This window comes from Talpa europaea (assembly GCF_964194135.1).
Source record: "Talpa europaea genome assembly, chromosome: 11".
NCBI classification, from domain to species: Eukaryota; Metazoa; Chordata; class Mammalia; order Eulipotyphla; family Talpidae; genus Talpa; species Talpa europaea.
In genome coordinates this window covers 39,755,567-39,899,745 of record NC_140078.1, presented here as the reverse complement: position 1 = coordinate 39,899,745, position 144,179 = coordinate 39,755,567, and the positions used below count along the sequence as shown (strand labels likewise).

General features: G+C 43.5%; 1 protein-coding gene across 2 annotated transcripts; it reads right to left on the bottom strand.

The window, feature by feature from the left end:
- Positions 1-26,971: 26,971 nt before the first annotated feature.
- SYNDIG1 (synapse differentiation inducing 1) lies at positions 26,972-141,172 on the bottom strand (the record flags this gene model as incomplete). 2 transcript variants are annotated; one of them, XM_084247668.1, is made up of 3 exons in its annotated part: positions 26,972-27,130; positions 95,424-95,561; positions 140,693-141,172. In XM_084247668.1, the coding sequence occupies 3 exons, from the start codon at positions 141,170-141,172 to the stop codon at positions 26,972-26,974; spliced, it is 777 nt and encodes a 258-aa protein (XP_084103794.1). The 2 variants fall into 2 exon arrangements, with proteins under 2 accessions (XP_084103794.1, XP_084103795.1); XM_084247669.1 differs by lacking the exon at positions 95,424-95,561.
- Positions 141,173-144,179: the final 3,007 nt, after the last annotated feature.

The following is a 144,179-nucleotide window of genomic DNA, read 5'->3' as shown; positions in this document are numbered from 1 at the left end:
TGAGATTAAAAGGGAGAGAGGAGGGATGGTCACAAGGGGACACAATTATGTTGGTGGTGAAAAAGAATAAAGTGGTGACAGGGAAAATTGTGGGGGTTATTCTGGACATTTGGTTGAATGCACTGAACTATAAGCACAACCTGGAGTGCTGAACACCCAGTCAAAATAGTTCCCATTCAGAAGAGAATTCTGTCCAGAGACTGCAGCTATGTTCCTCTCACAGTGTCCCTTTTCAAAGGCTGTTGAGTCTCCTGGCTTGTGCCAGCACCATACATGAACTGGACAAGAGCCCTGCCAGATGTTTGACTAGACTTGCATAGCAGCAGATGTGGTGACATGTACCTAGGGCCTAGGTCTTTGTAATTAATGCACTTGCCCTGCTGTTCCTGGGTTCCTAATTAGAGTGCAATGTGATCATCTGCATTTCCCTGCAGCTTTCATGGACTTTTTCCCCACTAGGCTAAGTAGGACTATTAGACCTAATAATATTAGATGATTATAGTCACACATGGTCAGACATTCACTCAGGAAGTTAAGTCTTCAGAACATGGAGCTGTGGCCTAGACACCCCACCTCTCTTATTCTGGTTGTACCTGTCAGCTTTAATGAAGGGACATGAGCCCTGGGCTCAGTGCTGGAGACTGACTTCTTCTCTTACCCAAGGCATGTGCTTGCCCCAGATATGACCAGATCACTGGAAAGCAGCCCTTTCTTCTCATCTGAATCCCCTTGCTTTGTTCACATAGACAGATCTCTCTGATGACACCCTCCTTGTAAGAATTTCTGTAAATAACTTGGGTCTCTCTCAGTTGGGGTATGCTAGCTGCTATTGCAAAAACACCTCAAAATGTCCCAAGTCTTAAATGGAACTTTATTCCTCATTCATAGAAGAATCCAGAATGTGACTTCCTAGTTAGCAATAGCTCGCTGCTATCTGATGTCTCCTCCCAGGGATTTGTCCTCCATGCCTTCCATCCTCTGGGCCACTGTATATACCTGGATCCAGCCTTCAGAAAGGTAAAGAGTGTGGAGAAGGCAAAGCCACTTTTCAGAAGTCCGGAAAAGAAACTGGCTGGCCTGCCTCACTCACATCCCCTTGGTAGGAATTCCATTGTCACCTGACCCTAATGCTGCATGGTTTCTTTTCCTTGCACAGGAGGGAGGGGAGGCTTTGCATAAAACTTAACAGATCTGAGCCCCAAGTGTAGCCAGTCTCATGGCTGTGGCCCCTCTTACCTGACTCCCAACTGAGCCTGCCATTACTTGTTTCAACAATAAACCTAGAAAAAGACTTCAGGGGATGTCCAGGGAAGCACAAATGAGATAATGGGGTTGAGTGAGGGGGACAGCAAGGGAACCAGTTAAAAAGATATTAACAATCCCATCCTGGATATTCACCTAATGAAATGGAAGCTATGGTCTCACAAAATCCATACAAACATGCATGTTTATAGCAGCTTTATCATAATTACTCAAGTGGAAACTGCCCCCAAGTTCTTCTGTTGGGAAGTGGATAAACAGATTGGCCTGCACCTGCACTGTTGTGCCCTGTTCAGCAATGATGAGGTGGCAGAATGAGAGGATCCATGGAGCCACTCAATGGGCTCCCATCCTGGACACTCTGTAAAGTCCAGAACTGCAGGATGAACAGCAGGTCAAAGATTTCCCCAGGGTACCAGCCTGTGGAGTTGGAGGTAATGACACTGATGGTACTTACAACTGTACATGTAAACAGTGACATGTGGGCTCAGAGCAAATACACAGAGATAGGTATTTTCTCCATCATATAATTGAGAACATTGTCGGAGATGGAAATGGGCAAGAGCTCAGGGCAAACTGAAAAAGATCTCTGTGCTTCCAGAGTGAGGTGAATGGTTCCAACTCCTTGTGTCTGGAGGTTGCAAAGCAACTTAGAGGCAGGTCACCCACAGGTTGCTGAGTGGAACTGGCAAGTTGGGAAGAAAGGAAAAAACTTGACAGAGTTCAGAGTTCACATTTCACTGGGCTGAAGGGTAGAAGTAGGGATAGGATAATCCTGGTGCATTCCAAGTGCTTCTCACAGTGTCAGGGAAGGCTGGAGACAGACATGGAAGAAGGTGCTTTTGGTCTGGCTGGATGGTGAGGGCTGTAGAGGTGAGATGTAAAAGGGAGAAGTGAGGAGGGTGACGGATGTTGATTACATCAGTCCCAATGGGGCCACTGCCCTTTGCTATTATTTGCCATTGCATCTGCCTCTCTGCATTTTGGCAATCTTCTGGAGATCTAAAGAACACCTGAGTGGTCCCCAGTTGAGAGGACATGGGGAACACCTGATAGGATCAGCCTCTAGGACTTAATATTGTCATTCACAGAGATCAGACAAGACATTGTCTCTCTGGGAATAGATAGAGATGTTCATTCACTCTGCTTTACTTGCATTGTGTGTAATTTTCTCTTTCTCACAGGTTATTCAGCAATGTCACAAAACAAAGCAACTTGAGAAAGTTTTTCTTTTTAATTTTTAAGTGAACAATTTTCCAGGTGAAGTGGGGTATGTAAACTCCCATTGTAGTAAACTCTTGAGTCTCAAGTGATATGATAGGCCAGTTTTCAGGCAGGTGGATGGTAAAAAATGTACTTCCCTCACCACATCTGTTGAACTTGTTTATTTTAAATTTGTGGTTAATTCTCAGAGGTAGGTAAAATCCAATGTTTTTTAGGTATCCTTCCATTTTGGTTATTAGGGAGATTCCCATTTTGGTGAGCTTCTTTGCTGAGATCACTTCCATTTGGCCTCCCTGATCCTTAGTTTCTTGAGGTCCCACCTACCTACTTCACAAGGGATTGTCTTGAGAGATTAGATTTAATCAGATTAGTATATACATATGTGTGTGTGTATGTGAGTGTGTGTGTGTGTATATATATATGTATGTATAAATATATATGAGCCTCAGGGTGAGTAGCACATCTGCCCATAGCCCTAGCCCTGACATTGCACAGCCCCAGATGCTGTATGAACCTGGACCAAATGAGTTTTGGGATGAGCTTCCGTCACCACTCTAAACCCTATGAGGCCCCAGCTGCCATGCCTACCAGTTGGTAAACACCCAGAAGAGTGGAAAAGGAGGATCCCCCCACAAACACAAAGCCCCAATTATAGCTGAGTAAACCAAAAACAAACAATAGGGAGAAAGAAAAATACAAATGACCAGGTAAGTCCACAGAAAGGAAAAAAAAAAAAAAAACTCTCCAGAACCAAACCACAAAGACTTGAAAGAGCCTTTCTTTCTAAACAGAATTCAAAGTTGCTACAGTTAAGAAAATCAAGGAAGGGGCCTCTCTGGTGGTGCAGCGGTTGAGCGCTGGGTTGCGAAGCTGCCTGCAGCCTCTGCAGCACCGGTTTGATCCCGGGCCACAGGGTGAGGGTCCCGCATGGCGCGCAGACCTCTCCTGCCACCTGCTGCTCTCCTCAGCAGTGTATTTCGTCTAGTCTGTCTGTTCTGCTCCCTTCTCTGACTCTGGTGAATTCTCTCACCCTCCCACGCTTCTGACTGTACCCAGTGCTTGTATAAAGAAGAAAAAAAAAATAAAAAAAAAAAGAAAATCAAGGAATTGGAACACTACAAAGAAAACTCAGAAAAACAAATTAAAGCTATGAGAAAAACAATCAATGAAAGATCAAAATTGAAAGATTGAGTAAGAAAATAATGGAAGTGCAACATGTAGAAAAATTGATGGAAGAGATGAAAAAATTCTGGAGCAAGTCAAGGAAATAGAATAAACCAAAATGGACAATTGAGTCAGTGATCTTGGAAACACAATTGTGGAAAGAATCAAAATAGAAAAAGAAAGAGAGTTGCATAGGGGAAAAATAAAGAAACACTTGAAAATTATCTGACACCATAAGGAAAAGAAATATAAGAATCACAGTCATCCCAGGAAAAGAGAGAAAGGAACTAAAAAATTTCTTAAAGATATAATGGAAGAAAATCTCCCAATCTTGAAGAAAGAACTGAACATAGAAATACAGGGAGCTAAAACAACTCCAAGCTACCTAAACTAAGGAAAACCTACAGCAAGACAAACTTCAAAGAGACCAAGACAAAGAAATGAAAATGGAGTTGATGAGAGGGGAAACCAGAAAACTTATAAAGGAACTCCACTTAGGCTAGAATCAGACTTTTCTGAAGACATATTACAGGCAAGGAGAGAATGAAGCAACATTAAAAATAATCAAAAATAAAAATTTGCCAACCAAGAATACTCTATCCTGCAAAACTCTCCTTCAGATATGAGAGAGAAACAAAGAATTCTCAGACAAACAGAATCTTAGGGAATTTTGCACTCACTCCAAATATTAAAAGGAACTTTACCAAAGAAAGAAATAAACTCAAAGAACTGAACAAGCAATTAAATAGAACCAAAAATCTAAGGACAACATGGCAATAGCTAATTTTCTTATATAAATAATCATTCTAAATGTCAATAGATTGAACTCAACAATAAAAGATGTGCAGTATCTAGTTGGATTAGGAACAGAATCCAACCTTTTCCTGCCCCCAGGAAACACATTTCAGTTTCAAGGACAAACATACACTTAAAGAAAATAGATGGAAAGCAATTCTACAAGCAAATTGTACCTAAAGGAAGGTAGGGAGAACCACACTTATACCAGATAAAATAGATTTCTAACTTAAAAAGTTAGCAAGAGACAGGGATGGACACTCTATAATGATTATGGAACAATACAACAGGAAGACATAACATTCAATAATATCAGTATATACTCACCAAAAAAATGGAACACCAAAAATATATCAGGCAATTCTATCAAATTTGAAATGAGACAGTGGAGAAAATACAAATGTGGTTGAAAATTGTCTTCATCCACTTCAACACCCCATTCTTGCCAATGGCCAGATCAAAGAAAGAAAATAAATAAGGACATAATCACCCTAAACAAAGAACTAGACCACATGGGTTTAATAAATATTTATAGAGCACTATATCCCTAAAAAGCTGAATACATGTTTTTCTCAAATTTACATGGATCATTACCCGGTATTGACCATGTAGTGTGTCATAAGATAAATATCAACAAATTCATAAAAACTGAAATAATACCAACTCTCTTCTCTGACCACAAAGAAATCAATTTAGACATCAATTATAAAAAGAAAACAAGGAAATACTCTAATCCATAGACACGGAAAAACATAATACTAAAAGACCACGGGGTTAATGAGGAAATAATAAAAAAATATTAAAAAAAACCTTCCAAACTGGTAAGGTCAACATTACATTAATACTAAAAACAAACAAAGACATCACACAGAAAGAAAATGACAGAACGATCCCTAATGAACATATATGCAACAATCCTCAATTAAATCTTAGCAAACTAAATCCAACAAATCATTGAAAGGATTATATATCGTGATCAAGTGGGATTTATATCAGGAACAAAAGGATGGTTCAATATCTGAAAATCAATCAGTGTAATTCATTGCATCACCAAAAAGGAAAAAACAAAACAAAACAAAAAAAAAAACCAATGTGCTTATAGCAATAGATGCTGAGAACTCATTGATAAGTTCCAATATCCATTTATGATGAAAATCTCAGAAAAACTGGATAAATGGAACATATATTAACATAGTTAAAGTAATATATGCCAAACCCACAGCTAGTATCATTCTCAATGATGAGAATCTAAAATCTTTTCCTGTAATACTTGGTATAAGACAGGATGTCCACTCTCACCAGCACTATTCAACATGGTATAAAAAGTCCTAGCTAAAGCAATTAGGCAAGAGGAAGTTATAAAAGGAATCCAAATTGAAAAAGAAGAGTAAAGCTATCATAATTTGAAGACAATATAATAATAATACACATAGAGAACCCCAAAGACTCCATGGAAAAACTAATTAAAATGAAAAACCAGTTCAACAGGATCAGGATACAAAATCAAAACAAAAAAAATCAGTTGCCTTTTTAAATGCAAACATTGAGCTAGAAGAAGAAATTAAGAAATCCATCCAATTTATTGTCTCACCAAAAGAAATTAAATACCTGGGAATAAACTTAACAAAGGAGGTGAAGGGCCCATAATGATAAATCATTGTTAAAAGAAAGAGAAGACACAAAGAAATGGAAATAAGGCACTACATTCCTTGCTCATGGGTCGGAAGAATCAACATTGTCAAAAGGATTATCCTACCCAAAGCAGTTTACAGATTCATTGCAAATCCCAGTAAAAATCTATAAAGAAATAGAATCAATATTACTGAAATTCACGTGAGACTACAAAAGAATAGCAAAAGCTCTCCTGTCTAACTAGTAGAAAAATGGGGGTGCAACATCTTCAGAATTCAAAGTATTCTAGAAAGCTAAAATAATTGAACAGCATGGCAGCAGGACAAAAACATACACACAGGCCAATGGAATAGAATTGAGAGCCCAGAAAAAAAAAACAAATTTTATAGACAACTAATCTATGACAAAGTTTATATTCTGGAACAAGGAATAGTGTTGGGAAAATTGGACTGCCACATGGAAAAAAAATACAAGACCAATATTTCATACCATAGATTTAAATCTATTCAAAATGGATAAAAGACTTGAACACAAAATACATAGAGGAAAGCATAGACAAAACACTCCATGACATAAATTTTAAAACATTTTTGCATATTCATGTCCAGCAGCAAGAAAAACAAAGGATAATACAAATAACCAGGGCTATATCAAACTAAAAAGCTTCTGTATACTGAAAGAGACACCCTGCTAAATGGGAGAAAATATTTGCACACCATATATCTGACTGATTGCTATTGAACATTTACAGAGACCTCATACAACTGAACAAAAGCAAAACAAACAGTCCATCAAAGAGTGGGCAGTAGAAATAAATAGGTGCTTCATGTGAGAATGCCCCATATAAAAAACAAACAACAACAGCAACTAAAAACAGAAACAAGTGCTGGGAAGGGTGTGGAGAAAAAGAAACCCTCTGACACTGTTGGTGGGAATGTAGACTGATCCAGTCCCTATGTGGAGGTTCCTCAAATCACTAAAAATGGATTCCTGCTCTGACTCATTAATTTCACTCCTAGATTTTCACCCAAAGAATGCAAAAATAATAATTTGAAAGGAAACATGCACACCTATGTTTATTGCAGCACTATTTGCAATAGCTAGGATATGAAAACAGCCTAAATGCCCTAAGAAGGATGTGTTATATATACACGATGGAATATTACTCAGTAGTCAAAAGGATAATCTCATGCCATTTGTGGCAACATGGATGGAGCTAGAAGGGATTATGCAAAGAGAAATAAGTCAGAAGGAGAAAGACAAATACTGGATGGTTTCACTTATATATGGAATATAGTGAAACCAAACAAAAGTATCAGACAAAGACAAAGTTTGAAAGCTGACCATAGATCTAGGAGGTGAGGGGGGAGATAAAGGGAGGGGTGAAAGCAAAAAGGGGAAGAGTACAAGGTACTATGGTAATGGAGTATGGCTGCTTTGGTGGTGGGAGAACTATGGTGATCACACTGAGGAGAGAAATCCTATAGTTAAACAATTAACAAGGATGTAAGAAAAAGGTATTTCATTAAAAAATAAATTAAAAAACAAAATAAAATGAGGAAAAATATATGTATAATCTTACTCTGTTTTCCAAATGAATAATTTTGAGAAAAATACACAAATGCATAAATATGGTGTCTGTTCCCCAGAAGATAGTAAAATACAGAGGAATTCACAATCACTTCAACAACTAGGACTGGGCTCATACCTACAACAGCATTGTGAACACCTTTGTTTTTCTTCCTTTGCACCAGATCTAAATGGATCAACGTATCCTCTGTGATTCAAGTTCTGAGATTCACGCTGTGCCTATGCTGAGATTTTACCTCCCCAGCTAATGATCAGGGAATGGAGGATGTTCAGTCACATACCAGAGAACAGGGCATCTGGGCTCCTAGTTGTCCTGCTCATCCCATGCCTGCAATGGAGCTCCTTTATCACAATGAGTCTGTGGGAGTGGAGAGAGCGAGCCATTAAACACACAGCTGCATCTTCCTAATAATCTCTTACTCCCTCCATCCCAGCAGAACACCCGGAACAAACTACAACTCTGATTTTTTCAACTATGAAGCATGCCACATGCATAACAATGTGTCATGTGGCTGTAGCACCTAAGCGTTCCCACCAAGCCTAAGGATGGATGATTGCGTGCCCATGACTCCCTCTGCAAAGTGGGAGTCCTTGTTCTCCTAAATTGTGTATGTAGTGTTCCACCTCTTGCTATCCTTGTATCACTGCTTCAGAGTGATTGTTTTTCTTCCTTTGAAACAGATCTAAATGGAACAATGTATCTTCTGTGACTTACATGTTTTACTCACTGTTGTATTTTGAGATTCATGCTATTGATGTTCACTCATTTTCAGCACTTCATTGTCTCACCATGGCAGGAATAATGGTAGCAGGTCTGCAATAAATGATGTTGATAAATCAATGGACAGATACACATGTCTTACACGGAGGAAAGAGAAGAGCTCTGAGTTTTCATGAGGCAGCCAGCAGGCCAGGCTTGGTGATGAGTCTGCACTTATCTGGACCTTTGGGTCTATGTCCATCTGCAGTTTATACCTATATGGATTGGGAGTTAGGGGTTACAGATGGGAACTGGGCCATACATGGCATGCACTGGGGGTCAGTATGGCCAAGGGCAAGGATGGGAGAGGTGTGCTGAAGGGTATACTTGAGGTCTAAAATTAGGTCTTCAGTTCTACTTGCAGATACTGCCCCTCCCCTTATGCTTGTGGAGCCGGAGAAGGGGTGTCTCATCCAAGTCACTGGCAATGTGGGTGCTGCCCCAACCTGTAGCTTCACCTACTGGGAATGGAGAAGTCAAATCCTCAAGAGAAACCTGGGCCCTTGAGTACCTCAAAGCTAAGACTAGATTGAAAATTGACAGAGCAAGAAATACAACTCCGGGAAGACCCCCTTAAATGAAAAGCAGATGTCTTAGGCACCAGGGCTGGGGCCTATATAGATTTTAGGACTGGGCTTTGAGAACAAAGGAATTAAACTCTGTGGGCTGAGAAGGCAAGGAGACTGGGCTTGGCTAGAGTCCATTGGTCCATCTGGGTATAGGTCATTTATGTTGCCATTTGTGGGCACAAATCAACAGCAGCTCAGTGGTCATGCAGGGCTGGAGACCATCTCATGGGTGAACATCTCATGGACATCGTGTGCTCACTGTTCCCATTTGACCTGGTCTGGTCTCAAGGTCTGTAGCTTCTTTTGTAATAGCCACTTTGATAAGCTACCAAAAGATAGCTCAGGCATGCTTAGGAAAAATATAGTAAAAAAAAATATGGACCAAGGAAACTTATGATAGCAGATGTCTGGGCCTAGAGTCATTAAATTAGTCTAGCCTTTATTTATTGACCCATAAAACGATAAGATCAGCAGAGTTCTGTCCTTAAGTGCTGTTCTGCTGTCTCTGTCCTGGGACCTTTCCTGTCACTCTTGGAGAAGGCTCCTGCATTCACACTCTGAGGTGAGGGGTGATTTAGGCACTGAGCACCTCCTGAAGTGAAAGCCTTCCCCACCTCAGAGCAAGGACTGAGATGCCCACACAGCACTAAAACACACTTATGAGCTTTGAGTTTCCAGTCATCAATACTTCTAGGAGGGACCCTTAAATGTGGTCATTCCCACAGTCCACTAAATACTTTAATTTGCCTTTTGGGGTATGCAGATCTTAGTCTTTTGCCTGTCCATGACTATCCCCAGCACACATGTCTACCAGTGACAAAACTTCAGGATGGGCCTGGTCAAGCCAGGGCATTTTGTCAACCCAGCAAGTGAGTTCTTTGGGTGTAGCCTCCTGGACTACATGTCCCTCAGCTCTGGTGATCTCTTGTTTCTTTCTTTGGGTGTAGCCTCCTGGACTACATGTCCCTCAGCTCTGGTGATCTCTTGTTTCTTTCTTTTTTTTTTTTTTAAGATTTTATTTATTTATACAAGCACTGGGTACAGTCAGAAGCACAGGAGGGGGAGAGGATTCACCAGAGACAGAGCAGGGAACAGAACAGGCAGACTGACGAAATACACTGCTGAGGGGAGCAGTCGGTGGCAGGAGAGGTCTGCGCGCCATGTGGGACCCTCGCCCAGCGGCTGGGGATCGAACGGGTGCTGCAAAGGCTGCAGGCAACTTCGCAACCCCGTGCTCAACCACTGCGCCACTGGGGAGGCCCCTGATCTCTTGTTTCTCCTGTGGGGTGACTTCTACTTCAGGCTGCATGAAGAGTTAGAAAATGCAAAAGCCAGCTTGACATTTCTGAAGTCAGGATATGTCCTAATGTGGGCAGGCCATGAAGCTCTTAGGGTCAGCGCTAATGGGTGCCCCTCAGGCTGATGAGGTGGACTCTCATTCTGTAGGACCTGAGGAGGATTTGTAAGCAGAATCATGATGGTTTTGTGGTACGGGGAGAGAGAGAGAGAGGCAGAGTCAGAATGAGACAGGGAGAGAAGCATGTGAGTGAGGGAATTCTAGCTTTTGGGCCCTAAGGAAATACTTACTTTTGAGTCATTTATTGAGAAAAAAGTTAAAGCCCCAAACCACAGTAAAATGGAGGAGTTTTAGGAGCTGACTGCAGGGGAGAACCAACTAAAAGGCGGGAGAATCTCATAACTACTCCCTGTTCAAGCTCAGTAAACACCTGGGAAGGTGGGGAGGGGGCAATGATGCACGCTATGGAAGGAGGGCAGTTGTGGGTATTGTCACTCTTTTCCATTCACTCGTATACCTAAGAGCAGGATTGGGCTCACAGGTGGCCCCCGTGCCTCCCCCCCACACCATGGCAGGAAACCAGTCTCATTGCATTACAGTCACATCTTGGCAGCCTCCATGGTTACAGAGAAATTTGCCCCTTCTGTGTACACCTCAGAAAGAGGGAAGGGCAAAGGAAGTCACACCTCTGAGCTCACCCAAAAAATGTCTTCTTTTCTCTGAGTTCCTCAATTTGTCAGGACACTTCCACATGGCCACTTTTGGCCAGTGAGCTCCCAGATTGCTGAAGGGCTACTTCATGGGCCCTAAAACAGAAGACCTTGTAGCGGTCTGGGGATTTAGTATAAGTTCACTTTATTTGTAATCAGGGGGCTTGGAAGGATTGAGGTTCAAACTGAGAAATCAGGGCTCAAGGCAAGACCTAAGGTGACCCCAGAATATGGGATGCTCCCAACATGCCCCACCCCAAGATCCTCAGGACATGATGCTAGCCAGGCAGTCAACTTTGCCACGGGTGATGGAGAGGGTCTGTATCTGTGACTGATGATCCAGTGTCACTCGATCCTTCATTACCATGGCCCAGGACCTTCATTCCCCACTCCCAGCTCTCGCTCACTGAAGATGGGCTCATGCTGTGGTTTGGGCAGGCTCAGCACAGCACTCAAGTGGGGAGGAGGAGCTATGCATAAAATCACAAAGTCAATTTAATTAAATCCAGCAAACACTTAAGGAAGACCTTCCCTTCACATCATTCTGGACATGATGACAGAGTTCCATCATAAAGGTACTTAATTGAGCTGCGTTCAAACACAAAGACACAGAGTCCTCTGGAGCAAGGCAAGCAGGAGTGACATCATTTAAACAGGCATCTCAGTCAATGAGCATTTATCCAGAGGCACAAACGCAATCAAGCCTGGAAATAATCGATGCATTTTAAGCAAACTTACGGGAAGAAGGCATGAGTGATTTTAAGGTTTTCCTGCCACTGACTAGGGGTTAAAGGAGCTGCTGAATGGATAGACAGCATTAATGAGGTGACAGGGAGGGTCAAAGCAGCAACTTGTGGCCTGACAGAAACCCCGGTCAAGTTACAGGTGGAAGCTGACACATCATCAGTGGATGATGGAAACAAAAGTAAACAGCAGGGAAGCTGGCAAGCTGGGGTCTGCAAGCTGCACTGTTGCTGTCAGCAAACTCCCTGGTGACTCCTTGATAAAAAGGGACACTTGGTGGGAGGATATTAGCGGGGTGATCTTGTACACACAAGGGTGTCACTGTGCAGGGCTGGAAACACAACTCACGCATGCTGGTATTTGATATCAATTAAAAGAATGCAATACTTTCATATTGCACTCTGTTTTTATCGCATTTTCACATCACCAATTTTTCAGGGGAATTTTGATCACATGAGTGTTTCACTTTATGCTCTTTTAGAAACAATTTCAAGATGCATCTGCAGAGAATCATCTGAGATGACATAAAACCCAAATATGACCCTTTTCATCATTGATGGCATCCGTTTTTATCAGAACTGGTGATGTGATACCTGAATTCACCTCTATTCTGGCATCTTAAATTCTCATAATGAAACGGGGGCAGGCAAGGCAACAAAAGAGGCCATAGGGCAGGAGGCAGGATGGATGGAACGGCCACCCACCTGCCCGGGCTCTGAGACCAGAGAATCACCAAAAAGACCCAAAAGGCTAAATGGCCAAAAACCAAAACCAAGAGCTATAGCCTAACAAGAGACAGTGCCCGATAAGAGGACAGGTCACTGTCTGCTGGTTCTCACCCATGCGCACAATTGCAAGAGACATCAGGTTCCAGGAACAACAACCACAGGGTTTATTTTACAAACAGAGGAAGCAAAGAGCTCGCACTGTATCCACAAGAGGCTGCTACCTCACACAGATAGTGTCAGTGATGGTCGCTACCGGTCACCAGGAGTGCTGGACCACACTGGTCAGTAGTGATGGCCACTGCTGGTCCCGCAGAGTCAGGGTCAGAGACACCCAGTGTTAACAGCTCTTTGTGAGTTGTCGGGTTATCCCAACAACAAACAGCTCTTGAGACACCAGGCCCAGGGCCTTTGGTGCTCCTCTCAGGCAATGTCGTAGACAGAACCGAGGCCCAGTCTGTGACAGTCCTTTGGCCTCTCTTCCATCCTCAGAGGTCAGCTGCTGGATGCTTGTTTTCTTCTTTCTTCAGAGACTGGAACCCTCTTCTTTACTTCAGGGGTTGGTGTCATTGTCTCCTGGGCTGGCATCGTGTCTCCTTTCTCTGGGGGCTGGTGTCACGTTGTCTCCCTCAGCTTCCTCCAATGTGACTTATCTCCTCTTTCAGGATGCCCCAACTACAAGTCTGATTGGACCATTTTTAAAAAGGCTCTGAGGAGCAACTGCCACAACTGACTTGTGGTGAGAGACTGGGTCCTGGTAACAAAAGTCTGATTGGACCATTTAGCACCAATCAGCTCATAGGTCCCACCTGATTGGTCCATTCCATGGTCCAGGAAATACACTGTTACATAAAAGGTCTCTGAGGAGCAACTGCCACAACTGACTTGTGGTGGAGCAGCAGGTTGAACACACCACTGCTCCTGCCGGCTCCCACTGCTGAGAGGCTGGGTTCTGGTGACAATTGTAGCTCTTCTACAAGTTCCCCAGGTCTTTGGCAGATGAATATGGAAAGAGGGACATGGCGGTGAGTTCTCCCCAAGGCTTTGTCAGGGAAGGAAGGGAAGTGATGAGCACCAGGCTGGGGCCCAGGACTTCAGCAAACCTGAGCTGGCCTCAGGCACCACTGTGTGCTGTTTCCATCACTGAGGATGACACATGAGGCTCAAAGGCAGTTCTGAGCACAAAAATCTCCCAGTTCTAAGGCTCTCCCTATTCCGGGATGTGTATGTATGTGTGTGTGTGTTTGTGTGTGTGTGTGTATGTGTGTAAGTGGCACCTGAGTGGGTTTCAGGCATCTCAGTGTCACCTCCCTGGGTCCATCATTCCTGACCATTCCTGCTCAGCACCACCCCTCTCCTCGCCCTTCCTCTGCCATCACACACATTCTGTTATCTGTCTTTGTTTCTTCACATCCACTCCCTATATTTCCGGTAACTTTATTGGTTATGATTTGTATGATCATTGTTTTCACACAATGGCTGGGCTATTCTCTTACCGATCACCACGACGTCTAAGCTCAGAGCAGAGCTGGGCCCTGGCTTCTCAGAGTGGCATGGGTTGGCAGGCACACCAGTCCATTGGGAACAAACTGCAGTGGGGCCTGATAGATGTTTAATGCTTGAGAGTTAGATAGGGCAGGGCCCCTTGGACTGGGATGGTGATAAGTGGGCTTTCTGGAGAAGGGGGCTTTGGAGGGCCATGTAGTTTGGGCAGGGTGAGGCCCATGCACAGCAGATGGGTTGAAGAGAGAGTCCAGCTGTCTGACAGGCCAGGGTGCCTGGATCATCATCAAACACTTCAGAGCCTATCACAGGGTGGGTGTCGTGGGGACCATTCTAATTTAACTTTTGATATAGGCCATTGATGCCCAAGGTGTTGCCCAGGATGGTACAAAACCTTAGTAAAATCAAATATGAGCAGAAGTAGAGATCTTGCCTGGAAGTTTGGGGTCTGGAAAACTCCTATTGGATACAAAGACCCTGGCTACTGGGTAAGCCTCAACTTGGGGACAGCGGGTAGAGTCTTGACTTGCTGGACAGGGAAGCCAATAATGCTCAGGGACTACTGAGTAGGCGTGGGAAGCAGACCCCGGGGAGTCTACTTGCTCAAGACTTCTTCACATTTCCCAAGCCTGTCTTCCAGGAGCTATGGGTAAGGGATCTGGTCTGGCTCATTTTCCAAGTAATCAGCTTTGTTTTTCTAACTTTTGTGCATATATATATATATATATATATTTTTTTTTTTTATGTGGTTGTTCATTTTTGTACAATGTTTGACTTTTCCTCCCAGGTGTAATCCCCCCAAAATTCACACTACTAAATTACCTATGAACCATCACGAGTCCTTTGTGTTCTTCCCTCTTCTGCTGAATGTCTTTGATTTATAGTTTGCCTGATAGTTTTTCTTTTCCCTGATCCCTTGTTTGGTTCTCCTGTAAGTGAAGCTATTGCTTATCTTTCCTTTTTCTTCTGACTTATTTCACTGAGCATACTCCCTTCCAGCTCCATCCAAGTTGCTGCAAATGGCATGAGTTTATCTATTTTGGTTGCTGAATAGTATTCCATTATGTATATAAACCACATCTTTTTTATCCAGTCATCTGTTTTGGGGCATTTAGGTTGTTTCCATATCTTAGCCATTGCAATTAGTGCTGCAATAAACTGAAAAACATGTTTATTTTTCTCTGCACAACTTAGAAGGGATGAGAGTTTTCCCAGCTGCATCATCATAATTTAGTTCTGCTTGCAGGACTACTGAGCTGAGCTGCAGTCCAGAAGGGGAGCTCTCTCGCAGTGATAAGCAAATTTAATTCACAGGGAACCACAGAATGAAAAACAGTGTAAACTGCCACAGTTCTATGCAAATTGTGGCTCTGAAGACATTTATGATAAGCACTAACTCCACCCTTCCTGTGGCAGTTCTGCTGATAGGAGCCTTCTGTGAGCAAACAGAAGCTTCTCTTGTAGAATGAGACAGAAGCCTGCACTGTGCTGTGAGTTCAGAGTAGGTTTGCTCACCTGTCACCCTATCTCCATCAAAGTGAGGCACTGAGGACTGAGCAGATTCCAGCTGCCAGTGAGGAGTGCTCATCTCTCTTTGCAGATCCTTCCAGGGCAGGAGCGCTTTGTATTGGGCAGAAGCAAAAGGAATCAATGGATAATGTAGGGAAAAGAGGGGAGTCTGGGAGCCCAAAGGCAGGTAGGGTCCCACAGCAATGAGTTGTCAAGGGAAGGGAGTTTTGGTATGTGGTGAAATGGGAGTGTGAGGCGCTTCACAAACCAGTGTGGGAGACAGGCTGGTGTGGTTTAGTCTCTTGCTCCTCACGAAGTCCAGGAAAATCTTTTTATCTCTCAGGTCTCTGCAGTGGTTGAGCACAGGGCTGTGAAGCTGCCCACAGCCTCTGTAGTGCCGGTTCGATACCCAGCCGCTGGCGAGGGTCCCACATGGCGCGCAGACCTCTCCTGCCGCCCGCTGCTCCCCTCAGCAGTGTACTTCGGTCCTTCTGCCTGCTCTGCTCCCCGCTCTGGCTCTGGTGAATTCTCTCACCCTCCCATGCTTCTGACTGTACCCAGTGCTTGTATAAATAAATAAATAGATCTTTAAAAAAATCTTTTTATCTCTTTGAGCCTCAACTTCCTCAGATGTATCTTCATCTCCTGATGCTCAGAAACGGGACGGAGGCAGGCTGGGTTCTCCAGGAAGTGCGTCTAGGGTAGAGGCCACAGAGCTTCACTGGGTAGCAATGTGTGAAGTAGAAACAGAAGAAGCTGGGCATAAGGGACCTCAGGATGAGGGGAGAACTAGCAGCCACTCCCCAGCCAGCTGCTGGCGGGCGGCGGCAGGGGGCCCGTGTGGGTTGGAATGCTGGCCCTGCGTCCCCACCCTGCCAGCTGCTGACCAGGGAGTCCGGGAAGGCGTGACAGTAGCTCAGATGCCACAGGCTGTCATGGTCACACTCCCCAAAGCCAGGTCTGAGCAGGGACTCTGTGTGTGGGACACAGGGCACCTCAAAGCAGCTGAAGGGATCTTGGCTCTTACCATCAGGTAGGTTGAGGTGGGACATCAACAGTCTGACCATTTGACTTGTGAGCATTTCTGGGACTATCTCAGGGACACATTCTTATGTTCTTGTCATTCACCAGAACCCGCAGAGGCCATCCTTCCCTGCTGTCCTCTCTGCTTGCAGTTGGGGAGTGGCCCTGTGCCCAGGCATCTCCCATCTGTATTCCTGCAGACCCCACTCCCACCTGACCCAAGGGGTGCCAGTTCCCAAGGGGCTCCTCATGGAGGTGGAGGTGAGAACACTTGGGTGTATTTCCCTGAATTTTCCTGGAGCCTAGTCTGTCAGGGATCTAGGGTGGCTGGACAGAAGGGAGGAGCACCATAGCTGTGTGGTGTGTCCGCCTGGCTCTTTCCTGTCTCAGATGCTGGGGTGCCCTTCACCTGTACCACTTCCAGGACTAACCCCACTTCAGCAGAGATAACTTTTTAAAATTTCACACAGGTACAGCTGGTTCCCTGCCTGTCTTTGCCATGTTTAGGGTGGTGTCTGGGGTCCTTGAGCACCCACTTCCCATGTGTCCATCAAACACAACTCTGGTTTGGGGTCCACAGGTACAGGCAGACTGATGGATGGACAGATATGGCTGGGGTCAGGGGCAGAAGTAAGGATGGAGGGTGGTGGGGATTAAGGGTGACCACCGACTGAGAGTGTGGACAAGAGGTGGTGAGGATGGATGATGTCAAGCCTGGGCTGTTATGACTTGTACCCACCAAATTCACAAGTGAGCCATGAGCCCCAGGACTTCAGAATAAGATAAGGCTTTTAGAGAGGTAGATACATTAAAGTGAGAGACTATTAGAGCTCTTGTCCACAATGACTGGTGTCTTCACATGAAGAGGAAATGAGGACACGGCACCCACAGAAGGGAGACCAGGTGAAGACAGAGAAGGAGACTGCTTGCAACCACACACAGAGGCCTCAGGGAAAATACCCCTGCCAGTGCCTTGACCGTAGACTTCTGGTCCCCAGACCTGTGAGGAATAAGTGTCCATTGTGTCAGCACCCTGTCTGTGGGGTATTGTCCTTGCGGCACTAGAAGGTTGACGTGGTGGCGACCCTCCAGGGAGCATGTTCATTCTCCAGGACACATGACTTCGGTCTGCAGTGTGTTTTCAGTGATGTCTTATTCCTCTACCATGTTTTTGCCTACTGTGTACCTTCATGTGCAACCTGTCATGGGCAGGGACTTTCATGGTACCCAGCCTGTCCCTTGACTGACAGACTAGAAACACTGCTAGCTGCTAGCAAGGAAAGAACAGGGTCTTCTGCATGGACATGAACCCTGCCTCTGGCCTGTGGTGGACTGGCTCTGTCATCTAGGACAAGTCCTGGTCCTCAGGGCCTCATTTCCCCATCTGTAAAATGGGAATGACAAAAATTGCACCCACATTGAAAGAGTATGGTGAGACTTCAGGGGGAGGGCATGTGACGGTGTCTTCCATCCACTGGACATGTGCTGGATTTGAGGACACACTAGCTGCTGCTCCTCCTTGCCGAGGGCCATCCACCATCACCCCGTAGATGAGGGAACATGGTTTTGATTTCCTATGGTTCAAAATAAAATCTGGACCTCTTTGGTGGAGCAAGGAGTGAAGTCTCAGCACTATGAAACTATCGGAGCCACTGCAGCACAAGTTCGATCCCTGGCTGGCCAGGGAACTAACTCACATGGTGCAGCGGATCTTTCCTGTCTCACTGGCTGCTCCCCTCAGCAGTGTACTTCAGTCAATCCACCTGTTCTGTTCTCCACTCTGTCTCTAGTGAATGCTCTCATACTCCTGTATGTCTGGCCTACACCCCAGCTCTTGTATGCATAAATAAGTAAATCTTTAAAAAAAAAAATCTAATTGAATCTACCTAAGGAAGGGATGGGCCAGAAACATCAACTGAGGGCAGGCAAGGCCTACCTGGTTTCAGGACTATACACTGGACACTTGGCAACCTTTAAACACTACAAAGGCCACCCTCCATTTCCTCTGAGGACTCATGACAACCAAATCTGATCAAACCATAAGACAGACAATGAGGAAGTTAAGACCATAAACCTTGGATTAGCTGGAACTGACACAATTCAGGCTTTTGTTCTTAGCTGCAGGACCTGGGACAAATTCCCCCCTCTCTAAGCATTGTTCTTCCCACTGGGGTATGGGGTTCTAACAGTGTACCCCACTGAACACCTGGCAGGAACCTACTTGAAAAGCTGGGTGGCTGGAAGGTGGCTACATTCCGGACCCACGGTTAGCCTCACTGCCACAGCATCCTCCTTAATCTTAGTATGACATGCTACTTGTGACTAAAGGGGGGGACCAAAAGTGATTTTTCATACATAGCTTATTACTTTAAAGGCCACCTTGCTGGCTCCTTGGAGAAAAGACCTTGCCGTGCTACAGCAGGTGCTCAGAGGTGAGCATCTGAGGAGTGGATGAGAATACCCCCATGGCTACTCAGCGACCACCTTTGGGAGGTGGGATTATCACTCAGACATTGTTGGATCTGGAGAGCAGCTACATTTCTGCTAAAAGGTGGCAGGATGGGAGTAGGCAGGATAGCCAGCATTTGCACAAATGCTAGTGCAGGTGCACACTGGGCCAGTGCTGACTTGTAAAGAGAAAGTATAAGAATCACATGGGCTACCTACCAGGAAAGCAGGAGAAGTTGAGTGTCCTTAGAGGTTGGTGCTCCAGCCTTGAGTATCGCCTGCCCTTGCCTCCATGATCTTGGGGTGGTCTACAGCCCTGACATCCCCCAACCCAAACTGTAGCTCACCTCTATGGACACCAGTACCCATAGTCTTGCTTTATGCTTCTCCCATGAAGCTGCATACTTTCCCAAATCTGATCTCTTCTTGTCTTTGTCATCCAAGGGCCCATTGTAACACTTATATACAGTAGGTGCTTAGCAAATGTCTGTTAAAAGGCTTTGCGTTAAGGAATAGGCTGTCCTGCAGCATGATACCTCTGGTTCTATTCCCAGTGATGTTGAAGATCTCAGAATGGATCAATCTTGTGGGTAACTACATTAAAGCCTACCATTCCTGTCGGCCCCTGCTGAGCCTGGTCCAACTCAGTCCTCCCTTATTCACAGGGGAGGAGTGGAGGGAATCACATTCTTTCCATGAATAGCTCTGGCCTTCTGGATTCGATTTTCTGACTATGAGTTGAAGGGGTGGATGCTTGTGGCCACTGGTGGCATCTTGACCAGCATTGTGGAATTAATGGCCAGGTTATTTGCAATGTGTGCTGTACCGAGGATGACACCACCCTGGCCAGCATCTTCTGGAGCAGCTGGGGAAGGAAATATAGTCACTAATGAGAAGACCTAGGCCCCATTCACTAAGAACTGGCCCTACCTACTTGAGCAATCCCCACTTTGGACCTCTGGTGTTGTGAATGAGCCCACAGCGCCTTCTGAACCAGAAGGTTTCTGCGAGGTCAGTGACTGGGTGGGTCTAAAAGCTGTCTTTACCCCTCCCCAAGTCACAGCCAATGTGAGGGGCATGACTATCGATCTGTTACTTTCTGTGATACTGTGTGGTGCAGGCAGTGGGGTGTGCATGGGGAGGCTGAATAGTACTTAAGTCCACACTCTTCTTGCAGAAAGCAGGCTGCTCCTTCTTTCTCTGATTTCTCTTTTTCTCTTAGTCAAGCCACAGTAAGCATTTTGATGAGGTGTGGTTATTCTGTGGGTAGATTCCAAGCTTACCTGGATCGTTGGCGCCCCGCTGGGTGGTGCCTAACTCTGAGTTAGTTTTCACCATGGTTGAGCCCTAAGTGACAAGAGACAGTGGATGTGGATTCTTAGCACTGCTCACATTTGGGGTTGACAGAGTTGGTGGGGCTGTCTCATGCATTGTGGGGTTTCAACAACATCCCTGGACTCTACCCATTATATGTGCATATGTGACAGCCCAGCAGGTCTCCATATACTGACAAATATCCCAGTGGGGTGGTGGGGAGGGAGAACTGCCTCTAGTTTGCTCACTTGTTTGCTGTCAGACCTCAACCATCTCCACACCTGCAGTGGGTGGTCTAGGGCTCCGGCTTGACTCCCTCTGGCTCGATACCTTCAGCCTCTTCCTTTGCTGTTTCCACTTCCCTGAAATTGACCTTTGACAGCCCTGGGCCTGGGGTCAAGGGAAGTTCCCTCTCCTGACTGAGAAGCTACAGGAGCTGCACCAACTCCTGGAGTAGCTGCGCACTACCCCCGGTGTTGGGGAAAGTCTGGCCTACCCAGCTTCCCTTCTGCCACCCCTGTAGACCCATAGCAGGTGCCCCTTTTCCCCAACTCTGCATTGTGTTTGGGAGAATGAGGGCCCCGGTGCTGGTTAGCTGGGCCGGAGGCAGGTTCTGGCACTACCTGGCTCCCTCAAGCCTGCCTTTCGCACTGAAACTGAGGATTTGACAACGTGGCCCAGGTCTGATGCCAATATGAGGCTGGATCTGTTTGCAATGCCTTCTTCTAACTTAAGGTATGTGGCTGGTTTAGGTGCTCCATCAGCTGGGTTTCTACCTAGGAATAATAATAGGGAACTTCCTCTGTGCCAGCCTCCACATTTAATCTCATCAGAGGCTGAAGTGAAGGATGAGGACTACTGAAGTGGGCCTGATCTCCTTTCTAAATTAGACACTGTCGCTAATCAGTGACCATCTTGCCTTCTAATTGAACAAGGAGCTCTTGAGAAGTGAGTGTAAGAGCTGCCTAGTGGTGCTAAGCTAGGGAGATGTTAAGCTCTTCATTAGCTCTTACCTGACTCAGCCCCTTAGCAACAGCTAATCTTAGCAGCCTCTTTCCACTTACCAGGATTACTTCACAGACCGAGTCACATAGTAAAAATATATTTTAAAATATGTGCTGACTGGAAAAGAGGGTGCACGAGCAGGCACCAAGGATGGTGCATTGTGGGAGGGTGCATTGTGCATTGTGGGATAACTGCAGATGTACATTTTCAGAGCTAAGTCCCCTGATTTGAATCTGAGGCTCATAACACAGAACAGCTGCAGCCTGAATCCGGTTGGATCACCTGGACTTCTGTATAGAAGAGACTCCTCCTGCAGTCCTGCCACCCCTAATCCCAGGCTGAGATACTTAAAATATGTGCTCGAACCAACTCCAGGGAATTAAAACATTCATTGACTTAGAATACCAACTACTCCCCATACTATCCTATCTATAGATCTTGATTGATTTATAAAATAATTTGAATGCAATTACAGATTTAGTGATTCTCAAATCACTGTTTATTTTTCAGCTAAGTCACAAGATGGACTCAGGTCATAAGATGTGTTATGACTGAAGGTCTGAGAGAATGGAGGACATTAGCTTAGAGCTGCATGTGGTGCTGGCACTGTGATTTTATGTCTTATGTGTGTATGTATGTATGTACCTATGTACTTATTATTAATTTATCTCTCTTCCACCTTCATATTGGACCCCAACAGCCTCATTACAGCAAGAATCCAGACCATTTCCCTCCTCCGCACCCCAGCCACCAAGTGGCCAAGAGATGGAATGTACAGACTTCTTGGAATTTCAATGGGCCTAGCAGAGCACCCTGGATTCCCTCATTCTCTGCTGGTCAGCTGAGTGCACTACTGGAAGCTGAATTCAGAAGTGTGACTCTCTGGCCTGGTTAACTGCAGCCCAAAGCTTCCCATATAGCAGAGACAAGAACTTTGGGGGCAGAGGAGACTGACAGCTGAGCTCAGCTAGGAAAGGTGATCTTTCTCGGGAGGCCAGCTTCACCACCGTGGTACATATGTGGTGGGGACTGGAGCGTGCAAGGTGGGCACTGAAACAGTGGTGACAAGGAGCCATGTCCAAAGGTAAGGACAGTCACCACGTTGTTGCTGACTTTGGTGGGACAGAAGACCTGTAATGGCGTTTTGGACCACGGGCTGCTCTTCTCAGCTCTGTCCAGGTCTGGAACACCTGGCAATGTTTCCAGCCCAGGGCTTCTCTCCAGGGGCACCCACATTCTGCCTATCTCCCCAGCCATTCCTCCTGATTCTGCCTTGTTGTCTTTTGTACCCGCTAGATTTGGGCAAATCTTTAGGGCTTCTCTGGCCATGTGACTCAGTCAAGCAGATTTTCTGCTTCAAAGATAGTTATTCTTTCGGAGCAGTAGAGCCAGCAGCCCATGGAACCCTGCTGTGCCTTAACAGCTCCTGTCCCACCCTCCTCCCACATGGAACTCCAGCTCCTTGTGGTGCAGATCAGCAAGGCGACAAATTCATTACTCCACGTACATGCTTGTCTGGCAGGAGCCCCAGTCTGCAGGCCCACGTGTCCGTGGGTTTAGGGTGCAGCATTGCTTTGCTAAGATAAGCAGAATCTTCAGTGAGAACCTCAGGGGAGCTAGATTCCCATCCTTGCAAAGCTCAGCTCATCTTGGTGACCACAGAAGGTCTTTCAAGAGATCACAGGTGGGGACAATCCAGACAGAGCTTCCTATCATTTTGAGCTTCTTCTGACAATCCCAACCTGTCAACGGCAGAGCACAGACACGAACATGACCTCTAGATTGTAGATGGACAGCTGTGCTTCTCCAGAGGGCAGTCTCAGATCCGGGTCTGCATCTGTGCTTAAAGGTTGGTTTATTAGCAAATTGGGTCAACAGATGTCAACCCCATGGCAACAAAAGCAGGAGGACTTTAAGAGGGAGTAGGGGAGACACAAAATTGTCCTCATAAGGGCTGATGTTTAAGCCAGTCCACAAGGGACCTCTGAGAGGCCCTATAAAACCTCAGGGATGAGGCCCTGAAACTCAGGCCAGGGGAGCTGCGGAGGCTGATTGGCCCATAGTCCCAGATGGAGTGACTGCTGGGCATTTGTATCTGGGGAGCAGTAGCATTGTTGGACTCTGGTCCTTTGAGAGGTCAGGGGGCTGCCGGGGTGTGAGGAAGTCCTGCTCCTGCTTTTGCAGAGGCTGGTCCTGTTGTCAGTGCTTGTTCCTAGTTAGCTGTGTGACCCGATGGTGACAACTTGTGCAGCTGCCAATGGTACAACGACCAAGGTGGCCTCTTAAACCCTATTCTCCTTGGGAGTAATCGTCACTCCCTAGGGATAGTTGGACTATCTGTTCAAATGGGGATACCTGGTGAAGCAGGGACACATGGTGATATGGGGAAATCCAGGAAAGTAGGGGTACCTAGTGAGGTAGAGACACCTGGTGAACAAGGATGCATTGAAGCCAGGCCTCCTCGTGAGACAGTGACAAGGACCCTCGGGGGAGATGGAGGCAGGTAGGCATGGACATCTCCAAGGATGCAGGTGGGAGGCCACTGTGTAGGGGTTGATATATGGACTAACTGCCTTTGCCAAGATGTCATTTTCCACGGATGTTGCCTCAAATTCCCATCCTTCTCCGCACGGGGCTCTTTCCAGCTGCTGACAGATGTACTGTGAAATATAAACCAAAGTATCTCTCAGTCCCCTGAGTCTTGACCCAGCATAAATGTGTGCCGGGCCCCAGTGCTTTTTTCTTGCTTTATGAAGTTATAGTTGAGATGACCTAGGTTAAGAGGAAACCAATGGGATTAGGATCTAAAGGTGTAGTTGCAACTTTGCTGTTTACTGGGAACACAACTTTGGGAAAATCACATACTCTGGGTTTTCTGTCAATAAAATGGTTATTGTAACTTAAAATAAGCCGATATAGAATCAAGGCCTTGCCCACAATCAGGGCAGAGGAAGCAGGTCTCACCAGGAGTGCTTTGTGGCCAGGCAGATGTTGGGCTGGGCCCTCTGTCCTCCTTCTACAGGTGCCATTTATGGGATGCTGGGCAAATTACCTTCTCTGGTCCTCAGAGAAGGGTGTTACCTTCTTGATACCTTCCCGCTGGGTTTCTTAGGATTCTATAAGGTAACATGGGCCCCGAGCTTAGTGCAGGACCCACTGGGGTGGCGGCTAGGACAATGTAGGTCTAGGGAGGCACCTGGCATCCTGCCCCACTGAGAAGATTGCTATGTGCTCAGCGGTCACTCACAGATCCAATGAGGATGACATTGATCACCACCCTCTCCACCATGGCCAAACTGGTGGTGGCACTAAGCTGCACTGTGCCAGCCCACTAAGTGAGCTTTGGGGAAAACACACTTTGTTCCCTGGTCACCTGATAGGTCTGGCCCTGAGCCTCAAACACGCACGTGACTGTCAACACCATATGGAGCTGCAGGTGGTCTTGGCTCTAATCCTCGTGGAAGATGTGGCAGAGCTTTACAAACTACAGAGAGGACCAGATTATTCAAATGGAGGCTTTTCCATCAGAGCAGGTGGGGATGTGGTCTAGTAGGAGACATAGTACCTGGCACAGAGGGGCTGGCATGGAGTGACCCTGATGGGTGGGGTAGACGCCAGGTAGCACAAACAGGACTGACTCCACTTCCTGACCAATTCCAAAGATCTGGAATTTTGGGCATCTCTTGAACTAAAATGGACAAAGAAGTCCATTGTAAATAGTGTTTCACCATGAATATATCCTAAAAGATTAGGCTGAAAAGTTGAGGAAGGGCACAAACGAGCTTGGGATGGACTAGTGAAAACACAGAAGGTGAGAGTGACCACCTATCTCCTGCCTACCTAGTCATGCCCAGCATTCATGGAGGCTGTAATGACAACTAGGACAATGTAGGTCCAGGATATATTCGGGATGCTGGGCTCTGCCCACACATTCATCAGCTGACTTAGGAAGTGGTCACACTTATCATCCTCTCCCAGAGATGAGTCCAGAGAGGTACCACCTGCCCATGGTAACACAGCTAGAAAGTGCACAACTAGATACAAATTCAGGCCTGTATGATCCCAATTCATGCTTTTACCTCCAAATTACTCTGACTCTTATGGGGATGTTGGGCTTCTTCCATTTATTCTTATTAGAGTATACTTTTGGAGCATTCATGAGAGATAAATGTTACCTGTGTTAGAATAAGTGGTATAAGTAATGCAATGCGAATAGTTTTCAGAATAGAAAGTGTGTACAATGGGTGTGTTTGTGGGAATGGCTGTGGTTCTGGATTTCCACTGCCCCCGGCATCTCCAGGCTGCAGCACTGAGTACTCATATCAGGGTATCTGGGTATAGATGCAGGTAGCAGGGATTTTTAAAGTGCCCTGGGTGGAACCACTTTCCTAGTAAGATGGCCTTTGTCTCCCCTGAGGATGACAGTGTAATACCATTTATTTATGGCATCTAAGGTGGGAATTTAAGCAGTCCATGTGCAGTGATTCCTGTCTCAGAAAACACCATCCTAATTTCAGCTGAGTCCTGGGAGGCTCTGCAGTTATTTGAGCAATAAGTTAAGCTATAAATGAAATCCAAGAATTGACATTAATCACAAAGCAAAGTCTTAAGCAAAAAAAAAAAAAAACTAAAAGATAATTTTTGTTAAATAATGAACACTCTTCAAACATCAATGAAATGGTAATAAAATGTCTGTGATTACTTATTTCTCAGCATTCATCTGATAACTTAAGTAGCATGAAGCAATAGCTGCACTTAAAAAATGACAAGAAAATAGCTATTGATTTAGTCGACAGAGAAAGTTCATCTCCTTTTTAAGATCACTAGTGTCATTTCTTATCACCAAGGTGAGTGTCAGCATAGGCGCCTGGAAGCATCCCCTTGTGTCTGTGCCAAGGTGGCCACCCAGCCCCGCCATGAGAATGCTTGGGGCAAAGCCAGGGGTCCTTCTGGGAGGCGTCTTGGTCGGGGGGTGGGGGGGGTTCCTGGCCTTCCCCCTTCTTGCCCTAGATCACAAGGCCCCAAAATTGCATATTTCTGCACAGTGGCTGCTGAGCTTGGCACATTCTGCAGGAGCCTCAACGTTCTTAGGCTGGGGACAGCGTGGAGGAAATGAAACATAAACCGTGCATGTTTCTCACACAACTCTGGGTTTGTGTTCACAGGGCTGGGGGAGATCAGTGGCAGCTAGTGATCCTACCAGCAGTTGTGTCTGTCTCTCTGCTCAGTCCCATTTTCTTCCTGCAGGGAAGGTGGTGGGCTGGGAGATGCAGGGCCACAGACAGGAGAGTGACACATCCTCTGCCCTCTGCCTATTGCACCATATTCCATAAAAGCCACATTTGTTAGTTTGTATATTGCTAATGTGATGGCCTTCCAGGCACGGGTGGGCTGTAGAGACAAGCATTGTCATTGATCCAGCAGAACCCATCCAGATCTTTGGAAATTCCACTTGGAAGGGTTCGCAGTGCCCAAATGTCTCTTGCTCTACACAATGCTGTGAAAATGAAACTAAAGGGTAAAAACAAAAGAAATTCAAGGGGAGAAAATTCCAGGGCTTTATGGAGTGGTTCAGCAATAACTTATATTGTACAGCATCATATAGGTGTGTCTCCCTGTGTGTCCATCCCTTGCCAGCCCTGCCTTCTCTGTCTGCACACAAGTGTCCCCAGTTCTTCAGCTATGCGCCTGGATGGAGCTCATAGGTGGTTGTTCTTGGAGAGGTAGGCAATGAGGGCCACGGCCACACCCACATAGATGCCAGTTCCAATGGTGATGGAGAGCACAGCCAGGAATAGGGCCCGCCGGGAGCTGGTGCTGGCCTGGTGGAAGTCCCCCTTGGCCACGGCTTTGTTTGTCTGTAGAGTTGGGAGGAGGGAGAAGAAAAACAAAGTCAAGATGAGTGAGTATGGACAAGTGATGTGAGTGTGAGGCTTAGGGCTCAGCCCTGGTTCCCTTCAACCTTGAATGTTACTGATTCCAGGTGAACCCACCCAGAGCAATTGTACCTGCTCATGGCTATGAGGGCAATAGCTTTCTTACTGCCAAGGAAGGAATGGGGGCACTTATCATTGACCTCCCACACTGCAAAGCAGTGAAAGTTTTTTTTTTTTAAGATTTATTTATTTATTTATACAAGAACCAGGGTACAGGCCAGATGTGCACGAGGGTGAGAGAATTCACCAGAGACAGAGCAGGGAACAGCACAGGCACATTGACGAAATACACTGCTGAGGGGAGCAGCGGGCATGGCAGGAGAGATCTGCAGTGCCATGTGGGACCCTCACTGGCTGGCCGGGATTGAACCGGCACTGCAGAGACTGAGGACAGCTTCACAGTACTGCGCTTAACTGCCTGCGCCACCAGGGGAGGCCCAAGGCAGTGAAAATTTTAAAAAATGAATGAAATGGCCCAGTTAATACTCACGGCCACACCATCCTTAGCTGAGCACCACCTTCATGGAATCCAGGGTGCTGGGCACTATATGAGGTGTGAGGTAGACATTGCACCTTCCCTGCCATCCAGTATATTCAAGATTGACATTTTCTTTCATTTGAATGGCAATTTTCTAGGTTAACACTTAACTTATTTAATCTACAACATAGTAGGGATGTGGGGAAGGAAGTTATAGTTCTTAATTCCCAGAGAGGAAACTGACATAAGAGAGTTAAATGAATTGCAGGATACTTGAGACAGTTCTTCAGCTGGTGGCTATGGAAGCCTGCCTGTCTTTCTCCCCTGCCATCATTAAAGCTGGTAAATTAACCCATCAATAAATGAATTTGAGAGAAGGCTGATACATATATTTCTGGTCACTCAATTGCTTAACAAGGTGCTGGTTTAATAAGATTCATTTCCCTTGGAGTCATGAAGTAGTTATGAACAGAGAAGGGTTTGAATGTTGTATGAGGCTTGATGTTTTTTGTTTTAATTTTTTTAAAAGATTTTTCTTAACTTTTTTTTTTTTTTTAATACAAGCACTGGGTACAGTCAGAAGTGCGGGAGGGTGAGAGAATTCACCACAGCCAGAGCGGGGAGATAACAGGCAGACTGACAAAATACACTGCTGAGGGGAGCAGCGGGCATGGCAGGAGAGGTCTGCGTGCCGTGTGGAATCCTCGCCTGGCAGTCGGGGATTGAACTGGTGCTGCAGAGGCTGCAGGCAGCTTCGTAGCCCAGCGCTCAACAACTGTGCCATTGGGGAGGCCCAAGGCTTGATGTTTTGTGGCCAATATAGATGCCCATCCCCAGCCCCTTCATTTCATGTGCTCCTCCCTCTACAAGTAAGACTGGAAGCCAGACACTCTCTCCCCACCCTCCTTGCAGATGGGGTGGTTTGTGGCTGAGGCATAGCTCGGTGGACTGTCTGGGGGATTTCTGAGATGAGTTTTGTCCTGAGGAGATACGGCGCTCACAAGGACGGCACAACCCTCCTCCTCCTTGCCTTGGAGGGTGGCCAAGAACAGGAGCTGTGGTGGACATATATCTGGGGCGTGAGAGAAGTGAGAAGAACAAAGAAGCGGTGTTATACAGTGGAATCTCCAAACTGACGGCTGAGGTGTGGAGAGAGGGCAATAGACAGGACAGCATTGGGGGGGGGGTGGTTGTTGCTGCCATACATCCTGTCCTTGACACCAGGACTTGGGGGAACTCTTTGGCTCTTTGGCTGATGTGGGTGGAGGGTCCTGCACACATGGTCGGGGTATCACTTGATGCAGAGGCAAATTAACCAGACCTAATGGGGGCCCCCTGTGGTTGGCTGTGGTAAAGGCAAGACCTTCTTTTCTAGTAGAATACCCTATCTTTCCCTCTAGCCCATCTTTAACCCAGACCCAATTTCTACGTGTCTTCAGTGATATTTCTACATATTGTTTACTCAGACTAAAAGATGCCGATGCCTTTGCAATGGACACAAAGGGTCAGACTCAAAGATAACTCATGAAATGAATTACCATCCTTGCAGGACTGACCTTGTCCTGGTGAGGTCTGGAGCTACGGCTAGTGTGGATAAGAGACTCCAGTTCCTTCGTGGCTTCCATCTCTACCCTAACTTTGGGATATTGAAGGCCAGTTTTTATGTCTTCATCTCCCAATTTTTGTCTTAAAAGTGAGCTTGGGAGTGCATCAAGGACTCTTTAACGATGCAGAGCTAAGGTAGTGCAAAATGGGAAGCCACCTAGTACAATAGCCATTAATTAATTAAGCCTTGATGATTTGAATATCATTTTATCTAGCTGCACTCCCAAACAATCCAATGTCCTATAACATAATTTACTGTAATTGCCCTTCTTGGGGTTCACTCCAAGACTCACCCTCTGTTAGAGTGGAGCTTCACAGTCCTGTCCACCATTGTCCCCATCCCATCACAGTCCGCCCTGCGCTCTGCTGCAGGAGAGGATGCAGAGACAGAGAGGAAGGTGGGTGGCACACTCCTTGACCCTGAATTCAGACCCATTGTGGGGGGGTTCTGTGGCTCAGAGGACATATCTGTCTGAGTTTGTGCATGTCAGTGATGGAGTTCAGCAGCAGCCTTCCCAGCTCAAGATGCGTAAGGCTGGGGCCACATTTTCCTTGCACAGGTGGCCCCTTGGGGCTTGTGCTTGTGCCCTGGGGTAAGAATTCACTGAATATTTGGTGAATGTCTGGACTCGTGGATTGTGATCAGCTCCCTTCATTGTTCCTCAGTGGTACTGGCTGACGTGTCTGCTGCTGGCTTCTCTGGTGGTTTTTGGGAGGAAGGCAGTGGAATAGGCTGTCTCCTCTGAGTGTTGGCCCAGTTCCACAGACCACTCCTCACAGGGTTCCACACACACAGGTACATGTTCACCTGGGAGCCCAAGGGTCTGCTGGGAGCTACCTCACTCTCCTACTCTCACATTCAAGCTGGACTCCAAGAACCTCCATGTGCAATGTTTGTTCTAGGGTGACTGTCCCGAGGAGAGACCAGGAAGGGCATGATCAGCAAACAGATACAGTCTTGCTGACAAACAGGCTGCTTTCCAACAGTGCTGCTCAGCATCTGCATTTCACAGAGGCTCTGTGAGGTAGTGATGCCATTGGCACTCTACACACAGAACCCCATGGTCTGACAAAGGACACCCTAACACACACCCTTTCCTTCAGCTTCAGAAAACAAATCATGGTGTCCACAAAACCACTTGCTCCTCACTCTGCCCCTCTGCCAGGATGCCAACTTGAAGAGATGTTTCTATCCTGATGACTTCTGGCCTAAAGTTCCAGGTTCTTTGCCACATTTTCTGGCTGTGCTCATAGGCAGGGGTGTGTTCTTGACCTCGGTCCATCAGTCTGGAGTGGGCTCCCAGAAGGTGGTCCTTGGCAGCCTGACTTGGGGTGATTTTCACAGGTAAGAGGCTCCAGGTGTCTGTGGGTGAAGCCAAGCAGCCTGTTCTCTCCTGAAGCCTGTGTTCACTTCTAGGGCTGAGACACACATTGTCCCCGCTTTGTGGCTAAAACAAGAACAAACACATCTCTCCCAGTTTCTGAGGGTCAGATTCAGAGGAGCTACTCTGACTGAGGCTGCTGTCACCTCCACATCCTGGGCTGAGACTGGGCAGGGAGCCAGCATCCTCCAGTGTGCCCCTACTACAAGGGCTCAGGGGCAGTTTCATGCTTACAGTGACCCCTGACTGGAAGCTTTAGTCCCTACCTCAAAGTACTGCTTGGTTTAGTCTTCTCAGGATCCCCCTATAGCCAGAAGCTGGTCTCATGGCATCTGGGGAACTGATCTTGGCAGCCCTTCAGGGAGCACTGCAGAGCTCAATCTGACCCCCTTTGTGAACTTGAACTCCAACAAAATTGCTGGACATACACACAGATTGTCAATATTGGTGGCTCCTGCTGCCAGAGTGGAATTGATCTGGAGCCACCCCTCAGGGGAGTGACAAATTTGGGCACCTAGGATGAGACTAACAGTTTGTACCTACCCCTAGGGCATATTCTCTAAAGGCAGGTCCAAGGCTTCCCCTTGGTACAGCCCTGTCATCCCAGAGGTAGAGCTTCGAGGGCTACCATGCTAGAGAGAAGGGAGGGTGATGGTGTGGCACAAGCCAGACCCATGTACCAGTCTGCAAATGGCATTCCCACTCCATCCCTGAACTTTCGGGAAGGTTCCCTGCTCTCCATCTGGAAAGGTACCTCCTCTTGCACTGGGGTTTCCTTCTATGTTCTGTTGCTAACAGGTCACAAGTAAGGTTTTTTCTTTCCTTTTGGGGGCATTTGGCTCGGGAAACAGAGAACACATATCTGGCTCTGCCCTGAGCAGCAACCTCTGTACCATCTTTGCCAAGAGAGCTCAGGGGTACCTTGAAAAGTCTGCCTGGAGGAAAAGTTCCAGGAGGGAGGGAGCTTGTCCCAGGATGTGGAAATTAGCTGTGGGACCCAAGAAGCCCGGACTCCAGGTGGAACAAGGGGAAATGCTCTAAGCCTACAGGCCAGAGGTATTGTCTCCTACCAGCCCACAGGGACATTTCTGATGGAAACTTTACATGCTGAAACATTCCATACTGATTCTTTATTCCAGAGCCTTCCTCACTTACATGGTGTAAAGATATGGAGAAAACTTGATTTTCAAATTGAAGGGCAAAATTGAAACTTTACTGTGAAAACAATGAATTTCCTCTCCCTTGAGTGAAGTGCTTTTTAAACTGAGCAAATAAAGAACATATAAACAAACAGAAGAGGTACAAGCAGGAAAAGATTTGTTCTGAGGAAAATTGGCAAGGCCAGCAATTTTATCCCCTGGATGGAAGCTAGAGGCTGATCAGCAGGGGTCATGCTCCTGAGACTCAATGAACCAGAGAAGCCCCACTCCAAGGGACACACGCACGGTCAGGAAGCAGATGTCCCTCAGCCCCTCAGAGCGCATGTTTCTCTCTTCACTCTGCAGCAATCTTGCTACTCTCTGGGGGAAGGATCTTGAAGTGACAATATGGCTTATGCTGTGAATCCTGGGTCCTCTCTATGGGCTGGAAGTAGGTGTTTGCCTTTCACTTTAGACTTAATGAAAGTTGCTTTGGTAGGACACTAGGTGTCCTTATGTTGTCCCCTGCACAGAGGTAGATGGCTATTTTCTGCCTGGAGAATCTGAACGGCAGGTGTAGGCTGGTTTGTAGCTTCAGGGCTGAAGCCAAGAGGAGCACGTCTGTGTGAAGGCAGGCCCGAGAGGGCAGACATGAATGTTCCAAGGACCAGATATGGGTTGCACAGGGAGTGTCTTAAATCCTGCCCAAAGGATATGGACCCCAACCGAGGGGCAAGTGGACCTCCATAGAAGAGGCTGATGAGAAACACGGGGGCTATTTCAAGAACACTGGAGTTGGTGATACAGAAGTGCATGGCGTTCTGCGACTCACCAACATGACCAGCTGAGAAAGAAAGGTGTTCCTACTGCCCAGGCCCAGAGGGTGTGAGGTATGTATGGCGATCTGAGTTGGTGAGACTTCCTGTGCCTGCCCCCCATATTCACCCCGAAGTGGCAGACAGCATGGTTGGCAAGTTGGGAGAAGCTAAGTGAGGAGAGACACAGCTCTCCTTCCTAGGCATATAGGCATGCCCTGCAGTATGTCTTAAAAGAACAATGCTATATACCAACCCCCAGAAAGTTTCAAGTGGAAGGGAGGCAGTGGACCAAAATTAGGCAAAAATGTGCAAAAACCGAAATTCTTATGTACTTGTGATCAGAGTGTAAATCTGTATCAACATTTAGGGAAACTGTCAGTATTTCTTCCAGCTGAACACAGAGATTCATCACCCTACAACAATTCCATTCCTGGTAAATTCTCAAGAGAAAGTGTTTATTAACCAAAGACATCTACGACAAGAATGTGCATAGAAATATGAATCACAAGAACCCCAAAGAGGAAATCAGGAAAATGTACAATAAAAGTGGATAAATAGTAATGGTACCAACAGTGGTAATGAAATAAATCTCAGAACTAGAATGTTGAACAAAAGCAGCTTGATACATAATTCTATTAGATGAAGCACAATGAAGGCCAAAGTAACCTGTACTGTAGACACAGAAGTCAGGCCAGTGGATATCTTGGGGCAGGGGCAGTAACTGAAAAGAAAGCAGAGTTTAAAAATTTACTCTCACACCCTAACATAATTTTAGAAATGATTCAGCTAAGAACGAAATGAACAGATAAGAAAGAGACATTCATTTTACGAAACTAGTAAAATCTTGATATCAAACTGGGCAAAGAAAGTAGGAGGGAAGGAAAAGAGATGTTAGTTTCACCTGCAAATGTGGGTGCGCGGGAGACTGGTCAGGTGAGGCGTGCTGGCTTCCCTCTCCGTGCTGCCCTGTCCTCTGAATTCCCAGTGGCCTCTTGGTCCTGCAACACCATTTTGTCCCTCACTCATGTATTCCGTCTCCAAGGGAACCTGACCTGCACCTGCAGAGGCAAAGACCCTGGAGGCCCCGATGGTCTCCATCCCAGCGCTGGGAACACCCAGGACAGGGTGCTGTAGTTGCCTGTCCCTGCAGAGGGACACACTGGCGCTCAGCAGGAGCCCAGATGGTGAGTGGGATGCAGGGATGAATAAGTGATGGAAGACTGTGCAGCGGTCCTCAGCCTTTCCCCCGCTGCTCTGAGTGGGATACTCTTTTGTCAGAAATATTCCTCTTGGAGGCATCCCCTTGGCTGATAATCACTGTCTTTTACAGAGTCTGTAAGCTGATAAGGAAGATATAAACCAGGCACATCCACAAAAGAAATATTTATAACTGCTCTGCTGAGTACCCTGAAGGACTTGGTGATCCAAGTGCAGGCAGGGTGCAATGTTATGGGGGGCAGAGAGGGAGGGTAGTTCAGAGAGGCGGGAGAGAGAGGACCCAGCAGCCAGAGGGGCTGTCCAGGCCAGTGCCTTGCAGGAGCCTTGCAGGTGATGGAGGTGTTTTTCATATTTGCACGATCGAGTATGTGGCTACCGAGCACTTAGAATGTGACGTTATGAACTTGGAGTTGAATTTTAAAGTGAATTTAATTTTAATTAATTTAAATATAGGTGCCAAACATGGCTGGGGGCCACCACATTGACAATACAGACCTAGGAGAAAACACGCAGACAGTCTCACAGGGAGGAGGACGGAGAGAACCCTGGTGTGGGGTCAGCTCAAGTAAGTTAAAAACTGAATCTGCTGGGCTGAACACTGCGTGGGGTTAGCCAGACCCCTGAGGAACTGGTGCCTCACATACATGCTTTGTGTTAATTTGTGTGTAAATTAATTTTATGCCTTCCCTCCGAATTGAGGATGGGGCAAATAAATAAATGGAACGGCTGCAGCATGAAGGAAATTGGTGTGACACAGTAAGAGAACGTTCCTTGAGATCTGCTTGGGGAGGCCTTGGGACTTCCACAGGTCATCGCTTGAGCTAACGGTATCTTGAGGATCCACAGGACTCTTCACATTTGAAATCTCTTGCCTGAAGAGTCACTGATCCCAGTCCTAAGTGACATTGCTGCGGGGCCCTCCAGCCTGCTCCGTCCCCTTGCCAGGTTACCATTCCCGCTCCTATGATCTCCCGGAGATGTTCCGAAGGACCTGGGATCTGTTCTCTCTCAGGTGGCCCATGAACCCTGGACCCACTTTTCTCTTAGCTCTGGACTGAGTTTGCCACAAGTTTTTGCCAAAGTCTTCATTTCCTGTAGCTGGAAAATACCAGGTTTTCTAGCCTGGCATTTGAAGTTCTGGAAAAAATCATGACTTTCTTTAAGATGTATCCCTGCCACTTTGTTTTTCTTACAGTCACTATTTTGGGGGATAAGAGCTGGTAAGGTCAGATATTTCAATATGCCAAGTCATCCACAGACAGTGGAAAGGGCCTCACAGAAAATGTCAGTGCTGGACACCAGCCTTGGAGATTTTTTAAGATACTTGCTGCCTCCGGAAGCATCTCTGGAAATTCATAGCACTTTGGGTACTTTATGGCCCATTTTTCCTCTGGTACCAATATCTGTCTGGGTGGATTACATTTCTTTGCATTATTGCAAAAGGTTATTCCCGTTATTTATTGCTGTCTAACGTTCATTACGCACTGACAAGGCAATGAGAGCTGCACTCGAAAAAGAGGCGGATGCGACTTTGTATTCTGGGTGAGAAGAAAGAAGGATTAAGACAAAACCTAGGCAGCAGGAGCCTCTTCCAGGGAGGAGGGTCTCTCACTCAGAAGTCAACATGCAGGTTTCTTATTGTACATGTATTTACTCCAATACATTTTTATGATCATCCCTCTTTAAGTATCACTCTTATTTTATTTTATTTTTTAAAAAGATTTATTTAGGGCCTCCCCGGTGGCGCAGCGGTTGAGCGCTGGGTTGCGAAGCTGCCTGCGGCCTCTGCAGCGCCGGTTCGATCCCCGGCTGCTCCCCGGCCACCGGAGGAGGATCCCACATGGTGCGCAGACCTCTCCTGCCACCCGCTGCTCCCCTCAGCAGTGTACTTCGGTCCTTCTGCCTGCTCTGCTCCCCGCTCTGGCTCTGGTGAATTCTCTCACCTTCCCGCGCTTCTGACTGTACCCAGTGCATGTATAAACAAAACAAACAAACAAATATAATAAATAAATAAATAAATAAAAACATGCCTCTATAAAAAAAAAAAAACTATTTAAAAAAAAATAAAAAGATTTATTTATACAAGCACTGGGTACAGTCAGAAGCGAGGGAGGGTGAGAAATTTACCAGAGCCAGAGTAGGGAACAGAACAGTCAGATGGACTGAAATACACTGCTGAGGGGAGCAGCGGGCGTGGCAGGAGAGGTCTGTGCACCATGTGGGACCCTCGCCCGGCGGCCGGGGATAGATCCAGTGCTGCAGAGGCTGCGGGCAGCTTAGCAACCCAGCACTCAACCTCTGCGCCACCAGGGGAGGCCCTGTCACTCTTATTTTAAACCATTAAAAATGAATCTTCTGTCGACAGTTGGGGCTGAATGACAGAAAGGGGACTAGCTCTGAAACAAGTGGACCAACCATGCTTGGGTAAAACCTAAGTCCAACCCCAGTTCACCTGGGTGCCCACCTTGAGGACAGGCCTTCTCACAGCTCCCCCACGTTCTGGGTCTGGATCACTGTAATCTTGGGGAGGGGATTCTCTGTATTTTCTAGAGAGGTCTGAGGGGCTCTATCTTCAAAGTCACCCTTGATGGCATTTGCCACAGACCACAGAGGTGACAACACACAGGAAGGAGCAGCCACTATTCCAGCCCCTGGGACATGTGAACCTCCAGAGGCTTCATCCTCCCTCACAGTCCCACCTGCTGATGTCTGGCTGCCTCCAGAAGGAAATCTGCCTTGTTTTCCCCACATACACAGGGTATGTGAGAGGAGAACTAGAAGGTTGGGATTCCTCAAGGGATGGCAAAGGAAATAAAAGAGGAACTTAAGCAAAATGGGAGCCCCTGGGAGCACAAGGGGTGCTTCCACTCAGCCTGTCTCTTCAAACCTCTGACAGCCACCTCAGGCCAGGGGCTCAGTGACCAGCTGTCCTGGCTCTCAAGAAACCCTCTCTACTCTCTTACTCCCATCTATACCCGCATTCTCTTCTAGGTATAACAGGTCCTCAGAATATAGATAATAATGATCATAAGATCATAAGAAGTTTTACTATCAAATCAGAATTAGAGATAAAATCAAGGAGACTGAAAATTGCCCCCCTACTTCTCAAATTTGAGTACTTGTAAATGGACATATATTTGCATCCTGACTTCTCCATGTCCTTCATTCTTTTCAAAAGTCGCTTCTATGTAAACATATATATGTATATATACAACACGTATATATCTTGTGTGTATATATATTGACATTTGCTAGTGTTAACTTTATGAATGTTATGCTTGGCACACTTGACATATATGTAAACTATATATACACAATATATATTTATAGTATATAAATATAGAAAAGCCACCAAACTGTGCATCAACACACTCATAAATTGTGTACTTCCCTATGAATGCCATACTACAGGGAAGTACATGATTTATGAATTTATGATGCACAACTTGAATTTTCTCAGCATGAACACACCATTTCAACAGCATTTGCATGAAGAGCGGAACATGTCATACGTGGAAGCCTTGCTCTGCCCCTCACAGGAAACAATGTGTTGCTTAAAACAGCCTGGATTAGCTGTATTTGAACTTGCTATCACAGATCTATACTGCAAATGCTAGTGTGCTTGGCTTCCTTCACTGTCTGTGAGCCTGATCCGTGGTGTATGCAGTTATAGATCATTTATTCTTTAGTGTCCTATTGTGTAATTTATTCATTCATTTTCCTGTGCAACAACCCTTAGAGATTCTGGTTTTTGGTTATTATGAATAGGAGTGCTATGAACATTCTGGTACTTTCTATTATGAAATATATACTTATTTCTGTTTGGTATACAGCTAGGAGCAGAAGTCCTGTAAAAGGACTGCATATATTCAGTTTGAAAATGGTTTTTATAATCAGAAAAAATATGCACAGGGGTTTAAAAATATCTATGAAATGTTTATAAAATTAAATGTCAGTGGCACTGGCATAGAACTTCTTTACCTCTGAAGTTCTTTCCTAAAAACATATTTAAATGTCTTAATGGATTTGTCTGGTGTTTATTAATTTTTTTGAAGTATGTTATTTTTATTCTTGGTTTATCAATTTAATAACCATCACTGACCAACTACCATGGTGAATGTTGAGTTAACTTTCTTACAAATGTCCCCTGATCCTGTTCCTACTATGTCCTGCCATGAGCCATGGCCACCTCTTTCCTCCCCCATCCCCTGCAGTGGGTCATCACAGCATTGAGTTGACTTGTCCATGCACATTCTGTTCACTGCCCAGAGTGCACTGCTGTATTTTCTTATAGCTTTGATTAGTGTTGCTTCTCATCTACTTCATGGACTTATTTTATTTCTTGACTACACTCATCACAGCCTACTGAAACTATTTCTCCTGGTTGATCAAATATAACAATTCCGTGCCTCATTATTTTTTTTAGAGACCACACTCCTGGCGTCTTTTGTCTTTCTTCTCCAATTTAAACTGATCGCTCTTTGGTGCCACACCTTAGGCCTCATTTTGGGAATTCTTTTTTCTTTCCTACTTTGCTATATTTTTTGTTTCTTAGATATCAGGCCTCTTTTCAGGAAGAGCTATTCCTTTAGCACAGGGTTGTGAACTCCCTTGGGAATTGACATGGGTGGTCTACCTTTGACTTTGCATGTTTATAAATGATCATTTTTTAAAAAGATTTATTTATTTATTTATACAAGCACTGGGTACAGTCAGAAGCGTGGGAGGGTGAGAGAATTCACCAGAGCCAGAGTGGTGAACAGAACAGGAAGACTGGAGAAGTACACTGCTGAGGGGAGCAGCGGGCAGCAGGAGAGGTCTGCGCGCCATGTGGGACTCTCACCAGTGGCCGGGGATCGAAACGGCACTGCAGAGGCTGCTGGCAGCTTCTCAACCCAGCGCTCAACTGCTGCGCCACCAGGGGAGGCCCCTGATCATTTTTTTTATTGCCCCACTTGTTCGATAGTTTAGTCAGGTATAAAGTTCCACATGGAAAATCAAATACCCTTGAATTTCTGATGACATTGCCCTATGCTCTCTTTACTTGCAATCCTGCCAATGTCTAGTGTCATTCTGTACCCCATATACTGAGGCACCCTCTTTCTTCTCACTAGAGGTTTTGAGGGGACCCTTGGAGTTCTGAGATGTCAGTTGGAAAGGCCTTGATGTTCAATCTCTGGATCAGTTGTCCAATTGTCTCCTGTATTATTGTCTACTTTTTACCTTTTGTTATACTTTAGGGGAGAATTTTTCAACTGTCTCCCAAGCCTTCTATGGAATTTTATCTTGGGTATCATGTTATTTAATTTCTAAGAGTTCTTTGTCTTCTCTCACTGTTGCTTTTTCAGAACTTTCTATTTTTGTTCCGGAAAACTGATTTAATTCCTAATCTTTCAGAAAATATTAACTGTATAGCCTTTTTTTTAGAGTTTTTCTTTCTTTTTTTATTTTTACTTCCTGCATTGGCTTTCTATCCAAGCTCCTCCTCCAGTCTTCCCTGATATGTTTAAGTCTCATTTTTTTAGGTTTAAGGGTTTCTCAAATGTCAGGTAATCATTGGCTGCTATTTGACATTCAAGATCGCCCTTGTATGCTCTCTGCATCTCTGCATCTATGGGATGAAAGACTAGCAAAATTTCCTATAGTGGGCCTCCCTGGTGGTGCAAGGGGTTAAGATACAACCTATGACGCTATCTGCAGCCACTGCAGCATGAGTTCGATGCCCTGGCAGGGAGCTACCCACATGGTGGGGCAGACCTCTCCTGACTCGCCCACTGCTCCCTTCAGCAATGTATTTCAGTCAATTGGCCTGTCTGTTCTCCACTCTATCTCTGGTGAATCCTCTCACCACCCCCCACCCTCCACCTCTGGCCTATACCCTGTTCTTGTATGCATAAATAAACAAATCTTTAAAAAAATTGCTATAGTATTGATTAGGCAACAAGATAGTTTGCTTTGTTTGTTCATTTGAATTTTTTTTTTATTCTACACAAAGCATTTGTAAGACTTTTATTTGGGAAAGTTATAGGTTGAATTGTGTCCTCCCCCCACCAAAAAAAATTCTATATTTAAGTTTTTTTTTTTAAAGATTTATTTATTTATGCACACAAGAACTGGGGTACAGTCTAGAGGTGGGGGTGTGAGAAGATTCACCAGAGACGGAGTGGGGAACAGAACAGGCAGACTGACTGAAATACACTGCTGAGGGGAGCAGCAGGCGAGTCAGTAGAGGTCTGCTGCACCATGTGGGTAGCTCCCTGGCTGGTCGGGGATTTAACTCATGCTGCAGAGGCTGTGGATAGCTTCACAGTGCTGTACTTAACCCCTTGCACCACTAGGGAGGCCTTGTTTAAGTTCTAATCCCCAGGATTAGTCACTTTGTGACTGTATTTGGTGATAGGGTCTTCAAGTTTAATGGGGTTGTTAGACTGGGCCCTAATCCAATATGACAGGTATCCTTATAAGAAGTGATTAGCACACAGAGACACAGAAAGGTGCCTGTGTGATTACAAAGCAGAAAGAGGCCATCTGCAAGTAAAGGTGAGAGGCCTCAGAAGAAACCAAACCTGCTGTCACCTTGATCTTGGACTTTCAAAACTGTGAGAAAATATACTATTGTTTATGCCCCCTGATCTGTGGCATTTGTTATGGCTGTCCTAGCTAACTAATGTGGGAATGTTCGGTTTCTCAGGGAAATCCTCCCAACTCCTGCCTGGTGGGGTAAGGAGCTCTAGGAACTGGAGGGTGGAGGGAGACCAGGGCCTCATTGTTCATCATGCTGTGATTTTCAGATTGAAGACTACACACTTGGCTTCCCATTAAGAGGAAGAAATGCTTATTGCTAAGCTGTAGAAGTGAGAGCTAGGACTGGGGTATTTTAGCTAGTGATTATAAAAACTTAATAAAAACCTAGTTTTAGGTTTATATCTTATGTGCATCTTGTCCTGTACTTGACCTTTTCATTTTTGCATCTGATTATGGAGTCAATTGCCTTGACTCCCGCTGGTATTTTCATTGAAGGTATTGAGATTTTACTTTTGTTGTATAGTTCAATGGCCACACTTCTGCTTGCTGGTGTAAACTCCTTTATTGGGCTATTTCCCCTATCTCCTTCTAGTTCTGACTTCTGTCATCACCACGGTAACCTGCAAATCAAAAGGTCATGGAAGAGGCTTCTACTTGTATCTTACCCTGGGGACTGGCCCTGTCCCGAGCTACTTCATAGTTGGCTCTAACTCCATCTCCCAAAAGGTGCTGACATTTGTGTCCTGTTGTTCTGGGTCTGTTCTCTTTTTCTGTCACAGTTGTATAATATTTATGGTAATTTTGGTGAATTTTTGAAGAATTTTAGGAGGATTACCATCTTGGTTGACCTCTGCTACCCCTGACCAGGGCTGCCTGCTTGCCACTGTAAGAAGCTTAGATGGACTTTCATTGGGCAAGTTTATACCAATTAACACATAATCTCTTGCTCCATTAACTTTTCAGCCCAGAGAGACAGCCATGATATGTGGTCTTTACCTATGATGTGTGCAGCCTATGACCTTGGTCACCTGGTATCAGGGCATATGCCCAGTGGGCATCAAGGCTTGCAGTGAGCTTCTCTGCAGGGAAGTAAGACAGATTGATATAACAGGGAAAAACTAATAAAAATAAAAATATAAATAAAAAGAAGAAGAAATAGGGGCCTCCCTGGTGGTACAAGGGGTTAAGACACAGCACTATGAAGCAATCCGTGCTCTCAGCAGCACGAGTTCAATCCCTGGCTTGCCAGGGTGTTACCCACATGGCACAGCAGACCTCTCCTGTCTTGCCCGCTGCTCCCCTCAGCAGTGTATTTCAGTCTGTCTGTTCTGTTCCCTACTCTGTCTCTGGTGAATCATCACACCCCCCTGCACCTCTGGCCTGTACCCCAGTTCTTGTATGCATAGATAAATAAATCTTAAAAAAAAGAAGAAGAAAAAGAAGAAATAAAGAGCCATGGGATGGTACAGTAGCAGGCTCACAAAGCTCACTGGATTTGTGGTGGGGAGGGGGCTTTAAGAAGCACAAGATGTACTAAAATTTCAAGGCATATGCATTTGTTTTCATATTATGCAACAACAATTTAAATCTCTACCACAAAACGGTTACAGCTGACAACAGCATCCTAGGGAGAACTCATTCCCAGCTGGGAGGCCAGTGTTTGAATTCTGAGACTCAGTGCTCATTGTGAACACAGGGCTATTTCCTCACCTGCAGAATTTGCAAATCACACATATCTGAATCTTCTGTAACTCAAATTTAAAAAAAAAATAGGCTAGAAATGATGTTGCTTCCAAGCCATTTGACTCACTTGGCTTCATAACACAGCCAGAGATGGTAGCATACAGCTCTGGAGGCCACCCTAGTGCAGGAGACACTGTTTTATTTTTATTTTTTCTGGACTGAAGATGAACAGTCAAGTATAGTTGGAAGGAATCAGCACAACTTGAGTAAAGTATTTATATCTAGTGTAGTCAGCCAACTTACATCTTTCTGTTTATGAATGTGCTATCTCCTGGCAGGTAGATGTAGTATTCTGCTTGAACACATGCTACTTTCTAGCTGGTTCTCTTTCTGTAAGAGTCCTTTCACAACTACCTGAGGACTGGTCAGGTTGATATGTTGTAAGTGTGAAAAAGAGTGTGGAAAAGACACCTGTGCACAGGCACAGTAAAGATTTGGGAGTAGAACTTGCTCTTCTCAATCATATCCAATGCTCTTTCTGTACTACATGCCATCCCCTTCTGATTTAGAGGGTAACTGTGAGGCTGAGGCTTGGCTGATGTGAGGGTGACTCTTCTACACCCATGAGATTCCCAACTATCTACCTCTTGTCACAGAACAGGCATTTGCCACAGGGAGGAACAACTACCTACTTTTGAATTACACTAAACTTGCATTTTCTATTCTAATCTTTTCCTATTTTGAAGAAAATATTTTACTTTTCCTATTGTTGTTGGTGTTTACCTGTGAAAGTAATATGTCCTGCATTCCAGTAAGATGGCCAATTGGGCCAGCATGGGTGATGATTCCTACTGGGAAAATATACAGGCTTGCAGACTGAGGTAATTCCCTTTCCAGAGATAGGTCAGGGGGCTGTGCCTTTGAGGGCATAGAGGTACGATGTTTGGCCAGCGGAGGATCTCTGCACAAAACCCACTGCTTTAAAGAGTGTCCTTTCTATGAAACAGGGATGGAAACTTCTCTCCCAGGCTTGAGAAACCAGAAGATAAACTTTGAGTCTGTCCTGGAACATGAGTGCACAGCCCAAACCTCAAGGCCAGGCTAATCATAGGTCCTGCATTTACATGTTGCATGGTACGTGAGCCCTGCTGAGAAGTTAAAATATACATGGATTCAAGACGTAAGTCACAGATAATGAAAAGATGCACTCTAAGGACAATAAACAGTTTTACACTAGGGCTTGTGGATTTCTACAAGGATTACAAAAATTTCTGCTAGCTCGAGATGAAACGACGAGAGAAAATTATTAACTGTATGAGGCTGTGGGGAGGATTGTGGTGGGGGGGAGCACAAATGCATGAGGGCAGTTGGCAGATTTATCACCCTAAAACAGAATCATTACTTCCAGAATTAAAATAATCCAAAATAATTTACTTTTAATCTTTACAACAATTTCAAGAGATTAAACTAATTAAAATAAATTCTGTGATTAAGAACGAAATATAAATCCATAGTGGAAGAACAAGAGACCATATTAAGAAATTAAATCCAGGGCCTCCCTGGTGGCACAGGGGTTAAAGACAGTGCTATTAAGTTATTGCCCGCCATTGCAGCACGAGTTCGAGCCCTGCCCAGCCAGGGAGCAACATACATGGTGCAGCAGACCTCTCCTGCCTCACCCTCTGCTCCCCTCAACAGTGTATTTCAGTAGATCCGCCTGTTCTGCTCCCCACTCTGTCTCTGATGAATCCTCTCACCCCCTGCACCTTCGGCTTACACCCCAGTTCTTGTATGCATAAATAAATAAATATTTTTTAAAAAGAAATTAAATCCAAACACGCCAACTCCACAGCTAAAATTTTTAGAGTTGAAAAGTATGGGGTACTGGTGAAAAAAACAACACACACAGTTTGTGGATTGAACAGAGATTGACTGGAGAGTGAATCTGTATGCTAGGACTAGATACAAGGGAATCAAGTAGATAAACATAGGAAGATACTGACACAGAAAGTAGAAATAGACATAGATGCACATAAAGTAAAAGGATCCAACATACAACCAATAGAAATTCTAGAAGGAGACAATGGAGAGAATGCCATCCTGTCAGTCCTCAAAGTGGTAATGGCTAGTGATTATCAAAACAGAAGACAGGTACGAGTTTGAAGGAGTTCGCTGAGTCCTGAGCAGAATAAATACAACCGAATATACACAAGACCGACCATAGTAGAACTGTGAGCATGAAATGGAAGAATCAACAATGGGCCCTTGTTCCTAGCCCTTCATACCTTCATTTTACTGTTTTTACCCATGGCTATCTCATTGGCGCCCAGAGCTTCAACTATCACCTATATGTAGTGAACTCCTGGTCTTATAACAACAGCCTAGACGCATACATATACAACACATAATATTCACTGGGCTAGCTCAAAGGTACCCAAGTGCAGTACCCAAGACCAACGTCGTCATCATCCCTGATGGCCACTGGCCCCTCCACATCACCATCACTGGAGTTAGTCTTCCTCATCACTCCCTCATCAGTCATCTCTCAGGGTGCTAAGTTTTACCCCAAAGCCCTGAATCTATACTTCATTTCATGGCCAATATTCCTTTAATAAATGGAGTATTTGAAAGAATGAAAGTTCTTATTTTTCCAGTTATATCCCAAACACTTGAATGAACCAGTACCTTTTCCACCATAAATTCAAACACAGGCTGACTTGTGAATACAGCAGTGACGTATCCTGCAGACACCAGCCTCTGCCAGCTGTTAGCATCACACTGTTTACTACTGAAGTTGAGTCTGACTCTGCTGACTTGGCCTCTGTGTTGCTGCACTCAGCCGGCACACTCATTCTCAACATTCAGCTCCCCTCTTGTCACAGCTTGCTTAGCAAAGGGCTGGATCTGAACCACCTAAAGTGATTTTGCATCTGCTGCCAGCAAGTAGCCTGAACTTTCCTCTTTTGGGGCTCATTCTTGCCTGTCTAGCCTCCTGCTGGGGACCTTCAATGCCTTCTGGTTGGCTATAAAGTCTGCCAGCTGGGGTGTGCACTTTCTAATTCTACTCCCTTAGGGGCTAGCAATTTGTTTGTTTTTTTACTGCTATAAGAATTCTTGACATGAAGGAAACCCAAGCGTGTGCTGACATAGTGAAAAGGAGGGAGTCAAGTCTTAGGACTTATTTTCAAGTCAAGTAGAGATGGTCAGGGCAGAGCTGGGAAATAGTCATAAATCACACATGAATCAAACCTCTCTTGAAAGGAAAAGTGTCCACTTTAAAACAGGGTCTTCAGTTCAGTTGATTTTGCGTTTTTATTCTGAGGCATGTCTATGAACCAATTGTCACAGACCATACCCATTCCCCCAAATCCATCTGCAGAAACCCTAACCCCTAGAATGATGGTATTTGGGGGTGGGGCCTATGGAAGGTAAATGGGTTTGGATAAGATCAGGAATTGGATCCTATGAGGGAATTACTGCCCTTGGAAGGGATGAAGGTAGCAGGGAGTGTGCTCTCCGCCATATAGGGTCATAGGCAGAAGATGCCATCTGTAAGCCAGGAAGAGAGAGCTCACCAGAACCTATACTTGCTGGCACTCTGATCTTGGATTTCTAACCTCCAGAGCTGTGAGAAATAAATGTTATATGGCATTTTGTGTGGCAGACTGAGGTGAGACACAAACTTCCCAGGCTACTCCCAACCTCCCACAGGCCTCCTTGCATGCACCTAATTACTAGGATAAACACTCATTTCCCAAGCTTTTTATCCAAAATGAAAAAGAGAACTTCCTTTGGAAGCCAAGTTTCAGCTGGACTGGATGTCACCGCTGGAGCTATTTCCTGAAATGTGTCCAGGTGTCTCCGGCTTCCTGGGTCCTTGTGAGCTGCTGTGTGTGATCTGTAGCCACAATAGGCAGAGTCCCCTTTATTCTGCTGCATCTGCTACCCCTTTTCAGCTCAGATGAATGGATTTCAAGCTATCCAGAAAGCTCTGTTGTTTGCTTTGCCTGTGTGAGCACAAAGTCTTCCACTTCAGGCCCCCAGCTCCCCTGATCAGGAGGGACTGCAGAATCACCAGTACACTTAAATCAACATCTTTATTAGACCTTCTAATGAGAGCTGATTGTCAGATGCAAGCTAATGAAAAACCGCCAGTTTGGAATGAATTCAAAAGCTAAGATGGGAGATTTCCTTTCACTCTATTTAAAAGAAAAAGAGGAAGTAGAAAAAAAGTTCCCTACCCCCTGGAGCAGTAGTGTGACCACCAGCTGAGGTGTGAGCTGGAGTGTATTCCTGTCCCCTGGTTGTCACTGGGCTGTCTGGGACCCTCAGCATTGTATTTGGACATGCATCTGGGACTTCAAAATGAGATACTGATCTGAAAGGAAACCTGTGCTCTTATGTTTATTGCAGCACTGTTTGCAACAGCCAAGATATAGGAACACACTAAATAACCCACAAAAGATGACTGGATCAATAAGACGGGGTATATATATATACACAAAGGAATATTATTCAGTGATGGAAAAAGATAAATTCATGCCATTTGCGGCAACATGGATGGAGCTGGAAGGCATTATGCTAAGTAAAATAAGCCAGAAGAAAAAAGATAAGTATCGGATGGTTTTACTCATATGTAGAATATGGACAATCCAAAGAGTCTCAGAAAATAAAGACAAAACTTGCAAGCAGACTACAGATCTGGGGTATAGAGCATGGGAGGGGGAAGGTGAGGGGTCAAAACAGGGGAGGGAAAAGCACAAGGGACTGTGGTGGTGGAACTACAGGGACTATACCGGAGGGGAGAAATAAAATATTGTACAAAAATGGACAGAGATGTAAGAAAATAAAACAAACTGGGATACTGGATTTGAAAGGGTAGGGCTCTATTCTGACATCAGTTGGGGTGGAGAAAAATGCAGATGCGGATGTGAGAGCTCCCTGGAGGTCAAGCTTTGTGTGTGGCAAGGTTATGTGCTAGCATCCTGTAGGGGCAGGAATGACCCAGTGCAGGTTTTTTATGATCCAGCAGACCGGGTGAAGGAGTCAGAGTCCTCAGTGGCTTTTGCAGGTCTTCTATTTAGATTTACCAGGCATATGACAGGCAGGGAAGTTGGGGGGCCGGGAGGCTGGCAGTCCTCCCAGCCCCCAGCAAATCCTCTATCTGGGCTCTCTGGTGTTCTCTCTGCTTCTCTTCTTCTCTAGGCTTCTGCTGGCTGGCGTCCCCGCGACGCCGCCCTTATAAACTCAGTCTCTCAGGCCAGGTGTGCCCACTTCAGGTGCCCACCATCAGGCATGCATCCAGGACCACAGAGTCCTTCATCTATCCTAATGGCAGGAGGGCATAAAAACCTGATACTTTTGCCTTACCCAACACATCCCCAGGTAAGCCAGGAGCTCTCAAAAATTTTGGAGAGAAGCCTGAACTTCTGCATGCCTCCGAGGGAGAAAACCTTTTCCTACACAGCCAGCCAGCCCAGGGTCTCCGCTTCCAGCCCCTGGATTAGGAAGTGGGGAGCCAGGATCTGAACATTTTTGTTCCTGGGACTGTCGAGATGGTATCACGGGAGGATTTGCAGAACATTTTCAGTCTTGTGAATGTGAGACAGGTGGCATGCTAGCCATGTGTAGCAGTGGTATGAAAACCCCTTTGCTCAGACCCTTTCTCAGCTGGTGTGAACCTGCAGCATGTGAGGGGGAGGGGCAGCAGGACCATAGGCCCGCCCAGAGAACTGTTTTGCCAGACAGCCTGTTCAGGGCTTAGAGCTTGGCTCTCTCCCTCTTCCTTCCTTCCCTCCTACTCCATCTCCTCCTCTCCCACCTTTCTCTGGAGCACTGTGCTAGTTTTCCTTGCTGAGATCTTTTTCAGTGGGAAAACAGTCACAGGAACTGACAGTGCCCATTAGGCCATCAGATTCCGAGAGGCAACTTGGGGATGCTGGGTGGTGGCTAGGAAGTCGGCTATTTGGTCTGCTCATCTTGTGTTTGGTGTAAACGAAATGACATTCCTATTCTGATGAGATACAGCCAACAGGCTGCAGATGCTTCCAATTAAAATAATAACGACAACTGTGAGGAGCAAGGCCGTTCACAGTTTGGCTTCCTCCTTCTAACGGGAGGCTCAGCCCACCAGCCAGTGAGAGCAGAGCTGACACAGCGTCATCCTCTGGCTACAGTTTGCTTCCAGGCAGCTTGGTTGATGCATTTAATCTCTTTAGCATTTCCTTCTCAAAGTGATTCCCAAGCATTTCAAAGAGGCAGCAGGGCCTAGTATAAGAGCCTTTCTCCAGAGTCAGACTGAGTTTCCAAATCCATTGCTTTAACAGTACTGTGACTTTCAATAAGTTTCTTTCCCTCACTGTGCTTCACTGTCCTCTGTAACTGAGGATAATGAACATTATTGTGTCATGAGGTCTTTGACTGTGAAAAAGTTAATACATTCACAGCTTTAGACCAGTATCTAGGCCATAATAGTGGGTGTTCTAGGGATCTATTACTCTGTAGCTAAGACCCAAGTGTCTTAAGACAACAATCACTGGAGACTCGCTGATGCTGGGGTTCAGACTCAGGCAGGTCAGCTGGAGGAGTCTCTTCTCCTAGCGGTTCTCAGCTGGAAGTCCACTCTGGCTCAGTGATCTGGAGCCAGGCGGGGATGACTCAGAGACTAAGACCACCTACAGTGACCTCTCCATGTGTAGCTGGAGGCTTTCTCATGGCACAGGGGGTCTCAGGGACAGGCATCTTACATGCAGTTCTGGACTCCAAGAGTGGGTGCTCGGTGAGCAAGGCAAAAGTGGCCTGGTCCTGGAGGCCCAGCCTCAGTCATCAATCTGCCTGTGATAGATAGGTCAGGCTATGAGTGCAGCCAAAAGTCAGGAGGAGGAAAACTGAATTCTACCCTTTAACAGAGAAAGGGTAAAGGCAACAGTAGAAGAGCATGTGTGACAAGAAACCAAGCTGTGGCCCTCTGGAGAGTAGAATTCACCACACTGAGCAACATATTTTAGCTGCCTTTTTAATTTACCACTGTCTTATCATATATGAGAGCAACAGAAGGTTGGGGATTAACAGTGACCTTGCTAGATGGATGAGTATATGGAAGTTCACCGTAGTATAGACCTATTTGCACCTATGTCAAAGTGTGTGTGGAACCTCAAGCTGGACCCTGAGCCATCCATTGCTTCTCTCCTTAGTTCCCTGGGAATAATAAGTGGGTGTCGGGGTTCAGCTTGTCTACATGATGCTCTTCATTTTTGGGACAGAAAGTCTACTTTTTGCATTTCAAAATAAATGATGTTGCGAAGGCTAATATCCACTGGGATTCAGTTTTCTATTCTTGATGACTTATCAGTCTTCCTATTGAGCAATCTGGGGAGGAGTTGTGGGGTAAGAGAGAGCTCAGCACCATATACCTAGGTTGGAAACCATACTTTTTGAGGCTCTTTCCACGAAGCTGCATCGTTATTTTTTTTTTTTTTTAATTTATTTATACAAGCACTGGGTACAGTCAGAAGTGCAGGAGGGTGAGAGAATTCACCAAAGCCAGAGCGGGGAACAGAACAGGCAGATGTACTGAAATACACAAATGAGGAAAGCAGCAGGCGGCAGAGAGGTCTGCGCACCATGTGGGACCCTCGCCGGCGGCCGGGGATCGAATCGGCACTGCAGAGGCTGTGGGCAGCTTTGCAGCCCAGCGCTCAACCGCTGCGCCACCAGGGGAGGCCCTGCATTGTTATTTTTTGTTGAAAGTCAGGGCATCTGTGAAACTATTGTAATTGATATTGTCAAAGAGGCTACATGGCACTATGCATTTGTCAAAACCCACAGAACTTTATAACACAAAGAATAAACTTTAATGTATAGTAATAAAAAATCAATTGTGAGGGTAGGGGATGGTAGGATAGACTGTAGATGTGGCAAAAGAATCTAAAAGATGTGCATTACAAACTTATGAAACAGCAACCTAGGTGGTGGGGAGGAAAAGGCCTAAGCAACTTCAGAAATGAGTGTAGGCACAGGACAAAAAGAACTGTCCACTGTATTCTAGTGGATAAAATTGCTTCCCATGCAGATATAGGTGAATAATCTGATGCTGCTGTAAATTCATACTGGAATTTACCAATTAAATAAATGGATAGTGATCAGCAAGAGCCAGGTTTCTCATTGTTGGAGTGGAAAATTACAGAGAAGCAAGAGATGGTAAAAATGATCTGTGTGATAACAGATTAGAGTAGGAGACCAATCAGTGTGAACTTATGTTTAGTTTAACAGATACAGAACAGATGGAAACACACACACAAATATTTCTAAATAAAATATACAGAATTATATGTCTTTACATATATAATTAATAACACAATGAATATACACATATTTATTTCCCATCTCGCAGCTCTGTTGACAAGAAGGCCTTGAATCAACAATACCCCTGTAACAAGAGCACCTGGGGCCTGATCTTCATTTCCAATACCATTTTTCAATAAAAGCAACCAAAACTCCATGGGGAAATGGCTAATTCTAGGATTAGGGCAGGAAATAATCAAGATGGGCCTGGATATCAACTTGTAGTAAGAAAAAGAAAGAGCTCCAAAATCAAAAGGATGGGGGCAAATCAAAGGAGCAAATCAAAGTAGGCAGCCTGAAAGAGCTCTTAAAGTCCAAAATGGCAAAATGATGTGTATTGGACTAGAAGTCAAAGTGTAAAGTAAATACCCAAAGGTCCATACTGATATAAATAAATGATTGGACGAATCAGTTCACAGGGGAGATAAGACAATCTCCTATATAGATTATTTCAAATTATCTATGTACATTTTCACCTTCGAGGAATGAAAGCACAAGTCTGGCTGGACAGGACTTCTTGTGACAGAGGACAGCTGGACAGGGGGCAGTGGAAAAGTGCCTCTGCAGTGGAGAAACCTGATAAATGCAGCCCTGCTCAGGTGGTAGGTCCACACCCATAAGAGTAAGTCATATTGATGGGATGTTTGCTTGCCATGCAGTGAGAAAAAAGGCACTTAACCTCTGTGGTCTTCCTCCCCCAAATCCATAAACCCAGTCTAATCATGAGAAAGACAGACAAGACCTAGGATAGGGACATCCTACAAACACATCAGACTAGAGCTCCTCAAACCTGTCAAACATACAAAAAACATGGAAAGTCTAAGAATCGTCACAGCCAAGAGGGGCCAAAGAAGACAAGAGGATTGAATATAATGTGGCATGTTGGAATGAAACCTGAGAAAGAATAAGGACACTAGGTAAAAATTAAGATAATATGTGTAGAAGATGGACGTTATGATACTGGATTAGAATCAACTCATAAAATGTGACAAATGTACCACACCATAAGAAATTAACAAAAGGGGAAACTGGGAGACAGGTGTAAGGGAACTCTCTGGACTGCCTTTATAAATACTTCAAAATTAAAAAGTCTACTTAAAAATGTCAAGGTATGGATGGCACAGGGTGAGAGCAAAGAGGCAGTGACTTTATAGACTCAGGTTCAAATTCATGTCCACACCCAGGCTCCAATGCCAGCCTTGAACTACTTATCATCTTTTCTGAGTATATAATTTTATTTTTCTCTGCAAACTAAGTTATAATATGTATAGTTATTCGCTTTAACAAATGTCAGCAATAGTAACACATGGACACAATGCTTTCTATAAAGCACCACACCAACAATTACTTGCTTCATCCCATTTTCTCCTTGCACACCATGAAATTTATGCCATTATTACTACTGTTTTCCCCAATAAGGTATTATGAAAGTTTTCACACAGAAGTTAAAACAACATACAGTGAACACCTCTACATCTAGAAGTTCAGGTTATCATTAGCATTTTGCTATGTATTAGCAAATCTCTATTCACCCATCAATACATTTTCTTTCACGTATTTAAATGTAAATTGTATACACACCTTGCTGATCCTGTCTGCATGAGGCTCCCTTAATTTGACCTCACTGAAAGTCAGCAAGGGGACTTCTCCCAGACCACACAGCTGTAGGGGACGGCTTTCCCTCTCAATGGTGCTCTTGAATGTCAACTTATCCCTGTTACCCAGATTCCCCTTTTGCCCAGGGCCTCTTCAGAATTTGCAGGTCATCAATGTTTCCATTAGAAGAGTCCCCTAAACAACAAACTTTCTCAATTTTGCTATATTACAGATGACATGTAAATTCTTTTGTTCTCTTAAATATCCTTTTCCAGTCTACTTCTCAGAAAACTAATTATATAATAAGCAAAACACATTTGTTTTAAAAATGAAAAAGCTGTGAATCATATTGCTTTAGTGATCTTAAGAAAAGCTTGTTTCCTAAGATGCAAGAGTAAAGATTGACAAAGATTTAAATTAAAAAATGAAAAAAAAAACATTATTTATTAGATTGGAAAGCTGGAGGAAAGTCTAAATGCTTTAAAATGTAAATAATCAAATAATCATGTCACATGCACGCGGTGGCATCTTAGGTAACCTCAATTAGGTTTACCAGGCATTGCCAATTACGTGAAAAAGACCCATCATAGCAGTTACAGAGCGCTGATATTAAAACCTCAGCTGACCGTTGTTTAGAATAATGAACAGGATGGGAAGGAACAGACTAAGCTCTTAAATGTAGTTGCTTCTGAAGGTTGCCCCATTTTTTCACAGTTTAATTATGCTGCAATGGATGTAAACAGAAACGCCACTTTAATACTGTAGGTGCCTATTTTTCTTAGGCAACATGAGGCCAAGGACTCAATTCTCTCTCCAAGTGTGTGCAGCAGGGAGGGGGTAGTGTCTGGTCAATGGCGTAAGGAAGCCAAGTGCAGTGACACCAAACTGTTGGGAGGCCACTGGGAAGCTCTGGACTGAAGCGCTTGAATGAATGGTTACACACCACACTGAGTCTCCTTGCTGGGTGTTGAGCCACAGCTGAGGCATCACCAGGTCAGAGCCTTCCACGAGTTGATAACTGCCATTGTGGCTTGGAGCCAAGATGGCGCCTGTCTGATTCCTGGTCAGCCTCCATTGGGCATTCCATTCCTTGGCTGGCCACTGACACCCTCTTCTGGGCCTGGCCACACTACCCTTGCCACAGACCACCTCACAGTGACGAGCATTCTGTGTGACCCTGTACAAAATTCTCTTATCTCAACATTTTTTTTTCTTTGGCCCATGACATTCTGTATTTTGTGTGGCCTCTGCCAGTCTTGCTTGGGCCTCATGCCTCTTTTACCCCTACTTCCCAGACTCCTTATTCATTGTCCTGCACTAGCCACCCTGGGAGATAGGAGATGGGAGAGTGGAGCAGGGCAGTTTCCAGGTCCTGGCTTCCTGGTCTCTGAGCGCAGATGCAACTGAGCCCAGCCTTTCCCCTCCAACACTTCTGTGCTGCCTCGGGTGGGGTGGGGGTGGAGGTTCATATATAACATGGTGCGTTCAGCCTGTGCACATGGAAAAGGAAAAGGTTACAACCCAAGTTGAGGGTCACAGGCAGCCTTTCATAGAAGAGCCTGAGGATCTGGCTTCACATTTAATACACCATCTATCTTGACAACTGCACTACCTTTTTGGTTCCTTGCTGTTTGTTTTTGGTAGCAATCATATCCACAGATATTCATTCAGTGGCACATTTGCAAAACATACCAATTCTATTTTTATCTTCCACCATATTGCTAATCTTAATGCATTTGCACGTTTGTCACTTATTGTCCCTTTAAAAAAATCAGTTTAGCACCTGCAACAGAAAGATGGGGGCTGAAGAATTCAAGTCCCAAACTCTTTGGGGGAGCCTCCTCCTGTCGCGGCAGGAAGGTGTTCTGCAGCCTCCCAAGCTAACCTAGCCCTGGTGGGAATTTATTTGTTCCTTTTCTCATCTTGCTCTTCCCAAGGTGGGTGAGGAGAGGGTTGTCTCTCATCTATCGTGTTGTCATGGTAATGCAAGACCTTTGACAAATTCTGGCATTTTCCTCCCACTTCTGTGTCATGGGAGGTGATGTGAGGTCAGGTTTTCTCTCAAGGCTTCCCTGGAGGTCCACTCCCCTTGGTGAGTGGTGGTGACCTGAAGGCTCAGTGTCCCATGAGCTTAGTGTCCAGCTCTCTGGTCTTTAGGTAGGACATGTCTTTAACCGGATGAACTGAAACCACATCTCGGCCAGCCCAGCCTTTCCCATCCACCTGTGCCCCAGCCTCACTGCCCATTTTCCCCTTCCCAGGAGAGCTGCCTGGCTTGTCCCACTGCGTCTGAGTTTCTCTGTCCCTCTCAGCTCACACTGTCACTGAGTGTCAGCTGTGGTAGGAGGCGACCATGCTGGGTAGTGCTGGGGGTTGTTCTGCCAGTGAGGGGTAAGCAGAACTTGCTTTGTTCGGGTAACCTGTTCACCTACTCCTGTTAGTATTGGTGTGAGGTTAGGGATTATGATGTCTGGAAGGAGCCATCTCTGATGCAATGGATAACTGGATGTTAATCCTGGTTTGGCCACTAACCAGCTGGCCACTAACCACAGACCATTGAACTCCTCATGGTCTCAGCAGTTTCTAAGATGTTCCCATGATTCTCCTGGATTGTACCCAGGGAGTCCTGACTAGAGTCCAGAGGAATGTAAGGGTTTTCTGGGGCTTGGGGGTCAATTTGGTGGGCAGAGAGTCCCAGCCTGGCCCTGTTCTGTGTCTGATTCTACTGGTGAGACCTATACCACTTCTGCTGTTGGATCTCTGGACTGTGCCTGCTGGGGGAACATGTGCTTTGCTGTTTGCTTGTTTGTTTTTTTTCTGGAACATCTGCTTTTTCCTTTCCTTGATTTGAAATTTAGGAATTTAATGACTTGGTACATATCACTTCTAGGGATATTAGCATTTGAGAAGCCTCTCCTATGGCAAGAAGCCAGGTGAGCCCACATTTTGCTGGAGTTCTCAGGTTAGTAAAAGGTTTCAAGAAAAGGATAAGGTGACCAGACCTGTGTAAATTGGGGGACTGTCTTTGTAGGCTTACTTTTTCCATCTCTCCATTGCCATTGCTTTTCACAGGGGAGGGGCTGTCAGAAAGGAGGAGAGGAGTGGGGGAGGCACAAGAAGAAGTGCTCCGCACTCTGTCTCTGGGGATGAGGAATTTTGAGTTACCATATGGGACACACACACATATGTGTTTGTGGCTCGCTCCACATTTATTTATTTATTTACTGTTAAAGATTTATTTATTTATGCATACAAGAACTGAGGAACAGGCCAGAGGTGTCGGGGGTGAGAGGATTCACTAGAGACAGAGTGGGGAGCAGAAAAGGCAGATCTACTGCAACACACTGCTGAGGGGAGCAGCGGGCATGGCAGGAGAGGTCTCCTGTGCCATGTGGGTCACCTCCCTGGCTGGGGATCGAACTCATGCTACAGGGGCTGTGGATAGCTTCACAGTGCTGCATCTTAACCCCTTGTGCCACCAGGGAGGCTCCTTGCTCTGCATTTAGAGGTCTGTTAAGTATGTTTTTGTCACCTATGCTGTGTGCAGTGGATCCTGTGGGTGCTGTGCCCAGACTCCCTCTTCAGGATCAACACCCCCCTCCCCAGTTGCAGGGAGGAAGGGCTGCTGATGGTTCCCAGTGGAGTTCTTCACAGGACACTGCCTTGAGCAGCAGGGAGCCACCTTGCCCACGGCTCCTTTCCAGGGGAAGGGCTGACCACTGGCTGTACAAGGGAAATTCTCAAAAGTGTTCCATGTAGGATGGACTGAGGCCTTCATGGCAATTTAAGATTCCCTACTGCATTCTTGGGAACAATCTAGGTTTATTTATGCGATCAAAATAGACTCCCCTCTCCTGTAATGCAAGATTAAAATTGCTTTCAAAATACGTTTGATGAAAAGGAATGTTTTCCTACCATAATGAAAGTGTCCTTTTTGCAGACTAGTCTTCTATGCCAATGAATATGGATATAAACCTTCACCAAAAACTACATCTGATTGAAACATTGTTCATAATGCCTCCTAAGCCTAGACAACAGTGAATGCACTATAATGGGAGGGCAGCTGGGTCCTTATATTGACCTTTGCTTCACGGATGTTAAAGCAGCAATTTCAAGAGTGTTGGGAAGGATGGTCAATAAAAGCATCGAAATCAGAGTGTCCAATCTCATTCAAATGATTGCTATTTCTAAGGCTGGGAATAAAAATCAGCATCAGTTCCAGTCACTGGAATTAGGGAGACTTCAAAGTTATAGCTACTGAGAGACCCACTAAGAGAAAGGCTTCTTGAGTGTAGAAAACACCATTTTGCTCGAAGGACATCAGAATGTGGGGCCGTAGGCAGTAGCATGACCCATGTGGTTATCACAGGGTCCAAACACCTGCCAGCCCAGACCCATCCCAGACTATAAGTAAAGATGGCCAGGCATGGATTTGGGTATTAGCAATCTTTAAAGTTTTCCTGGTGAGTCCAGCATGGATGTGAGATTGAGAACTACTGTTTTTCATAGCTATTGGGCAATTGTTTCTCATGAGTTTTGGCAGTTTGTTTTCAAGATTTGGTTTATTTCATCTAAAATTTACAGGCATAGAGTTATCACTCTGAGAATTTTTTTTTTAAAGATTTATGTATTTATTTATACAAGCACTGGGTACAGTCAGAAGCGCGGGAGGGTGAGAGAATTCACCAGAGCCAGAGCGGGGAGCAGAACAGGCAGACTGATGAAATACACTGCTGAGGGGGGTAGCAGGTGGCAGGAGAGGTCTGCGCGCCCTGTGGGACCCTCGCCTGGTGGCCAGGGATTGAACCGGTGCTGCAGAAGCTGTGGGCAGAGGCTGCGGGCAGCTTCGCAACCCAGCGCTCAACTGCTGTGCCACCGGGGAGGCCCTCTCTTATTCTTTTAATGTCAAACCTCATGACCCATTTTCACTCTTGATATGGGTAATTTGTGTTCTCCCCCTGCCTTTTCCTCACTCCATTAGTCTTTTGAGAGAATTATTAATTTTCCCATCTTTCAGATTTTATTGATTTTTCTTTTGAAAGAACTGATTTGAATATGTTTTTCTCTATTGTTACCTCAGTTTCAGTGTTAATGGGTTTCATCTCTAATTTTAATTTTTCCCTTTACTCTGTTTTAACATATCTTTATTTCTCTTAAGCATCTTAAGGTGGAAGCTCAGATTTAGACTTTTCTTCTTTTCTAATATTCATTTTAATGTTGTGAATTCTCCTCCAAACACTGCTTTAACTATACCCCACAATTTTTTGTGTTATTTTCATTTAGTACAAGATATTTTTTAGTTTCTTTTGAGACTTTCTTCTTGACACATGGGTTATTGAGAAGTATATAGATTTCTAAATTCTAAGTATTTGAAAAATCCCCAGCTACCTCTCCGCTACTGAATTTTATTTTATTTCTTATGTGTTCTACGATAGAATGCACTTTTTATATTTTTTGTTCTTTAGTAATTTTAAAGAATTGTTCTGTGACCCTGAATATGGTCTTTCTTGGTGAATGCTGTATGTGTATTTGAAAATATGTGCATTCTTCTGTCAGTGACTGAAGTGTTCTTTTAATGTCAGATTGATCAAATTGATTGATAGTGTTGTTCATGTCTTCAATATCTTTACTGATTTTCTCTGTGCTTGATTACTGACAAGGGTGCTACCTTCTTCACCTGTAATTATATATACTTCTTTCAATTCTCTTAGGTTTTGCCTCATATTTTGACTGTTTAAGTGCATAAGGAAGTAGGATGATTATGTCTTCTTAGAGAACTGACTCCTTGATATTATGCAATCGTCCTCTTTCTACCTTGATAATCTCCCTTGTTCTGAGGTAGGCTTTGTCTGAAATTAATAAAGATACTCCAGGTTTATCTTGATTTGTGTTAGTATCTTTACTTTTAATATTTACTTTTTATCTAGTTCCTTATATTTAAAGTAACTGTCTTTAAATGTATGCAGTATATCATTTATCTCTATGTACAATAGCATATTTGGGTATTGCATTTTTAAAACCAGTCCAGCAATTCCTGTTTTTTAACTGATGTGTTTACACCACTCACATGTAACTAATTATTAGCATAATTGGATTAATATGTAGCATCTTTGTATATCTTTTGTCTCTGTTCTTTCTTTGTGAGCCTTCTCTGGTTTTAATTGAGCATTTTACATGATTTCACTTTATCTCCACTATTAACTTATCATTTATACTTCCTTTTAAAAATATAGACTTCAGGATTGTCCTAGGGTTTAGTTACATTTTTATTAAACTTAACTGTACTGTCGAATGACACCATACAGTTTCATACGTAGTGTTGGCACTTTATGATAGAATATTCCAAATCCTTTCTCTCCTTCCTGTGACATTGTTGTCATTTTTACTTTTACAAGTACCAAAATCAGCCAGTGCAGTTATAGTATGGCTTTAAGCAGTGATCTTTTAGATAAATTAAGAATAATAAAAATGAAAGATTTATTTCACTTTATTACTTTTTTTTGATGATCTTTCAGTAAAAGTGGGGCTGATTTTTAAATAATATTTTCCTGCTTCCTGAAGAATTTCATTAAATATTTTCTTCACTTTTCATTCAAGGGGAAAAAAAAAACATTTATTGAGGGTCTCCCCTGGTGGCTCAGTGGTTGAGTGCTGGCCTGCGAAGCTGCCCACAGCCTCTGCAGCGCCGGTTCGATCCCTGGCCACTGGATTAGGGTCCCTCATGGTGCGCAGACCTCTCCTGCCGCCCGCTGCTCCCCTCAGCATTGTATTTCATTGGTCTGCCTGTTCTGTTCCCTGCTCTGGCTCTGGTGAATTCTCTCACCCTCCTGAGCTTCTGACTGTACCCAGTGCTTGCACAAATAAATAAATAAATAAAATAAATAAATATTTAAAACAAAACAAAACATTTATTGAATGTTTGTAAGGAGCTAGATTCTACCCAAGTGTTTATATGTGACTTTGTGTAATCTTCATACCACTATTTCCTGTAAAATGAGCCAAGCATGACTGGCCTAGGGTCAAATGGGCAAGAGGAGAGGCTAGCTCAGGTCAATATTGCTTTTCTTGCATCATGTCAGCAGTGGCAAGGCTGACCCTTAAAAGGGATATTAATTACTGGGAAATGAAGGTTCAAAGATCCCTACTCCATGGTTTCCATATAAAAGTAGAAATGTATGAATCTGTAGGACTCAATACTGGCTTGGTACACTATTTCTTATAGACTTCAGGTCTGCTGGCAATAATTTTTTTCAGTTCTTTTAGGCAGTTTTTATTTATCCTCGAGTTTTGAAGGATATTTTTTCTAGACATACACTTCTAGGTTGGTAGGTTTTGTTTTGTCCTTTCCATACTTTAAAGATTGTACTTGACTACATCTTAGATACATGGTTTCTGATGGGAAGTCTGCCACCATCTATATCCTTGATTTTCCCTCTTCTGTCTTCTCCCATATTTTCTCCTTGCTTTCATTTTTCTACTCTTTAATATGATATAGCTAGGCTGAGGTTGTTGTTGAAGTTTTTTGTTTGTTTGTTTGTTTAATTCTGCTTGATGGTCTCTGCTTCTTGAAATACTGGTTTGATGCTTATCACTATTGCTGGAAAACCCTTGGCCATTAGGTCTTCAAATATTTTTTCCTTTTGGCATTTTAATTACATGTTATATTGCTTCATATAGCTCCACAGTTCTTGTACATTCTGTTCAGTTTTTCTTTTTATTCTTATTTCTTTTTGTGTTTCAGTGTGGTTTATTTCTTTTTTAAAAATTTATTTATTTATGTATACAAGAACTGGGGTAGAGGCCAGAAGTGCAGGGCGGGTGAGAGGATTCACCACAAACAGAGTGGGGAGCAGAACAGGTGGATCCACTGAAATACACTGCTGAGGGGAGCAGCATGCGAGTCAGGAAAGGTCTGCTGTACCATGTGGGTCACCTCCCTGGTTGGGGATCGAACTCGTGCTGCAGTGGCTGCAGAAAGCTTCATAGTGCTGTGTCTTAACCCTTTGCACCACCAGGGAGGCCCCAGCGTGGTTAAATTCTTTTGTCCTTTGGGTTGTTTCCAGGTTTTACCTATTGTAAATAGAGCTGCAATAAACATAGGGGTACAGGTGCTCTTTTGAATCACTGTTTTTGTGTCCTTTGGGTAGATCCCTAGTAGTAGAATTGCCAGATCATATAGTAGCTCCATTTTTAGTAGACTGAGGAACCTCAAGATGTGTTACATATACATAATGGAGTATTATTCAGCAATAAAAAGATAAACTCATGCCATTCACAGCAACGTGGATGGAACTAGAAGGAATTATGCTCAGTGAAATAAGCCAGAAGGAAAAAGAAAAATATCAGATGGTTTCACTTATAACAGGAATATAGGGGAACAAAATAAGACATCAGTGTAAAAAAATTAGTAATAACAGTACAAAACACAACAAAGCAAAAACAGACAACTATAAACCAGAGACATACTGCAGGGGAGAGGGAAGGAGAGGGGTGAGAGGGAGGGAGGGAGGAGCACAGGGGACTGTGGTGATGGTGCACAGGTGCCTTGGGGAAGGAAATTCTAAGGGGACTCAATCTGAGGGTGTGAGGGGAAGCAAATATTGTCTAAAAAAAGTAAAAAAATGATAAATATTAAAATAAAAAAACTAAAAAAAATTCTTTTGTCCTATCTTCAAGGTCACTAAAATTTTCTCATTTGTCTAAAGTGCCAACAAGAACATTATTTGTTACTCATTTTTTTTTACTTCTGGCACTTCCTTTTATAGTTTTTATTTTTCTGTTGACATGACCCATTTGTTCTTGCATGTTATCTACCTTTTCCTTTAGCATCTTTAACATAGAGATCACAGTTACTTTAAATTCCCTGTCTGACAATTCCAACATCTAAGTAATATTCAAGTTTGGTACTGAAAATTTCTTTTCCTCTGCAGTCTTTTCTTGACTCTTGGTGTGCCTTGCAATATATTGTTGAAAGACATATAAGGAACAAGATAGTGAGCTAAACAGGCCTTGAATTTGAGAATTTGTGTAAATTTGAATAGGACTGTAGCATATTTCATGCTTGCTGTAAATTTAGGTAACACGAGCTTCAGATTGCTTTAATGACCTTATTTGTTCCCTTCTCTTGCTCGGGGCTTTTCTATAAACTTTTCTTCAGACATAGTATATGCATTACAGTATTCCCAGCTTAAATTCAATGTTATTATACTTGAGGCTTATTTAAATGGTTGTAGGATATGGGGGTTATAGGTGTTTTCTCATCCTATGATTTAGTCTCATGCTTTGGTGTGAACAGTGGACTTGTGGTACACTCCTCAAAGAGGTAGGGAGATTTTTCTTCCCTATCAAAATCAAGCCAGAAACAACACTATCTCAGATATGAATACAGAGTAATTGAGATTTTTAGCAGCAGATACATCAACAAAGGGACTTACATCCACTTGGCAAGGAGAGTTACTTAAAATATGAATAAGGAGGGTGATGACTTGCAAATGCAGTATTTCAGCAAGTTTGATATGATACATTTTGTGCATGGCTACTTAACAACAAGGAAGGGTGCCAAATTGGTGTGAACTATGTGCTAAGTTAAGTTCAAACTTTTGAAGTGCAAGGCACTTAAGATTCTATAAATTATTTACTTAAGAGCCTAAAGTAAATACTATAAGCTTTACTGGCACTTTGCTTTTAGAATAACAAGTAAGATGTATGCCAAAGATTAACAAGTGATTTAAGATGGTTCTTTTGCTTAGACAGTTTCTATTCCCTTCCTGTACATATATATTGTATCAGGCCAGAGATATTTGAAGGAATCTGCTAACTTAGCTTATTTTAAAAATCATCTAAACTATTTAACACTATTATTTAACCTTAGCAACATAATGCTATTTGTTTAGCTGACTGAAGATTCACAAGATTCTCAGCTCTTCTAACTCATTAGGCATATTTATCATCATTGTTATGCATGCCAGTGTACATTTGATAAGAATAAAGTCTTCTGAGTAAAAATACCATTTGCATTTTTTTGTATTACAATAATGCCATGACCTCATAAACTAGAAAGCATTTTATGTCTTAAGGTTTTGTTAATTTGATATTCTTTCTGAATGCAGTATTTAGGATAGAAAGTTTTTCTATGAAACTAATACAACTATGTTGTGGACATAATTTGCCTTCATTCTTAAAAATGCAATTGTGGGGGCCTCCCTAGTGGTGCAGGCAGTTGAGCACTTCTCTGGGAAGCTGTCCGCAGCCTCTGCAGCATGGGTTTGATCCCGGCCTCCTGGCGAGAATCCCACATAGCAAAGCAGACCTCTCCTGTCTCACCTGCTGCTCCCCTCAGCCATGTATTTCATCAGTCTGCCTATTCTCTTCGCAGCTCTGTCTCTGGTGAATCCTTGCACCCTCCCATATATCTGGCCTGTACCCCAGTTCTTGTATAAATAAATGAATCTTTTAAAAAATTTGTTAAAAAAATAAATCCAGTCAAAAAATGGGCAGAAGAGCTAAAAAGAAACTTTTCTGAAGAGGAAATGCAAATGGCCAACAGGCATATGAAAAAATGTTCAACATCACTAGTAATCTGGGAAATGCAAATCGAAACTACCATGAGATACCATCTCACACCAGTGAGAATGGCACGTAAAAAAAACTAGCAACAACAAATGTTGGCGAGGTTGTGGAGAAAAAGGAACTCTCCTGCACTGTTGGTGGGAGTGCAAACTGGTCCAACCACTATGGAGAGCTGTGTGGAGATTTCTTGACCTACTAAACATAGAGCTTCCATATGATCCAGCAATTCCACTACTAGGTATTTACCCAAAAGACACAGAAATATCAATTCCAAAGAGCACTTGCACCCCTATGTTTATAGCAGCACTATTTATAATATCTAAGCTTTGGAAACAACCCAAATGCCCAAAAATAGATGACTGGATCAAGAAGATGTGGTACATATACACCATGGAATATTACTCAGCATTCAAAAAAGATAAACACATGCAATTTGCAGCAACATGGATGGCGCTGGAAGGGATCATGCTTAGTGAAATAAGCCAGAAAGAAAAAGAAAAATACTGGATGGTCTCACTCATAGCAGGAATCTAGAAAACTTAAATAAGGGACCAGGAAAAAGAATAACTATAAGAATGTAAAAATCAAATTCAACAAACAACTATGAACCAGAGACACTCTATGAGGGGTAGGGGGCGGGGAAGGGAGGGATTGGGGTCAAAATAAGGGGGTCGCAATTATATGGGGAATATAAAAATAAAATTTATAATAAAAATAAATAAAGAAAGAAATGCAATTGTTGTCGATGCTATTTACCAAAAATTTCTGATGCAATATTTCCCATCCCTCATACTACTCTAGAACCTTGACCTTTCTCTCTCCTCCCATGAGTTTGGATGGAAGTCTATGAAGGCTTCGACCAGTACAGTCTGTTAGAAGCAGTGCTGCATGGTTTCAGAGACTGGATCATGACAAAGCCAAGTGTTCCAACTTCATAACTTGGGCCACTAGCTTTGGGAACCCAGCAACCATGCTGGCTAGCAATCGAATGAAACTACCTGGAGAGATCACCTGGAGAGGCAATAAGTAGGTGCTTGTACAGAGAGTTTCAGGCAATAACCAGCACTGGTTACCAGATATGGGCAGAAGACACCACCGATATTTTCAGCTCCATCTTCAAGTTACCCTAGCCTCTATTCTTTCGAGAGCAGAAAAAAGGCTCTCCCAAGGTGGTTCTCAAACTCCCCACCCACAGAAAACATGAGTATAATGAAAATGTTGTTTAATGCCACTAGGTGTAGGGTGGTTGCAGAAGTAATTACATCAGAATTCTAAACAGAAGAGGTTTATCAGAAAACTGAGAAGTTGCTGCCTGTGAAACAATGCAAACAAACAAACAAAAAATTACACAGATCATAGGAGTTGCAGGAAATTAAACAAGGTTCCCTGAAGTAGAAGAATTTGGCTCCTTTCATAACTGTTAAGGCAATTCTACATGGAGGCCATGGTTTTGAGCTTTCTTATTAGTTGCTATACTTATTAGTTGCTATACTTTCTTATTAGTTGTCCACATTTGAAAGTCAGGGTCTCGGTAATTTCAATCTTTTTTCTTTCCCTTAATGCTGCTCTTTACTGGCAAACACTGAACTCTGAATTTAGACAAAATAGTTGGTCTGGGTCATACCGCATGGGGTCAGGGGTACAATGCAACACGTTCTGCTCAGTCCCTAGGAGATGACCTCCCTTTGATTCCTGGAGCTTAGTAGCCTGGGAAGATAGCATTTTGTATTGTCAGGGACAGCCTATTAGATAGTGACAATATTATATTCACCTAACTTAGAAACATAAATATAACAAGTGGGTGGGTGAAGGTCTTAACTAGTGTACATATGTGAATGTTTATGTGCAACAACACACATGCAAACACACATTCCCGTTTATGCCACATAAATGTCAGCTCCTGTGAGAATCACCCATAAGCAAGAACACCTGGAGGGCAGACAGAAAGGGAGGGCAGTGGAAAAGGGAATTTGAGAGCTGTCTCAGGACCACAGATTTCCTCTCTTCTTTCTTTTTTCTTTTTTTTTGAATGGCAGCCCCTTTTAGGAGTCTCAATATCCTGCCAACCTCTTCTCCATTATCAGTAACAAACAGAATCTATAGGAGAAAAGATTTTTCTGGTGGGGGAATTAGTACCAACAGAATATCCCAGATTCTGCCCATCACTACCTCCTACCCCCTTCTAGAAAATTCCTTGGCTGAGTCCCTTCCACCTTGGGTCAAGTATAAATAGTCCTACCTCTACCTTAATACCACTTAAGTGCTAAAATTTTAGGAAATGAAAGGAGACATGATTAATGCTGTACAAGTACTTTCTACCTCCAGTCTCCTTAATAACAGTGACATTAAAAAAACAGACTTAACTCTGACAAGTGACACTTGGGCATGGAACGGTTTCAGGTGCCCACTATTCAGAGGAGGTGCAACTTCCATGGACATGCTCCCTATCTTCCTTCAGATCTTTTCTATCTACTCTGATTAAGGACCCTTGAGACCAAATAATGGTCAAGTCTAGCCGAGGGCTGCAATCAGACAGACTTTCAGGGTTGACACGGACTTTCCCACTGTCCTACCATTCAAACAATGCAATACATTGCCTTGTAAATATATACGATTTTATTTATCAGTTTTACCTGAGTAAAACTGGAGAAAAGTGAGGATCCCGAGACTACCATACCCTCCAGATTCATCCAGCAGGTCTAAATTAGAGGCAGTATCAAACAAAAACCCTCAAGGGGGATGTGAACTGTGCTAACTACTCCCAATGAGTTCAATCTTTGTACGTAAGAGCGTGAGATTTTACAAAGGTCATAACTGGAGGAAATGATTGTTTATTTCCCTCCATATCATTTGATGATTTTCCTTGTGTTGCTTCCATTGAGTAAATACTAATTCTGGAAGGTGTCCTGGTCACTTGGTTATAGGGGACTGATATCTGAAATGCAAGGTGGAGGGAAAGGAGCGAGAGGGAAAAAATAAGATTTTCCAGAATGAAAAAAGGTCACTGCAGCTATTTTCAGTGTGTAAAATATTCCATTAGCTTTATTATGTTGAGGACATTAGCATTATGCATGGCGAGAAGGAACATTTTAATACAGAACATCTTTTCCCAGCTTCACAAGATAAGAGTAAAATAGAAAGGTAATGAAACTGCTGTTGGGATGATGTCTTTTTCTCCCGGGGCCTTTGTTGCTGGCAGAGTAACAGGCTAGCAGGCGCATAATTTGCTGGGTCAGGGTGAACCCGGCAAGAGGAGATACAGGCTGAACCCCAGGTGCCAGGAGCCCAGTGCTTTGACTTCAGTGATGCTGTGGCAACTCCCTCCTGAGGAGCCTTCAGTCCCTCCTCAGCCCCACTTGGCCAGCAGACGAGCGAGGGGATCCTGGGTTAGCACAACCTCTCCAGATGGCAAATTTAATGTGATGACTTCCTAGGCAAAGAGGAGGCTCTGATTCCCTCTGGTTCTTTTACTGTGTGGGACTTCCCTTGGCTGTGGGCCTCTGGGGAAGAGAGTGGTGGTTACAAAGCTGAATCCCTATGAACACCAAGGATTATTTCCAAGCTCACTACTCTCTTGTCTCCCAGATGCTGTGCTGCTGCTCTACTCCAAACAGTAGACCCGCGATCATGATGGATCCATACAAGTTCCTGTCGTGAATTCAAAACTGTTTCCTGTTCTCATTTGACTTCCTCTGAGACTAAAGAAAAAAGGAGGTGCTGCTCGGGAAGGCAGGGTGCCAGTCTGAGGATGGGTCTCACCTTCACCCAGGCTAGGAAGCAGCGGTGTCTGCAGGTACTCAGCCACAATTCTTCTGGCTCCAAGAAGGTGAGCCATGCAGTGCTGCCCACACTGAGACTAGCTAAGCTTATATGGGGAAGAGGTCAATTGACATGGTGATGAAGGAGGTAGTGGAAGGAGGGAGATGGCCTCTGGATGATGAGCTAGGCTGGGAGGTGAGGGGGCAAGATGGAGGGAAACAAGGAGGATCAGCATGTTTTGGTGGGGACCACTTAGGGATGAGGATCAATTCTAAGGACAGCATAAAGTGAGGACACTGCTAGGGGTTCCCAGGGCAGGTACACCCCCAGTGGCAATTATCTACAGAAACCTCCTGGCCCAAGACCTGGAGAGTCAATGACTTCGAGGAACAGGGATCCTCTTGCTAGAATATTTAAATTCCCATGAGCATAGGGCCTGTGTCTTTCTCCACTGTGTCTCCTGCACATGGCAACACGTGTGGCACATAGTAGGTGCTAATTTAAGAGATCCAGTGGGCATAATTTGAATAGAAAAAAGCAGCATGACATTAGCAAAGAGAAGTTGTGGAATGACTTGTTCTCGTCAAAGTCCCAAGTCAAAGCTCTTGGAGTTTGGAGACTGTGAGAGCCCAGCTTGCCTGCTAATCCAGTCCATTCTGTATGCCGCATGTTGCGCTTTTCAACTTCACTTTGCCCCCCTTTTCTCAAGGCTCTGCTGGGTCCCCCAAATGAGCTCAAATAGCTTCTTCTTCTGCTGAATTTTGACACCAGGGTCTGGGGCCCAGAGGTTAAAAATCTGGGAAGGCAGAATGTGGGGCCAGAGACCTAGGTTGAATTACCAAACAAGAATTTCAGGGGAATGTATGGTATTTCTTTCTCAGACTCCTGCCTTTTGCCACAATTAAGTAATTTCCCTCCCATGGTTCATTTCAAATTAGGGCTTCAGGAGCTTGGGAGGAACATCACACAGGAAAGGCAGATTATGAAGATAGACAAAAAGCTATGTAGAAAATGAAAATGATGGCCTCCCTTGTGGCCTAGGGGTTAAGTCTCAGCACTGTCACTGCTAGGGCCTGCGTTTGATCCCCTGACAGAGAGCTAACCCACAGATGGCACAGCAGACCTCTCCTGTCTCATCCACTGCTCCACTTAGCAGTGTATTTCAATCTGCCCACTGTGCTACCCACTGTGTCTCTGGTGAATCCTCTCATACCCAGAATCTCTGGCCTACACCCCAGTTCTTCTACATACACACACACATGCACAAAGAAAATTAAAATGATGTTAAAATATTAGCAAGGAAGCTGCTTTACCTACTTAAGATAATTATGTCTTTAAACATTTGATAAAACATATACAAATCAATGATAAATTTTAATAAGCAGCTCTCATTTACTAAAGAGGCCACTGAAAGGACTCCTTTGAAAATAAATTAACTGCAAGGTAATAGAAGTCTTTAAAAGAAATAATTCTGCATTAAAAATATTTGGCCGTATTTTTTTTTTTTTAAAGGGCAGTTCTTTTTTTTTTTTTTTTTTTTTTAGAGATTTACTTATTTATACAAGCACTGGGTACAGTCAGAAGCACGGGAGGGTGAGAGAATTCACCAGAGCCAGAGCAGGGAGCAGAACAGACAGACTGACGAAATACACTGCTGAGGGGAGCAGTGGGCGTGGCAGGAGAGGTCTGTGCGCCATGTGGGACCCTCACACAGCGGCCGGCCGGGATTGAACCAGAGCTGCAGAGGCTGTGGGCAGCTTTGCAACCCAGGGCTCAACTGCTGTACCGCAGGGGATGCCCTATTTGGCCATATTTTTTAGGGCCTTTTCCCACACCTGCGTCAAACTAAGGCATGTTAACTTTTGTTTATTTCTTTCTCCAGTACACCTTTCTTGAAGTACACATCTTTGTTTTACATTGGTTTTGGCAAAGCACTTCATGACATAGACTTCAGAGACATCACTAGGGACTCCAGCAGCAAAGTAAACAAAAGCAAAAATAAACAAGTAGAACTCAGATAAACTAAAAAGCTTCTGCATAGCCAAAGAAACTATCAATAAAACAAAAAGCCTCCCCTACTGAGTGGGAGAATAAATTTGCACATCATACATCCAACATGGGGCTAATATTCAAAATATATAAAGGTCTCATGCAACTCAACATGCTAAAAAACAAATCAAAAATGAGCAGAAATGCAAAAGGAAAAAGGAACTCTTCTACACCGCTGGCGGGAATGTAAACTGGTCTAACCACTATGGAAAGCTGTGTTGAGGTTCCTCAAACTTCTAAAAATGAAGCTTCCATAGATCCAGCAATTTCACTCCTAAGTATATATCCACAGGACACAAAAATATTAATCAAAAGGACACCTGCATCACTATGTTTATTGCAGCACTATTTACAATAGGTAAGCTATGGAAACAACCCAAATGTCCAAAAATAGATGACTGGATCAAGAAGATGTGTTATATATATGAATATTACTCAGCAATCAAAAAAAGATAAACTCAGGCCATTCACAGCAAAATGGATGGAGCTGGAAGGGATCATGCTCAGTGAAATAAGCCAGAAAGAAAAAGAAAAATACCGGATGATCTCACTCATAGGAGGACTGTAGAGGATCCAAATAAGGGATAAGGAAAAAGTTATTATAATTAAGTGAAAATCAAAATCAACAGACCAGAGACATTCTGCAGGGAGGGAGAAGGGAGTAGGATCAAAACGGGTGGGAAGAGTACAAGGGACTGTGGTGATGGTACACGGGTGAATTGGTGAATTCCCCCATGGGAATTCCATGGGGACTATAACTGAGATGAGAAGCATACATTGTAAAAAAAAAAATGAAGAACGATGTAAAGGATATATAAAAATAAATAAAATTATTTTAAAAATAAATGCTAAATAGCTATTTCTCCAAAGAAGACATATGAATGGCTGAAAGTGATGCTCATCATCATTTATCATCAAGGAAATGCAACTCAAAAGTGCAGCGAAATGCTACCTCACACCTGTGAGAAGGAGAATGTCAAAGAGACCAGAAATAACAAGTGTTGGTGAGGAGAAAGTAGTGTTGGTGGGAAAGTAGACTTGTCCAGTCAATGTGGAAAATGGTATGAAGGATGCTCAAAATACTAAAACTGCGTCTGTCATGTGATCCAGCAATTCCACTCCTCAGTATCTATCTGAAGAATATAAAATCACTAATTCAAAAGATGTATGTATACCTGTGTTCACTGCAGCTCCTTTTATAATTCCCAAGCTATGGAAACAATGTAAGTGTCCAACAACAGATGAATGGATCAGAAAGATGTGGTTTATTTGCATAATAAATACTCAGCTTTATAAATAGATGAAATGTTACCTTTTGTGACAACATAGATAGAACTGGAGGGAATTATGCTAAGCAAAACAATCAGAGGACAAATATCAGATGATTTCACTCATGTGTAGCATAAAGAAAGAAAACAAAAGGATAGACAAAACAAAAACCAATCCCCCCCAGAAATCTGACTGCCAAATTGATGATACTGGAGGGGGAGGGTGGAGGTTGGAGGTTGGAGGTTGGAGAAGGAGCCCGATAGACTATGGTGGGAGGTCATGGGTACTTAGTGGTTGGGGCGGTGTGTTGTCATACTTTTGAAGCCACTGAACCTATTTCTTAAAGCATACACAGTGCAGGAAACCAAGGTAACCTCAAAAATGTATCTGCCATATGACCCAGCAATGCCTCCTAGAAGTGGATGTGGGAATGCAAGTTTCCTTTGAATTAGTGGTTTTGTAGTCCCGTGTTCATTGCAGCACAAATAGATGAGTGGATTAGGAAGGTATGATATATATACTTGATGATGGAACACAACTCAATGATCAAAAAAGATAACTTTATGCCTTTTTTTAACTTTCCTTTTTAAAAAATATTTATTTATTTATGAATACAAGAGCTGGGGTGCAAGCCAGAGATGCAGGGGGTGAAAGGATTCACCAGAGACAGAGTGGGGAGCAGAACAGGCAGACTGACGAAATACACTGCTGAGGGGAGCAGTGGGTAAGACAGGAGAGGTCTGATGCACTGTATGGGTGCTCCTTGGTCTGGGATCAAACTCGTGTTGCAGTGGCTGCAGACTGCTTCACAGAGCTGGGTCTTAACCCCTTGCACCACCAGGGAGTCCCCGACCTCATGCCTTTTGAAGCAACATGGATGATGGAGCTGAAATGGGTTATGCTCAGTGAAATGAGCCAAAGGAGAAAGACTAGCAATGGATAGTATCACAGGTGACCCTAGAGAAACAAAACCAAGGGTCAGATAAAGTCAAAATTTAAAAACTAACCCTTGAAAGCTGACTATAGGACTTTGGAATTCAGAGGGGAAGGGATGAGGGCAGGGAGAGGCAAGAACAAAGTGGGGAGGATGCACAAAGGACTGTGGGTGCTTTGGGGTGGGTACACTATGGTAATAGCACCTGAAGGGAGAGATCCACATTCCCAAATATAAAAAGTGATGTAAACCAACATTACCTCAACAGTAAAGGAATAAAAATTTGAAAAATTAAAAAATGAAATGATTTTTAAAAGATTTACTAACAGAACTTCTCCTAGACAACAGTTAGTTATTACTCTAATCATATTTATGTCTTATTTATACCCTGACAACCTCCAAGAAGATTCCTGGGGAAGGACTAGCTTATTTCCCACATGTGAGTGGCCCTTCTCAGAGCATTTTTCTAGCCCCAGTTTCTATGGTCTAATTGAATATATCGCCTTGATCATTGTAGAATCTTAAATTAAGATGTTCAAATTAATTCCCTCAGATCTGCTTTTCTCAACCAATGAGAGAGAGGAGTTTTGGTAAACATCTTGTGTATCAGGTCCTCTTTAGTCCCAGGTGTTGTTCCTTTTTATTCTTTATAACAATTAACCAAACAAGAAACAGGGTGTTTACTATACTCCTTTACCAACCACAAATAACACGGACACTCCGATCCTGCACGTTAAGGATATTTGGGGGTCATAGCCCCCAAAGCCTCATAAACCCATCCTCTATCTTCAAGTGCATAGAGTTCAGAATCCAAATTTTATAATGTAAATACCTTGCCATTAGGAGGTCAAGGTTCAAATTGGAAACATTCCCTGAAATCCTTTCACTGTGACTGTGGAAGATATGAAAGTCAGAGGGATGACAGGGGTGTGGCAGGCAGCAGACTCAGTGATCAGAGGGCTTTGGAAAGACATTGCCAAGGAGGGGACTCTGGCATGAGCAGGGGTTCCCATAGTGACAGGAGGGGAGTATATCAAGAGAGAGCCTCTGGGAAGAAGTTCTGATGTGGGGAGTTGAAGGTGGCCTTCGGATAGCAACAGATGGCTCATGAGGTGCATTGGTAGCCAGATGCATGGGTAGGGGCAGCCAGTGCTGCCTCAGCAGGTAGGAGTGTTGCTTCTATCCTGGTGGCCTTGAAGGTGGGGGCGGGGCCACAGGGGGTAGGTCTGTGGAAGCTGAGCAGGGCCAGCAAGAAATTGTGCTGGGTGTTAGAAATACAACTGTTCAGAGAGGAAGAAAAGGACATGAAGAGGTTGTCCAGGTGCAATGTGGCACCATTCCTCTGACTGCAGGACATTCTCTCCTGCTCTCTCTCAGGGCATAGAGCAGCTCTTTGTGGTGCCAACGGCCTTATCTTATATTTCCCTGTCTTATCTTGGAGGCATTGGCAGGGTGAATAACTTGTCCAGGATCATACAGGTGGGCACTGATGACTTCCTAAATCCAGAATGGTTTGTTAAATCCCAACCCCAAGTGCCTAGACCTTGTCTGAATAACATGAAGACACAGTATCTTCTGGTAGCTTTGTAAGAAGACAGTTCAGTGTAGTGTTGAAAGTGTGCTGGGAGTGAGGTCTCTAGCAGGGTCTACACACTGAGCCTCTCTTTATGACATTGGAGCCTGTGTTAAGAAACCTGAACTCCCTATGCCTCAGCATCCTCATCTGCCAGAATTCTTCCTATATTATGTCTCTGTGCAGGAACATGGGCCACAAAGCTCATGGAATGTTCCACAGTGGCTGGCATAGAGAAGTGTTTAGGGGACCAAGGTGACCCTCAACATTACTGTCACAGGGGCAGAGAGGTCCCTTGTGTTTAAAATGGACAAGGGGAGGTATCTGGGTCCCAGAGTGGATGCTGGGAACCAGTCCTGTCCCTGTGTGCCAACAGTGATGTATCCAGATCCCGGACTTTCCCCAGACCCTGAGTTCATGACTTATAACCAAGTGTTTGTCGACCACCTCGAACCAGAGCCTGAATTCATGCATTGTGATGATGATGAACTATTATTACAATGCTGTGCTGGGAGTCGTGGGGGAAGAGTTTTGAGTTAAGATATTTAGAAACATATCTAAGGGTGACTGTGCTTTTAGCCACCCCCCTGGCTTTTGAATTCTGTTAAGTTATTGGGAATAGAATTAATCATTTTGCAGGTTAAAGAAAGGTTGTGCCAGGACCATTTTTAAGTCCTGCTGCCAAAGTCATTCTTTAGTTTTATGGCTTGAGACTCCATGCCCCATGTTGTGCGTGCTGTGCACACTCTCCTCTCCCGCTGTAAAACAAGGGCACTGGGAGTTTGTATCAGGGGGTCAGTGGTCATGTTCCCAATTAGACCTGGTGGGGGCAAGCAGGGGTGATAGAGGCATGCCTGATTTCCACTTCTGCCACTGAAGGGTTAAGTCCTGTCTCCAATCATACACTTCACTTCTCCAAGCCCAACCTTTCCATGAATCTGATTGCGCCTCTTTAATGAGATAGCAGGATTATTTTTGGAGGAGACCACCCTCTAGTGAAATATGCCATGTATTAATGTGACCCTCATGTGCCTAATATGGAGGTGAGGAATCAAAAATAATGTTCAGGGCCTCCCTGGTGGCTTAAGGGGTTAAGACACAACCTATGAAGCTCAACGTAGCCACTGCAGCACGAGTTCAATCCCTGGCCAGGGAGCAACCCACATGGCACAGCAACCCTCTCCTGACTTGCCCTCTGTTCCCCTCAGCAGTGTATTTCAGTCAGTCTGTCTGTTCCGCTCCCTGCTCTGTCTCTGGTCACACCTCTCATCCCCCGCATCTCTGGCCTGCACCCCCGTTCTTGTATGCTTAAATAAATAAATCTTTAAAAAAATAATGTTCAGGAGAAAAGGTTCTTATACTAAGAATTGAAACCAGTGGAATTTGTGTGCATTTATCTGATCATGCACTTATAGAATTTGATAGATAAATGAATGCAATATTCACCTAGTTAATATTTTCCCCCTCTTGCTATTATGTAGTTACATAAACGTCAGCACAGTTATGCAATGGACTTGGATAAAGCCAGAATGCTCCCCTGAAGATATGCAATTACAGGACAGCAATGAGGGTTTCATGTGTTCCCTGCATTTTATTTTAGAACTCCTGAATTATAGGTTCATCCCTCCCTGGGACTCACATCTGACAATGACGGGAAGATGCGAATGGCCTGATTCCCTGTGAGTCTCGAGCCCAGAGCTGGTCCCCACGTGGGTCCACTAAGTGGAACATTGTCAGAAAGGGCTGGGGTGTTTCCTTTGAAGCCTTGTGAGGGTCTGTTCACTAAGGCAGGGGATGAGGGTTACACTGCCATGACTTTCCCTAGACCAACAGAAGCCCACAGAGTAGGAGGGCAAGGAAGACTTTCTGTGGAGCAACATGGGCTGGGAGGTGGGAGTTGGAGAATGGGGTCCTGACTACTACCCCCCAGTCTTAGGGATCTGGGAAAACTGGGCTGTGGGAAGAATGGGCTGTGTAGAGGCTGGCCTGTGGGAGCAGAGACCTAAGTCTGATTTGATGCTTTGGGTGCTCAAGTAAAGGGATTTTAGTCTATTTTGAAGACCAGTGGGAGCCACTGAAGTGTGTGAGCCAGGACTGGAATAGGCCTACCTGCCTCAAGAATATTAACTTGGGGCTTTGGGAGCTACATTAGAAGGGAGACAGCGGAAAGAAGGCCAGGAACTGGGACAATTGTTAATGATTCATTAAAGTCTTCAGGACCTGGAGTCCAGCAAAAGGACCTGAGGGAAGAATGAGGACAAGTGCTTTGCAAGGAGGATTTTAGGAGTCACAACCCAGAGGCCATGATGGGCAGAGGTAGGCCTGAACATCGTGACAGTTTTGAGCCTGGTCTGTGGACAAAGGTTGTTCCATTAACAGAAAAAAGGGAACACTCTGCAAAGTACCCAAAATATCCTTTGCCTCACGAGGTTCAGGTGTGGGAGCAAATTCTAGACAATCTTCTAGAAGTCCTGCCTGAAAGCTCCCCCAGACAGAAGACGCCCCTCTGACTCCAACAAGGAGAGGCCAGCTCTTCCTCTCACTGCTGGGGGCTGCAGCAAGACAGCGGGGACCTCAGGAAGAGACAAAACTGCAGAAGGCATAGCTGTCCAAAGATTTTCTTCATCCTGTGGGCATGTCATCCCCTACCTGAGGAGTGTTAAGTACCGTTTTGGCCAAGCACACCCGTAGGTACTTGAGTACCTGCAGTGTGGGGAGAGGAAGGTGGCTGTGTTCAGGACTGGCATTCTGGGACTGGGCACATCAGCAGATCTTTGGGCAACTCCTTTTCACAGATTTCACCAAGCATGCATAATAAATCATGCCACACTGTGAGTATCACTTGCAAGATACCTTCCCAATTACCTAAAACCTGCTTAAAAGTCAGCACAATCAGGTGCAACATAAATCCAAGCTTTTTTTTGTGGGAGGTGGGTGTGACTTGGACACCCTACTGGGGAATCAGAGATAGAACTATTACCCAAGGTCTGGCTGATTACTGCTGGCACCCTCCGCTGCAAAGCTACCTGCACAAATCCAAGTGCCCTTGACCAGGTCATCCTGAATCACTACATGGACACAGATGGCTCTGGAAGGAATATTTACCACTTACAAGACTCATTTTGGTTTTCAAAATCTATATGTCATTTCCAAAGGAACCCAAGGCACTTCCTATTCCTCTAAGAACCAGGCAAAATTACTCAGAATCAAGTCAGGAATGCAGAGAATCATTTTGAAACTGAGCTCCAGGGGTTGGGTTTTAAGATGTCCCCCCGATCCACAGACTTCTTTCTCTCCACTACACTCAAAGGATTGTGGGGACAACCATGAAGCACTGCAGTCTGTTCTTGGTGCTTTTGGTGCCTGTGAACCCTCCCAGCACAGCCCGGAAGCGCCTGTGGCTCTCTTGGTGAACAAGAAGAGGCCACCAGAGACTGCACCTGATGATGGGCATGTAGGCCTGGGCTGTGGGCAGGTGTTCTTAGAGGGTAGCACTGTTACAGAAGGCTGGGGCCTGTAGTGAAGACTTTGGGTTCAGGTTTGTTCAGAAGGCGGCAGTACCAGGGGCTGCTGAGGACTAGTACCATCCACATGGAGGCTGGGCCTTGCAGGGGGAAGTTGAGGTATAAGCACTAAAGAGGCCCTAAACCACGGAGCTTTCTGGAGAAGCACAGCAGTGCCTGGCTACGGTGTGAGGGAGGTAATGGTGCCCAGGAGCAGCTGACTTTAATGACAAATTCACCATTTTCATTTGATTAGACCCAATGTAGGACCAGTTATAAGAAACACCTCTCTGTGCTGTTTCCAGTTGCCCGAAGCAATCTGCAGTCATGTCATTCAAGAACTTGGTGCTTCATTGTTTATCTTTTATTTATTTTTGCACAACCATGCCTGCAGCTTTCACCTACAAGCTGAAAGCTGAGTATATGGGATTCATAGTCCTCTGCTCTTGTGTGTGCTTGAACACTGTGGTAATGCAAAGTCTCAGTGGCTACAGGCACAAAAGACCAGCATAAACACATTCTGTAGTTGTGTGTCAAAGATTCTGTGCTATTTTATCCATAATCCAGATGGGTTAAACATGGGTACCCTGTCTTTTTGGAGAATGGAAAAAGCAAAAATAAGTATGTATTGCAGATGCTTGGCAGGTGATCATGGCACACACATACTGTGCTCAAAGGACTTCTTTCAGCTATGCTCTATAGCTAGGATTCATGTAACTCTAAGTTCCAAAAATGTTAAAGCTAATCAAGAAAACTAGAAAAGAGGGACACTGCCAAGAGCAGTCACTCCTGGGGTTGTGAGACAGGGTCCTGGCCCTCACTGTGTTGTGTTTTATGGAGGAGGTACAGATGGCAATGTCATAAACACCTTTAAAATCAAGTACAACTCTCCTGATCAGTAAAGTAGCCCAGTGAGGAAGAAACACACACTGTGGCTCTAATTGATAAAAAGCAACAAACAAAATGTCAGAAAGGGGCTCCAAATGGCCCCAGAAGCCCATGAGAAACTATAGCATGCTCATCAGTCATGACTCATCACCTCTTTCCTGCACATTCGTATTTGGCTTGCATCAATTTACATGTGAGCTAAGGCACATGAAATCACTGTCTTCCACACAAAGTGGTATTTCATGCTGTGAATAACAAGATGGATCAGTAGCCCTGCCCTGCGCCCAGTTTGGGACATAGTGGTAGTCCACTGACCATGGTCCCAGTCACACCCCTGACACCTGTGGACACCTGAGCCATGACTGGAGGCCATCTGAGTCCAATATCAGACTGACTGTGGCTGTGCCCAGAGACACTTGGGATGGCCCCTTGGTGCCTGTGTCATTGATTGAGGCATTCTTGGTTGTGTGTGTCCAAAGTTCTGGTCCGGATGGAGATAGGCTCATTTATAGGCATGACCAAGAATGGTGGTCAGGAGCTGAGGGTCACTGCATAAAAGCACGGGCTCCTTGTGCTGCACCTTCTTTTAGCTCTTGGGGAAACACAAGACCTATGCAGAGGGCCTCAATCTATAAAGAGATGAAACATAAATGTGAACAACCCATTTGCTCACATTTAGAAGGATGCTATATCCTCAAAACTTTAGGTCCATTATCAAAACAATGAAATATCTCATATTTGGAAATGTAATTAGAGTTGAGCCAAGTGGTGATTTTAACCCTAGATTCTTAATGTGCAGGTTCTGACCTTGGACAATTGACATGTTGGTTTCTCTGCCACAGCCAAAAAAAAAAAAAATCACAAAATTAAGATACTGATTACTGAAACAATGCAATGCATCATCTATAAATGAAAAAAAAAAAATCTACACAATACCCCCCATGGAACAAGGTAGACATGATGTCTTTGTTCATTTATACACCCAAACGAGTTAAAATCAGTAACAATTCCAGTTTAGATTTCGGAGGAAAAAAAATAGATCAGAAATCTGATTTGTCTTGGCTGCACTGGATCATTAATATTTATACAAAGTTGTTTAAATCTAGAAGTTGCAAAACAGCTCTCAGAAGCTACAATCAGCATATTAAATATACATATGGAGATAGAGATGGAGCAGAGAGGGAGGGAGGGAGTGGAGGGGGGAGGGAATGAAGAGAGAGAGGGTGAGTTGGGGAGAGAGAGACTCTGATGAACATATAGATGCCATTGCACCTTTTTCCTGATAAAAGTTAAAATATATTCATTGGATATATTGGGTCCACCCGTCAAAGAATGCTTTGTAATACATTTATTCCTAAGTCTGGCTGGGCTCTTGTTACCATAGTAGGGCCCTCCCCACCATCTTAATTTATATGTCATTCACCCTGGGAGGTTGAAGCTGGTCCAGCCCTTCTTTTTATTATTTTTTTTTAAGATTTTTTTTTTAAGATTTATTTATTTATTTATTTATATAAGCACTGGTTACAGTCAGAAGCGGGGGAGGGTGAGAGAATTCACCAGAGCCAGAGCGGGGAGCAGAACAGGCAGAAGGACCGAAGTACACTGCTGAGGGGAGCAGCGGGCAGCAGGAGAGGTCTGCGCGCCATGTGGGACCCTCACCCGGTGACCCGGGTTGAACTGGCTCTGCAGAGGCTGCGGGCAGCTTCGCAGACCAGTGCTCTACCGCTGTGCCACCTGGGAGACCCTTCTTTTTATTATTTTTTAAAGATTTATTTATTTATGCATACAAGAGCTGGGGTGCTGGCCAGAGGTACAGGAGGTGAGAGGACTCACCAGAGACAGAGCGGGGAGCAGAACAGGCAGACTGACTGAAATACACTGCTGAGGGGAGCAGCAGGCAGACAGGAGAGGTCTGCTGCGCCATGTGGGCAGCTCCTTGGCCAGTTAGGGATCAAACTTGTGTTGCAGAGGCTGCAGATTGCTTCATAGTGCTGTGCTTAACCCCTTGTGCCCCCAGGGAGGCCGCTTCCCACCCTTTACCCTTTGGTAATATTTCCCTTTCTCTGAGGGCCCAGCTTTCCTACTTCACGCCCCCTGGGTTGGGACATTCTTTGCCAGCCCCTTATTCCCAACTCCAGCACAGATTTTTATGGCTTCAACTGAACCAGCTGAATCAGATAACATCTAACTAGCTGCTTATAACCTTGGATGACCTGGGACTCTCAAGTAAAAAGTTATGTCTTGTGCTAATTTTGAATCTGCTAGTGCCTGCAAATGCACTTGGGTGGTATTCAATTTACTATAAATCAGGAGACACTGCAGAATAATTAACTTGAGGACAAAAGAGGAAGATGGTAAAGAATATAAAACATTAACTCCATGACTTGTTGATGATTACAAACACCGGCATTTAGTGTATAGAATACCCAAGGGTCCAGTTTTCTGTAACACATCTGTTTTAAGCATGCAACTTTGAAAAAAATAATAATGAACATTTCAAAAGCCTGTCTTTGTCACAGACTTGGATAGGAGGATATGAAAATGCTGGTTTGTTTTGGTGAGATAAATGGTTAGAAAGATGGACAGGTGACAGCTTCTGAAAATATCCAAAGCATTTTGCTTCAAATGTTAAAAAAGTCCCAGTTTAATTATCATGCCAGTCAAAGGTTTACTTTGCTCCTTGCTGACAGAGAGTGGAGGAGATGAACTGTCCAGGGTCTTCCTTCATTTATCTTCTGTGGACAGCTGATATCCGCAGAGACCTCACAGTGCCTGACAAATGTGTCTGTTCATTTCCTTGTGAGAAGATTTTCTGGTCTAAGGATGAGTCTATTTTAGAACATGTTGTTACCATACAATGCTTTCTGAATAGTCTTCATGGTGTTTTAACTTTCAACTTGCCACTCCACTCTACTCAACTTGCCACTCAACTTGCTACTCTGCCCTGTTAATAGACTCACATTTGCTTTCAAGGCTCACTGGCACTACCCTGCTGTCCCAGTCTTATTTCAATGTACTGTTGACCCTTGGGCAATGCAGAGGTTAAGGACATCAATTCCTCTTCTTCCCATGCAGTAAAAAATCCATGTATGATGCTCAAAAACTTAACTACAGTCCGCCCTTGGTATCCACAGGGTATTGATCTCAAAACCCTTCATAGAGCCCAAATTCGAGGGTGCTCAAGTCCCTTATTGTCAGGTTGATTTCTAAGGACTCAACAAATCTGCATCCAAGGCTGGGTGAATCCATGACTGTGGAACCCATAGATATGGAGGGCCAATTGTATTGACTGAAAAAATACACATAGAATTGAATCTGTGCCATTTAAGCCTGTTATTGTTCAAGGGTCAACTGTACTTCCTTCTGCAGAATAAAGTTTAACAGAGTAATTTATATTCTCCCCAAGGCAGTGTCCTCTTTAGGACATTTCTGTTTTTACTGTTTTTACCTATGATGCAGAAGAGCCAGAACACTGACATACTTTGGGAACCGTACTCAATCTACCACTGAAAGGACCCCTCTTCCTCCTCAGTGGAACAGCTGGGAGGGGTGGACATGGCACTGTCTTCCAGAGGTGCCTAAGTGGGAGATAGGGTGAGATGCCCATAGCCTTGCAAGGAAATTGCCTCGAATATTTGGTGGCTTGGTTTGATCTTCAGCATGGCCAACTTCTCCTAGCTCTGTCTTCATACCTTAGGTGACCCTATACTTATAGGCACATGATTCATCTTTACAGCACAATCAGGCAGAATCTGGGTGTGCAGATCTCTGCTGCAGACACAAATGCAACCAGCTCACATAGTATGCTTCTGCAAGTACCATGCCCTGTGCTCAGTGGTTCTTTATATCATTGACACTGAGATGCTACTTTCAGTGAGTTGAATGAGGCACAGGAGGGCTTTGTCCCACTTTCTCATACACCCTGTCAATTTCAGTGGTATTGCACTTGGCTGCTCATGCAGAGCCTGCTTAAGTGTCTGTTAGCACAGGAAGGAAAGGATTCCAAGAAACAGATAATCTAAGTTCCTCAATATAAGTTTCTCAAGAAATATTCTTGTCATAAAAGGAATTTTCTCTGTTGTAAATAATTAAGAAAAAAGATAGAAATACAGATTTCCATTTCTGGCAATGTCACCAGCAACCCTTCTGTAAAACAGCTAAAAACCCTCAAGTAAATAATTAAGACTACTTTAAAAAGCATCAGAGAGATAAGAAAATGAGGGCTCATCAGGATGGGTAAACTAATCTGGAGGATTAATGGGGGTACACAGACACTTCTTCTCTGGTGATGTTTGCTTACCCATAGGAGGTTCTTGAGAGAACAAGTTTTTTGTTACTTTAGGGGTTCAAAATCCACTAAAGAAAGAAATTCTGGTAAAATAGCCCCTTCCATAGAATGGAGCACCAAGGGAAAAAAAATAGTAGAAAAAGGTAGAAGCAGAAGTACATCAGTCTTTTCATGGTTTACACTCTGCCTTTGCATGAACTCAAAGCTCAAGCTTCCACTAAGGTGATCCTGAATTCTTTGTGTACTATGCCATGGAAAAGGCAAAGAAATAACCTATCTTAAGGAAGTGGCATCCTCTTAATCTTCAAAGTATTCCTGTGAATACTTTTTGTAAAAAGAATAACCAGCTTATAATAAAAATAATCTAAGAAACTTTCATGAATGAGGACAGGAGAAATGACAAAAACTAGACTCATAGAGGTACCAGATAATGTAATTATCAGACATAGGCTTTAAAATATTTTGCTTATTATGTGCAAAGAAGACACAAATTTTGAAAATCTTGGAAGGCAACTGAAACTCTAAAAACTATGTTTCTGTCTGAAGAACTGATAAATAAAATTATTGTAACAGTATGGGTTTATCTGAACTTTCAATACAACCGAAAAAGGAACTTTGAGACCTCCCTGGTGGTGCAGGGGTCAAAATCTCAATGCTCTCAAGTTATTGCCAGCCGCTGTGGCATGACTTTGATTCCTGGCCAGGGAGCTAACCTACATGGAACAGCAGACTTCTACTTTCTTGCCCACTGCTCCCCTCAGCAATGTATTTCAGTCAATCCACCTGTTTAGTTTTCCACTCTGCCTCTGGTGAATCCTCTCACCCCCTTCACCTCCAGCCTATCCCCCAGTTTTTGTAAGCATAAATAAACAAAATAAATCTTTTTAAAAAGTCTTAAAAATTCTTTTTTTTCAATTTTTTTTTAAAGATTTATTTATTTTTTACAAGAGCTGGGGTACAGGCCAGAGATGCAGGGGGTGAGATGATTCACCAGAGACAGAGTGGGGAGCAGAACAGGCAGACAACTGAAACACACTGCTGAAGGGAGCAGTGGGCGAGACAGGAGAGGTCTGCCACACCATGTGGGAATCTCCCTGGCCGGCTGGGAATCAAACACACACTGCAGAGGCTGCGGGCAGCTTTACAGTGTGACGCTCAACCCACTGCACCACCAGGGAGTCCCAAGTCTTAAAAAATTCTATACTTTGGGGCCTCCCTGGTGGTGCAACGGTTGAGCACTGGGTTGCGAAGCTGCCCACAGCCTCTGCAGCGCCGGTTTGATCCCCAGCCACGGGCGAGGGTCCCACATGGCACACAGACCTCTCCTGCTGCCCGCTGCTCCCCTCAGCAGTGTACTTCATCAGTCTGCCTGTTCTGCTCTCCGCTTTGGCTCTGGTGAATTCTCTCACCTTCCTGCACTTCTGACTGTACCCCAGTGCTTGTATAAATACATAAATAAATCTTTAAAAAAATTATATACTTTGTTAGAACACCTGCACGAATATAAATGATTAAAAAAAAAAACTCCAATGACATAAAACAGAGAAAATTTATCACCAGCACATCCATATTAAAGGAAATTCTCAAAGTGGTTCTTTAGACAAAGACATGTTATTTAAAATAGAAAATCAACAACTTAGGAAAGAATGAGAAGCAAAGAAGTAGAACTGTGAGCATATACAAATAAATATTGCATACATAAAAAAAGACTAGTTTGTCCATTTAAACACTACCAGTCAACATAGTATTGAAGTCTTATCTAGAGTAATTAGGCAAGAGAAAAATATAAAAGGAATACAAATTGGAAAAGAAGTAAAACTATCACCATTGATAGATGACATGCTAACACATGGAAAACTTTAAGGACTCCATTACAAATTAATTGAAATAACAAATCAGTAAAGTGGCAGGTCACAAAATCAATTTACTAAAATAAGTTGCATTTCTAAATGCAAACAACAAGCTGGAAGAAAAGAATAAAGTAAAATAATTACATCTAAAATAAATACCTAGGAGTAAGCTTAACAAAGGAGGAGGTGAAGGACCTACACAATGAAAACTATAAGACATTGTTAAAAATAAGAAGAAGACACAGGAAAATTAGAGAGAATTAACATGAATAATTATGGACTAGAAGAATTAACATTGTTAAAATGACCATCTTACCCAAAGAAATGTACAGATTCAATGCAATCCTTATTAAGGTGCCAATAGAATTTTTCAATGAAATAGAACAAACATTACTAACATTCATATGGAACCACGAAATAATCCAAATAGCTAAATCAATCCTGACAAAAAAAGAAGAATGGTGGCATCACAATTCCAAGTTATACTACAAAACTACAGTAATCAAAACAGTATGGTAATGGAATAAAAACTGACATACAGACCAGTGGAACTAAATTAAAAAGCCCTAAATAAACCCACACATGTATGGATAGTTAATCAATTACAAAAGAGACAGTAGTATACATTGCATGAAGGAATGTCTCTTAATCCAATCAAAAAATGGGCAGAAAAGCTAAATAGAAAATTATCCAAAGAATACCTATAGCTGACCAACAGGCACATGAGAAAATGTTCATAACGTATTATCAGAGAAATGCAATTCAAAACTACCTCACATCTGTGAGAACCATATTAAAAAGACCAGAAACAACAAGTGTTGGTGATGATATATTAAAAAAGGAACCCTGTAGTGTAAACTGGCATGGCCCTTATGGAAAACAGTGTAGATGGTTTTCAAAATATTAAAAATAGGTCTACCACATGATCTAGTGATTCCTCTTCTAGATAGCTATCAACAATTGCAAAAACACTAACTCAAAGGGATAGATGAACTCCTGTATTCATTGCAGGAGTCCTTACTATTACCAAACTATTAAAAAAGCCTAAGTGCCCAATGAAAGATGATTGGATTAAAATATGGGGTTATTTGTATGCGACGGAACACTACTCAGCTATTAAAAAATTAACTCTTCCTATTTGCGACAACATGGATGGAACTAGAGGGGAAAATGCTAAGTGAAATATGTCAAAAAGACAAATATTCCATGGTTTCACATATGTGTGGAATACAAACAAAACAAAGGTTCAGACAAAATCAATCCAACAACAAACCCCAGAAATCTACCTATAGCATTAAGGTTATCAGCAGGGGAGGTGGAGAGTGGAAAGCAAAGTGTGGAGGATTTCCACTATTCAGTGATGGAGGACTATGGGTTCCTTGGTAGTGGGTGTGGTGTGGTGACATACATCTGAAGCAGCGTGATCCCATACCTCTGAATCACATACAGTGTTGGAAATCAATGTGCCTTTAATAAAAGAAAAAACTAAAACAAAAGCAGCATCACCTTTTTGGAGGTATCTATGTCTCCTCTCCTTTCTTTCCTATTTATATATAAAAAAGAAAATAAGAAAGCCCAAATTCATACTTGGAAAAGATTAACACAATTGATAATTTAATGAAACTGACAAACTTCTAGAAAAATGCAAATATAACTCGATGAAATGCAATATAATGACATCTAAATAAAATTAATTAGATCAGTAATTAAAATTTCTCCTGTGAAGAAAGTTTCAGTTTCAACAAACTCCACCAGTGAGTGTTACTGAAGAGTGAACAAATAATTTCAGTTGTATACAAACTTTCAGAGAATAGAAAAAGGGTTCTGCCTAACTAGCAGAGTATTTCCACCAAACTTAATGAAAAAATTACCAGAAAGAATAATGTGGGCCAATCTCTCCCATGAGCAAAGATGGAAAAGTTCCAAGCAAAACAGAAACACACAGATTCAACCATATATAAAAATTATGATTTTTATAATCAGTGTTCATTTTGTGAATGCAAGGTCAATTTAACAATTTCAACTTAGTCAATTCGATTTGCAATTTACCACATTGTAAATTAAAGGAAAGCACTTACATAATTATTCATTTGAATAGAATGCTTTTCAAAATTTAACATCCATCCATGATTACAAACTAAAGCATCTAAAATGTCGTACTTAACAATTAAATGTTGGAAAATTTCCCATAGAGACTTGAGATAAGGATGTCACCTATCTTTTTTTTTTTTTTGCAAGTGCAGTAAAAAACAATAAAGAAATGGAGACTTAGTAATGCAAACATAGGCAGTAATAAATCAAGATGTACAGGAAGTTATTCCTATAGGAGTCATTACAGTGGTCACCTGGGGACACAGTGATAGGAGCATAGAAGGGCACTGGGGGACCCTGAGGATATTATATTTCTTGACCTGCTTGCTGGTTACTTAGCTCTTTGCTTTATAACAATTTGTCAGTGAATTTTGTGTACTGTCCTGGGTGTTATTTTCAAACTAAGAAAGGTTTAGATACCTTCTTTACATGAATGGTGTTAAGCAAACATAGACACACATGTGGAAAGAAGACATTACATAAATCTGGTGTGATTTTCTTCCAGTCCTTTTGCTTTCTTTCTAACATTCAAAGCTGTATCTGATAGATCTCATATCTGGGGAGTTAGGCATTGTTTTTAATGAAGACATAAAAAGGAAATCATTTGACTGATTCTTTTTTAAAACATTTATTATTTGTGCATACAAGAGCTGGGGTATGGGTCAGAGGTGCTAGGTTGAGAGGATTCACCAGAGACAGAGTGAGGAACAGAACAGGCAGGTTGACTGAAATACACTGCTGAGGGGAGCAGTGGGAGGGACCGGAGAGGTCTGCTGCGCCATATGGGTAGCTCCCTGACCTGGGATCGAACTCATGCTGCAGTGGCTGTGGATAGCTTCATAGTCTTGAGACTTAATCCCTTGCATCACCAGGGGGGCCCCATTTGACTGATTCTTTTAGCAAAGAGATACCATTGAATAATTTCTGAAGCAACAAAACTGATTCTTTGTTGGAAGGGTAAATGGGAAATATTTGATAAAAAATTAATACCTTTTTTTTCCCCCATGGGGAAAGTAATAAACCAAAACCAAACAGTAGTAACCTGAAAACAAAACAAAACATGGCCATAAGTGAGACTGCACTAGAAGCTCTAGGTGCTGAATGTGAGCATCCAGAGTTCCCCTAGCACCCCAGCTCCCCAGCTCCCCGGTGCTTCTTACAGTCCCACCCCGCAGGCCTGCCCTCTGCACAGCTAACCTGCTGTGTGTCCTGAGTGACTCCAACAACCTTGCTGACCTTCAACCTCCTCACTCTAGGACCCCACAGAACCTACCTCTTCCTCAGTGGTCCTCATGAGGGTGAAATAAAATCTGCTGTGAACGTATTCTGAGAAGTGGCTGATATTGGAAGCATTTGGGAACCTCACAGACCTATATTCCATTCAAGCCCTATCAGTTATATGCTCTGTATAATCTAGAAAGATCCCTTACATTTTGCTTTTGTATCTCTAAAATGGTGATAATATTGGTGCAGCATTTCACAGGACTGTCGTGATCTGTGGTGAGTATAAAGCACTCGACACATGCCTAGCTCGTATTTAGGGCAGTACTATGACTGTCATTTCGGCTCCAGGACATGTGAGGGGGCTGTTACCTCCCATCCTCTGCAGTGCCCCATGTGCCCTCTCTGTCCAAGGGGCCAGAAACTGGAGTTGGGGTGACTGCCCTGGCTTAAGCCAGGCCCTGCCAGTGTCAGCAGCACTCTGGGCCCACATAGGGCTGTTGTGGTGAGGAGTGCCTCACCTGGGCTCTGGTGTGGCCAGCACAGGTTGCATTCTCAACAAGGGCTGGATGTCAGCTGATTGTGACACCTAGCTTGGTCTTGGTTTCAGGCCTGGTGTGGATCAGAACAAGTCCACATGCTATGTTGTCAACCCTCGTGGTCACTTGGGGGATGAAAGGGCTGTCCCAGTTGCTGGAAGTCGAAGTGACCTTAGCTCATTGCTACGTGCTTCTAGGAGGAGGGACATCAGACACATCTGGGCTCAGGGCCCCTCAACCTGTACCTCCTGGGTTCTAGCGCTTGCCTGTCCAGGAGCCTTCTCCAGGACCACTTGAGGCCCTGTTACTCCACTGACGGAGGTGGAGCTGGGCAAAAGCCACTGTCTGGTCCTCATCTGTCGTTTTAGGAGAGCTTGTTGAAAGTTTTGTGCCAGGGAAGTGGTGTGGGAAGGCACTGCTGGTGTTTCTCTTTCCCTTCCACCCCTTTCCATTTTCATTCAATCTGTTGGCCTGTAAACATTTGCTGCATGTTCTGTGCGCTGGGCTTTGCAGGAAATATACCCCTTTCCCAACCTCAGCATCTCCTGGAGAATGAACCCACATTCCATACACTCTGTATAATTGTAGTTCTTTGAGAAGCAGACACAAAAGGAGGCGTCTCTGGGGAGGTAAGCTATGTCCTGAAATATTAGAAAGGAACAAGGAACAGTGCATGCAGTCCTTCCCACAATATAAAACCTGGGTGTCTTCTGCACACCATTTCTTCTCGCCCCACCTGCACTTACATGCAGACAAATGCACAGGGACATCCGTCTTCTGCGTCCCTGAGAAGGCTGACCTCCACTTGCATTCTGGAAGGAGAATGCAGAGGAGGCCTTGCTGACTGGCCAGAGGAAGGAAGCAGGAGCAAATTTAGGGGCCATTTCTTTCCTGATGCACCCCTCCCCCCCAGAGGAACCTATCCCAATGTCTTCAGCACACCCGGACACTGCCCCTGGGCTCTCAGCACTGTGACAAGGTTGGTATTCGATGCAGCAAGTGACACCTCCTGGTTGACACACAGACTAAACATGAACGAGATGTCGGGCCATGACTGCTGACCCATTTAAATGTGGAGGGGTGGATACAGAGAAGACTCAGAAACCACAGGGAGGTAAATTAAATGGCATATGGGCTGTCAAGAAGCAAATGCTACTGGATTGGGCAGCTTCACGTTTTATCATATTCAAAGGAACTCTTAGCAAAATAAACACACAAATAAACACGTATGATCTGATTTATTTCAGTTGCAGTTCGGAAGTCTGGATAACAGAAGAAGGCCCCATCAAGTTTCCTGCTCCATGTTTTCAAACTCATTCATCAACCTTACAATTTTTCAAAGGAAAAATCACTTTGGTCACTCATATGAAGATACTGGAAAATGGGGCAAACCTTCCTAAGTCCTGATGGCCCTGAGGGTCAATTTTTAAATAAGATCAAATGCATGGACACAGGAACACAATAATGACAACAAAATCTAACAAATGCCATATTTGGTAGTCTGCACAGAAACCACTCACTCTCTTTGAAAAGTGTGATGTCTTGACAGGGGATATAGAAAATTTTGGGTTAATTCTAGGAAATGGGATGGAACACTGACAAGAATCCTACGTAGTAGCCATAAGCAACCCAGTAAGATGAGGGACATATTCTTCCCTTTGGGATGTGCTGGCGTCCCTCCTGCATTCTAGGAGGGCCTAGCTGAGTGACAGGTTTTTGTACCTCAAATCCCTTAATTGTTTCCCTTCACTGTTACAGAATTTGAAGAGCCACTTATTTAGAAGGGTAAAGGGACAGCCTGCAATGTACTTGACTTACATTTCTACTCCAATGGAGAAAGTCAAATTCAAGAGAAATAATAAGTACTTTTTGTATATATCATTACTCAGGATTGCCTAGTTCTCTCCCATAATTTAATACTATCTAGTCCTGATGGAGTCAGATGGGTGAAGGACAGACACATCCCCAGGAGCTATAATCAGGGGTGCTATTTCACTGAGAAAACAAGAGAGAACTCTAGACACATATATTTCTTAACTATCTGGGGATTCATAATGTTTAAAACAGAGTCCATTTTTCTTCCTGCACTTGGGCACTATCTGGATGAATTAGTCAGGGTAGAGGTAATTACTGAGCACCAGCTCAGAAGTTGGCATGCTGCTGGCGGGCGAGCAGGGGCAGATCAGGTGCTGCCCTTGGAAATGTTATCTGGAACCTGCTTCTCATCGTCTCTGAGCACCCTCCTCAGAGGCCTACTGCAGGGCAAGGCAAAAAATGTGAACCACCACCACGGTGCTGAGTGTGGCATGTGCAGGCTGCACAGAGGCTCGCTTAGTTCTGGCTCACGACCGCCCTCGCGTCCTCCCTTACTTCTCTCTGGTTCCATAGCCTCGCTTCATAACTGATCCTCTGCCTAAGTCCCTAAATTCCGATGACTCCTTGTTGTCTTGTTTACACAAATCTGCGGCCCTGGTGCATCCCCTCTGCCTGGGCCTCAGCCCTGGAGCCCCCAAAGGGCTGGAGGAGTTCGGAAGCCCGCAGCCGCTGCCTGCACTCCTGGTCTCCATCAGGTGCCACAATCCAGCCACCCTTTCCCTAGGCCCCAGTTTCACCTCATCGCTTCTCCACGCTTCTCAAACTTCAACTCCTGCTTACTCAACCTAGCTTCCCGCACAGGTCAGGAAGCAAGAAGTCTTGGGGGGGGGGGCTGCAGCTCCTCAGGAGCAGAAGCCCCCAAGGAAGGCAGCTCTTTCCACTTCTTTGCCCATCTTTTCCTTACCATCTCCCTGGAAATTCTCTGCCACCAGCCCCCTGCCCGCAAGGTAGTATCATCATTAGCATACAACTATGTGTAATTTCTTCTGCTTAGAAACAAACCCATTTTTCTCTTTCTGTTCATACCAAAAATCTTCAGAAGAGAGAACTTCATGTACCATATCCATTGTTCTCTTTCCATAATCTTTACAAAATAAAGTTTTCAATTGAAGTACAACCTACAGAAAAGTGCTCAATATCTGTGACTTGAAATGCACATGTTTACATGCCCAGCACCCTGCAAGTCTCTCCCATGCCCCCTGCTCATTGCCCCTATTCCAGCCCCCAGAGTCTCTTCCCAAACCCCTACTCAATGTCCTTGTTCCAGCCCCCAGCAGCACAGTCTAGTGTTGCCAGGAAGGTTCTCTGTTGTTCCTCTTGAGCCCATGTCCATTGGTTTTAACGTCCATTGATGTACAATTGTGCTTGCCAGCACCACTGCCAGCCTCCTCATTGCTGAGAGATTAATACACAGAGCATCTTACTTCCTTGAACCCCAGATGTGCACATCCAGCTGCCCATTCAGTCCCTCCCCCTAGATACCACCAGGCATGCGAACCTGCCCTGCTCCTTCAACTCACAGCAGAACTCATCTTCAGTGGCCTTTCCTGTCTCTCCTTCTCATACCCACAACTGAAATCTGCTGTTTGTTCTTCCCAAAACTACCCCACATCACCCCACCTCTTATTAAAGACACAGCCATGACTTTGCCAGGTCCCATGACCCCATGGCTGCTCCTGGATTATGACACCAGCCTCCAGCATGGTGTCCACTTCTACCCATGCCTTCTACCCACTCCCCTGATGGGGTGTAGATAGATGCCATCTGTCCTGTGTTCACACACTCCAGTGATCTTTCAGCCCAAAGAAAATATCCCAGGCATTGGGTCGAAAGGCCCTGAGGGTCTCTCCTCTACCTCCACACATACATCTTGTTAATAATCATCTCATGTCCCTCACACCATCCTGGTCTCCATGCCCTTTCTCAGACACACCAAGCATGTCCCCCTCAGGGTCTTTGAATTGGCTGTCACTGCTTGAAAGACTCTTCTTCAAGAGAACCTCAGGGTTCAGACATGTAGTCAGGAAATGTTATCCTCTGAGCAAGCCCTTCCATGTTCATCCTATTTAATACTGGATGTCCCATGTCCATGGCCAACTTAATTTTTCTCCTTTATACTTATCACTATTGGGCTCTCTATAAGTTTACTTTTGTTTGTTACCTGCTTCTTGTTGCTAGAATATTCACTAGGGGAAGGTGGGTTTGTGTCTGTTTTGTTTATGTTCTATTCCTGCACTGAAAGCAGGGTCTAGTGCACAGTAGGTGTTCAATAAATAGCAGATGAATGAATGGTTTTCAAGGACACTTTCACTGGCCATGTTAGAATCTTGTTTTTCTAGATTTTCAGTGTCATAAAGACAATCCCTTTTTTCTCTCTAATTTGTCCAATTCCCTTTTCTGGTCCTATTCATAATATTCATAATCTGATTCTTAATACCCTTTTCTCATTGAATTATTGTTATAATGTTACAATTAGTAAAAGAATGAAACATTTTATCAGATCAAATGAAATCAAGACATAATAAATGCTCAGATGCAGAAGACTTCTTTTGCAGGAGCAAAGAGTGTACCTTCAGTCTGCCTGAGGCTGTCAGTCCAGACCAAGGCTGCCAGGGGAGGGGCTCCAGCCTCCCTCTCCAGTCCACACCTGCCACATGGGATGTCCTGAGGTGCTGAGGGCAAGTCCTACATCCTGCCTGTAACTGGCTCCTCTTCCTTCACTGTAAGACAGCCTGAGAGGCTGAGGACAGTGGATTCAGAAGCAAGTTTGTGCTCCTATTTTTGTTGCACATAGATGAAAGTCAACGTTATATTGTAGGAAATATGATTTTAAGGGTGAGGAACATTGCTATTAACTCACGTATCCACATTTACAACTTTTTAAATTTCTATGCTACTTTCTCCATTGACACTTCATTTCCTTCTCCATATAATGGGGATAACAATTTTCTACCTTTCAGACTCACCACAAAAATTAAATAAAAGAAAGTCTGCTTGTTAACCTGCTCACCATAGTCACTCAGCAAATTTATGGATTCATTTTTATCTTCAGCATCATTCAGAAGCATCAGTTTCTAGAGGGACCCACTAAAATGGCACACAAGTTTCCTCTCTATAAATTGGGTTACAGAGTGTGCTTGTCTTAGGAGCTGGGTCAAACTATGAACACTGCTGGAGGAAAATGGACTCGTCTCCCCAGGGTCCACAATGAGTCTTCCCCGTAGGGCCCAACTGGCTGCTGTCCCCAGAAATTGCTGAGTCAGCTGTGAGGCTTCCCACCCTCTGCTAGCTGAGCCCGGTCTTAGGACACCACCAACCTCACTGAAACCCAGTTCCGTGGCCCACAAAGTGTCACGACAGACCTCCTATGAGACCATGGGTGGGCAACACACCACTCAAAACCTATGGGAGGGCTTGTCCAATCAACTGCAGGTTCCTAGAGGCTTGGACTGGGCAGGTCTCTGGGGGGTCCAGACCCCATGCATTCTAGCATCACTTGGTGACCACGCTGCTGGCCAAGACCACACCCTGAGAAGACAGGTAGGTGATGTTTAGCCAGACTGGTCCCCTGTGGGTGCTCAGTACACATTATCCACTTCACTGACACTTTCATTACTACAGTTACTGCTAGCTCATTAGCATCTTTTTTGAATGATGGAACCTGTTGGGGAAGAGATCCCTTGTGTTTCTCCAGGGGTCCTGTACCTGGGCCCTGTAGGTGCTCTGACAATGGGAGGTGCCATAGACCACTATCTGCTGAGACTTCTGGGGATTTTCATGCTGACTCCACTACCTAATCTGCTCATTTCTGTGCTCAAGTTATTTTAACACCATCATGTATATTAGAAAACTGAGGCATGGAGAAGGTGCCTGCTGCATTGCCCAGATGGAGTAGGAAAGAAGGAAGAGTGTATAAAACCTGTTTGGTAAGTCCAGGGATCTTGCTAATTTTCCCCACTGCTGCCCATATAATCCAACCACAGATTTGTTTTGTTTTGTTTTCCCGGAATGGCCTGGCATGTTCCCTTGACCTCACTGAGTGGTTATTTTGACAATATGCAGACACCATCTAAACGAGTATGCGGAGATCTGATCTGTGATAAGAGGGAAAAGCCCCCAGGTCACACTTCTATGTCAGAGATTCCCTCATAGGCAGCATTTGGAACTGGGGTGGTCTCAGCTTAATGGATACGCTGTTTACTCTACTCTCATGTCACAGTCCCAGACCCGAGCACCTCCAGGCAGCAGTTGCTGGAGACAACCACAAGGCCATGCAGAGCCAGACCAGCTTCCTCCAGTCAGGGCTAGTGTAGGGCTCCCAGCTGGCCTTGCCCAGGAAGGCACTGATTTAATTTGGTGTGATGGCGCCAGAGTGTGTCTGTTCTGCACAAAGCACACCCCACCCAGAGGCTGCCTGCTCCCCCCCAAAGCCCTTGCAGAGTTTGTTTCTTCAGTTGGGCTGTAGAGGCACATGCAGAGGCCAGGCAGCTTTGTGGCTGGGCTGAAGACTGTGTGCAGGGGCTAGTCACCTCCAGGGTCTGCCTCAAAGCCCTGAGTGGCCAGAGCTATGGGCACAAGTCTCAGCTGGAAGATCCCATGTGGAGGATGGGTACAGGTCTTGTGAAGGTCACATGCCTCCAGAGATTTCTTTACAAATGTAGGTATCTCTTGTCTGCTATGGCTCCACTGAAGGAAATCCTGCTCACAGCACAGTGACAATGGACTCAGCACCAGGGATCCCAGAGGCCCCCTCCTTTCCCACCAGTGAAGTCGACCCCTACACTCCTCAAAAAAGTTTGCTCTAGACCCTCCAGAAATGTGACCAGAGGTCTCCACAGAAACTGCACTTCACACTTGCTGTTGAATAAATAATCAGAATCCTCTTTACCACCAGGGTGTTCATGCCACGAATTATCAGACCCGAGTCAAAGAGGTTTTTAAGGTGGGAAGAATAGAATTACTTTCTGAGAAAGAGAATCTAAATGCCAGTCTCTGCAATCATGGCCTTGATTTTTATTGTAATTACATTCTTTCAGTTAGATGCTCTGAGCAGCTTGCCCTTTGCCAGAAACAGAGCCTTCACTTCAGGATGTGGGGAACAGCCAAGGCAAGGCCAGCGTCTCCTGGCCCTGGGCACCTCCCAAATTATCCAGGGCTCACTCCCACCAGCCCATCCTCTGGCAGCGCTCTACAACCTTTATCCTGTGTCTAATCTCTTCTCTTGGAACAGGTCACACCTGTCCCGGTGGAACTCAGCCAAGATAAAATATCAATCCCAACATAAAATCGAACAATCAAAACATAGGTCTAATGTGGCAGACCCACCCCCTTCGAGTGGGGTGCAGAGGGGGTAAAGGCTTTTCTCAGCAGGCCGGTCCCTGGACACTGGGAGTGACCCGTCCTCCTTCTCCCTGAGAAGGGGCAGGGCTGAGACAGGGGAGAGGGTTGGGAGCATCCATTTGACTCATGGGAAAAGCCTGAGTTGCCCAAAATGTGTGAGAAGCCAGGTCTCTGTGCTCCTGACCTTCACCTTCCCAGGGAAACTGCTCTTGCTCATTTACAGCATGACTGGTTTACAGAGGGGCAGGCTCAGGAGAGCTTCTTCAGAGCATGTCCCACATACTAAGAGCATCTGTCCACCCTCTTCTCTCCACATCCTGCTCTGTGTCCCCAACCCCGATCCTCAGTGCACCCAGCTCAGAGCCTCTCCTTGGGGTAGGGTTCCCCCCGGCCTGGCTCTACACTGGCCCTGCCAGATCTGAGGGTCCTGCTTTCTACCTGGTGCTTGTTTGTGAGGCAAATCACAGAAAAGGCTCAATCTGGACATGGAACAACCCTTTGCCAACCCTGCAGTACAGTTTCCCACTACACCTCCCCATCCACTACGTTCCAGAATCCGGACCACAGTGCATAGGGGAGGAGGCCTCTCTCATCACTATGCCCCTGCCCTTGCCTGGATGGGCCTCTGGGCCTGTCCTGCTAAGAAGTACTGGCCTTCAGGATCGCACCACTCTCCCTTCCCTGGTGCCAGGCAAGGGGTAGGGGGCTGTGGGGCAGGGAAAAGAAAGCGCATAAAGTGACTGTCTACTCTCCAGACAAATTGAATCAATACAGAAGCTGGCAGGGAGCAGTGACAGGCCACTGGTGGACTTGGCAAGGGTATCTGTTTTCAAGCTAAGAGAAAGAAATGCTTGAAACAAAGACCTCCCAGAGTCTGCTATTTGCAGCCAGGACTCAGAACCCCAGGCGGTAAGATATCGTCACTGTGCCCAGAGAACGACCAGATGCCACTGCCAGGCTCACCTGGGCCCATGGGCCTGCTGCCACTCAGATTTACTTGGGTAATGGTGGGAGGTGTGGGGATACCAAAGCCTCACGCTTTAATTGGTGAATATAAATGTCTTCCTTTGATTAATAAAAATGGGACATAGACTACTTCTGAATGAATACTCTTTGTTAGAGAAAATTTTTCAAAGCCCAGGTTGCATGAAGGCACAATAGGAGTGTGCTTTGCAATGAAAAAGGCCTAGAAACCACCACCCTTAGATCCCCTACCCTGGGGAAGGAAGGCACCACTGTGATGTGCCACTTCCTCTAGTCTGGGCTGAGTGTAGTATGTACAGGCTGCTGTGTAATTAGAATCTGTTTCATATGAATGGGTCTTTTGCAAAGAAACACCTCCTCACCTCTGCCTCCATTCTTAGAATGTTCCATATCCTTGCTGGTGGCTCCGAGCATCATGTCAATCCAACTGGGTTCCCCAAGTTATCTGCCTTTCCCCAAGGAATGCCTGTTTCCACCAGGCAGCCCTCTTCCAGAAGAGAAGGCCATCCACCTTGTCCTGGGGGCTCCAGGGCAGTCCCACCAGGTGGAGGTGAGGCAGCCTTGAGCTCCTGAGGGGCACTGTGATCCTCTAAGTCCTTTTCTACCACCATAAAGTGCAGACCCTTCGGGGAACACGAGCTGAAAGGCCCGGAGGGCTCTCTTCCTCCTCGGCCTGGGTGTGATGAGAGGCCTTACCTCATGGGACAAGTAGAAGGCCGCGATGCCCAGAGGCCAGAAGCAGCAGAGCATGGAGAAGACACTGAGGCCCAGGTGGTCCCGCGGGGGCATCATGAGGAAGTTGTCCTCGCTCTCTGTGTCGCTGGAGTAATCGCTCTGGGGAAAGGAAAAGAGAGCATTAATACAGGAAGCACCCACGATGGCCCAGATGTGGGAGGGGAGCCAGGTTTGGAGCAAGTCCTCCCGGAAGGTTGCTGCTGTTGCCTGCCAGCGGATGCCCCCTTCAAGAGAGGTCTCCACTGAGGACACTCTTAGAACAAGGAAAAACACATCCCAAGTGCAGGGCTTTTGCATCATTCCACAGGAAATAAAATCCTACAGGGACCATAATTTCACAGGGCTTTGGGATAGAGGCCTGGGTGCAGTTTGAATCCATGATGAAGGGGCCTGGAGCTCTCTGCAGGCACAGAGCAGTGTGCAATCCTCGCACACTGTGTGCAAGAGACCTCAAACTGGTTTTTAGGACAAAATATGGCTGTTGTAGGAGGAGGGGGCACTGTCCTCAGATGCTGATCTGAGCACGGCAGGACTGGGGCCTGGTCTCGACCCTGGTGTCATGGCTTCTTCCCAAGGAGCTGATGGCTGCTTTCTGAGAAAGCTCTTTTGCGACCAGGTCCCTGGGTGGGCTGCTGGACTCAGCAGAGGCCTGGAGAAAAGTTTCTTTGGAGTCTAATGCAGGAGATCGGGTACCTGGTACAGGGATTGTTAAAAAGCAGCTTGGATGATGTCCAAACTCCCCAACCAATGGGAAGTCCTGAGCCATCCTCCTGGCAGGGGTATGCAGCGTTGGGGACGCTAGCCCTGTGCCCACCAGTTCCAGTGAGCCAGGCCTGAGTGCAGGGCTGCTTTGTTCCTGACCATGTGCTGGGCCCCGCATGTGCTGGACTCCATGTGCTGGGCCCTGCATCGTGAATTTTCTCTCACTATAACAGGGCACACTTAGGCTGACTCATCCAAAACCCAGGGCTATTAAATCTGTGTGCTTATTTTATTCAAAGATGGAAAGGTATTTTACTCTATTTTTTTTTTTTCCTAAAAAAGAAATGGAATTTTTTTTTTTTTTTCCTGAAAGAGGGTCATTAGCTTCTAATTTCCTTTGCTAGAGGCTGTTAAACACCTGACTCCCGTGTCGCTGGAGACACCTGGGTCACAGCAGTGCACTCTGGCCACTCCCTCAGGGGGCTTCAGAAGAAGGCAGCTACTTGAGGCTGGACACCTGTGAGAGTAATTCCCCCGGGATGCCAGCCGTGCCATGTCACTGAGGCAGGACCAGCAGCACCCGCGTGCTTCTCCTGACATTCCTCACAAAGACACAGATGAAGCCCACTTGTGACAATGGGTGTCCTTTTCTATTGTGGTTAATTAAATGCACGTAAAACTGCCAATCGGAGCTGCTAATCAGTGTGCAAACAGCTGCAGTGTTGCAGTGAAAAGATAGAAGCTTCCCATGAGGACGGATTTTGTCTGAGAGAAACCTGGAAAATTATGATGGGCTCATTCAAATCACTAAGACCTTCTCTGGAGGCCTCGTGATGGGGTGCACTGTCTGCAGAGAGCCCTGTCCACCCTGTGCACACACACAGACACACACACAAACGTGTATTCTAGTACACATATACATGCACATGCACAAATACACACATAAACATATCTGCACACACATATACACACATATACATACACACATCTCTCCAGGTCAGGGGTTCTGGGCATCCCTTCTCAGAGAGGATCAGCTTCTTCCTGCCTGAGGGTGGTCATTGTCATTTTTTTTCAAAGATTTATTTATTTATGCATACAAGAACTGGGGCACAGGTCAGAGGTGTGTGTGTGGGGGGCGGTGTGGGTGAGAGGATTCACCAGAGACAGAGTGGGGAGCAGAACAGGTAGATTGACCAATACACTGCTGAGGGGAGCAGCGGGTGAGTCAAGAGAGGTCTGCTGTGTGATGTGGGTCACCTCCCTGGCGAGGAATCAAACTCATGCTGCAGTGGCTGCGGATAGCTTCACAGTGCTGCGTCTTAACTTCTTGCGCCACCAGGGAAGCCCCCACTGTCATTCTTCATACTGCCCAGGGTGAGTCACAGTTGCTGGGAAGTTTTCTTCCCCAGGAATCTGAGACTGCCCAGCATCCCCCCAGCAGACAATGCCTACACAATTTATATTTTTCCTAAAACAATCATCCTTGAGACACAGGGCCAGCCCATGAGCACACAGGATCTTAGACCTGAATGAGGGGTGTGTGTTACTGAAGGTGGCATCTGAATGTTTTCCTTCAGTGTTTCCCTGCCGATAAGCAAGTCTGTTCCATGGCCTTCAGCACCTTACTTTGCAGCCAGGCCACTTGAGTGAGTGCAAGGCAGAGATTGGGTCCACTGAGCGGTGCTTGCAAGGGCCTTCTGCACCGGTCTGGCAAGGTCTAGGCTAAGGGAGGGACTGAGCAGGGCAACCTCAGGGCAGACTGTACCCAAAGAGTCAGCCCTTCTTCTGTTTGTCAGCTCAGACCTCAGCTCACAAGCTTGCCCTTATGGTTAAGACACTGAGATGTATGTTCTCCCACATGGCAGCAACTCTATGGTATGTGTTTTGTTTTCTGTGGGGTTTCATTTAGTTTATTTTGGTTTACAAAGAGTTTTACATACCTGAGCTGGCTAGATACTCATACCAACTCTGGAGATAGATTAAGTTACTATATTTATTGTTATTTCTGTTTTGCAAAGGACAAGGTTGGGATTGCCAAATCCCAGACCCACCCAATCAGTGGCTGCCCCTTTCAGAGCTCTGTATGAAAAGCTGTGTTTGGATAGCAGTACTTTGCTATAAACAAAATCCTGCTTTGCATCAGTTGCGTCTCGTCCAAGAATAAGGGGTCTGCCCCCCAGCCCAGGATTCTGATGGCTATGCTTCTTGACTGGTCTGTTTTATGATGTCCTGAGGTAGGTGGGCAGCTGTCATAGACAGCTGAGTTTTCCTGATTGAGAAGCCAGTGTCCTGTGAATGGGTGCCCCAGACCACACAGGCAAGCTGGCAGCCCTCACCCTCACTTCAGAAACTGCTTGCATCTACATCAGAATCTCCATGGAGCAAAGAATTAGCTTTCAGGGCACTCCCCCAAGTTTTCACAGATTTTTATTTAGAAGCATAAGAGAACCACACTCTCTAAATTGCAAAGTTGTGGCTACATGGCACTAAAATAATTAGTCAATTTTGAGTAAAATGGATTTTAAAAATTTAGACAAATTACAGGGCAGGCCAAAACAGCCTAGCTCTTTTTATGCTCTCTCCTCCATCAGCGGGTGCTCTGTGGCTATAAGTTGCCATGGGCATCGTGCCACCAAGCGGGCAGGAGGAGATGAGACCATCCTGGGGAGGCTATGAAGATGCCAATAAGACAAGGAGAAAAATACACACAGTCACCAATACCAAGAAATTTATCAGGTCCAGCAGCTGTTTTTAAAAGTCTTCTTCATGGGTCGTTAGACTGGACTATCTGCAAGGCAGACTGAAAGCTCTCCTAAGGAGTGCATTCATGTGGAGGTCCTCCCTTTCCAGCCAAATCTTTGCAGGAAGCAAATGCTAGAAGGCAGAGAAGCAGGTGCCCAGCAGGCTGCAGATCCCCAGGCGGTACCCTGCCTGTTGTCCTCTGTCCCATTTTTCTTAACTCTACTTAGAGAGGCAGCTCTGAGTCCCTTTGGTGTCTTCTTCCTTGGGATATTTTAATAAAATAATCTCAACGTCAGACATGGTGTCCAGCATTTCACATTCACTCGGCTCTATCTCAAAGGCTGTGAGAGAGCCCATTTTTGGGGTATGGTGCTGGGCCAAGCTTTGCTCTCACTCATGGCCTTACACATCCACCTACTGCTCCCCTCTATGCCTCACACTGTCCTCCTTATCACCCCCTGAACTTCTCGGCTTGCTGATTCTGGAGGGCATGTCTCTGAGTGGCTGGAGGGAGATAGTGGAGGCCCAGGGAGTGGGAAGACCCCAGAGTGGGCTTCAGCACCTCAGAATCCAGGATTTCCTATGAAGCTCACATTCTAGAGTATACACTGGGAAGCTCGTGGTCAGCATGCAGGCGTGTGCAATCTAGGATGTTCCTAGCAACACTGCCTAAAATTGCTAAACTGTAAGAGAATTCCACATAGAATTCTATGCAGTCATGGAAAATGATGGTGTAGATTTTTTTGTTTATTACTCTGGAAGGAACTGAAGAAAATAGCAGCAAGAAGACTATATTTTCTTCCAGAATGTCAGAAATCAGATGTTTCTGGGTGGTGGGCATATTGGTGACATTTTCTTTCTTTTTTCATTACTGGTGTTGTGCCAGCAGGGCAGGTTCATAAAGGAGATGGATAAAAGGCAGATGGATAATGGAGAATTATGGAGCCCTTGGTGTTTTGTACAGGCTTTAATGCTCTCTCCAGCATGTAGGCTCACCAGGCATGGAGGCTGGCATGGGCCAGGTAGGGGTGACTGGGAGTAGGACAGGTAACCAGGCCTCCCAGCTCCCCACGAATCTCTATGCTTTCTCTGGGTTCTCTGCCATTCTCTGGTGGTCTCGCTTCTTCTGTAGTCACTCATCCTCTCGTAGCCATCCTCAGTCTCTGAGTGATTAGGCTCTTAGAGCCCAGGCCTCTAGGCTCAAGTGTACACATTGACTCCAGGTGCCCTACACCCATGCTCCAGGTGTATATAGTCAGGCACACATATTCTGTGCCCACACTCCCAACAGCATTCTGCATTAACAAGATCAAAGCTGGGCCTCCCCTGGTGGTGCAGTGGTTGAGCACTGGGCTGAGAGGCTGCCCGCAGCCTCTGCAGCACCGGTTCGTTCCCTGGCCACTGGCAAGGGTCCCACAAAAAATAAAAAAACAAAAACAAAACAGGATCAAGGCTGAAGGTGACAACACAGAGGTTAATAGCGCAAACAGCCTAATTAATTCCATTTATGCTACAGTGGGTTTTAGTTCTTTTCAACCATAGCAAAGTTTATTTGGCAATGAAAATTATAAAGGTGCAAACATGCTAACTGATATGGGGGCTTCCATCATCCCTCTGTCTGCACGTGGAACCCCATGGAATATGGTTTCCCTGAGACTCAGAGAAATTTCATATGTGTGTCTGCTGCCCAAGTTGCAACTGGCAGAGTGGGGTTGCAACCCAACATAGCACCTGAGAGAGCTTTTAAGACACAGGTCACACCTGGCCACTGGACCCATGACCCTCTCTCACTTGGGTTAAAACCAGAGGCCTTAGGGCTTCCCATGATGTCCATGTTGACACATATGGAAGTTATAGACACATGCAGCTACTTAAACTTAAGTTAATCAATTAACTATAACTCAGATGCAGTTCCTCAGTCACATGCTAACAGGTGTCAGTGCCTAGCACATTGGATAGTGCAGCATTTGCACCCTCTCAGTAAGTCCTACTAGTCAGTGCTATCTCACAGGATCTGACCAGCATTACCCCCGACTCCTTCTCTTCCTCCCACAGAGAGATCTCTGCCTTAGCTCCAACATGCCTAGCATGTTCCTGCCCCAGGGTCTTTGCAACTCCATCACTCAGCCTGGGACTTCTTTTTCCTGATTGTACACAGGACTAGCTTCTTTCCCTTATTCAGTGTTTTTCTCAGATGCCACTTCTCTTTAGAGGCTTTCCTGGATACCCAGCAAGATTGTCTACCTTCCCCCATCTCCCTCCCTTACCTGCTAGCTGTGGTTTCTTTGCACCCCAGGGGGTGCTGTCTTGTTAACAGACTCCCTTCTTCTAAGGAGGACATTTTTGCAGTTTTATTTACCTATTTCCTAAGAACCTAGACTAGTGCCGGCATACAGTAGGCATTCAATGTACATGTGTCAAATGAATTTGCATGTGTCTTTAGCTAACATGGGCAGTGCTAACTGAGGCAGAGACGCTTGGGGTTTGCTTTGAGAGCCCCGGACAAACCAGGAATCTACCACATTGGAGCTTATCAGTGTCCATTAAGGTGCTGCCTTCAGCCCTGCCTCATCCAAGCTCCTCTTCTTCCCCACATGAGAGGCTTCCCCATGCCCACCAGGACTTAATAGTCTAACTGGACTTTTAGGTGAGAAGATAGGGAGTCAAGTTCAAAGCTGTTAGGGCAGCTGATGAACAGAACCAAGGTTGAGTCACGGCCAGGATAAAGACACAACTTCCGTATGTCTGTCAGAGCACACCTGGGTTTGGCAGCCACCATGAGCTCCATGTCTCCATCAGAGGAGTGGAGGAGTATGGGTGAGCACCTACGTTACCCTGGCAAGTCATCATCTCATAGAGCTTCCACCTCCACAGAAGGAAATAACTCCAAATGAGCAGTGTTGGCAAGTCTATTGTCTGGGCTTTGAGCTCTGGATTCCTAGCAGGGCCACCTCTGGGACCATCTTCCCTCACCTGCATCACTAGAGTGGGCCGTGGGAGTCCACTTATATCCACCTAGGTGTTTTCTGTGGGCAATTTGGCTGTGGGGGATCCCACCCTGTCAGCACAGTTATTCATTTGTATACCAGACTTTCCCTGACATCTTGAGGCCCACTGGCCTCTTTTACCCCAAATCAGATTGCTTAAAAACCACATTGTCTACTGAGGACTGTATAATGCGCTCATTGTTTACAGATAGATACACACACACACACATACACACACATATCTGGGGTTTCAATAATATGGAATGCTAGGGAACCTTATTTTATTTATTTATTTATTTATTTATTTTTTAATAGAGGCGTGTTTTATTTATTTATTTATTTATTTGTTTGTTTGTTTGTTTTGTTTATACATGCACTGGGGACAGTCAGAAGCGCAGGAGGGTGAGAGAACTCACCAGAACTAGAGCGGGGAGCAGAGCAGGCAGAAGGACTGAAGTACACTGTTGAGGGGAGCAGCGGGCGGCAGGAGAGGTCTGCGTGCCATGTGGGACCCTCCTCCAGTGCCGGGGGAGCATCCGGGGATCGAACCGGTGCCGCAGAGGCCGCGGGCAGCTTCGCAACCCAGCGCTCAACCGCTGCGCCACCGGGGAGGCCCGGGAACCTTATTTTAGTATCTAAACACATTGCCACATTGCCTTAAATTATTTTTTTAAGATTTATTTATTTATGCATACAAGAGCTGGGATACAGGCCAGAGGTAAGGGGGAGGGTGAGAGGATTCATCAGAGACAGAGTGAGGAACAGAACAGGTAGATTGAAATACACTGCTGAGAGGAGCAGCGGGCGAGACAGGAGAGGTCTGCTGCACCATGTGGGTTGCTCCCTGGCCGGCTGAGGAATCGAACTTATGCTGTAGTGACTGGCGATAGCTTGATAGCACTGCGCCACCAGGGAGGCCCCATTTGCCTTAAATTATTAACTAATTATTTGGGGACACATACTTTAGTACCTTCTACTAGGGAGTGCCTTTCCTGTAGTCAATAGACACCACTTCCTACAGTGGTACAGTGAAGAAAAAGTAAAGCAACACAACCCTCCTTTAACACTGAGATTGACTCTTTGGGCCCCTTTGGAAAAGCTTATAGGCTGAGCATGTTGTTGTATTTGGAAGGGCAGGTGGAGATCAGGGCAAGGGGCTGGGAAGAGTCCCACTGCTTTCCCAGAGAGGGTGAAGATTTGGGGATTGCCTAGGGAAACCTATGTGGGTGTGAAGAATGGAAAGGGGCGAGAGGAAAGAAAGGAGAATGGGGTGGGTGTTTGAGCTAAGGATGAGCAGCCACCCCTAGGTAGAAATCAGATGGTCTAAGGGCTGGGACAATCGTTATTCACCACATGGGTAGGGACCATCCCACCAGAACCCCAAGTTCATTTCTGTCATTTCTTTTCCAGTGCTTGCTAAGCTTCAAGGAATTTGCGAGTTCAGAGTCTGGGAGCCAGCCAGGACAAGGAGCAAAGCTGGTAATGAAGGCTGACCTAGGCTTTTGCCCCAGTCTCTCAAACATGCAGTGCTTGACTAAACAGCTCTCTCCTATCCTGCATGGAGACAACCCGAGACAGGGCAACCAGATTTTCCACAAAAACTCCATTGTCATACTTTACAAACTAGCATAGAAGATGAAATTAAGTGTGGTGTCAACAATGTGTCAAATGTATCTTCCACCCTGTTCTAATTCCTGAAACCTGGGAATTCACATTTATTATACTTATCATTAATGATGCAATTCAACTGATGGAAACATGAAATTCCCTTTTATTTATTTTTCATTGCAACATGTTTGATTTTGCCCCACTAACAATCCATGTATCCTTTGTGTTCTTGAAAATGGGGAAAATGCCCCCGTGGCCATCAGGTATCCATCTGTTTCAATCACTTCGTCTCCACTGGCCTTGGGGAACATCACAGAGTGCATGACACGGAGGAGACATTGTCACTTAATCACTCATGGGTACTTCCATCTGCAGTTCATAAAGTAGATGGGCCTGGTACCTCTGTGAAGGGCCTCAGTCCTCAAACCTGCCTGTACCTACACAACCCGCTCTTCCTGCTTTGCATGCTAAGTTCCCAGGAAAAGTTTTATAAAACAAATGCTCTAAGCTAACAAAGAAAAATCATGTTTGAAAATGAGCTGATGCATCACTCAGAAGCAAAAAAAAAATTTTTGCCTCCTGGTAGTATGTGGTTCAATATTCTCTTAATGATTGGATTTTATATTTTTAGAAGACACTAATTTTATTAAGAGCATAAAATATAAAATTTTTCTGAAGATCAGAGAAAATGAGGTTAATTCAGAAAGAAATCAAATATAACACAAGTGTCTTGCATTTTTTCAGAAAGACTGAGCTCCAGACCCCAGGGCCTATGTTTGGTAAGTCCATGTAAACAAGTAAACCCTCACTTGTCACCTCTGCCTTGGCCTTCTCTGCTAGAACAGTCCAATTTGAGTATAGCTCAGAGTAGATGACTGCATACAGCTAAAGATCATCACATATAGACCCTGGGTAATAAACCAATATTCAGGGTGCAAAAGCAGGAGTGTGGAAACGAAACAGACTCCCTCTGTGGTCACCTCTTAGAACAGTGTGCTCTTCCTTCTATTTCTTTAAAGTTTGTTTTCTCCTTTGTGGTGTGAGTTTCAGATTTCTACTTTAGTTCCTACTCTGTTCCTGAGAAGAATATATCCCTGTGATCAATAGATTTGATTTGTTTGAGATTTTAATTCCCTTTGAAAAAGATTCAGCCATTTGGGGCAGGTGTCAGGCTCCTGGACGGAGAGCTGCCTTCCACATCCTCTGTTGTCAGACCGCAGACTATGTTTGGGTTAGAGTTGGGGGTACACCACTGGGCCTGGGATGACCTGGGGGAGGATGGGCAATCCTTCACACAGAAGAACTGCCAACAGAGAAATGTCTGCTGCTGTAGGCTCCTTGTCCTAGACAAAGTGCAAATTTACTTCTTTTCTGAGAAGGCTCTCATTATCATCCATGGGTGGTTGAAGTTCTTAGGGGTCTGGTATGTTCTGGAAGCAGGTGCCAAATACAGACAAGATTCATTAAAATTCACCTATGTGCACAGCCCCTGATTTGTCATTGTCTGTGAATTATACTAGATGAGAAGACATAATTATACTAAAGGCTGGTGGTCAATCTCCTGAACTAATTTAAATGCTTGTTTTCTAACCAGTGATGGGTATTTAGTCCAATGATTAGCTTAGCATAGCAAGCTCCCACTAGGACATCCCCTTTCAGGCTAGGTCTTCCTACTACCGGGAAGTGCTCAGAGACCCTGGGGAGCAACTTTAGCAAAATGCATTCTTGGGACCCATCTTACTTTTGTTTCTCTTGGAAGCAGATTTCAAGCAAAGGATTGGGATGCACTTTCCTTTGAAAATGGCGCAGGAGAAGAGAAGGGGAGAGAAGTGGGACATGGCAGGGAACACAAACAGTAAAGGGTGTGTTACCATGTCTGCCCCCTCTTTGGACACCTGGAGTCTGGGCTTCCTGGGCCCTTAGGGGGCCTATGGAGCCATTCCCAGGGGTGGCCCGCAGAATGAACTGTCCCCTGGCAGTTATTGGCGAGGGAAGATATTTTCCTACATGTTGGAGGGCAAGTGTCAGGTCTCCACAGAAAGACCTCAGGTAGGACGAGCCCAAAGCCATGGACCTCCTCCTGCCAGGATGACACCTGAGCCAAGCTGAGAGCACCTGCTGCAGTGCCCTGAGGGAACACCCTAACTGCTTCAATAATCAGAGAATGCTATAGGAAGAGAGGTCCTCGTTCAACAAACATCTGGGAGGGGATGAGAATATTGGGAACACACAAAGGAATGTGGACATTTGGAGGATGCCAAATAAATAGATGAAAAGAATAAATGAATATCATGTGCTTTCACTCGCAGGCTTGAGCAAAGCTTTCCAAGATCTAGTGTAAAATAACACTACTTACTTGTGCATAGGAATCAGTGTTGTTGGTAATCATGTTATTTGCTTATTCTTGCATGTTTTTGTTTTCACAGCATGGAGGTAACTGATTTTATACTGGATTTTGAGTTTTGGGGAGAAATGGAGATTCTCACCCGAGAGACCCTTGCTCCAAAGCAAAGGACCTGGGAACAGTATGTGCAGAGACTCTGGATTGAGAGTGAACACTGAACTAATACCAATATGTAGAGAAAGAGAGATAAATTGGTGTGATGTGAGCTGCCCACAGCCAGACCACGCAGGGTACTTGAGAAAACTGGGGCTTATCCCACATCTGCCAAATGATGAGGAAATAAACAGGGACAGTGTTTCATGGCTAACCAAGAGTAGCTGACATCATAACTAAGAACAAGACCCAGAATGTGGAGTTATCATTAACTGTTGATCCAGTTTTAAATATGTATCTCTGCTGCAAATCTGGATTATTTACATGTGTGATTTTCTGTATTTATAATCTACATATGGGCCTCCCTGGTGGTGCAGCAGGTTGAGCGCAGTGCTGTGAAGCTGCCCGCAGCCTCTGCAGTGTGGGTTCGAGTCCCATCTGGCCATGGAGATACCCACATGGTGCAGCAGACCTCTCCTGCCTCGCCCGTTGCTCCCCTCAGCAGTGTATTTCAGTCAATCTGCCTGTTAAGTTCCCTGCTTTGTCTCTGGTGAATCCTCTCACCCTCCCACGCCTCTTACCTGTACCCCAGCTATGGTATAAATAAAAAAATAAAATCTTTTAAAAAATAAAATAAAATCTACATATATTTCTGCATAAGGTGATGATTATCCCTTTTAGATCTTCTTGCTTCCAATTTATGTTACACTTGTCTGAGGAACTCGCCATATAGTCCACTGGGTTCCTCGCTGTTTTCAGAGGGAAAGTTCAAAGTAATTTCAGCAATGTGAAGGGGAAGCTGTGAACAAGGAGTTAACTAGTAGACCCGTAGCTTGTCATTGCCATTGGTCTCACCTTCACAGTCCTGTGAGGGAAGATGTCTGAGAGTGAGTGTGCCTGACGTTCTGACCTGGGCATTCTGCGGGCCTCACCCTCAGGCAGGTGGAATGACGCTCAACCTCACTTATACTTAGAGAAAGGAAAATGAAAATTATACTATGACATCATTTCTCACTTACCAAGTTGCCAACAATTATAAACACAAACCAACCATTCTACTAGGTTGTGGGAAGTAGGCTGATGGGAATGCAAATTGATGCAGTCTTAGGAGGCAAATGTGCCAATAGATAGCATAGTTGAGTGAGAGTTTACTCTTTGGCCAAGTAATCTTGCCTTGAGGAGTTTATCCTGAATACTCCCTGCAAAAGTATAAAATGACACACACAAGGGTATTCCTTGGAGCATTATATGTAATTGCAAAATATTCAAAAGACAGTATTCACATAAACTATGATTCATCCACACAATGAATACAAAACAACTTTTAAAAATGAAGGATGTCAATAAGAACTGACTGGATTGGGATTGAGGATATTAATTTCTTTTTAATCTATAGATTGATAGATAGATAGTGTGTGTGTATACATGTTTGAATGCACATTATTATATAGGTGTGTTCATATACATTGAAAGGGCTTAAAAAACAGTCACCTACTCCCCCCTTCCCCCCACAGTAGCAATGAGCATACATATCACCCAGATGCTGAGTTCTAAATATCAATTTCAAACAAAAGGTGCCAGGACTCTGAAGAAATGGCTGATTTCAGGACTAAGGTTGACAATGTGCCAGATATATCTGGAATAGCTACTTGTACCATAAAATGATGATTAAAATGATTAAAGAATGATAAGCTGTGTTAAAAGGATGTAGAAGTCAATTTAAATTGCTCCTACTGTCAAATCTATAACAGGGTAAGCATCACAATAACTATAGAATAGGCATTATAATAGGAGACTATCCAATTAAATAAAAAAAAAAATGGCCCAGCCTTAGATGAAGTAATAAATGGGTAAAACAATAAATATGGAGGAAGGGAAATTCTTCCATGTAGCAGAATGCCAACTAATAAATATGGAAGTAACTATGGGATTAGAATGACTAATGAAAAACAAGATATCCCCAAAGTCTCATAGTACCTCCCCACAAGATACTTATTAATTACAAAGAAATGCCATCACTTGGCCTGTGAGAAACTTGGCAAGCACTATCATTAATAAGTTATAACAGTGAGCACCACTAGGAATGGGGCACATGACAACAGGGGTCTCCTGACCTGCTGTACCAGGAAGGCCATGAAATCACTGGGGGTTGGGGGCGGGAATCCTGGCAAAAATGCAATCACTGCAATCCAATTAGCAGGAATCATCAGACCCAAATTGAGAGCTGTCTTACAAAATAACTGGCTTGTACCTGTACTCACAATGATGTCAAGGGTATGGGAGACCTTGAAAAGATTCCAGAGAGTAGAAGACTCAAGCACCATGGCAGTAAGGTGCAACAGAGGATTCTGAATTGAACCCTGAACTTATTTTTTTTTTCTTTTGCTATAAAGGTCAATATAGAAAGAACTGGAAGCAACTAAATAATGACCATTAATTATAGTATTGTAATGATTTAAATGTTTAGGGGTGAGAGAACATCATGAATGTTAACTTATTTGCCCACAGCTCAGGAAAACATGTATATTGATAGAGTGATAAAGTGAGTATGGTAAAGTATTAGGACTGAAGGAAACTGGGTAATGGTATACAGGAATTCTTTGTACTGTTCTTGCAACTTTTCTGCAAATCTGAAATTATTTCAAAAATTAATAAGTCAAAAATCCTGCACACATGCCATTTTAGCAGGAAAAAATTACAGTTTAAATTGAATTTTTTCCTTTGGGGATTAAGAATTGCAAATATTTTTTTCTTCTTTTTTGATTATGCCTTAATGGAAACACAGTGAGCATTACTAGGAAAAATGAAAAAAAATATTGAATTCACCTATTTTCATGACACATGAATAATTCATTTTACACTGCAATTTGGTATTTCGTCAAATTTGTCCTTTTCATGTTTCCACAGAGAAGCTACTTAATGCATTGAATATCATACAGCTGCCCTCAGGAACACAGCATGGCAAACACCTCACAGAGATGTGCCTGAACAAAATAAGCTGACAGTGGCTTCCAGGATGAGACAACAGGCACCATGCACTGTCAGAGGCACCTTCTCAAGGAACAGAAGAATGAGTGCCCATTGCCAAGGAGCCACACAACAAAAGGTTTCTGGGAAATCTGGCAGAGAATGACTCATTAGGGCCACCAGTGAAACCGCTCACAGGATGCAAAACATCAGTAACTCAGAGCAGACTAATGGGTAAACCTAGGCAAACTAGTGTGAGGAGGGCAAGACTGAGTGTCACAGGCACCTGGTAGAATATGGATTCTCCTGAGAACAAAGGACAAGGTCGGGGCACATGCCATCCACCAAGTTTGACATCTACCAACTATTCATATACCCAAGACATAGTCACTAACCCCCTTGCAAGTGCCAGTAATTTTCTAGATGTTGTGGGAGGGCTGCAGTTGAACACCACAGTGCTTCTACCTTGAAGAGATTAGTGGCCACCTCTGTCCCCATAACTTGTTAGCCCTGCCCTCCACACCAAGGTACAGGAAAGCTCTATGAATTAAGTGAAAGCCATGTGTATCTTCCTGTAGATTAGGTAGAATGTGGCTCCCCCACATGATTTGTTCAAACTCTCAAAGTTTCAGGCATTGGCCAGGCACCAGAACCTGTGTAATATGATATCTTTGAAGCTACATATTTCATCTTTATATTGAGAAGAGTCACTTGCCCAGTATATCGGGGCAGAGACAATCTTGTGTTCAGGTGATTTCAAAAACCACTTACGAGTCTCATTTAGCTAGTTTCTTGAAGCTGACACATGGATCATTGCTCTCTAGTTTGTAAAAATTAAAATATTTTCTGAACCAAAGATTGCCTCATATAAAATCTAATTATTGTAAACCTCTGGTTATATATCCAGGAACTGTCTAGAGTACTCTAGGTAATTGGATATTAATGATTTAAAAAATCCCGATTTTCCCAACTTTCTATACTGTTCTGAAATATTCTGCTTATTGAAAGAAAAACAGGTAGTTTAGCTCTATTTTTTGATAGTTTGAAGATTACAGAGAGAATATTAAATTTCATTAAAGTTGACCTTATACAACATGTATATGTATGCACATATATGTATGCATATATGTGTATATGTATATACAATTTCAGTGTGTGTATGTATATGTACATATATATATATATATATACACACACACACTTTGAAACAATTTTAGAGTCATATAGAAGTTTCAAAAATAGAACAGAGTTCCTGTAGAAATTGCAAAGATAGAACAGAGTTCCCACGTACCTTACAGTACCTCTTACATAAGCATAGCACAATGATTAAAACCAGGATTTTGACATTGGTATAAGACTTCTGACTAAACCACAGACCTTAATCGTATTTTGCAATGTATCCATGTCCTCATTTTTGTTTGTGGTGTATAGTGCTAAGGATTTATGAGTATATAGATTATGTAACCACTCCCACAATCAGGATACAGAAAGTTTCAGTGATCTTCAAAAACCTCCCTTATACTGCCACCACCTGTTATAGTCACCCCATTCCTCTAACCTTGATCTATGGAAACACTGAGCTGTCTGTTATATTTTCCCAATTCAAGAAAGTCTTAGGAATGGAATCAATTAGTGTGTGACCATTAGAAGCTGACTTTTTCCATTCAGCAGAATGCCCTGAGGTTCATCTAGGCTGTTGGATATTTCAACAGTTCATTCCTTTTGTTCATGAGCGTTATTCTTTGATGAATAAGTGTTACACTGTGTTCACCAATTCACTCACTGAAGGACATTTGTTTCCATTTTTTGTTATCAAAGATAAATGCTTTGTATAGCATTGTACATTTACAGGTTTATGTGTAAAAGTAAGTTTTCATTTAATTAGAGCAAATATCCAGAGGTGGGATTGCTGGCTCACATGGTGCTTGTTTAACTTTACAGAAAAAAAAATCAACTATTTTTCCATAGTGACTACCATTTTGCATTCTCGCTAATGCAATGAATGAGAGTTCTAGTTGCCTCACATACTCTCTAGCTTGTGGCCTTGTCAGTGTCTTAGATTTCATGCATTCTAAGATGAGTGTGGTAGTGTCTCATCATGGTTTTAGTCTGTGTTTACTTGGTAATTAATGATATTGAACATTTTTTCTGTGGTTATTTGTTACTTGCATATCCTATTTGGTGAAGGGTCTGTTCAAATCTTTCAGCCTTGATTTATCTTGGGTTTTTTGATTTCCTCTTGAGTTCAGAGAGGTTTTTTTAAAATATGCATTTGAAATTCAAGCTCTTTGTCAGACATGCAGTTCACAAATATATTTCTCCCAATATGTAGCTTCTCTTTCCATTATCTTAATAGTCTCTTGTGGAGTAAAAATTTTCAATTTTGATGAAGTCAATTTTACCCTTTCTTTTATGGATTGTGCTTCTGATGTCACTTCTAAAAACTCTTTACCTAAAAATCAATAAATGAGATCAAGAGCATAAAATGCCATGAAAACAGAATAGATCTAATGGAGGAATGAACCATCAAACTCAAGGATAGAAACCTGAAAATGAGCCATGTGGAAGAAGAGAGAGAAATGACAAAAAAAGAGAGAAAATGGTACAAAAACTATCTGACTCTAGTAGGAAAAGCAGCATAATAATAATTGCTATCCAATAAGATAAGGGAAGAGGGAAGTAAGCAGAGAGTTCACTCAAAATAATAATAACTGAAAACTTCTCAAACCACGTTAAGGAACTAAATATATATGTCAATGACACTAAAAGAACATTAATTATCTAAATGCAAAGGCACATGTGTTTAGTGAAACTATCAAAACTCCAAGACAGAGAATGAATGATAAAGGCAACTAGGGAAAAATGCAGATATCTTACAATGGTACCTCTATCAAATTTCCCAGCAGAAACTCCAGAGGCTAGGACTGAGTGGAATGACAAATTCAAAGACCAAAAACTCCAGCCAAGAACAGCATATCCTGTAAAAACACCATTCACATGTGAGGGAGAAATAAAGTTTTTCTCAGACAAATAAACACTGAATGAGCTTGCTACCTCTACACTTCCCTTACATGAAATGTTGAAAGGAATTCTAACTAAATAAAAAGTAGAAGGTCACAAAAAAATGAATAAGCAACAAATATATAGACAGAACCAGGAAATAAAAGACAAATGTGAGTAAAAGGCCTTAATATGTCAATAATCATTCTAAATTTAAATTGAATGAACTCACCGATCAAAAGGAACATAGAGATTGGATGGATTAAAAACAAAATCCAAGTTATAATGGTTACAAGAGAGTTCACTGTACTTAATCTATAAAGACAAATATAGACTTAAAGTCAAAGCGTAGAAAATGGTAGTTCATATCTGTGGAGAAGTTGAAAATGCAGCAACCACTATACATATGTCAGATAAAATAAACTTTCAGACAGAAAAAGGTAACAAGAGACAAAGATGTACTTTATACAAAGACTAAATCATTTAACTGGAAAGATATAACACTAAAATAAATTGCTCCAACAAAGGGGCATGAAAGTATATAAATATTAACAGACTTAAAGGGAGATACTGACAGAAGTACAATAATGGTATGGACCTTTACCATCCCACTTACAGCAAGAGACAGCTCATCTATACAAAAATATTTACAAGGAAACAATGATCATACATGAAATTAGAAGATAAAACTTAATATATATTTAAAAGAATTTCACTTCAAGTAACAGAATACATATTCTTTTAAAATATTACTATTATCTAGGATAGATCATGTAAGGGGACACAAAACAAAATTTTCATGAAAGGTTGAAATTATATCAAGTATCTTTACAAATCACAGCGGTATAAAACTAGTTATCAACCAAAATGAGATAGAGGACAAATCAACAAATTTGTGGAGATAAAGGAACATGCTACTGAACAACTATTGGGTCAATGAGAAATCAAAGGTGAAATAAAAATTTACTGGGGCCTAAGTGAAAATGAAGATATGACTTATTTACCAAACGTTAATTCCGAAGGAATTAAATGACTTGGAATAAATTTAACTAAAATGATGCACTTTTTGAAAACTATAAGACATCGTTGGAAAAAAATGGAAAACAAAAAAAAAATTGAAAGATAGTCTATGTTTCTGGGCTGAAAGAATTAATATCATTATGCACCCCCCATTCATTGATGTATTATTTATAATGTATTATTTATAATGGCCAATAAGTGGAAACAGGGGCCTCCCCTGGTGGCGCAGGTGGCACTGTGAAGCTGTCTGCAACCTCAGCAGCACTGGTTGGATCCCGGCCAGATGGCGAGAATCCCACATGGCGAAGCAGACCTCTCCTGTCTCGCCCGCTGCTCCCCTCAGCAATGTATTTCATCAGTCTGCCTGTTCTGTTCCCTGCTCTGTCTCTAGTGAATTCTCTCACCCTCCAGCATCTGGCCTGTACCCCAGTTCTTATATAAAAATAAATACATCTTTAAAAAAAAAAAAGGCAGTGGAAACAACCTAAGTGTTCATCAGCAAATGATTGGCTAGATAAAATGTGCATATATATGCAATGGACAACTCAGCTATAAAAAAAGGGTAAAATCCTGTCATTTGTAACCATAGATGGACCATTATGTTTAGTGAAATAAGCCAAAGAGGGACATACAGACACTATATGATTTCACTTATATGTGGTATATCTAGGAAAACAAAACAAAACAAAACAAAAAAAAAAACAAATGAACAAATGGACTAAATAAAACAAGTCTAAACTTTTGGGTTACAAAACCAAATTAGTGGTTGTCTGGAGGAAAAGGAGAAGAGGGAATGGTAGATCATGTAAAAGGGGTCAATGGTATGGTGAAGGATGGATTTGGGCTTTTAGTGGTAACTTAGAGAAGCTGATTTATAATGATACACTTGAAAGCTAGATAATGTTATAGTGCAATGTTACTTCAATAAAAACTATTAAAAAAAAAAAACCTCTTAACCTAACTTCAGATTAAAGAAATTTTCTACTAAGAGTTTTATAGTTGTGTACTGTATATTACAATGTAAATATGATGACCCATCTATTTTTCAGAGTAATGTTGCCAAACATTTGTTCAATAAATTAACTGAACTAGGATACATTTTCCATAATATAATCTCTAGAATATAAACTATACAATTGAAATTGATTTATGATAATTTTAAACCAGTGGGTTAAAAACATATTAGTGAATAAGTGGTGCAGAGACAACACCTGTCTTATTCCTTGTACCAACATAGACTCAAATTCACAAAATATGCATCACAGTTAAAATAATTATATGAGGGCCTCCCTGGTGGTGTAAGGGGTTAAGTATCAGCACTATGAAGCTATCTACAGCCACTGAAGCATGGGTTCAATCCCCTGGCCAGGGAGCAAGCTCACAGGGAGCAGCAGACCTCTCCTGTCTTGCTTACTGCTCCCCTCAGCAGTGTGTTTTAGTAGATCTGCCTATTCTGCTCCCCAGTCTGTCTCTGGTGAACCCTCTTACCCCTGCACCTCTGGCCTACACCCCAGCTCTTTTATGCATAAATTAATAAATCTTTTAAAAATTATATAATGAATGCTCATGGATCCATCACTTAAATTCTGTGAGCATCCTTACTGAATTTTTCTTATATTTACCAATATTTTCATTCTTCTATTCATCCATCGCTTCATCTTACTCTTTTGATGAGTTTCAGAGTAATTTGCAGACATCAGTATGCTCCCACCAAGCACCCAGTGTGCATGTCACCAGCCAGGGTGCAATATTTGTCTGCACTTTTTTTTTCTGTAATAGAAATCATAGAACTTATTTTTTCATGGACACTGGGGTTTCTATTTCTGATTTAGATAATTTGAACCAAGATGACCTCAGGATATAAGTTAGTAAGTTTGGTAAACGGAAGATGCACAGGATTTGGAGTTAGAGTTTGGTTTGACCCTTCCTACCTGTGTGACCTTGACTAAGACAACGAGGTTTGGCTGTTCTTGGGGAGCTTTTTTAGGGGATTTGAGGTTCTTGATGCCTAGATTCTTGATGCTATGCACATAATTTTATATGTGATTATAAATTTAATATGTGCTTCTAATATGCAGTCATGAAGGGAAACTACTGCCAAGGACATTAAATTCAAGATCTGTAAAATAGAGATGGCACCTGCTGATGGAGCGGGGAAAGAACTAGAAACGGAAGCAGAGTGGACACAGACACACCTCTGGTCACACACTGCCTGAATATTGAATAGATTTTTCTTATCCTCTGTCCTATATAGAAATTTTTCTCAAGTGGTCTAATCATATTTAAGGGGAGGGGACATTATAACTGTTAGTTTTCAGAAATTCCCATATCATGAGAATAATTATTTATCTCGTTAATATATCTAATACCAATAGGTACCCATTTGTTTGCAACAGGTTGACTCTTGCAGGAAGTGCATACTTCCTGTCTCCTACATGAGGTGAGAGCTTCCATAAGTAAGTTTTGTGATGACTTAACAAATATTAATTCTGCAGCACCCTCCACAGTCTCTGGGGTCTTCAGAATGAATTACAAACTTGCACAATATCACAGAACTCCAATTTATCAAGCAATTGACTTGGTAACTTCTGACATCTCAAAGAGAAGTTTTATTAGTGGATCCAGGACCACCATTTGCTCAAGTGAACAAATTCACACTGAAGGGAATGTTCTGAAAGAGGATTGCAAAATATATGGTACCCACTTTTTTCATGTGCATCCTAGAAACCAGCCCTTAATTCCAAGGAATCTGCCACATTTTATCTCCCAATGGCACATTGTGAGTGTTCATGGAAATGCAGGAATTCCTTATCAATTATATTTTGAACATCCTCTCTGCAGTTTCCAGATCCTGGAAGATGACAAGGAAAACTTGCTTCGAAGAACTTGTTTGAAGGAAAACCTTGCTCCAAGTCCATATCATCTTTATTATTACATTCAGATTTTCCAGATATTCAAGTCTTACCTGGCCAAGGGTGGTACTAGGTATTATGAGAAGGACATACAAACTGGCAGGACAGTGGCTGACCTGTTAAAGTGAGGGCCTTCCGCTCTTTAGCACCCCTGGGATTATGCTATTTTCATACCTCTTCCCCAGTCCACGCTAAGGGCAGACACATAAAACTGTTATAAAAGGACACTTCCAGGTGGAACAAAAAGCCTAATCTGCTAACAATGTAAAAGAGCTGTGTAAGTCCCTTTTATGGGCCTACTTACTACTCCAGGTCACTGCCTGAAGCAAGGATAAAGCTGAGGACTCCAGCAGCCATGGGGCAAGGATCTTGCCTACTTCTTCCAGAAAACTGGGTTGGTTGCTGCATTTCCAGAAGCACAAGAAGACACAAGGTAGGGTCTAAACCCTGTGACATACAACACAGATGTTGAACATGAAGCAGTGTGAGGTGCCTCCCCACCCCCTCCACTCTGTGGAAAGAGCTGTAGTGGGAGGGTAAGAGGAGTAATGAGCAAGGCAGACCCCATCCAGAGGAGAACAAGGTCCTGGAAGAGCAGACAGACCACAGGAGGAAAGGTTCTGAGGTTGTGATCCAGGCCAGAGGTGGGGGCAGACTCCAGAAAGGAAAGGAAGGGGCTCAAGACCACTTCATACAGGTAAGATCACTTCTGTATTATTCTCCTCTTGGGTCATTTCAAGAGAAATTCAGAATGCCCTGGATGGTAAGGAAAGTAGCATCCTGTTCCACCAGGAAGAGCTGGTGCATGAGTATGTAAGGATATGAGATGTATATAAGGTGTGGAGGACCATCCTGAGCAGAAGACAGTCCTGGATCCTGGGCTCCAGGAAAGCCCCATCTCTAGAGGGAGAAATGATTCAAACACAGGTCAGTTTTGTACCTTTTTTTTCCCTGAAGTGAACTAAAAGGAATCAACTGGCTCTGTCCTCGCTCTTCAGAGTGCAGCCATTAGCAGCTAGAATTTGTTAGAAATGCAGAGTCTCAGGCCTGCTCTGGGTAGCCAGGACATGCCCTTTAATTTCAGGAAGTGGGCCTCCCCGGTGGCGCAGCAGTTGAGTGCTGGGTTGCAAAGCTGCCTTGCAGCCTCTGGAGCGCCAGTTCGATCCCTGGCCTCCAGGTGAGGGTCTCACATGGCGCGCAGGCCTCTCCTGTTGCCCACTACTCCCATCAGCAGTGTATTTCATCAGTCTGCCTGTTCTGCTCTCTGCTCTGTCTCTGGTGATTTCTCTCACCCTCCCGCGCTTCTGACTGTACCCAGTGCTTGTATAAATAAATAAATAAACCTTTAAAAAAATTCAGGAAGCAATTTGTGTGCACACTGAGGTTGGAGGATTCTGGGACAGGTGTTTGGCTGAGGAGTCCCTCAGGGTGCTCCTTTGCTGGGAGGATGCTGCAATCATATGCATCAGGAACATCCCTGAGTGGACTTGCCCCTGTTTTCTGTCTGTGCTACTTATCTTTTGTCAAACCTCCACTTCAGCAAACGAACAGCAAGGAGGATGACAACAAACTGATTGCCAAACCCTCTGTCCCCTGTTCTTACGTTAGACCCCACTCTTCCAGGTTCCTTAGGCTCTATGAGGCTGTCATTCATCTTGTGCCAAGATGCACAGTCTTCTCCGGGTGACAGTGGTCTCCTGGCACTTGTCTGCACTGAAAATGCTCTCTGACTCTATTTCTGCAAAGCAATGCAGGTCCCCCACTGCAGGTGTCAGCAGGTGCGGGTTCTAATCCAGCCTGGTTGCAATCAGCTGGTGCCAGTATGTGCTGTGACACTCTGGTTCAGGTAGACAAAATAAGTGGTGTTTTGAAGAACAAGCTCTGGGTCAAATAAATCCCAGAATCACTGAGATAAAGTTAGTTATATATGTCTGGGATGGTTTTAACATTCACTTTACAACTTCTGTGGCTTTAAATTCCTAGGGAGCAATTGATCTTCTAAGAGGGAGGACCGGCACCCCGTGTTTCCAAACATTTCTTTTCACAGGATGAGTCTTCCATGGAATATGCTTTAAGGAACCTGTGCAAGGAATGGAGGTTGCGTCTGAGCCTTCTCAGCACTACGCAGTGGTTCACACAATAAGTTGTTCAAGAGCAAACAACAGATGATCTACTTAAGATTGTGGCATATACTAATGTCTTAGGACAATGGATCTTCAATTAGGAATACCTGCAGGCCTGAAGAAAAATATTGACCCCAGAAATTGTGATTTGGTGGATTTGGGGTGTGATCTCTGCATAACTGTACTTAGGAGGAGTGCCAGGGAGAACAGGGATGCCACCTGAGTCCACAGACTTTAGGCTGAGAGCAGGCCCAGGGAGAGCAGGTGTTGTCCAGCCACCCGCTGCCTGAAGATCTCTTGAGCTTTTCTTCTGCTCCTTCTTATTCTATAGCCAGAGAGTAAGATCTACCTGGCTAAAATGACTGTGGGATTTCTTTTAAATAATATAATATTTTTCTCATCATGATTTCTTCTTATTCCGTATGTGGAGTCCATCTTTGTTTTTGTGGTTTGTGAAAAATACAGTCTGCTCTTGTGTTTCAACAGCATGTAGAATGTTGCTCTGCCATTCTTCATGGAATATTCACTTGGCTGACTTCTTATCAGCACCCAGGTGGCAGTTTCAATGCTATTGTTTATGTATTTTGTTTGTTTACTTGTTTATTCCCTGTCTTGTTTGACATATTCACCTTAGGTTGAGTCTCACAGAAGCAGGCAGCAGTATGAGGAGCAACAATGTGCAGAATGGAGCAACTTAGCAAGTGCCACTGACCTGCGCCTCTAAGACAGGGAGACACACGGACACCTCTGTAAAGCCCTGGGGAGCTGACTATGTTTCCAAAAATCTGAATCCCATTTTTGTTTCTTGTGTTTGACCTTGGTAATTTTTTTAAAGGATTTTGCTAAACAAAATCAAGGTCACATAAGAGTCTCACAGTGAAGATCCTCAAGGAACTTGGGTGCTCATGTAGTTTGACTTAATTTCTATTAAAAACAAACAAACAAACCTGAAATTAACCTTGGAGTGCTCCTCTGATAGGTTCATTTATTCATTAATAAATTAAGACAAATGTTAATTTTGTGCTTACTCTGTGGATCTCTGGGATCAGCACTGAAGACATATCCAGGAGATTGTGAACCTGCTCCTCACCCTGGGGCCTGGGAGAAATGAGCTCATGCCATCAGTGATCACTCACAATCCAGGTACCCTCTGTGGCACTTAGCCTGAAACCCTCTCCTTCTTTGACCCCCACCCCCTTTCCTGTCTTGCTTTCCTACTTGCTGACTGGTTTTCTCTATGAGAATTTTCTTTGTAAATCACTTGCTTGTGATTCCTCATACTGCTTCTGAGAGACTCATACTGCTTCTGGGAGACTCAACCTAAAATGAATGTATCACACATGACAGGAAATAAACAAGTAAACAAACAAATACATAAATAATAGCATTGAAACTGCTACCTGGGTGCTGATAAGAAGTTAGTCAAGTGAATGTTCCATAAGGAATGGCTGGAAAGACCTCTGTGGTGGTTGAGAAATTGAAGGAGACTAGGACTGGCTAATGTTGAGGAAGGATCTAAGGTGTGAAGCAGGGGAAGAGACCATCCACAAGGAGTCTGCATTTTCTTGACCTTCGTTTGGGTGATCTGCTACTTAATAATATAGGGGATAATAATATAAGAGATAATAATATAAGGGATAAGCAAAAGTACTAGAATCAGAAACTCAACACTTGAGTGATCTATCTCAAAGACTTGATTTTCCCCTCTACTTCCCAGAAGATGTATTTTTTTAAAGATTTATTTATTTATGCGTATAAGAGCTGGGGCACAGGCCAGAGATGTGGGGTGTGAGAGGATCCACCAGAGACAGAGTGGGGAGCAGAACAGGCAGACTGACTGAAATACACTGCTGAGGGGAGCAGCAGGTGAGACAGGAGAGGTCTGCTGCGCCATGTGGATTGCTCTCTGGCTGGCCGAGGATCGAACTCGTGCTGCAGAGGCTGCAGATTGCTTCATAATGCGGTGCTTAACCCCTTGCGCCACCAGGGAGGCCCCGAACCCAGAAGATGTATTAAAGTCTACCATTCTCAACACATCTAGATTTCACCCAGCTTGGGCAACTAAGACACTGGAGAGTTTGCTGGAAAGGTGGTTTTCTGCTTGTATTTGACCTCAAGTTACACATGCCCAATCCATGTCTTCTCAGCATCCTCAAGCAGCAAGCATCCCCAAAATACTACTGTTATCTCTGCTAACTCATTCTCAAATCTATATTTTACAGTCTAGACCTCGATGGGTAATGTATTATATAAGGTTATAAGATCTCAGGCAATGTATTCTGTATCTAAATATAATTCTTTTAACTCAGGAATGTTCCCTGATTCACATATTCTATTTGTTTTGTGATTACAGACTTTCATCATATCCCAGATGGGTATCTCTCACCTTTCCAAACAAGCACTTTCTAATGATTTATCCTATAATATATGGCACCACTGCAGGTTGGTTTACTTCCTGCTTACACAGAGGTTGATGTTCAATGTGAAAACAGATTGTTTTTCAATTAACAGCAATGTATAAAAGATGAGCCTCTTGTTTTGAGATTTAGTTTTTTAAATGGACAGGGGCTATTTTTCCTGACACATTTATTTAAGTATTTCTCTGGTTACAGGTTCATAGTCCCCAATGTGATTTTTATTATTTAGGAGGAAAACATCTTTTCTTAATTTTTCCTCAATTTGGGGATTTCAATTCAGCTCCAAATTCCAGGCAACCAAAGTGGTAGTATCCCTGTCTTCCCCGTGGTGAATAAGAACACAGCCATCATGACAGATGGGCCTAGCAAGAGTCAGCAGACTTTCCCCAGTGAGGACCTCTCTCCTACTTCTTCCATTTCTGTATTTTCCAAATGAGTAAAAGCAGAATCCACATACACCACAGGGCCAGGATCCACTAAACACTAATGTGTGTTCTTTCATCATCTATAAGGACAGTCTCCCTCACCCTTTTAATGGTATAGTTCCCAGGACCAATGAGACATTTCCTGCTATGGACATCTAACTTGAAATTCCAGCACACCCACAACATCTCACACCTGCCACAGGTCCTCTCTACCAATGAGACTTCATGATGTACCCCAAAATACCGATGTTACAGTTGTGGAATTTTCTTCTTCTGTTTATAGAAACACTGTGAAATGGGTTGCTAGAGCAAAAAATGAAAATGTTTAAAATGAAGTTGGACTAGCATTTTAGTTATGTATTCTGCCACAGTTTTCCAGCAATGTGATTAATAGCTGAACTGTGATGAGGACAAGGCTTTCCATTACACATTTAAAACAGGATATTTTCATCAATACTTTGAATTAAAAGAACTAACAAACTTTTAAATTAAATGCATATCATCACCTTCTTACAGTATAATATGGTAAATAGCAGATGATGTTTTAATGAACATTGGTCAAGGTTGAGTGGTAGTCCTAAAGTCTCAAGGCTGATTACTGAAGAGATATGTTTTATGTACATATTAGAGTTACTAAAGGCTGACATTAGTGGCAGCTTGTGGAGAAATGTTGTGGAGAAATGCCATTAGTGGCAGCTTGAGGAGAAATGTTTCCACAAGCCATGAACAAAGTTATATTACAGGGAACTCCAGAGGAGTGTTTTATACTGGATTTGGTTCAAATGAGTACTATTTTGAGATAAGTGGACTTTCAGCTAAGCTTGAGAAAATTTATTAAAGTACATTTTTGATTGAAATCAGAATTTTACTAGTTTTTATTCAAAGCTGAATATGGAAGTGATACGTCAAATTCTGAGCCTTCCCTTCACAGTCATTGAAACTACGTTTACACGTCAGAAAGCAGTTAGCTCATAGCCATACTCAGCTTTGAATGACAGAAACAAACAGGCCACCCCCCCCCCAAACCCCAAAATCAACTCCAGTTCTCTGACAGTGGTTCATTTTATCAAAACAGCCATAGAAATAAAGGGTCTCATCATGCACACTTTTGATTAGAATCTCACAAACCATAATCAAGAGATCTGATTGTTACAAGTTTGAAAAATTAAAAAGGCTTTTCTTTTTTTAGTATACAAATTTGGTTTGCTACTCCCACCCTTTTACTTATCAAAAAGTATTTCAGAGGAAAGTGAGGAATGATTCTCTTGTATGACAGATAGATTTATTATTTTAGAGAGCCTCTGATCAAATGACTATAATTACACACTTCAGTGCCCTTTATCGGCATCTATGAGATGAGGATATGTTAGATGAGAATATAGAGATATTGATTTTTATCTTTTAAGAAAGATGTTGTGACTTACACATTAAAATGAAGCTATAGGGCTTCCTTGATGGCGTAGGGGTTAAGTCTCAATGCGATCACAATGCTGCTCCCCTTACTAGTATATTTCAGTAAATCTACCTGTGCTGCTCCCCACTCTGTCTTTTGTGAATCCTCTCACCCCCTGCACCTCTGGCCTGCACCCCAGTTCTACTATACAAAAAAAATAAGAAATAAAAAATAAGTAAATGACAGCTATCCTTGATATAGAAAATTAAAAGGATAAATGGCACATTACTATTCCAGTCATGTTAATAGTTCACAAAATATTTTTGAATTTTTCTTAAGAAATAATAAGTATTTACAAGGCCCTTAATGGTGACACATTTATTTTGTGAAAGTAAATTCAATTGTTAGATGAGCCTGTGTTTCATGCAGTGCCTATGCTGAATAAGATAGTGGCTGCAAACAGTTTAGACAATGCAAAATGAGATATGACAACGGACACACCTCATTTTTTGTGCTTCACAGACAATGCATTTTTAATAAATGGGATGTTTTTCATGATATTGCATCAAGCTAGTCTAGTGGTGCAACTGTTCCAACAACCTGGGCTTAGTTCATTTCTCTGTGTCACATTTTGATAATTTTCATATTATTTCAAAGTTTTTTATATGTGTTACAACAATATATTTTCAGAGATCTTAAATGCTACCACATATTTGTTTGGGAGCACCATAAACAGTGCTCATATAAGATTGTGAACTTAAATGATAATGGAATCTAGAAAACTTAAATGAGGGACCAGGAAAATGAATAACTATAAGAAAGTGAAAATCAAAATCAACAAAAAACTATGAACCAGAGACACTCTATGGGGGGGTGGGGGCAGGGAGGGGAGGGATTGGGGTCAAAATAAGGGGGTTGCAATTGTATGGGGAATATAAAAATAAAATTTATTTTAAAAAATAAAAAATACAATAAAATATGAAAAAAATGATAAATACTGCATATGTTCTGACTGCTCCACTGACCACTGACCCTCTCTCTCTCTCTCTCTCTCTCTCTCTCTCCTTAACTTCCCCCTTACCAGAAACACAGCAATATTGAAATTAGGCTAATTAATAATCCTACAATAGCCTCTAAGTGTTCAAGCAAAAGAAAAGTCACATGTCTCTTACTTTCAATAAAAATTGAGAAATGACTAAAGTTAGTGAGAAAGGCAAGTCAAAAGTCAAAAATGACACAACATTGTAAACCAGTGCTACCTCAACTAATAAAAAAGTCAAGCTAGGCCTCTTGCACCAAACAGTTAGCTATGAAAGTTCTATTCCAGTGAATATATGATGATAACAAAGTGAAACAGGCTTACTGCTGATAGGGAGAAAGTTTTAGATGATCAAATCAGTCACAATAGTCTCTTAAGCCAAAGCTTAATTCAGAGCAAGACTAATTCTCTTCAATTCTAGGAAGACTGAGAGGAGTGAGGAAGCTGCAGAAGAAAAATTTGAAGATAACAGAGTTTGGTTCATGAAGTTTAAGGAGAGATGTTGTTTTCATAACATAAAGGGTCAAAGTGAAGCAGCAACTGCTGACGTAGAAGTTACCCAGAAGACCTAGCTAAGATCATTGAAGGTGGCTGCACTATACAACAGATTTTCAATGTATATGGCACAGCCCTATATGGAAGTGGAAAATTCCAGGGCATTTGAAAGTTATGCTAAATCTACTCTGCCTGTGCTCTATATAAACTGAAAAACAAAGCCTGAATGACAGCACATCTGTTTACAACAAGGTTTACTATTTTAAGACCTATTCTTTTGTTTAGACTTACAGCTCAGAAAATAAGATTCCTCTCAAAGCCTTATTGGTTGTTGTCAGTGCACCTGGTCACTCAAGAGCTCTGATGGATATATACAAGGATAGGGATGGATGTTGCTCAAACAACATCCATTCTGTAGCCCATGGACCAACATGCAGTTTCAAATTTAAGTCTTATTATTAAAGAAATATATTTCAGGGGCCTCCCTGGTGGCACAAGGGGTTAAGGGTCAGCACTATGAAGCAATCCACATATACTCAGCACAAATTCAATCCCCAGCCAGGAGATGACCCATATGGCACAGCAGACCTCTCCTGTCTCGCCTGCTGCTCCCCTCAGCAGTGTATTTCAGTAGATCTGTCTGTTCTGCTCCCCACTCTGTCTCTGGTGAATCTTCTCACCCCCCTGTACCTTTGGTCTATATCCCAGCTCTTGTATGCATAAATAAATCTTTAAAAATATATATATATATACATTTCATAAGGTTATGACTGCCATTGATAGTGATTCCTTTGAAGGATCTGGGAAAAATAAATATCAAACTTTATGGAAAGGATTCACTAGTTTAGCTGCCATTAAGAGCATTCATGACATGTGCAAGGAGGAATAAATATTCACATTAACAGAGGCTAGAAAAAGCTGATTCAAACCATCATGGATGGCTGATTTGGAGTGGCTGGAGACTTCTGTGGATCTAGTAACTGCAGTTGTGGTGAAGAGAGCAAGAGAAGTAGAACTAGAAGTAGAGCCTGAAGAGGTGACTGAGTCGCTGCAATCTCCTGATAAAATTTGAATGGATGAGGACTTGCTTTATATGGACGAGCAAAGAAAGTGATTTCTTGAGTTTGAATCTACTCCTGGTGAATGCAGTGAACATTGTTGACAATGACAACAAAGAATTTAGAATATGACATAAATTTGAGAATATTGGCTCCAATTTTCAAAGAGGTTCTACTGTGGATCAAATGGTATCAAAGAACATTGTATGCTCTAGAGAATTCTTCTGAGAAAGGAAGAGTGAATCAATGTGGCAAACTTGTCTTATTTTAGAAAATCAGCACATCCACTCCAACCTTCAGCAAAGATCACCCTGACTAGTCGGCAGCCATCAGCATTGAGGCAAGACCCTTCACCATCAACAGCTTGCAATTCACTGAAGTCTCAGATGATCAGCAATTTTTGCAATAAAATATTTTTAATTAAGATATGCACCATTTTTGACATGCTGTTGCACACTTAATAAACTACCACAGGCATCTCTGGTGGCACAGGGGTAAAAGACATCGCTATCAAGCTACCGCCAGCCACTGCAACACAAGTTTGATCCCCGGCTGGCTACGGAAAAACCTACATGGTGCAGCAGACCTTTCCTGCCTCACCCACTTGTCCCTTCAGCAGTGTATTTCAGTAGATCTGCCTGTTATGCTCCCCACTCTCTCATCCTCCCCTACCTCACACCTCTGGCTTACACCCCAGTTCTTATATGCATAAATAAAAAAATCTTTCAAAAAATAAACTACCACTGGGGCCTCCCCAGTGGCGCAGCGGTTGAGCGCTGGGTTGCGAAGCTGCCCGCGGCCTCTGCGGCGCCAGTTCGATCCCCGGCTGCTCCCCGGCCACAGGAGGAGGGCCCCACATGGCACGCAGACCTCTCCTGCCGCCCGCTGCTCCCCTCAGCAGTGTACTTCGGTCCTTCTGCCTGCTCTGCTCCCCGCTCTAGCTCTGGTGAATTCTCTCACCCTCCCGTGCTTCTGACTGTACCCAGTGCATGTGTAAACAAAACAAACAAATAAATAAATAGAAACATGCCTCTATAAAAAAAAAAAATAAACTACCACAAAATATAAATGTAACTTTTACAACCAGTGGGAAACCAAGAAAATGTAATATGATTTGGTTTATTCCAATATTTACTTTCTGAGATATTTGCTTTATTGTGGTCTGTAATTGAACTTGAGATATTTCCCAGGTGTGCCATATAAGGAGATAAAACATTCCTCGTATGAGTGATCCACACAGAGATAGAAAAGAAAGTGTAATACTTACATACTTATGTTTTTATTTACAGACATTCCCAAGGGAAAAGGAAATGAGTAATTTCATGTTCTAATGCTATAATCAAATGTTTGTCATATTATTTAAGGATAACCGATTCTACTAAAATTCTTAACCTAACCATAAATAAGTTGCCTATGGGCATTTGGACATTACTTGTTTATATCTAGTGCTTGTTGTGAAAAATGCATGTATAGAGCTTCAGATAATATGCTGACATGACTTCTGGTATAGAATCAAGAAACGACTGGACAATGTTGTAGAAACAGCTTTCATAGGACTCTCAGCATTGACCAAAGACTAGCAATACATGGAGAGCTGTTTACTTACCAACCACTGCTGACTTTTTTTTTTAAGATTTATTTATTTACGCATACAATAACTGAGGTACAGCCAGAGGTGTGTGTCTGTGGGATGGGGAGAGAATTCACCAGAGACAGGGTGGGGAACAGAACAGGCAGATTGACTTAGATACACTGCTGAGGAGAGCAGAGGGTGAGCCAGGTGTGGTCTGCTGTGCCATGTGGGTAGCTCCCTGGCCAGGGATCAAACTTGTGCTGCAGAGGCCATGGATAGCTTCATAGGTTGTGTCTTAACCCCTTGCACCACCGGGGAGGCCCCACTGCTGTCTTTTGAGGAACAGTGGGAGTCATTTTTGTTCTTGCCCTGGCTTGAACATGGGTGGGGCTTTCTGTGGAAAGCAGCTGCTTCATTGCTGAAGAAGCTGAATTGATTGGGAGAAGAGGCTACAAAATAAATCTATTTCCAGTTGTGAATGGGAAAGTGTGCAACTCTCCCAGCTGAAGGGTGTAGTCCTGGCTGTGTCAAGATGGCTGGGAAGTAACCCAGGAATTTAACAGGAGGCTACTGGGAATGTGAGAACCACAGAGGAACTTAGAAATCTCTCCTCACATTCACTGACCTGATAGCTTTGGAAGTGAATATTCAATACAAAAAAGGCAGTAAAAGAAAAAAACAAAATCAAGAGACATGCAGCAAACAAAAATCAAAATACAAACTGAAGACCAACCATATAAAAATTACATTTAATGCAAATGACTAAATACACTAATAAAAAAGAGATTATAAGACAATTAAAAATGTAAGATTCACGCGGCTACCCAGGTCCCCGTGCCTGCAACCTAGGCTTGCAGGGAGACGTGCGCGAAGACCCTCACTGAGGTGAAAGAACCTCACTGAGTATCCAGGAACCAGGCACCCAGGCATGGGAGCGGGGTGCAAAAGACGCCATTCTGTGGACACTGAACTGGGCTACAGCCCGCGTCCTGGACCTGAGGGCTTTGGAACTGAGATCCGGGGCACAAAATTTGGGGCGTGGGTTCTCCACAATGGTGGGGCACAAGGCAGACACAGCACCCCAAAGCCGTTGAGGCTTACCCTACCATTCCCACTCTGTTTCCTGTCCCACGGGGTGAAAAAAAAAAAAAAAACAGCTCCCAAGAGCTCTAGGAGAGATCTCTGATGCCACCTAGCGACTTGAAACCAGCAGAGGCTCCTGGAGGAGCCAGTGGCCAGCTGGGAAGTTAGTCCATGCCGGGCCCCTGCCGACCAGTAGTCTGAGCCCGCAGGGGGAGTGAGTACCCAAAGCCGGGGCACCCCAGGCACGCAGAAGAGTGTGCCTGAGACTGGACACACAGGGAGTGTGTCCCGCATCACCATTTTAGAACAGGGACATTTCTTCAGTAAAGACTGCCTGCAGAAGGCTCCTTCAGGAGCCAAGGTGAGCCGGGGAAGTTCGCCCACACCAGAACACCTCTGGCCTGCAGTCCAAGCCGAGAGGGGGAGAGGGAACCCACTGCCGGGGCAGACCAGGCGCACAGGGGAGTGTGTCCCCACATCGGCATTTTAGAACAGGGACCTTTCTTCAGTAAAGACTGCTTGAAACTGACAGATGGCTCCCGGAGGAGCCAGAGGGGAGAAGAGAAGCTCACCCAAGATGCCGGCCAGTCCCAGCAACACAGTGTCCCAACGCATACGGCAAATTAGAAAACAGACAGTAGGGAGTAGAAGAACCACACACAACATAGCAACTCCTCAGGAAAGAAGCACACCACAAAAAGAAAACCAGCCCCCAGATTGCAACGACAGTAACTTGGAAGAACTTCTGAGACTTTCAGAAAGAGAATTTAAAATTGCCATGATTAAAAAAATGACAGAACTCATAAAGGAAAACAATGATAAGGGAAAAATAATCAACGATCAGAAGAATGAAATTGAGTCCCTAAAGAGGGAAGTAAAAGAAATGCAGGAGATCAAAGAATTAATGGAAGAACTAAAGAATTCTTGGAAAAGCAATGAAAGCAGAATAGATGAAATGGAAGAACAAATAAGTTCTCTTGGAGACACAGAAATAAAAAGAACCAAAACAGAAAAGGAAAGAGAAGTACAAAGGAAAAAGAACGAAGAAAGACTTCGGGAACTATCTGACACCATGAGGAAAGGAAATATAAGAGTTATAGGAATACCAGAAGGAGAGGAGAGAGATGTAGGAACAGAGAAATTATTCCAGGAGATAATTGAAGAGAACTTCCCAAATGTGAAGGAGGAGCTGAAAATTGATATACAAGAAGCAAGAAGAACACCAAACTTCCATGACGAAAGGAAAAATACAGCAAGACACATAATAGTGAAGCTCCCAAGAATCCAGGACAAGGAAAAAATAATGAAGCTGACAAGAGGGAAGAAACAAATAACATTCAAAGGAAAACCAATCAGGCTGACATCAGACTTCTCTGAAGAAACACTACGGGCAAGGAGAGAGTGGAAGGACATAGTCAACAGACTCCAAGAAAACAGATGCCAACCAAGAATTCTCTATCCCGCAAAGCTTTCCTTCCTCTATGAAGAAAGAATAAGGACCTTCCCAACCAAACAGAAACTATGGAACTTCATTACCAATAAACCCCCACTCCAAAAAATACTACAAGGAATCCTAAAGCCAGAACCTCAGAGGTACGAATAACAATGAAAGAAGTCAAGGAAAAAAAAAAGATATTAAAAGAATAAATAAAATCAAAGGAAAGACAAACACAATGGCAAATACAGATGCTAACATATCAATATTAACCCTAAATGTAAATGGACTAAACTCTTCAATAAAAAGACACAGAATTGCAGCCTGGATTAAGAAACAAAACCCAACCTTTTGCTGTCTCCAGGAAACACATTTAGCTACAAAAGATAAATATAGACTCAAAGTTAAAGGATGGAAAACAATCCTACAAGCAAATGGACCAAAAAAGAAAGCAGGAACAGCTATACTTATATCAGATAAAACAGATTTCAAACTCAAAAAAATAAAAAGGGATCCCAACGGTCACTACAATATGATCAAAGGGACAATACTTCAAGAAGAAATAACACTAATTAACATATACTCACCAAACGAAGGAGCACCAAAATATATCAGACAACTGTTGTCATCTCTGAAAACAGACATCAGAGAAAACACATATGTAGTGGGAGACTTCAACACACCACTATCAACAATGGATAGATCAACGAGACTAAAAATAAGTAAAGAAACTAAAGCTCTAAATAAGGACCTAGAGCATTTGGGCTTAACAGACATCTATAGAACACTAAACCCCCAAAATACGGAGTACACATTTTTCTCAGGCGCACATGGATCATTCTCCCGGATCGATCACATACTGGGGCACAAGACAAACATCAACAGATACACCAAGATTGAAATCATACCAACCATCTTTTCTGACCATGAAGGCATCAAGCTAGAAATAAACCATAAAAAGAAGGCAAGGAACTTTCCTACCTCATGGAGACTAAAAACCACACTACTGGAAGACCACTGGACTAATGAGGAGACCAAAGAGGAAATTAAAAAATTCATTGAATTGAATGACAAGGAGGACACCAATATCCGAAATGTATGGGGCGCAGCAAAAGCAGTAATAAGAGGAAAATATATAGCAATAGAAGTTCACATTAAGAAACAAGAAAGAACTCAAAGAAACAACCTAATCTCGAAGCTCAAAGATCTAGAAAATGAACAACAAAAAACCCCAAAACCAGTAGAAGAAAAGAAATAATAAAAACCAAAGCAGAAATAAATGAAATTGAAACTAAAAAAAAATCCAAAAGATCAATGAAACCAAGAGCTGGTTCTTCGAAAAAATCAATAACATAGACAAACCCCTAGCCAGGCTCACAAAGGAAAAAAGGGAGAAAGCACAAATAAACAGGATCAGAAATGAAAGAGGAGAAATTACAACGGACACAGCAGAAATAAAATGAATAATCAGTAACTACTATGAAGAGTTGTATGGAAACAAGTTCAATAATCTAGAGGAGATGGGCAAATTCCTACAACTCTACAATCACCCAAAGCTAGATAAAGAAGATATAGAACACCTAAACAGACAAATTACAAGCAGCGGAATTGAAATGGTAATCAAAAACCTCCCCAAAAACAAAAGCCCAGGACCTGATGGATTTACAAACGAATTCTACCAAACATTCAGAGATGAATTGGTGCCTATCCTTCACAAACTCTTCCAAAAAATTGAGAAGGAAGAGACAATACCAAACACGTTCTATGAAGCCAACATTACACTAATACCAAAACCGAATAAGGACAACACAAAAAAGGAAAACTACAGGCCAATCTCCCTAATGAACACTGATGCAATAATCCTCAACAAAATTTTAGCTATCAGAATCCAACAATGTATCCATAAGATAATTCACCACGACCAAGTAGGATTCATTCCAGGGACACAAGGATAGTTTAACATCTGAAAATCAATCAACGTTATCCAACACATCAACAAAAAGAAATATAAAAACCATATGATAATATCAATAGATGCTGAGAAAGCTTTCGACAAAGTGCAACACCCATTCATGATAAAAGCCCTTGAAATTCTTGGGATACAAGGAACATACCTCAACATCATAAAGGCCATCTATGAGAAGCCAACAGCCAGTATCATTCTCAATGGTGAAAAGCTGAAAGCAATTCCATTAAGATCTGGAACAAGACAAGGATGCCCACTCTCACCACTGCTTTTCAATATAATACTGGAAGTCCTAGCCAGAGCAATAAGACAAGAGAAAGACATCCAAGGAATCCAAATAGGAAAAGAAGAAGTCAAACTATCACTATTTGCAGATGATATGATAATATACATAGAGAACCCCAAAAACTCCACAGAAAAACTAATTCAACTCATCAGTCAGTTCAGTAAAGTGGCAGGATACAAAATCAACACACAAAAGTCAGTAGCCTTCCTATACACAAACAATAAATCTGAAGAAGAAGAAATCAAAAAAACCATCCCTTTTATTACTGAAACAAAAAAAATCAAATACTTGGGAATAAATCTAACAAAAGAGGTCAAGGACTTATATAAAGAAAACTATAAAACACTGTTAAAAGAAATAGAAGAAGACACAAAGAAATGGAAAGACATCCCCTGCTCATGGATTGGAAGAATAAACATTATTAAAATGGCCATCCTACCAAAAGCAATATACAGATTCAATGCTATTTCAATCAAAATTTCAATGTCATTCTTCAAAGAAATAGAACAATTATTGATGAAATTCATATGGAATCACAAAAAAGCCCGAATTACCAAAGCTCTCCTGAAAAAGAAAGAAGGGAATGGAGGCATCACACTTCCAGACTTCAAACTCTACTACAAAGCCATAATCATCAAAACTGCATGGTATTGGAACAAGAACAGACATACAGACCAATGGAATCGAATAGAAAATCCAGAAATAAACCCACAGATTTATGGTCAACTAATCTTTGACAAAGGAGCAAAGACTATGCATTGGAGCAAAGAAAGTTTGTTCAATAAATGGTGCTGGGAAAACTGGGTCGCTACATGCAAAAGAATGAAGCATGACCACTACCTCACAACATGCACAAAAATCAACTCAAAATGTATTAAAGAACTAGACATAAGACCTGAAACCATAAAATATATAGAAGGAAATATAGGCGAAACACTACGTGATTTGCACATCAAAGACATCTTTACAGATACATCACCCAAAGCAGTGATAGTGAAGGCAAAGATAAACAGCTGGGACTACATCAAATTAAAGAGCTTCTGCACAGCAAAAGAGACAATAACAAAAACAAAGAGAAACTCCACTGACTGGGAGAACATTTTTGTACCTAACACTAATGATAAAGGACTGATCACAAAAATCTGCAAAGAGCTGATGAGACTCAACAACAACAAAGAAAATAACCTAGTCAAAAAATGGGCAGAAGAGCTAAAAATAAACTTCTCTGAAGAGGAAATGCAAATGGCCAACAGGCATATGAAAAAATGTTCAACATCACTTGTCATCAGGGAAATGCAAATCAAAACTACCATGAGATACCATCTTACACCATTGGGAATGGCACATATTAAAAAAACTAGCAACAACAAATGTTGCTGAGGTTGTGGAAAAATAGGAACTCTCCTGCACTGTTGGTGGGAGTGCAAACTGGTCCAACCACTATGGAGAGCTGTGTGGAGATTTCTGGACCTACTAAACATAGAGCTTCCATATGATCCAGCAATTCCACTACTAGGTATTTACCCAAAGGATACAGAATCATCAATTCCAAAGAGCACCTGCACCATAGCTAAGCTTTGGAAACAACCCAAATGCCCAAAAATAGATGACTGGATCAAGAAGAAGATGTGGTACATATACACCATGGAATATTACTCAGCATTCAGAAAAGATAAACACATGCAATTTGCAGCAACATGGATGGCGCTGGAAGGGATCATGCTCAGCGAAATAAGCCAGAAAGAAAAAGAAAAATACCGGATGGTCTCACTCATAGCAGGAATCTAGAAAACTTAAATAAGGGACCAGGAAAATGAATAACTATAAGAAAGTTAAAATCAAAATCAACAAAAAACTATAAACCAGAGACACTCTATCGGGGATGGGGGGCGGGGAAGGGAGGGATTGGGGTCAAAATCAGGTGGTTGCAATTGTATGGGGAACATAAAAATAAAATTTATTAAAAAAATAAAAAAAATAAAAATGTAAGATCCAGTTATTTGCTTTCTAGACGAGACATACTATAAATCCAAGAAAAAAGAAAACTTTAAGCCAAAAATAAGATGGAAGAAGAGCTATCTTACAGAAGTAATCATAAGAAACTGGAGTGGTTATATTAATATAACACAAAACAAGACTTAAGAAACCATAGTAGACACAAAGAGGGGCATTTCGTGATGATAAAATTGTTACTACTTTGGCAAGATTTAACAGTTACAGTAATTTATGAATGTACCTACCAGCAGAGCCCCAAAATAGATGAAGAAAAAAGCTGATAAAACTGATGCAACAAGTAGGCAGATAAAGGACAACATGAGCAATTATTTGCACACTACGTCACATAGTGATAAAACACATTCTTTTCAAGTGCTCATGGCACGTTTCCCAGAACTCCTTATACATTAGTCTTAGTATTAATTATCAATAAATTTACAGGAGACATACAAACTATGCTCCTCAAACAAATGAAATTAGATAAGTAGTAAAAGATAGAAAAAAATTGAGGGAACTCCTTGACTATATGGAAACTAAAGAACACTTTTATACAGAACACATTAGTAAGATAAATCATAAAGAATATTAGAAAATATTTTGAACTTAATAAAAAATGAAAAAAAAATATCCATTTTTGGGCCTCCCCTGTGGCGCAGCAGTTGAGCGCTGGGTTGCGAAGTTGCCCGCAGCCTCTGCAGTGCCGGTTCGATCGCCGGCAGGCGGCGAGGGTCCCACATGGCGCGCAAACCTCTCCTGCCAACCGCTACGCCCCTCAGCAGTGTATTTTGTCAGTCTGCCTGTTCTGTTCCCTGCTCTGGCTCTGGTGAATTCTCTCACTCTCCCGCACTTCTGACTGTACCCAGTGCTTGTATCAATAAAAAAATAAATCTTTAAAGAAAAAAAAGAAAGAAAATAATATTTCTTTCAGGCAATGGGGGGGAGGAACACTTCCCAACTCATTCTATGAGCTACTATTACTATCATATTAGAGCCAGAAAAAGATAGCAAGAAAAAAAAATCACAGACCAATACCCCTCATGGACAGAAACAACAACAACAACAAAAAATCCCTGACAAGTTATTAGTAAATCAAGCTAGCACTATTTAAAGAGGACTGTACACTGTGACCAATGGGATTTATCCCCAGCTGCAAGCATGGGGATTATATATGCAAATCAGGAAATGATATAAATCATATTAGTAGATTAAAGGGCCAAAGCCTCACATGCAATAATCGATATAGAGATAGATTAAATAAAAAAATTCCCATTTTGTTTTAAACTATTCAGCTAAGGTGATAAGAGAGAACTTTCAACACCTGACTAGAAGCATTGACAACGTTATCCTTCATCATGAAAGCTTCCCCTGAGATCAGGAGATCACGTCTCCCCTGAGATCAGGAGAAAGGCAGAATGCTCACTCTCTCTATTTCCTTTCACATAATATTTGAGGTGTCAGCCATTGAGGCAAACAAAATCAAACAAAAATCTCTCCAAAATATTATCCCTTCAAATTTCTTGAGGGATACAAAAATATTTATTAAATTTTATTTATTTTATTTTATTGATTTATTTATAAATTTTATTTATTTTATTTGTTATTTATTTATTTATAATTTTCTTTTTATTTATAATTTTTACATCATTGTCCATTTTTAAACAATGTTTGATCCCCCCCAGGTGTAGTCCCCATAGAATATCCTTCACCAATGCACCCGTGCACCATCACAAAAGTACGCTGTGCTCCGCCCTCCCTCCCTCTGATCCCTCTCCCTTCTCCTCTCCTACAGGATGTCTCTGATTTATAATTTTCTGTTTGTTTTTGTTTTGTTTTGTATTGTTATTATTTTTCCCTGATATCTTATTTGGTTCCCCTATATTCTTTCTATATGTGAAACCATCGATATTTTTCTTTTTCCTTCTGATTTATTTCACCGAGCATCATCCCTTCTAGCTCCATCCATTTTGCTATGAATTGCATTAGTTTATCTTTTTTGATTGCTTAATAGTATTCCATTATATATATATATATATATATATATATATATATATATATATACCGCATCTTCTTGATCCAGTAATCTATTTTTGGGCATTTGGGTTGTTTCCAGGTTTTGCCTATTATAAATAGTGCTGTAATAAACATAGGTGTACAGGTGTTCTTTTGAATTGATGTTTTTGTGTCCTTTGGGTATATCCCTAGTAGTGGAATTGCTGGGTCATATGGTAGCTCCATTTTCAGTAGACTTAGGAACCTCCTGACAGCTTTCCATAGTGGTTGGACCAGTTTGTACTCCCACAAGAAATATAGAAGAGTTCTTTTTTCACCACATCCTTGCCAACATTTGTTGTTGTTGCTTTATTTTTGATATGTGCCAGTTTTACTTGTGTAAGGTGTGGTCTCATTGTGGTTTTGATTTGCATTTCCCTGATTATAAGGGCCCTACTTGTGAAAACAAAGGAGAATGGAGATATCACACTTCCAAACTTCAAGCTATACTACAAAGCCATAATAATTAAAACAGTATGGTATTCTAACAAAAACAGACACACAGACTAATAGAAACTAAATAGAGAGCCCAGAAATAAAGTCACACACATATGGCCAAGTAATCTTTGACAAAGGAGCAAAGAATATGCAATGGAACAAGGGCAGTTTATTTAATAAATGGTGCTAGACAATTTATTGAACCACATGCAAAAGAATGAATCTAGACCACTATATCTCTCACAAAAATGCACAAAAATCAACTCAAAATGGATAAAATATCTGGACATAAGACCTGAAACCATAAAATATATAGAAGAAAATATAGGTAAAACACTGCAAGACATACATCGCAATAACATCTTTAAAGACTCATCACCCAAAGCAAAGAAAGTCAAGGAAAAGATAAACACCTCTGGGATTACATCAAACTGAAAAGCTTCTGTACAGCAAAAGAGACATTAACCAAAACAGAGAGACACCCCACTGACTGGGAAAAAAATCTTTGCACACCATTCAACTGATAAGGGACTGACCACAAAGATATAAAAAAGAACTCACAGGACTCAATAAGAACAAAGTAAACAATCCAGTCAAGAATGGGCAGAAGAACTTAAAAGACACTTCTCCAAAAAGGAAAGCAAATGGCCAATAGTCATATCAAAAATAATTTTTTAACTATTGGATTCTTTTCTGAATTCTTTGTTTCCTCTGGATCAAAAGTTCTGTGTTTGTTGTTGTTCTGTCTCATCCATGCTTTTGGATTTTCTTCAGTGTTTATTGAGGGCTCCCCCTAATTCATATTCACAAATGAGGCCCATGCCTTGCTCCACTGTAGTTGTGAGATCCTGTCTCCCAACAGGCTTCAGGTTATTAATGGGTAGTGCTGGGCAGCTACATGGGGGTTTGCAGAGGGGACAGTGTGGCCTGTGGTTACCCCTCATCTGTCCCCTTCTGTACTATCTCTGAACTCTCAAACAGCAGCTCACTGAGCTCACTGTAACACTTTTTTTTTTTTTTTTCCTGACACAGGAAGAACAGCGTCACCACCAGAAGATGAGTGAATGAGCAGGGCTGAGATACCAGAGCTGCCAGCAAAGCCAGCCATGTGACTCTGGACTCCTCCCAAGTTCAGTGCCCTCTTGTGTCCAGAAAGACAGCAGTGGTACCTGTGGCCTGTGTTGCTGCCAGGGTTAGTGGGCAGAGTGCCCGGGTAGGGCCTGGCACAGCAGATGCTCCAAAGTAAACATCTTCCTTCTCCTTTCTTCAGGGGAGAAGAAAGAGCCCAAACCTTCTGGGCCCTGTTTCATAGTGATGCAGTCCATGTGCTCTGGGATATTAAAGGCTTTGCATTGTCATAAATGAATGGTAATAATTTGCCTTTGGACATTTGATAAGCATCTGTAACAGCAAGAGGGCAGTTAGCCTCTCCAGGTTGAACTTCAACCACTTTATTTCATAGCTTTAAACTCACATTCTATATTTTGCCAGAATTGCTTTATTCCTTTTGTCTGAAATCTCTCTGTGTGAGCTGATTTGTGCGAAAAGGAGAAGGGGTTGCCTGCTGTTGGTGTTCCTTTAAGTGGCAGCTTTAGCAGCGGGCTGGGAACTGGATGATGCAGTGGTCAAAAATCAGGGAGGAGGACTTAGGCGGGGAAAGGAGGCCCAATTACCACCTTGCAGGGTGCCCTAGGAGAGAGGCCTGCCTGTCCATTCTGAACACAAAATCCTCAGAGTCCCCTGAGATCTCCCTCACTGATATGAGCCCCCTTCAGATAGTTCAATGTGACTAGCAGCTCACTTTTCTAGGAGAGAGTGGAGAAAATCATAATCTCTGAGGCCTTTCCACAAAGCTTCTCAAAATTAGCTACAGGAACTATTCCCATTAAGACCACGACCTGGGTGGCAACCTGAGAATGCCATATTCTCTTGCAAAACTGTGTGTATGTGGTCCCACTATAAACACTGGGGATGGGACCTCTCCAGGGAGAGTGATAAAGGGACAGAGAAGGGCGCTACATGATAGGGCAACAGCTTTCTGAAAACTGAGATTTTTAGGAAACGCTATTGATTTAATATAGACCAATAGAAGCTCCAGAATTCCCAAAGAAGTCAAATCCCTTTGTTTTTCTTTTTCCTTTTTAAAGATTTATTTATTTATGCACATAAGAACTGAACTGGGGTGCAGGCCAGAGGCGCAGGGGGTGAGAGGATTCACCAGAGACAGGGTGGGGAGCAGAACAGGCAGATCTACTGAAACACACTGCTGAGGGGAGCAGTAAGCAAGACAGGAGAGTGAGTTAGCTCCCTGGCCGGGGATCGAGCTCATGCTGCAGTGGCTGCGGATAGCTTCATCATACTGAGACTTAACCCCTTGCGCCATCAGGGAGGCCCCTCTTTTTCTTTTGTGTGAAGTAGAACTTCCTGGTGGGAAGAGCTGTGGATCCATGGGTATTAGGCTTTATGGCCCAGTCACAATATAATTATGGTTGCCATCACGCTTTTCAATTAGATGGTCTTAAAAATAAATTATGCCAAATAGTCCAAATATTTTGCTTGTGGTAGATGACAACAGATATTGATCCCCAATTTGTTGACACTTTCCCACATTATCACCCTAAATATTCCCTCTCACACTGACTTTGGATTAGTCAGTAAACAACATGTGTGACACAGAAAGACTTGAAGAGCCCTCTGCCTTGGGACTCCTATCTACTGTTGCTTTTGGGGTTCCTAACACACCTGCCAGGTGATGAAGCTGCTGTAGTGGCTGGTGAAGAGTCACCTCTGTCACCCAAGCCAATGGCCAGACATATCCCCCCAGAGAGATGGGGGACCTGCGGGAAACCAGGCAGGAAACCACCACTGGTTGGGACTCACTCAAAATGTTGGCCCTCAGAACCATGAGCTAAATGAGTAGCTATTGCTTTCCACCACTATATTCACTAGATTTGGGGGTGATTTGTTATATAGCAAATGCTGATGCATGCTCCTTTATTATTTTATAAGAAATAAGAATAAACCTAAGAACAATCACTGCAGGCAAGATGCCACTTCTCAACTGTTACTATCCTCATTTGCAGAAAAAGAAAGTGTCATTACTGTACTATAAGAATGTTGCTAAGAGAATGCTTCCTTTTACAGATTTCCTAACTCAGAGTGGCCCCCTGAAATCCTCCATGGGTGTTCTAAGCAGCACCGAAGGACAATAGCAGTTATAGCTATGCCTTGATTTTCTTGATTTCCCCCCTTCCCTGTGAAAGGAGCCATTTCTTGGTCTGGGTTCATTCCTTTGATATTAACCAGAAAATTCTATCAGATGCCTAAAACACAGCCTAATCTTTACACTATTTGCTGTTTCACTAATATCACTGGGTGTACCTTTTCTTGTTGAGGTCCAACGCCAACATGTTCCATCTTATAAAAATATGAACACAGTCAGCACTACTATTATGACTAAAGATCCAGTTGCTGCCTCATTTAAAGAATCACTTCTGTGGTACTACCACTGCTGTTGGCAAGTCAGAGAACACAGCTGGGGCAAAGCTCACCCCCCAGAGGCCTGCATGACATGTCAAAGCCTTGGACCAACTGGGTAGAAAACCCTGCTACCCGAGCCACCCACTTCCTGGCATTTCTCTTGAGAGGCTCTCTGAGTGGGTTTCAGAGCTTTGCATATTTCCAAAACCACACACACTGGTTGAGGTCACTGTGTGAAAATTGTTGCAATAAAATAGATTCAGTAATTGTTTACCAAAAATGCGGATTCAGACACATTATGAAAACACATTCATTTAGTCTTGGGTTGTGTTCATATGCAAGCTCTATCAGAAGCTCATGCAAAGCTGAAAGAAAGAGGAGTAACACTCTTGAGTTGAGCTCAGGGTGAACCCACTGCAACTTGCCATTTTATCCAATGGTCTCTTCTAGAATGGTCACCTCCTCCCATCACTAGCTGAATTCTCTTCGGTCTCCTCATGTCCCCAAACTCCCACAGGCTCCACTGCCATCTCCTTCCTCTTTCAACCCAGAGCAGTTGATTTACCGACTTTCTTTCCAGCTTGCTTGTCTCTCAGCAAAGGAGTGTGCTGCCTTCCCCTGGCAGGCAAGACCTCTGCGCACAGGCTTGGAGGCACAGGACAGCTCCCCACCCTGATACTGCATGCTCTGTGCTGACATCCCCTTCCACCAACAACTGTTTTCATCTACTTTAGTCAAAACCAAATTCCTTTGCATTTGACCACACACTTCCTCCTGAAAGTTCTTCCTCCAAATTGACTGAATAGCTGGTCTTTCTCCCCCTGCCACTCACCCCCTGGAGGAACACACTACCCTCGCAGCAGTGGAATTACTTCCCTCAAAGAGGGTGCCTTTGTTGACACCCTAGCAGCAGAGCTCTTGCTCCCTTAGTGCTGTACCAAAGAAGAAGGGGGGGCTGAGCACTCAGCAGCTGCTGGGCTGAATTACATCAGGTGCAGTGTGCAGCCTCTAAGCATGAAGTTCAAATGCCCTCTCTGCCCTCCAGTTGACTAAGTGACTCCTGTGATAAATCATCCCATTTTCCCTTTAGGTTACCAATTTCTGCTATTTCTCCCTGCAGGTTTTATTCATAACAATAACCCCTTAGTAGAAACTTTTGGAGTGCCAAGTGAAGAACCCACAAGCAGAACACTTGCCAAATTGTTCCTACACAAGCACGTTCAGCCTCTCCTGCCCTAGGAACATGCGTCCCTCTGTACCTCACTTCAGTTTCTCTGTAGCCCTGTCCTGACAGCCATCATCTTGGACGACCTGTGACTGGAACCCCTACCAGAGCCCCCACTGCGTCTTGTTCATCTAGCCTTTCTGTACTCCTTCTGTCTTCCCCAAATGTCCAAGAATTAAGAGGTACTGAGAAAACGTTCAGTTTCTTTGCATTTCTGCAGAAGTGTTCCATTCCCTAACTCTTGCCAGGCACTCATGAGTCCCCACCACACACCCACCACCATCCCACAGGCCTATGAGAAACACATCCTCTGACCTCCAGCTCCTGGAACTCCTCCTCTTCCTCCACATCATAGGAGAGGGTGTGGATTTTGATGTCGTCAGCTGAGAGGTCAATGAACTTCCCATCTGGGTACTCCAGGCTCTCTTTGGTGGGTGACCGGTCCTCGATGAAGGTGGTCTCACAGCAGTCAGCAGCCACGCCGTCCCCCCAGGAGCGTAGCACACCCTCTGAGTAGAGGATGATATTAGGGCGGAAGTGGGACTCCACTGACTGCTGCAGGGTGTTGGGGTCCAACAGCTGCTGGACTGGCTCATTCCTGCTGCTGTCCAGGGTTGCTGGAGCAGCACCAGCCACTACCCGGCGGCTCTGGTACTGGGGTGCAGGGTACACAGACACCAGGCCATCTCTGCTCTCAGCCATGAAGTTTCTGGTGTTAATTAAGCCGTTCCTCTTGCCAGCATCACTAATTTTACTGTGTGCCAGCACGCTCTTCTGTTCAATGATGCCATCCATGGTGCTTTCCTCCCCGACTGAGGTCAGGCTGGTGGGCTGGACTTTAAGGTCACGCTTGCCTCTTGGGACCCATTTCTCCTGCAGGAGGAGGAAGCAGAGATGAGACAAGAAAAATCACACCTGAAAAAGAGTTAATCCCCCAGACTCTCATTTCAGAGTATACTGGCCAGTTGATATGCATAGTAGCTGGGAGAGTCAGATGATATTCCTCGCCTACCTCTCCTGCCAATTTTAAAAAGGCTCTATCAGAGCAGCCAGCCAGAGTAAACCAGAAATTGATTATCTGCACCTCTATAAAGCCTCTGCCTCCAAATGAAGGAGACTCTGCAGAAATTGGAAACTTTGCAGTTCTAGAGAAACCCCTTTTTACCAGAAGACATCCTAAAACCCATGCTGAACCCAATCATATTAGCATGAAACAGTCCACGGGGAATATAAGGCCATAAATCTGTAATGGGGATCAACTATTCCAAGTCCATGGCTATCTGAGCAGAAATATACACTCGAGGAGAAAGGGTTTGAAATAACACTGCACATAGATTTAGAAGGTAAATGACAAGAAGACGCACATCATTAATATTGTATATGGACAAAATGCCCCAGTTGAGGAAATAATCGCATGTACATTATCACTTATGTAATGGAACTAATGCAACACTCATACCTACCTACCAATATAGTCAGGGAATTGAACTAGAAACTTCCCTGCCTCAAGAGTGCTCAACTTCAGGAGATATCCTCATGTTTTGGATGCAATTAAAAGTCCTTCTAATCATTTCTCCCTAGATTGAGTTTTTTTCTAGGGCAGCAAATATTAAGAAAGAAAAGAAATTACTCAAACCTGCGATTTTTGAAGATAAAAAATGAATTGTTTCAGTCTTTTCCCATTTGCAAGTTAATAACTATTATGTGGGAAAACATTCCACCCCAGGGACTCTGGGTACTCAGGCTTTCTATGAAATTTAAGAATTTTCTTATAACTTTTATTTGGTGGTAGCTACTGATCAAAGCTGGAGAGGAAGAAAAACACTTTATGACTAAATGGAAAATTTGAGAGAATATTTTAATAAATCTGACAAATGACTAGTCAAGCAGACTACAGTCGGTGTACTGAGTGATGGTGAGTGTTATTAACTAACTGATGCTGTGTCTAATTTAAGAGGCCCAAACACGCACTGCCACCTCTGTCCATGACTAAGAAGTATTTAGCTCTGGAGGCACGTTTACAATCTGAGAATTAAAAGCATGCATTAAACTACTTGAAAAGGTCTTTTGGGTGCCTGCAACATGCAAGGCATGACATGCATCTGAGCATCATAATCTGTGCTGGGTCACTTTCCAAGTCAGCACAGTGTGCTTAGGGGTGTTTCTGGTCCAATTACCAAACTTCTTTCTCTTCTGCCTTCCACAGAGAAGCTGCTGGTGGCTCTCAAACTTGAGCCTCTCACATGGTCTGTGATTTGTGGACTATGAGAGAGAGTAATCTTCTTGAAGTTCAATTTGATTTCAGATTTAGGTCCTTCTATCCAGATCTATAGTAAGTAGCTTACATAAGATATTTGGCAATGCTCCTTCAAATCTGTCATGGGGTCACCTGCTGTTGTTCAGCCAGAGAATCTGCCTCCTTTTCTGGTATATTCTCATCAACTTTACTGTGGTTTTACCTTACCACACCTTTTTTATCCTTCTCTGCCAACCTGACAGCTACTGTGGTCACTACCCTCCCCTAGTCCCTGCCTCGGGAGCTGCTGATTGTAGAACCAGTGTAACTTTTCCTCTTCTTAGCATCTGGCATGTTGCAGGTACACAATGAATGTCTGTTGAAATAACACTCAAAATGTTAGTGATTAGAAAAATCCCTACTCAGTGAAACCTCAATTTAGGTGTCTCTATGGTTTTTATTCAAAGTGCCCTCTAGATTAGCACCACCTGAAGCTGGTTGAAATGCAGAATTTTGAGCACCACCTGGATTACTGAACCAGGATCCACATTTTAGCACCATCACAAGTTACTATTCTGCATGTCAAAGCTTGAGGGACGGTTTTCCATCCTCTAGCCTATAAATGCAAGTATTGATTTGTTGTGCAAAGTGACTTGATTTTATAATGGTTCACTATCTTTTAAAAAGTATTTGAATATACACATACAAAGTAATTTACATTCTAAAAATGTTTTTTTCTTAATGAAGCAAATTTTTCCAAATTTGGGAATCATAAATTATAGTTGCGTCTAGATGACTGGGGTTGAAGTGAATGGAATATTATTTTTGCCATTGTAGCATCCCTTAATATTTCTTCCAACACAGGCTGGCTTGTCAAGTATATTGTCTTTAACTTCATAATTCCTAGTAGCACATTTCCTCAGTGTCCAGTCTGCTTGTTCTGACTTCTACGTGATAACAGTTTTTCCCCAAGCCTAAGTTTATCAGTTTAGAGATAAGACCTAGAAAGTCAGTGCTTACGTTCTGCCACCTATGGGGATTGTTTATCCATTTCCTCACCAGTGATTTCTTGAGTCATACACAGTGACTGTACTGTTCTGAGCTGGGGTACAGGCCATTTATTTATACAAGAGCTGGGGTACAGGCCAGACATCTGGGGGGTGAGAGACAGAGTGGAGAACAGAACAGGCAGATTGACTGAAGTACACTGCTGAGGGGAGTCAGGAGAGGTCTGCTGCACCATGTGGGTAGTTCCCTGGCCGGCTGGGGATTGAACTCATGCTGCAGAGGCTGCAGACAGCTTCATAGGTTGTGTTTTAACCCCCTTGTGCCACCAGGAAGGCCCGGGATCTGTTTTTAAAGGTCTTCAGAGAATGCTGATTGAAGCTCATCACCAGTCAGTTACGCTACCCCACGATTTTAGTGATACTCTCATTGGGTAAAAAGACAGAATGAAGAGGGCCTCTATGTCCCATATGTGATCCTCAGCAACTCCTCCCCTAGTTCTGACTCTCTAGACCATCCCTTGAAGAACCCTCCAGGTGAATCAATCACAAACACACCTTC